General features: G+C 35.7%; 1 protein-coding gene across 3 annotated transcripts; it reads left to right on the top strand.

Moving 5' to 3' along the window:
• The first annotated feature begins 7,681 nt into the window (after positions 1 to 7,681).
• LOC123553034 (SAM and SH3 domain-containing protein 1-like) lies at positions 7,682 to 100,091 on the top strand. 3 transcript variants are annotated; one of them, XM_053541815.1, is made up of 18 exons: positions 7,682 to 8,263; positions 28,464 to 28,607; positions 31,791 to 31,892; positions 32,457 to 32,509; positions 41,216 to 41,262; positions 43,174 to 43,209; positions 49,751 to 49,861; positions 51,443 to 51,546; positions 66,651 to 66,701; positions 80,301 to 80,391; positions 85,753 to 86,345; positions 89,483 to 89,677; positions 90,376 to 90,591; positions 91,553 to 91,765; positions 92,196 to 92,346; positions 92,805 to 93,955; positions 94,906 to 95,037; positions 95,413 to 100,091. In XM_053541815.1, exons 1-18 carry the CDS (start codon positions 7,802 to 7,804, stop codon positions 95,704 to 95,706), a joined length of 4,146 nt encoding a protein of 1,381 aa, XP_053397790.1. In that variant the 5' UTR covers positions 7,682 to 7,801; the 3' UTR covers positions 95,707 to 100,091. The 3 variants fall into 3 exon arrangements, with proteins under 3 accessions (XP_053397790.1, XP_053397792.1, XP_053397793.1); XM_053541818.1 differs by lacking the exon at positions 7,682 to 8,263 and adding an exon at positions 18,829 to 18,972; XM_053541817.1 differs by lacking the exon at positions 43,174 to 43,209.
• The last annotated feature ends 17,404 nt before the right edge of the window (positions 100,092 to 117,495 follow it).

Genomic DNA, 117,495 nt, shown 5'->3' with positions numbered 1-117,495 from the left:
TCTAATGTGAATTATGGGTCTCATTTATAGACATATTGCTTTAAACCTATTTTTACTTTTTATGGTAATTAACTAACCGCAGATGATCAAGTCACATTACTCTAATACGTATTTTGACAAAATTATGCCCCTTTTGGACTTAGAAAATGCAGTTTTAAGTTTTACATGCAAGTTAGTACATGTATATCCAAACTAATGTAGATGTTTGGTTGTACCGATTATCACTTATGGTTCTGGTATATGCGCTGTTGAAGATTTCAGCTGTAATAATGCTATCCAACATAGAGCAGCTAGATATTTTCTGAATGTAGGCAAATATACACCAAATACTGCAGTAAATGGTGATATTGGGTGGCAACCAATGACTGGTAAGGTTAAGAAAACAGTTGTACAGTTATGGTTAAGATTAGTAAATATGTCAAGTAATTGAATGAACAGAAAAGTATATTCTTGTCTAATAGTGCTAGTAATAGAAACTGTAAAAACTGGTATTTCAAAGTTGTAAAATTGTTTTTAAAATATAACTTAAATGAACATGTACAGATTGACCAGTTTTCCTCCAAACATGAGATATGTGAAAAACTGATTCCCAGACTATTTAAAGACTATGTTAGTTCATAGCATGCAGAAGTTAACCGGGTAAATGCTCAAAGAGGAAACGGCAGAAATAAGGTAAGATTTATAGATCATTTAAAATATCTTTTCAAGTTTAGCCATATTGCATGTCAGTGTTGAATAGATCTCACAGAGGTGCGATTGCTAAGTTCCGTAGTGGTACTGCACCAATTAATATTGAAATTGGTAGATATAATAATGTTATGCCAGAGAACAGAAGGTGTACATATTGTCATAATATTGGAATTAATGTCGTTGAGGATGAGATGCACGTGTTAATGCATTGTCCGTTGTATATCGATATAAGACAGCGCATGATCCATAAAGCTTGTCAGCAGTTTGCTAGATTTGATTATTTACTAGATGATTTAGAACAGATAAATGTACTTTTATCAGAGGAGTCCATTGTAAATTGCAGTGCCAAAACCTGTTTTCAAATGCTGGAAAGGCGCCGAGATACTATATATGATTCACATGTATAAATATATATTTTTTAGGGTTTTAGATCAGAATAGTATGTTGTTTTGTGATTGGTCTTTCAATGTCATACTGAGAATGTTAAATTACATATCTTTTGGTTCAGTTGGGTGTATTACAAGCCCTCCTTCAATACATTTTGGTTCGATCGTGTCACCTAGTCGTCATTTTGGCATTCACGTAATCAGTTCAGATAATTGTACCAAATCAAGCTCCAATTTTGTACTTGTCCTTATCGCTCTAAAGGAACGTTAGATGTTTCAGTGTTTGTATAGAGTGTAATTTCATGTGGTAATTTAGATTTTAAGTGTTGTATGTTGTACATATATTTCATAAAACTTTGTTTAGAGTGGCGGCACTCATTGTATTATATAAATGTACATCTGTGTTGATGAGAATAAATAAATAAATAGAGAGTATTGTTGTTTCCTTCACCTGCTCCTTAGGAGAATAGCTTTTGAATACGCACCAATGAATATTTACTAAGCACTTCACTAATATTAACACCTTCAAGACTATATACAGTCACATACTGATCAACTGGTTTTTTCTGTTTTATTTTTGTTTTTGGTAGGACAAACAGTCAATGTTTGCAATCAGCCACCTCTCAAGAAAGACCATTGTTCTGATATTGCTAAAGGTAAGCCTGTAAGAAACCTACATTGAGATAATAGAACAAGGGTATTTTAAGATGCAAGTCACATTGGTTCAAAGACCAGTTTTTGTCTTATTGTTAGGTGACATTTGTAAAAAGTTTGACTATAATTATGCATATCAAACATTAAACACATAAATACTTAACTTTAAAAAAATAAAAATATAAAACTAAAAATATGAGACACTGTTTATTCCAGACGTACGTACTGTGTAATAAGTTTGTGGTTGATTACCAAAAGAGGAAAGGGCAATAGACATGCCTACATTAACATGACAGAGCTTGTACCTTGTGAGTTATTAACTTATTACATGGTGTACATAGTAAGAACACTACGATCTTTAACAAGCGCACAACTATCCTTAGCAAATGCTTATACAGAAGTAGTAGTACCGTATAATATAATAAATCTGTAAAAAGATAACACATCAACTGAATGGACTCCATGATCCCAAAGGACCAGAAAATATAACAACACTGAATCCAAGTACGGGGAGACTTTTTACAGACGCCACACGGCACTTAAATATTGCTGTTGTGCTAGCTAATAAAATCTGTAAAAAAGATCCTTTGGAAGCAAAGAATGCAACCAAGCAAAATAATAGCAGACTCGGTTTGATTGAGTCTGTTTATGAGAGGTAATGGAATATGCAACACCTATCACGCCCCCTAGCACCGGTTTAAGCTTACATATCAATTGAATGGACTCCATGATCCCAAAGGACCGGAAAATATAAAAACACTGAAAACTTATACATAATCCAATAAAAGTAACATAATAAAATCAGTTTAAAAATTAGCAGTGGGTCGGTGGTCTAGTGGTAACACGCTTGACTGTCAATCCAGAGGTCCGGGGTTCGAAGCACTGGAGATTTCTTAGATGCTCTTGAGTGTCTCCCACCTAACTTAGAGGCCTGTACTGGTTCTTCCCAGGAAAAACGGCTTCGCGTGTACCGGTGCTATACACCGGGCACGTTAAAGAACCATACTGTCTATTCGCAAAGAGCTAGGCTAAGTTAGCCGGACAAGTCTGTATCTAAAAAGGATTTCTCTCACCCTAACCCTAACCCCGCATCATATGAAATAAATGTGGCAATAATAAAGAAATTTATATATTTAAAAAAAGTAAAGGTAAACTTCTTTCTGGCGCATTCATCAAACTGAAAAGGAAAGAAATTTTCCACGTGATGTACGACACAAATTGCTTTCTTTTCTGCTCTTTGATTACTTTCCTGCTTCTTTTTCTCTAGTGAAATTTATTTTTCTCGTTTGTGTTGTTAAATCTGATGCCATTATTAGGGCCAGATTAGACATACAAAAGAAAAATTTGAAATTTTGCAAATCAAAAGGGGAAAAAATCGTCATTTACGACATACACTGCACCATGCACACACAAAAAGCCGTCACTAATACTCCGCGCCTGTGGACGCGGAGAATAAGGGCTATACAACAGCGCTTCCTTTGATATGAACAACGCTCATACTTTTTTTATGAGTAACATATATTCAATTTCACTACGAATTTGCCGATTTTACCCAAATTAAGCCAGTCGCTACGTTCTTTCAACTGAACCGATTGTGCAACAAACTCACCTATTGTTTTACAACAGAACGCTCTGTGGCCAGATCTGGATCAAATTCAACAGCGCCAAAATACATCCAACTTTTACATACCAGTCATATTCACTTGTGCGACAAATATGACGATGTTGTCTTAATAGCTAGTCTAAACTAAACGACACGATTTACTCAGATATCTATTTTTTCTGAACTGGCATTAAAAATATCATTTTATCTCGGGGAGGACCCCCGCTATCCAATCCTTAACTGTACACTAATCATACAGGCTAATATAGGGTGTACTTGTCAACCTGATTTGCTCAGACATTTTTTGTCTGAAATGAATTTATAAGCTTAAAAAGCTCAATTTGTCATGTAGAATTAAAAGTTTTCTCAAGGAAAACCCATAAACACCTACCACCACCTTTGTTTAATTACTGAGTCTACCAGGTTGTACTTGACAAACTTTATTTGCTCATATGTTCTTGTCTGAATAAAAGCACCATTTGTCATGTAGAATTTCACTGTCTCTCAAAGAGGGCCCATGAACTCCCATCCACGACATAATGATCCCTACATATACTCTTATTATTCAGGATAGTAAGCTGTACTTACCAACCAGATATAGTAAGGATAATTACGTTCGTGACGAGTTGGACTGGATATGAAACATTATGACTACATTCTTTAAATGTAAAAAAAAACTGTACATGAATTCATGTGGATGTGATAGCGTTTCCCGGCTTACCCTCGGGAAGGGATTTTAAAGCTCGAGGGTTCTAGGCAACTGCATTTTAAGATAACCTTCGTAAATGTCATAATTAACAAAAACATAGGTCCATCTACTACAGTTTTATCATTTATGATGTGTTTGCAACATTGGCAACGGACGTCGTGCAACCCATTTTAAGTCCAGTGCGTTTACCACCCGTGCAAAAGCATGGTTGCAAGATAGGCCCTATAGATTCTACATCAAGCGCTTAGTCCGACCTATATTTATTCAACTACTTCAGTCGCTGGATCCAACGGTTGGGCCTGTGCATATTTATAAGCGAGCAATCGTTTACGATTATGATTGGGAGGCGTGAAACTGAAAAAAAAACAGTGTGTTAGTTTACAATGGTGCAGAGTTGAAACAGTAAGGTTTAAAAGATAATAGAACAGTATAAAGTGTGCTAAAAGAAGGATAAAAACAAGGAGAGACTGAGCTCTACCGACGCCAGCCTGTCAGAGAAGACATTTAGGCTGGGGCTAGACTGAATATATCGACGCCTCAGCATTAGAAGGGCTTAAGTGGAAAATCATAGTTTTCGGCAAAACGAAAAAAAAACTGTCTTTGACAGATACGCCCTTTTAAGTGCAGATACGCCCGTCTATTACTATATGATTCTGAAAAATATTTTACTTACACCCTTTTATTATTGGTGAATTTGGTCAACACATGCAGCAGTTAGTAACAAAAATTTGTTTTAATAGGGTTATGCCCCTAGGTATGCAGTTTAAAACAAGAGGGCCAAGATGGCCCTAGGTCGCTCACCTGAGTAACACACCATAACAGTGTAAACACGTTTTACCTAGTGATTTCATGGAGACAAATATTCTGACCAATTTTCATTAAGATTGGACAAAAAATCGTGGCCTCTAGAGTGTAAACAAGCATTTTCTTTGATTTGACCTAGTGACCTAGTTTTTTTACCCCACATGACCCAGAGTTGAACTTGTCCAAAATTTCATGAAAACAAACATTCTGACAAACTTTCGGGAAGATTGGAGCAAAACGTGGCCTCTAGGGTGTATTAAATCTTTTCCTTTGATTTGACCTAGCGACCTAGTTTTCCAGATCTTAAATCATCCAAGACTTCATGATAACAAATATTCTGACTAAGTTTTATGAAGACAGAATCAAAAATGTGCCCCCTAGGGTGTAAACAGGCATATTCTTTGATTTGACCTGGTGACCTATTTTTTGACACCACATGACCCAGATAAAAATTCGTCTAATATTTCATGCAGACAAACATTCTGACCAAGTTTCATGCGCATCAAATGAACAAGATTGTTAACAAGCTTTTCCTTTGATTTGACCGGGTGACCTACTTATTGACCCCATATGACCCAGTTTCGAACTTGGCCTAGGAATCATCAAGATAAACATTCTGACCATGTTTCATGAAGATAGGATCATAAATGTGGCCTCAAGAGTGTTAACAAGCTTTTCCTTTGATTTGACCGGGTGACCTAGTTTTTGATCCCATATGACTCAGTTTTGAAGCTGGCCTAGAAATCATCAAAATAAACATTCTGACCAAGTTTCATGAAGATGTGGCATAAATGTGGCATCTAGGTTGTTAACAAGCTTTTCCTTTGATTTGACCTGATGACCTAGTTTTTGACCCGACATGACCCAGTTTCGATCCAGGCCTAACGATCATCAAGATAACCATTCTATGTAAGTTTGTATCAAATCAAAGCATAAATGAAACCTCTATATGGCTGAAAGGGCCAAAATAGAAAATTTTGCACTTTTCAGGGGCAGTAACTCTAGAACTCATAATAATGGAATCCAGCCGGTTTTCGAAAGGAACCGAGATCTTACTGTGACTGAAGTTGTATACATGTAAGTTTGATTAAAATCAAATATAAAATATCACTTCTATCTGTTCACAAGGTAAAAATTAACAAATTTTGGCTCTTTTAGGGGTCAGTCAGGGGCCGTAACTCCGGAACCATGATGGGATCTGACAGATTCATAATGGAATCCAAGAGTTATTGTTGTTAAAGATATTTTGTAATTCGTACCAAAGCAAACCATAAACGAAGTCTCTATACGGCAATAAAAGCCAAAATAGCAAAGTTTGGCCCTTTAAGGGGCCATAACTCTGGAACCCATAATGGGATCTGGCCAGTCGAAAGAAACGGAGATATTATGCCAATACAAGTTATGTGCAAGTTTGATTAAAATTGATTGCAAAATGTGGTCTCTATCGCGTTCACAAGAAATTGTGAACGGACGACCAGGAAGGTCTAATACGACAACGAAGTTACATTTGAGCCGTGCCATGGGAAAACCAACATAGTGGCTTTGCGACCAGCATGGATCCAGACCAGCCTGCGCATCCGCGCAGTCTGGTCAGGATCCATGCTGTTCGCTAACAGTTTCTCCAATTCCAATAGGCTTTAAAAGCGAACAGCATGGAGCCTGACCAGACTGCGCGGATGCGCAGGCTGGTCTGGATCCATGCTGGTCGCATACCCACTATGTTGGTTTTCCCATGGCACGGCTCATTTAGTATTCCGAACTTTTAGATAAAACTGCAGAAAATCATCTAGGTTTAACACGCATTTAAATGGTGAAGAACAAAGGAATATCATAAAGAAATGTTTTCAGGCAACAGTTTACAGTTTCGACTTGCTATATTCATTAAAATATGTCCTAATTTTATTGTTCTAAATACTCTGAATCAACAAGGCAAATATCGTGTAAAAAACGACATCTTTCTCTTTGGGTCAGACAAGCCTAGATTTAGCCATTTTCACAGAGCGAAAAGTAACACTAATGTAGATATTTTCCATTTAAAAACAGATGGAGGCAATAATTTCGTGGCAGAACTTTTGTTTTCAACAAAAAATTCAACAAATGCTTTCCCAGACTTTCACTGAAAGGACGAGTTAAACTGTGAGGCGTAAGTGTGTGAGTAATAGCAGAATAACCTACGACATACGCTTCGATTGGACGACAGCAAAAGATAAGATAAATGCCGCATTCCAGTCCCCGTATCAGTTGTTCCAGGGACGACGGACGGACGGTTGGACGACGGACAAAATACGATCACAAAAGTTCACCCTTTCACTATACGTGACGGTTGAGCTAAAAATGTATAATCCATAAAAGGGCGAAACTAACACTTACGCCCTTCTTATTCTGGGGCGTCGATATATGGGAAGAGCATTCTAGTATCTGATGATTCTAGGGAAGAAAGAATTTGAGTGACTGGGGTATGAGAAAATTTAGGTGATTAACAAAGGCAAAATTATAGATCTACTGGATTTTTAATTTATATGAAAAGACAAGAGAGTTTTGAATTCTACGATGCTCTAGAGATTTCCACTAGAGTTCTTGAATCATTTTGGTTACACTATCAGTAAAGTCGTAGTTGTTAGAGACATATCTAGCAGCAGCTCTCTGGACGCTCTCAATTTTACTTTCAAATATTGACCGCGAATGAAATATAAGAAAGATAACTCGATGTAAAAAGGGTACGGATAAATCTTGGAGTTACCTACCTGCAGTATTTTGATTCTATTTTTATCACAGGTGTTTTCCGATAAGACGTCACACACGATAACAAACAGTGCGTGCGCATGAGTGCACACGAGAAAATCCCACACGGTTCAATCAGTTATGTATAAGCGTGTGGATAGAAAACAACCTGATGGATTTGTACAATGATATCGGATATATTTTGTTTATTGTTCGTTCGATCGCTGGATTATCATGAGTGACAATATAGTTGAAAATTGGCTGAAATCTTTGGATTTAGCAAAATACACTCAGCAATTTCTAGACAATGGTTACGATGACTTGGAAATTTGTAAACAAGTCGGGGATCCGGATCTAGATGCCATTGGAGTAGAACCAAGTGATGACAGGCTGCGGTTACTGGATGCTGTCAAAACTTTGAAAGAAAAGGGAGGCACAGCGGTATATCTCACATTAGAGGATGAAGAAAAAAAGATTCCTAAATACGCCCCAGTGAGGCCCACTTTAGATAATTTAGTGACAGATGTACCCCCTCCCTCTCCTAGTCCAGCCGGAGGATTAGATGCTGAAGCTGACAGTCAGCTGCAAAGGTCCAGTGACCTTATCGTGTATCCCAAACTACAGCTCACTCTTGTTATCCGAGATAAACTTCAGGATGACAGGATAGATCTAGCCAGTCCACCATATACTGCACAGGTTAGTATACAGCAACTAAGTCATGCACGTGTTGCACGAGTCTTGTATGTGTGTCAACAGACAGATTGAAGGGGAAAAATGAATCATTTTAAACTCCTAAAATAGCACTGAGAATATTTATAATTAGGTGCAAAGACACAAATTTAAGCCACTCCACATAAATAGATATGATTACACATTATTTAGCGTTTAGCTGTACATTGTAGAGGTAATTTCAAGTGGACTTTTAATTGCTTTTTTCATTTTATCTGACAAGTATAAGGTAACATGTGTATTTTAGGACAGTTTCGACAAAAGCATGCTATGATAAACTTTGAGTCCAAGACTAAGTGTCGTTTTCATTCCATGAAAGTCAGTTTTGAGATCTTCCAGTTTTAGTGGAAAAATAATATATTTGTTTTGTAAATATATTAATAAAGAGAGATCAAAATTTATCTGACAGCCTAAAGCCAGAATACCCTATAAATGAGATAAAAAGAAAATTAATTAATGAAAAACCAATGGGTGGTCAGTAAGATAAATGATTATCAGATTTTATAAAGGTACAACTATCTGCAGGCTGTTTGTAATATGATAAATTATTATCATAACTTGGTAGAATTAGTATTTAAACTTCTTGGCTTGTCATGAAAAATGATTTCATGGCACTTTCAGAATGTCCAAATTTCTTTGTTAGTTTTTTTAATGCTTAACTTCTAAGCAAATAAATAAAAAAATCCAGCTCAGGATAAGATTTATAACAGGTGATTTACTATATGTATCATAAAATTTACAGATAGTTAATTTTTATTGCTTTAGTACTAGGCCAAGGCCTAGGTGCACATACTTTCCATGTAGGTAATATTGAAGTAGCTGCATTAAATTCAACAAACAAGGTATTTTTCCCCCATTAGTTTGGAGGAAAATGCGCCTACATGTGTGTGCATTCTCCTGGCGAATATTTCCAGCCTTCCGGCTCCTATCCCTCTTGCAGACTAGGTCTGCACATAGTATTCTAGTACTATTGATTCATGTCCACATGCATGCAATGTTGCATGGAACTTCAGATCTGTGTCATTCGATTTTCATCAAGTGATTTTAATAGATTAATACTGGTGCAGTTTTGTAATACCTGTTGTAAAGACCCCCAGCGAAGGAGGCTATAAACTTAAAATTCACAAAAAATGAGGCTTTTTATCTATGTGTACCCATTTATCTTGTTGTTTCATATTAAAAATTTGTAATATCCAAATGTTCCATTTGGCTTCAGTTCAAAAAAAGAATGTTCAGTAATTATGTTATTGTAACCAAAGGTGCAAATGTATTGATGTTTTTTAGTGCACTCATAAACTCTCATAAACTCTTGCTTATTATTAGTTTTTCAAGATTTAGAATTCCTTAGAATGTGTTTACTTTGAAATATAAATAAAGATGTTGGTTCCATTAACAGTTTTTCATAGATTATAAAGAAAACATTCTTTAATGACATTCTGTCCCGGAATAAAATTTGAGCCGCGCCATGAGAAAACCAACATAGTGGGTTTGCAATCAGCATGGATCCAGACCAGCCTGCGCATCTGCGCAGTCTGGTCAGTGTCCATGCTATTCGCTGACGGTTTCTCTAATTGCTATAGGCTTTGAAAGCGAACAGCATGGATCCTGGCCAGACTGCGCAGATGCGCAGGCTGGTCTGGATCCATGCTGGTCGCAAACCCACTATGTTGGTTTTCTCATGGTGCGGCTCAAATTAAGGACAAGAGTAAGTTTTGCTTAATCATTCTAAATTGGATCAACATTTTTCCAGGGACTATGGTTTTTAAGTCAGTTAAAGGTTTTAATTGTCATTAAAGTTAAAATTTTCCCTTTTAATTGCATTGTAAGTGGCCAAAGGATAAATCCTGCCATTAAACACTTGTACAAGATTGAAGTTATCTATGTCTTATATCACTCCTATTGTCCAATGGTGACATTAAGGGGAAAAGGTCATAATTTGGCAACATTTTATGGTTTGACGAAGGTCATTCAGGTAATTTACACCTGACAAAATGATTAAAACACTCCAGGTGAAATTAATGTGCTTTTCCAATTGTGCCTGTGCCCTGGTATTTATGGTACACAGTTTAACAAAATATGCTTTAAGAGCAGGTGAAGATGGTTCAAGTGTTATGTACCCCATCAGTCTCCCAGATTTTAACTTTCTTAAGATAGATCCTGATTTTTTTCAGTAGTACTAGTAGCAATGAAATTGGTAAAGACTTTGTTTTAGGATGGAATAAAATCTTAGAACTCTGACTCAAAAAGGATTAAAGTGCAGTCATGACCCCAACAGAGCTCAAACTTAAAACCTCTGGAATGAGTGACCAATATTATAGTTACTACACCATTACTCCCTACAAAATAGACTAGCTAGCTGTATGTCTGCTGAATGTGAAGACAACATTAAGGTAATTTGAATCAGTCAGTTAATTCTACATAATATATTGACAGTGAAAGGGATTAAAGTGCAGTCATGACCTCAACAGAGCTCAAACTTAAAATCTCTGGCTTGAGTGACCAATATTTTAGTTCCTACACCATCACTCCCTACAAAATGGACTAGCTACCTGTCTGTTAATAAGTTTATTACATTTTGTGTTGTAAGTAAACATTTACTTAGTAGGATGTTATCTGTTGAAAATCTGGATGTATCTTACACAAAAAGTAATTAATGGAAATTGATTAATTTGGAGTAAACAATTTATCCACAAGTCAAGAGGACCAGGACACAATTTGTGTATTAATAAGAAGCCTGTTATAATCCTAGATCACTCACCAGAAAACGGTCAGCAGAAAGAGAAGTTAACCTTGTTATAAATATGAACAGAAGGGAAGTAATTTAGCATAAATATGGGACGAGATTATGATTGGCAAAATTAATGTAGGTCTACCTACTAAAACTGGTACAGTTGAAAGTAAAGCAAAACTTCTGATTGAAAACATTGATCAGCACTGTTCTGGGGTAATTAATTCTGTTACATTAAAACTACAGCAAAGGAGGTCTAATGAAAGCTGCTAGAGCATAGAGTGAAATCAAAATTATTCACTAGCAAAAGATCATAAATTGGTTTGCTAAAATGGAAATCGATACAATAGAGTCATAGATTCTCCTTACAGAGAGAGACTACTGTCATGAATGTTCATGAAACTAGATAAAATAATTTCAAGATCAATATGTGTACAAGTTTGTATTGCTGATCAAAGAGGCAAGACTTAAGGTAAAATAGTAGATGAGATTGCAAACATTTACTCCCTCTTACAAGTTTAAAGGAGTGGTATTTGTAATTTAATGGTATAATGCACTGTTATTTTTTATCTTCCGTGACATTAATCTAGGACAGTAACGGAGTGGCTCAAAAGTCGTTGCAGTGCTTTCAAGATAAAGCATATTTTAAGATGTTTATAGCACTGACCATGAGTGGATCCAAGGCATGGGGAGTGGATGAATTGGAGGAGGGGCGGGTAGCAGGAGCGTCTAAAGTGGACCCCCATCTCCAGTCCCTTCCTAAAATCAGGGGAGCATACATTTTTGACAGCTAGCCTAAAATTGATATCAAGGCATCAGCCAGTGGTCGGACAGGAAAACAAAGCAACTTAGACAAGCTGTTTGAGGTACTTAACAAAAAAAATAATCTGAAGGGTCATGCCCCCAAGACCTATCTTGAAAATGTGCGCCTCCCCGCCAAACCGAAGTACAGTATCCATCCTTGCTGACACACTACCTTACTCAGATTTTAATATCATCAAGTTAATACATATGAAATGTAATTTACTCCATCATTGCAACCACAAACTTGCATGACCACAAAATTGTTTCAAATACCCTTGCTTATCGCATTGTGATTACATGTATTATTACTGACATTATATTTACTTCCCCTTAATTAATAATTATGCATTACAAGAATTCTAACCCATGATTTCCTCGAACAGGAGTTTTCTTTTCAAAATAAAAAAGAAATACTAAGGACTAGTAGCAATTCTTACTAACTATTAAACTTCGGTGGTTGCATTTTAGAGTAGGGCCTACACATACTGTATTGCGAGCACAACTTGTTTCGGCATGGCAATAGCACACTCTCAATCATTGGTTACTTTTAACTTCATTGAAAAACTGAAAAGTGAGTTTTGACTGACATTTGGTGAGGTTAATATGGACTTAATGTTTCTTTATATACTGCAAGTATTAGAAATTGATGCCTCACTTTGCGAAAGCTTGATTGTTTTATTTGTTTACTTATTGAATAGATATAATCTTGTCGCCTTCCATTACAATAAAACTTTCAACTTTAGCAACAAAATTAAGTTCATAATTTAACAGTAGTCAGCAATAAAACTTGCAGGTACTTGCATTGTTGACTCTGATTGTTTACTTTGGGGTTTGGCTTTACAAAGAAACAAACAAGAAGGTATAGTATTAAAGTTTTTTTCAAAGCCACCTAACCTTGTATTTGTTGTAAATACTTGAAAACGTTTACGTTTACTCTTGTAACAAGTGCCGATGACTTGCCAAAGTCTTTAGCCTGAAGGACCCTAAATTGCTACTTGTCTTCTTGATAAGGGGATGAGATGTTTGTCCAGTGGTCTAAGTTCTGCAATTGTTGATTTAGAAGATTGTCCAGCAGTTTATCCATTAAAGGGTTATCCATTGACCACATTGAGGTTGTGAAATGTTCTGTAATAGATTATCTTGTAACACTAGAGCACCTGACTGGTGGACAAGATAATTGGGGTACCTGCTGTGGATAAATTTACTTGTGGTACACCAAGGTGCCAGATTTCACAACAAATGTAATGAGGAAAGCTGTTTGTGTATTAAAGATACAGTGTTGGGTTCATTGACTGAATGTTATGAACTAAAAACCTAGGGTTGTTGTATTTTTGAAAGTAAAACCATTATAAAACATTGCTTTCTCGTAAAAAAGCTAATTAATCTTGCATGCCAGTCTATTTCAGAGCAGTCTTAAACCCCTAAGGTAAGTTCTTATTCACATCCATCACAGACTCAGCTTGAAGTTCCTGAAAGTACCAACCGAATGGCTCTGGGGGTGGGGGATTAATAGTACACCTGTTGAATGGGAGAATGGACCATATTGAAACCTGAATAAACCGAATGATCAGTTTACTTACTCACTGATCTGGTAGACAACACAAGTGAAAAAACTACAACTAATATTTTACCTATCACTAAAGCATTTAGTGTATTGTATCAGATAATTACTTTGCACCACATGTATAATTGTTTTGATAATTGATACACATGTTGTCCAATTAGGCATGTCTGTTACAGGAAGTCCCCTGGGGGGTTTCAAATCCAACTGGTCAAAGTGTATTTACAGTAAGGCTGATAATGTAGATAATGGGCTAAGATTGGAAGATACAGCAGATAAAGTTGCTAATGATTGAAGAAATCATGTTTCTAATGGTTTTACAGAGATAGCTTAGAGAGAACAGTCCAAAGGTGTTAGATTAAGAATATAGCTTCCCAAACCAAAATACAAGCATGCGGCTTAGAAATTAAGTTTGCGGAGAAGTCCTTCTTCGCAAGCTTGCAGCGAGCATCCTGCGATCTTAATACTATTTAAGGTTGCGACTAAGCTTGCGATAGAAATTAAGTTTGCGGATAAGTCTTGCTTTGCAAGCTTGCAGCGGGCATCCTGCGATCTTAAGACTATTTAAGATTGCAAGATTGTGACTAGCTTGCGATCCTGTAACCTTTTTAAAACTCTTTTAGTTCACTGATGAATATAAAAGGGAGGTAATATGTTAAACCATTAAAATTAAACTTAATTTTTATGTCAAAATAAGTTGTTTTAAAAAATATTGTCCCTGACTGTTAAATCTGCATTTACTGATCACTAAAAATATTATTTTATGAAATCGGAAAGTTTTACAAACTGTGCAGTTTGTCAAATTAAAGGAAGTATATAATTAAATTTTTAGACTTTTACATTATTAAAACTGTCTTACAAACCTAAGTAAGGTTTAGGAAGATAGTATAGTTGCAAGCTTGCGCAACCTTGTTATGATTACAAGGTTGCGCGAGACTAGCAAATGATTTTGTCTACACCCATATAAGTGTGTTTAAGCTTGCAAGATTGCGCAAGCTTGCAATCTTGTTATGATTGTGTAAGTTTGCGCAAGCTTGCAATCTTATTATGATTGTGCAAACTTGCAAGGTCGCAATTAAGATTGCTAGGGTTCCAGTCGCAAGCATGCGCAACCTTACAAGCTTGCAAGATCTTAAATAGGTTGCAGGAAGCACGCAAATTAGTTTGCGCAAGCTTAAATTATGGTTGCGATGGTTCCAATCGCAATCTTGCTGCATGCTTGTTAAGATCGCAACTGCAATCTTGCTGCGACCTTAATGCAAGCTTAATTAAGCTCGCCATTTTGGTTTGGGTTAGCTACCTGGCAAATGGATTAATTATCTTGTAGAATAAAACTATAGACTTTTACAATACTTTTTGATATAAAATTTAAAATTATAAGGAATTGTATAAAAATATCTACATGTTTTAAGGTACATTCCAAATTATTTGTTTTAAAACACAGTGTGTGAAAATTGAGTGCACAGTCCCCGGTTCAAATTCATGTTTGGCAACAACCCCACCTCCTTATGTCACACCAAAGTGACTTTGGAAAACATGTTTTCATCATTCAAATGATTTTTATAGATCCATGTCTCTCCTTTTACCCTTTATTACAGTTATATAGCAGATGAAAAATTCTCCACACATGTTTCCACATTTTGTTCTTCAGAATATTTCATGGTTATTGCCATGTTGGCTTTATCTGATAAGGATTAATTTTGATACATTGCACTAATCCTAAAATATTCAGCAGCAGCTGGTGTCAGACATTTATCAGGATTAGAGGGTAGCACACAGATCATGAAGAATTGACTGTAGCATTGAGAGTTATATTGGACACAGACTGACCATCCAAGAGATTTTGCTTTAAGTTCATGACGGTTGGGTGCGGAGGGGGGGTGGGGGGGGAGTTGTGGGGGTGCGTGTTAGGTATGAAATTTTTGGTACACACATAATTATGATGACTTTAATATTCATGTGTCACAACTTACCAAGAAATTTACTGCTTTATCAAGTTTGATCACAGCTAGCTAGGTTGATCAGAAACATTTGTATATGTTTGTATTTGCAAAAGTAAGACATCAAACATTATCGAGTTAGACTAAGTTTCTGTTGTAGTCAGTATTCTAAAGTGGCTGATTTCTGCCAACATCTTTCCGTCTTCTTTTCATGAACAGGTTTTTGTGTGGGTGAAACATTGACTGAACGAAAAGATAAAAAAAGTGAAAAAGATAAGTTGACAGAAATCAGCCACCATAATATTCCAGTGGTACTGAATTTGATAGAGTTGTGTTTACATGCTTCTCCTGTTTAACTATTTTCTTCAGAAATTTCCAGGACACTATTTTTTTGGTTATAATCTTTAGATGACAAGATAGTGTGTGCAACTTTAATTGACCTTGTTGAACAGGAAGTTTTCAAACCTCTTGGGAATCCTGGGAAATGATATTGCATTATGGGTGCTGATTAAAAATAATCTCTACAGAAAAGCGATTCCATACAGAAATAATTGCAACAGTCTTTTGCATGACTAGATATCCAAAAATATGAATTGATGAGTAGATTTTGTCTGAGATTTGTCAAATTCTCTCTGAAAATTTGTCTGTTTTGCCCATCTATAGAGAATTCAGTTGTCAAAAAGTAAATTATAAAGTATTGAATATTTTAGCCCTGCTGCTGAGTGATAACAAAGATGACAAAAGTTCTTTGGTGGAAAATGATAAACGGATGAGCTTACTTCCAGGAAAGCTTGTGGCACTCAGGCTCTGAAAATCTGAATTTTAATCTCAAACTTGCTTATCTATCAGATTCTGGCTATCTCGCAGACATTTTCAAGTCCCACCCTGAAAACTTATGCACAAAATATCACTTTAAGTCAAATTTCGGTTGTCTCAAAGCAAAAGGCACAATCCCATGGACTTGGAGATACCGAGTTTCATTTAACTTAATTTATATTGCAGTAAGAATATTTTCTTTATATTCAAGGATAACGTACTGTGTTATAATATTATTGAAATTTCTTATTTAAGCATCCTTGTGCTTGAAGATTATTTTAGAGGGCTCAGAGATTTAACAATGGCAGTTTCAAATTGTTTGGAGTTGTGCTCAGCAGAAAACTGGAATCAGCCAGTCATATAGAAAGTATTACCAGACTGTATGATGATCATAATGTTCTCAGCGGAATGCGAAGTCCAATGCGGCAAATATTGTGTCATGGAAAATAAGAGGACAGGCACGCATGTCAGCTTGAATAATTCAGTTGCGTTACAGTTAAACGAAAACATTGTGACCAACTTCTTTACTTTTGAAGTAGAGTCATCATTGACTTATGGAATACATTTGTTGAGTATACTACGAAATGTAATGTCAGCTTGTCTGTTAACTTACTATGTGTAGCAATTATAGACTGAAACAAAACGGCATTAAATTAAACAAAATGAAAAAGAGCAAGTAATTTCTAAAGAGCAGAATGAAATCTTTAGATTGCGACATTTCATTGTTGAATGACTGAGCGTGAAACATTGCATTTTAATGTTGTATGACTGGATAAAAGTAGTTTTTTTACATCTATCAAATTTTGGTAGTTTTTGTGCGAAGATGTGAATATCATCAAGATAAGATCCTGGTTTCTGACAAACTTTATTGTCGATGTAAAACCGCATTTTACTATTTTTTTTTTTACCAGAGTGTTTTAAGTTTATCAGTTTTACGCCACCAACAATTTTTTTTTAATTGCTCAGGAAATGAAGTGATTAATGGAGCAGCTTATAGTAAGTAGAAGTTACCACAGATTAGAATATTTTATAGCTTCTGTTCAGTTTTTTTTTGGCTGAGTGTACAGAGTGATTCAGATTGTGATTTTGAGGATTAAACGTTTTAATTTTTTTTTGAAGATTTTTACTTCTCATTGTATATTAACTCGAGACAGTGTTTTACAATTAATTTTGACAGAAAAGAATTTTATTAACATCAACAGCATCATTAATATGGACTATAATGATGTTTTTCAACAGTATTTAAATCAGTTTATGCAGTCTCTTTACAGAAGCAATACTCCTAGATACTGCAGTGATTATCAGGTGGTTTGAAGATGCTCACAGAGTGTGGGACAAATGATCCTATAGACATATTGAGAAGATAAAGCCTCATCTTGGATTTGAACCTTCAGCCTCATATATTAGGGGCCAGATTTAGGTCTTCTTCAACATAGGAATTTTCGTTCAAATCACAAAATCCACTAAAGTTGACTTTATATCAGGATTTACCCAGATACTGAGTTATTTTTCTCCAAAATAACAGGTGCTCCTTGTAAAAATAAAAAAAAACAGAGGCCATGAACCGCTTATAATAGAAGTATTTTTCAGACTTGAACGGTTATAAGAATTTTAATAGTGTACTCAGTTGTGTGTTAAGATTTTATTAAAACAATTTCAGGCATGTTGAAACCTCTATGAAGAGCATGGTTTATAAATTAAACATGTTCCATAGACTTTATGTCTAGCCAGCAGTACACCAACAGACACTGCTTCTTTCATAATCTTGTGATATTAATGCTTTGTGATGGTATCACATGAACAAGATTTTTTCCGCTGTAGTGTGTAGGCAAAACATTAGTCGACACCCCACTTTGTTAAGTTTAAAGTAATTTGTCTGCCTTTAATGATGATATACCTGTAGATTAAAGGATGAAACTATTATCAGATTTCAATCAAACTTGTTAATGGTTTAGTTTTTTTTATACAGTCTTAAAGGGAGTACTGTGTTGACTGATCCAGTAAAGGTTGGACTGACATACCCTGACCCTGGCACAGGGTACCATATTGTTTTAGGTGACTTTGTGTCTGCCTTATTAATTTGATATCAGACAATGGCATCAGAACAAGAATTGATTGAAGCACAAAATGTTTTATAGATCAAACCTTAATTGAATTTATATTTGATGATAATCCTAACTGATTTTTGATATGGAAAAACTATAACATAACAGAAGGGGTTTTATGATAGTTTATTGAAAAGGGTGCGAGTCTTTCAAAGAAAGTTGGAATTTCATTGGCAATATGGTACCTGTTTGATCTGCTGACTTTCAAAGAGGACTGGCCATGATGTGTGAATTTATAGCTGCATTTGTTGCCAGTTATTCCATATCAGTAACATCCATCTCATTTCAGAGAATTTTGAGTTATTTCCCTTGTTATCGTGCCAAACTGTCAATGGTACCATGCTGCCTTCTTACCTTCCCAGTCTCAAATGTTTAACAATATTGTTGTATCTCCTTGTTATTGTTGTATGTAAGCTTATTTATACTTGCCAGCAGTTACTGGGCAACTCCTGAAGACTGTTAAAAATGTTAGTGGGAGGATAGTGTGCTTCAATTCCAAAAGCTTGCCTGGTTCTTTAAGCTAAGTACGGCGCAGTACATCTTAGTACGGGAAAAATGGTGAGAAATGGGGAGCAAAAAAAAAAACAGGACGCGAATAAGTACAAATAGGTACTACGTTGAACTACGTTTTACTGGGCCAGGCAACTTGCGCATGGATGGGTCTGCGGTGAACTAAGCTTAAGTACGGGCAGCCTCGGATAAATGTGTTCAGCTACGGCAAGGTACGTTTTAGTATGGATAACTGCGTTTTAGGATGAATAAGTTCCAACCAAGTTGGACTAAAGTCACACTCAAATGGCTACGGATCGCTAAAACTTCTATGCATGTTCAAAAGTTGGAGATACATTTACTTGCAAGTTTGGGAAAAGTCTTGAATATGTTTTGACCAAGTGTTGGTACAGATTGATACGGATTACTACCTTGAGGTACGACTCAGGTACGGATCGATACAGATTACTATGTTTCTATCCGTGGCTACACGTAGCTATCCATGCCGTATGTGTGACTGGGGTTTTCTTGCATACCAGACGGGGATTTCCGGTATTTTTATTGGTGCTGGAAATAACGTTTTACAAACTACATAATATGTAGCAATTTACATTTTATTTCATAAAAATGGAATAAAAGTCCGATACCTTGACAGTTCCTCTTGTTTCCTTATAGTATATTTCTCAATTCAAAAAATGATTTTTTCAAAAATTCATAATGTTACGCTGCAACTGATAACACAAAACCAGAACTAAACATTGTTATTTGTCTTTGAAACGTCATGACGTCTTTCCTGTTTACGGACTTTGGTTTCCCGCGCTTTGTTTAAATATACTGCTAGAAGAAATAGTTCTAAAAAGAAAGCCGTTCGATTGATCTTATTTCTATTTTAATTTCTTTAATATGGTATGCAAGAAAAAGTTACTGTCACTGGTTGTAGGTGCAGATGGGAATATCTGGCTCTCGGGTAACTGTTTACGCGGTTTAACTCGGCTGAAGCCTTGTAACCGCCTAAACAGTTACCCTCGAGGCCGGAAATTCCCATCTGTACCTACAACCGGTGAAAGAATCTTATATTAGAGCGCCAGGTGTAAAGCACCTATACACTGGACTCTTATCCCAATGTTAGAATTTTGTGATAGTGTTAACACCTAAGACCACTGCTCTGCTCTATATGTATCTCCTTTACAAGATAATGAAGAGGGTCTTTTCCCCAGTATGTGTTTAATTGTCACCATTTGGAACCTTGCACCATGTTGCATCTGATTTTTTTTTGTTCGCCTTTTCCCACTGACACAATACAATGTATTATATATAATTTCATGTATACTGGTAATTATCTTTGATTTCCATTGTATTCTTTTGTACACAATGGTGGGAGTATCTGTCACACTGTAGCAATTTAATTTGTTGGTACTGTAGCCGCTGTTGTTGTCAGTTTTCCTTAAGTGCGGATAAAAAAGGTCACCAAAGTTGTTTTGACTTTGTTTAGTCAGCATGATACTAGAAAAGATGCAAAAACTAGTATTGTTTCCGTGATGGATTATTGTAAGCGCTTTTCAGTAGCTGCACCATTAGTTAATCTGACATCGGTCAGAATGTTTTGCCTTTTATCCTGAGTTTTATGCTATAATTGGTGGAAGGTCTAGGTTTAAAGATAAAATGTTCCTGTTCTTTCTTTTTCAGCAAGCCTAATAATAATAGTTGACCCGGGTGGTATAACGATTTTATGACATCCGTAGCTATTTTCAAAAGTTCTAGATTTAAGCTTATCTCTTAATTCCTAAAAAAGAGCAACCGGAATCAAGCCCTTTTAATGACCCTTAGACATAAAATCTTGATTTAATTCCTTTTTAGCTCAACTTTTATAAATAAGCAGAGCTATTTTGTCACCTTTTCTTTGGTGTCAGCATCCCCATCCGTGTCAGAAAGTTTTGCATGTAAGTTTTCTAAAACTACTATAGGCCTAATGCTTTCAAAGTTCACATATTTATTTAGCATTATGAGATGAACATATTGGACAAGTTACATAACTCTAGCTTCTATTTTGTCAATATTGTGCCCCTTTATAAAATAATTTCAGGTTAAAGTTTTGCATATAAGTATAGGTTTTCAAAAAACTACTAGATCTAGCTAGCTAGGCCAAATGCTTTCAAACTTCACAAATGACTAGCACAATGAGGTGACCTCATGTTGCAGGCTCAATAGCTCTAGCTTTTATTTTATCAAAATTATGCCCCTTTTAAACATAGAAATTCTGTTTCTCATTTTTTCATGTGAGCGTGTTTCTGGGGAATTACGTAACCAGATGTTTTCAGATTCTCCAGAAATTTTTAGAATCATGGTTAGACTTCACATGGCTTACCATTTAGCAAAATTATGCCCCTTTTTCTACATGAACAATTTTGCTGAAACTTTTGTTTGTAAGCTAATATTAGGATCGAGGAAGGGCATTGCCATGCTGTGATTAGATTGCTCAAGCTTATTCATATTAAACCACCAGATACCCAAGTACACAGGGGGTATATGCATGTCTGGCTGTTAGTCAGAGTCAGTTGGACTCTCATATTTTTTCAAAAGGTCAAGGAATTTTTATACACCCAAAGGGACGTATTATGTTGTGACGCCAATGCCCGTCTGTCTGTCCGTTAGCAATTTTGTGTTTGCTTTGTAACTCTTCAAACCCCTGAACAATTTCAATGAAACTTGACACAAATGTTCACCACATTGAGACGATGTGCAGAGTGCATGCATTTTGGATGGCTTGCTTCAAGGTCAAAGTCACACTAAAAGGCGTATGCTAGAATTCCCTGTATATGAGATGGGCGAAAATTTTCCCAATAACAGAATTTCTTTAAACTTTCGATATTGAAGGACAATCATCTAAGAAACAAAAAACTGCAATAAAAATCATAGGTCACCGGTATCGAAAAAGAGTTATCTGCCCTTGAAAACGGTATTTTTGGAGGAAATGCGTTTTCAAGGGCAGATAACTCTTTCGATACCGGTGACCTATGATTTTTATTGCAGTTTTTTGTTTCTTAGATGATTGTCCTTCAATATCGAAAGTTTAAAGAAATTCTGTTATTGGGAAAATTTTCGCACCAAATTCTAGCATACGTCCTTAAATGTCAAAGTTTCGGGTCCACTCTGTAACTCTTGAATCCCTGAAAGGATTTCGAAGAAAATTGACACAAATGTTCACCACATCGAGACAACATGCAGAGCACATGTTTCGGATGGCTCGCTTCAAGGTCAAGGTCACTTAGGGGTCAAAGGTCATATTACTTTGTTTTGTGTCCGCTCTGTAACTCTTGAACTGCTTGAAGTATTTTAAAGAAACTTGGCAGAAATGTTCATTACATTGAGACAACGAGTGCAAGTTTTTGATGGCTCGCTTCAAGGTCAAGGTCACAGTTAGGGTTCAAAGGTCATATGACTTTGTTTCATGTGTATTATTGCTCTGCATTGCGGTGCTGTTGTTTTTATTTGGCAGATCTCTTTTTGTTCCCTTACAATAGATGTATTGAATTACTTCCCTTTTATGTTACTATAAATAGCTTATTTTGTAACTTGTTTTATTATTGGCTGTAGGGAAAAGCCGAGACCACTTTTCTGGGTACAACATGGATGGTACCTCCAATTTTAAGGTGTATTTTGACATAACTGTACCTGGTAACAATTTTTATTGTGGACTTAGAATTTCTCCTGTGACATATCCCTTCGTATATTGCCCCGCTTGGCAGAGTTCTTGTTTTGTATGAAATCATCTCGTAATTTAGTTGTGGTCTCTTACCTAGACTGAATCTCTAGTTTAACATGCACAGTCATGTGACAGTGGCATATTATGTATCATGTGCTTGTCTGTTTGCAGGGACATGTTCTCCCCAGATCAGATCTTCACCACATGTTGCATGTTGCCCATTAAATGCGACTGGTAAAATTGAGGTGCACCCTGGACTTGTGCTTAAAATCATTTCATCAGTCCATTGTGCTGCCTTGTGTTCCAACTGTCAAGCCTGCTCAGGCATCCATCCATGTGACCTAACCTGTCATCAAAAGCTGTTTAAAACCTTAGGACAGCAGTATGTTTGAAGTATGCATACTATTTTCAGCATCATTAAATTTGCTTTTCACCGGCAATAATTCTGTATTAGTAATACTAGACAGAGCGAAATAATTACATTCTTTCCTTTTATCATGAAAATTTCACCTGTCCCTTTAATCCTATAAAATAAATATTTAACTTAAATTTTTAAAACAGCTGATTTTTCAGGTGTCAACAGCAGGTTTTTTTACAGGGTTAGAACATAGATGATAATTATTCACATAGTTAGAACTAGGTCAGAGCATTTGAAGAAAAGCCATAAGCATCCTGATGTGACTATATAAATCAGAATTTACCATTGGTTCAATGTATTATGCTGGGTTTATATTTCTTGGATGCCGTTTGTTCAAAATGATGTTTGAGGAATTGCCATTGGTTATGTATCTTGGATGCCGTTTGTTCAAAATGATGTTTGAGGATTTGCCATTGGTTATGTATCTTGGATGCAGTTTGTTCAAAAAGATGTTTCAGGAATTGCCATTGGTTATGTTTCTTTGATGCCGTTTGTTCAAAATGATGTTTGAGGAATTGCCATTTGTTATTGTTCAAATGATGTTTCAGCAATTGCCAATGGTTATGTATCTTTGATGCCGTTTGTTCAAAATGATGTTTGAGGAATTACCATTAGTTATTGTTTAAATGATGTTTTAGGAATTGCCAATGGTTATGTATCTAAATGGATGCCATTTGTCCAAAATGATGTTTCAGGAATTGCCAATGGTTATGTATCTTGGGTGCCGTTTGTCCAAAATGATGTTTCAGGAATTGCCATTAGTTATGTTTTTTGGATTAATTTTGTTCGAAATGATGTTTCAGGGATTGCTAATGGTTATGTTTCTTGGATGTCGTCTTTGTTCAAAATGATGTTTCAGGAATTGCCATTGGTTATGTATATCTTGGATGCCTTTTGTTCAAAATGATGTTTCAGGAATTGCCAATGGTCTATAATGTTTCTTGGATCCCGTTTGTTCAAAATGATGTTTCAGGAATTACCAATGGTGTCTGAGAAATTGCCATTGGTGTTTGAGAAATTGCCATTGGCTTCCAGTTGCTGAGATTAATTGTGTTTCAGGCATTTGTTAAAAATAGTGTTGCACAGAAATTTTATTGGAATATTTTGACTATAGGAAAAGAAACCAGAGGGAACTCATGATTTTTCTAAGAGATTCTTAGACACAGGACTCAACAGTTATGAAATCTTATATGTCAGGTGAAATTAAAACTGCTTTAGTCTTGACCACAGAACTTAGCAAGACGTTTAATTAGTGTTGAGCTTCACAGTAGCTTGTTTTATTGGCCTGAGTGTTCTGCATAAGACTGACAAAAAAGACAACACATTGTTCTCTCTCATAATAAATTGAAAGAGCACTTTTCAAAAAAAAATTACTGAGTCAAACTTAAATATTCATAGTTTTCCATCACATTGGGTGGTCCTTCCAGTCATTTTCAATAACATCCATTGTAAATATCCATTAATAAAGTATTTAGTGCACAGTTTTAAAAATCATATAAATTACAATATAGGGTTACAAGGGTTATAGAAAAAGAGTTAGTAGTAATTGAAAATTAAATCTAGAGGTCATGTGTCAAATATTTTTGAAAGGATAATTGAAATAATTAATACTCCCTGACTGAGCATAAAAGTGGGAAGAGACCAAATTAAGAACAGACAGAGTAACCTTATATTCCACTCAATGATATTTTTCATCATTTTTGTCTCATAAAAGTATGATGAATGTAATCACTGTCATCAGCAGCAACAATAGTCTAATGAAAAAGAGCAATGTGTGAAAAACACCCAGTTTAATTTTTTTCCAAAATTGTTCATGATTCTGCAGCAGAAGGAATCAAACTCTGAGCTTTTACAGTATTTATGCTAAGGACTAATTCAGCTAAATGTGCCAACCAGACAATGTAAAAAAGGTTGCGTGCAACATCCAAAACAGTTCTCGTTCAGACTCTGTCACTGACTCAGGTTTGGAGACATAAATGGAGAGAGAAAAAGGTTTCTAATTTGATTTATTATCTTTGAGATTTCGTTATTTCAAAGTTATTTGTGTCTAGATCATGTTTTTATCTGCACAAATGCTGTCCAATTTAAAACAGCAAAACAGAACAAAATATCTCGATACAGGAGGTCTAGAATGTTGCGACATTGCATGTGCGATTATTGACTTGTACAAGTAACTTCCCGACATAACATTTCCTTCATGCTGATCATTGTCTGTTACAATCAATATACCATGTAAAAGAACTCAATTGTTTCCTGGAATTACTTGGATCAATACGAGTGCCTTTGGGGTCATTTTTGTTCCTTCTTTGGCATTCATACAGGGTGTTATATTAAGAAATATCTTTAGCAGTGAATATCGATAGCAGCATTTGGGTACAATGTTCAATCAATGCAACAGGTTTTATTTGTGTTGATTGCAAAATAAATGAGAATCAGGGCTGATTTAAGAGCCTCAGGGCAGTATATAGTGATGCAATATTTCAAAACAGACTTATTATTATATATATTTATAGTATGCATTGCTGTTTCTGTGTTCCTGCAAATAACTCTGATATCCTTTAAAGTGGTGCAGATTTGAAGACATTTATCTTTAATGTCATGGTAGTCGAAAGAAATTTATAAAAGATCAAAAGCACATGCACACGCACACGCACACGCACACACACACACAACTCCCCAGAGATTGAACTTTAAGCATTCAGTATGCTCTGGACATTCTAATGGAATTGATGCAAAGTTCAAATACCTGAATTCAGTGGTAATTCAATAATAAATATATTTATAAGGTAAACAGGTTTTTTTTTTTTTTTTTTTAAAGCAACAAAATGTAGGTTTGGCATGTATATATATATCAGACTTTCTTATTTGTGTATAATTTACTACAGCTATCATCTGCTTTTAAACTGAACGCCTGGGGAGTTCAAAGATTCCAAACTCCAATTTGATCTCAGCTTCTGAATGAGCTTATCAAGGAAGCAACCATAGGTCTTAGTGTAAGATCAAACTTGACTCTCCATTGTTCTTTTTTTTTTTTGGAGAGAAAAAAGCTAAAAATTAAGCATCTTGTGTATGCGGAACTATTGACCTTTCCACATCAGAACAAAAAACTGACTGCAACAGATGCAAAACATAAATATTTAAAGGGGAAAACAGTAGCTTGATGCAGTTTGTGTTATTATCTGTTAGAGGATCTAGCCTGCCTGATGATAGATAATCTACAACTTTATTTTCAAGATGTTAGAAAATAATCCTGTAAAAATGTTTCACATACAATAAGGCATTTGTGCTTCTAGTTTGGTTAGTAATGAATGAACTTGAACCTTAAATTTGCTGCCAGTAATTATCAAAAAGACTTTGTTCCAATATATCTGTACATTATGTTTTAAAGTTTATAATGTTTTACCAAATTTTTTTTTCTAAACTTCTTGCTCTAAAAAAAATCTGTGGTGAAAAATATTGTAATTTGAAGAGGTTTCATTAAGAGGTCAAAACTTTTAGCCTTGTATCAGAAATATGTTATTATGTGTACCACAATAATTATTGTAGTGGGGGACACCTATTGATTTTGTACTGGCTGTCAGTGTCAGTCTGTATGTATGTCACAAAGTTTGTCCACTCAACTCCTCTAGCACCACTGGATGGATTCACGCCAAACTTCACAAGAGTTGTCATTGCCAAGCCTTAGTTGTGCATATCATCACCATTTTCTGGTTTGATGATTTTCAGCGGAGTTATGGCCCTTGATTCATCAAGCTCTATGTTTTGGCCACTTCTCTTATGTATTAGGCTGATTTCCACCAAACCTTACAGGAGTGATCAGTGCAAAGCCTCACTATGCATAATTGATTGCAGCATTTTCTGGTTCATTTTCAGTGTATTTTTTACGGCCTTTGATTTGTGGTATTTTATCTTGTGTGGGCATCAACTGCTCCAACACAACTAGAAGAAAATACTCCAAACTTCATAAAAGGGATCATTACTGTGCCTAATTGTGCAAAAATGTCATTGACATGTTCTGGATCCATGTTTTTCAGCAGAGTTATGGCCCTTGTTTTGTAAAATTTTATGATATTTTAGCCACTTCTCATATAATAATAGAGTGGACTTCCACCAAACCTTACAGGAGTGATCAGTGCCATTTTAGGCTGTGCACTATTAATTGTGACCCTTGATTTGTCAAATTCTTTTATCTGTGCTATTTCTCCTATACCACTGGTTGGAATTCCACCAAACTTCACAGGAGTTACCGCTGCTAAGCCTAGTTGTGTAAATTGGTGGAATGTTATGTTTCAGTGATTTTCCCTGGGGTTATGGTCCTTAATTTGTGGCATTTTGCAATTTCTGAGTGGTAGGTGATTGGAGACCTACATTTTTCATGAAAACAAATTCTAGTTTACAGTTTTCTTTAACTTTTGGAAACACTGATTTTGTAGTATTCACAAATGAATTAATTAGCAAATAATGTTGCTTTTTGTATAAATTTCTTAAATTTCAACTTCTGTCATGTAGTAAATAGGACACAAAATTACTTTATAAATTCATAATCGTTAACCAGATAGAACTCTCTAAACTGATGATAAATATGTGGCTCCAGTAAACAGCTGATAAGCCCTATTTCCATATGTATATTTTTTTGTATGATAAATTCTTGATTGGCACTCAGATGTATTAAAGGAAATAATGTAGATTTTTAATGATGTTTTAAGATAATTTTCATATCAGTAAGATAACATTTCAAGTAGCCGGCTGTGATGTAGAAGTCTCATCAACAAGTACAAAAAATATGAGAAATGTTCTGTTGAAATAGGAGTATTAATTTTGAAATATCCTGTAGGAAGTGCCATAATAGCAAAACATGAAATTCTGGCTTAACTGTTAGATCTGATCTCAAAATTGTGGGGTGGGGGCTGGGGGCAGTCAGTTTAACCTACCAGTATTTTCCCAGAAAAAAAATCCCCTTACTTAATCAGTACAGACTACATGCTCTCTTCAGTTGGATATAAAATTATAGCTGTTTTGAATAAAAAAAACCATGACGTTTTAATCCCAGTATTTTGTTTTGTCTTGGTTGTGAGTTTTTAGTGAACTGAGGTCCAGATGAGCCGGTTCCTGTTTCAAAAGTATGTCGTATCAGTTCTTCACATTACTGCACATGGGTAATTCTACTTACGACTTGGAGCCCACCCCCTATAATAGCTCAGTATGGAGAGCGCAGATCTACAGATAGCCTGCTGCGCTCAGCAGGGAGAGCGCAGATATATGGATCGCGGGTTCGTGAGTTTGATTCTTGGGCGAGGTGTATGTTCTCCATGGTGATTTGATAAAAGACATTGTGTCTGAAATCATTCGTTCTTCACCTCTGATTCCTGTGGGGAAGTTGGTAGTAATTGCGGAGAACATGTGCAGGTTTGTACTGGTACAGAATCCAGGAACACTGGTTAGGTTAACTGCCCACCATTCCATAACTGAAATACTGTTGAAATAAGGGTTAAACCCAAAACAAATACTCACAACTTAGACAGGTACCACTTTTGTAGTTATATCTTTTATATATTTTAACATTATGTAGAAAATTTCACATCAGGAGTGTTATATTCTTGCAGAATTTGGCACCCTGTTGGAGCAGTCTGACAGCTTTGGCAATCAAGTACGCCAGCGAACTGAGAACTTGTGTGGAAGATGTCCTTGACCGCTTGGAAGACCTCCGATGGTGGCAGATCACAGAGGACACAGTTTCAATATACACGGTATATATGACTGACATACTTTTTTCTACATCTCACATGTCAAACTTTTTGACACTTAAATATGAGTGTACCAGACTGGTAATGCAATACAAGCTTAAGACATACAAAAGACTGTTTTGTGACCACTACAGATGATTATATAACCACTAATTTAAGTTTAAAGATTGTGGCTCTACCCGGCTGCCATTAATATTTCAGTCTAGCCAAAATAATTTAGGACAAAATTATGTGGGGGAAGACTCCATTATTTCAGGCGGTGAGGGGCGACCTGCGTAGAACTTGTACAACCAGCTGCAAGCCAGCTGGATACCTTCCTCACATAAAATCTAGAGAGGATTCAAACCCACAGCTGGGGCACTGCTTGGTTACTAAGCCTCAAGGACTTGAGAAATAAAATGGTTGAATGAGTTAAATTAGATCAATGGGCAAGCAGAGATATAATTGGCTTATAAATATTAAAGGAATTCAAATATTTCAATTATTATAATCAAAGTATTGATCTTAGATCTGAATGAATTATTAGCTAATCATGAATCTATAAGTGTGTATTTTATTAAGACATTTCAATTTTTTAGCAAAACATTGATTTGAAGGAGGAAAACAGTTTATTCGAGTATTTAAATAATGTCTAAACTTATTAGATCGTTGGAATGTTTTATTTGTAAATCAGATATATTATATGCTTATGTTGTGTGAATCATCATTATTAAAGAGACATTATTCTGAAATCTTATCTTGATAAATTGGCTTTTAACTGTTGTAAAATTTGTAATGAAATTTGTCACTGTTTCACTGGAATGCAGATAGGATATTTTGATCATGGACAACAGTTGCTATCAAAATTATGTCATCACAGAAAGATTAGGGCCGACTCATTCAGTTTTTGTTCAAAAATCTGATTTTAGCTGATTCATTATCTGTTATAAGTAATATATGTAAATACTTTGATTGACCTAAATTATTATATTCAATTACATTTCTCTTTCAAAAATAATATACATGTATATTAATTTAATCATTGAACATAAATTTAGAGATTTCCTTCAGAGGGACATAAATGTATAGAAGATAAGATAAAAGAGGAAGTGTTAAAAATGTCATTAAAATGGTATGAATTTGTGCAATCACAAAATTGTTAAAATCGGAAAAAATTAGTCCCTTAAGGATATAAATAATTTAGCATTATTTGAGATTTATAAAAAAAGTATATGAAAAAACATGCAAATTTTTTAATTTTAACATTGTTTTTCAAGAAAATGAGTATTTGCCGAATGATCCATGGTAAATTGACAGAACACAAAGTATTTTCATTGTAATGCTGAAATGCTATAATTTTAGTAATAAAGTATCTGTCTTAAGTGAAGTAAAATCTAAACCAATTTACATGACCGAGCATACGTGTCATGGTATCAAATGACAAAAGTTTTTATACCTGTCGGTTATACAAATATACCATTATTGTAATGTGATACGTCAATGTATATCACTTTCTGATAAAAGTAATTTACACTAAATTATTGGTTACACAGGCGAGAGAAAGAATGGTTGCCTTGCGTAAAATAGAAAATAGACCGTCTTACAGAAGTTTAAAAAATAAGACGTTTCTAATTGCGTAAAATAGAAAATAGACCGTCTTACAGAAGTTTAAAAAATAAGACGTTTCTAAATTAAGATATGATTTATTACTATGATACAGTTTCACTTTATTAAAATTTAAAAAAAAATATGCACAAATAGCTAAATAATTCAGTAAATAGAATATATATTAATTTTGAACAATTTTCAAAAGCTGAACTTTTTCCAGTTACATGAAGAACCATTTTCATTTGGCAACATACATTTCAAGGAGTACTGGTATTGCTTATAATAGAATCAAATAGCAGGCACAGCTTCTTTCTTCATATGTGGATGGTCATATTCAGGAATAGGGAACACTCTACCAATTTATTAAAAACTGGGTACAAATTACAATGTCACAGTGGCTGAAAAGCCCCACTGTGCATATTGATTTTATAATACTGAACAAACATTTTTTTGCACCATGAAAAGACCAAGTGAACAGGGGTCATTTGTCAACGTCCGTTTCAACGAACATGAGTGACCTCATGTCAGGTTCGATTTAAGTTTCTGTATTGATTGATACATTTCAGACCCTTTCAAAATGCTGTATTTGCACATGCCTGTGATCGGGCCATTTTCATGTATGACCTGACCCACCCTTTCCCATACTTGTATTTCATCCATTGAGGATTTTCTTTCCTCACTTTTAGAGAGTCATTCATTAAACTTACAAAACGGAAAAGAGAAACTGTTGTTATTTGAACAGTTAAATTACTACTGTCTCCTGTTTAGTATCGGCTCAGGTTTCGGTAGGGACCCGATGATTGATTAATGACCACAGTCATAATGGGGCTGTTTCCTTGGGAAAATATTTCTTTTTTGTAGGTCGAGTGCATTAAACAGTAGCACTTTATTTAAATAAAGTGTGACAGGAAGCCTTGTTCTGTGTAGGATTATGATTGTGTTAATACAAATATAGGAGTCAATGTTTGTTTTGATCTCAGTATATATGAGCCGTGCCATGAGAAAATCAACATAGTGGGTTTGCGACCAGCATGGATCCAGACCAGCCTGCGCATCCGCGCAGTCTGGTCAGGATCCATGCTGTTCGCTAACAGTTTCTCTAATTGCAGTAGGTTTTAAAAGCGAACAGCATGGATCCTGACCAGACTGAGGGGATGCGCAGGCTGGTCTGGATCCATGCTGCTGGCAAACCCACTATGTTGGTTTTCTCATGGCACGGCTCATATTAGCTTCTCTGAAATATGAAATCTAATTCTAAATATAACATTCAGTGAGTAAGTAGACTATTTGAAAGAAAAATGAACATATTGATATCTAATATACTTTAGACTGGCACCAAAATTTTTTAGATTCCATTTCAGACTCTGTACCCTGTTTGTAAGCTTTATTCCCCATTCTGCACACAGTTTCCTGATTATAATGCTGTTTTCCATTTTGTTTACTGTTTTCTGTTTGTAATGTGGTTTTTCCATTTTACACTGTTTCCTGTTTTTGTTTGTAAATGCTGTTTTTCAATTTTGCATACTATTTCCTGTTTGTAATGCCTTCTCTCCATTTTGCACAATGTTTCCTATTTGTAATGTTTTTTTTCCTTTACAGCCTCCTTCAATGACATCCTCGACAATGGAAGATCCTTACTACCCATCATTGTATTCTTATTCTCCAAGAGGTGGGCCTCCACCCATACCCTCTATCCCACCAGTAAGTATATCTTCTTTCAGTAAGCTGTGCTGCCACCATTTCCTGGACCATCCTGCTAACTTGATATATAAAGAGAAATTGAAACTCAATCTAGAGATCAATTTTTTCAAGCAAATTGACTCTTTGTTTTGATTTCAAATTGTCTAAATCAGCCACCTACCTTAAGTGCTCCCATTGGTGGCTGCTAAATACAGGTTTGACTGTATAATTCATGTGGAGATGTTGTTAGTAAATACCTTGGGGAAAACACATGTTAGTAAGAATAGGAAAATTCAGTAAATTTGGGTTGATTAACTTGCTGAAATGCAGCCAAACCTGTGTCTGTGAATGAAGAGAACGTCTAGCCCTTAAGACTGCTTGATTCATTTTTGACATATTGACCAACTGCAAATAAAAGCCAGCTTATAGTTCTCACAAGCATCACATATGATATTTATATGGTATTTCTATACAGACGGTTTTATATGGACACTACCTAAGAAGGCAAACATTAACATTATATTCTTTATAATACATGTACCTAAAAATCATGCTTTCATTTATAATGAGACATCTTTCTTTCAGCCTGAGGCAAGTCATGTGGATGGGTATGGGCAACTTCAGAGCATACATACTAGGTAGGTTTAGATTTACTATTCTTCACTAAAGGTGTGGAACTGAAATTCCTCTGTTTTTGACAATCTGAGCATAATATGACCTCAAGTTTCATAAATTTTCTTGTCAGTAAGTTTAAGAAATGAAGGCTAAATACTTTGTTATAAATTTCTAAGTTTTGATAATGGGTCAATAGAAATTTATCCCAGGCAATAGAAATCTGTTCCAGAAACATCTTTCCCACAGTCTTTCACTGTTCCCATCCTTGTTTCAAGTTCTTTTGTCAGTGATCTGGCCCTTCATTACTGCTCTGATTCTTTATATTTATGTTTCCCCCCAACTCACACTTCATTTCCGATCAATAACTGGAGAATCATTTGACTTCAAACTTAATAGGGTGACAGGGCTTATGGAGTAGATGGCCCCTACTGTTTTTGGGGTCATTCCACCAAAGGTCAAGGTTACAGGGGCCTGAACATGGAAAACCATTTCCGATCAATAACTTGAGAATCACTTGACCCAGAATGTTGAAACTTTATAGGATGATCGGTCATGCAAAGTAGATGACCCCTATTGTTTTTGGGGTCACTCTGTTAAAGGTCAAGGTCACAGGGGCCTGAACATGGAAAACCATTTCCGATCAATAACTTGAGAATCACTTGACCCAGAATGTTGAAACTTTATAGGATGATTGGACATGCAGAGTAGATGACACATATTGATTTTGGGGTCACTATTAAAGGTCACAACGGACAGAACATGGAAATCCATTTCTAGTCAATAGCTTGAGAACCATTTGACCTAGAACCTTCAAACTTCATAGGGTGGTAGGACTTACAGAGTAGATGACCCCTAATGGTTTTGGGGTTACTCCCTCAAAGGTCAAGATCACAAGGGGGTGAACATGGAAAACTTTTTCCAGTCAATAACTTGAGAACTACTTGACCAAGAATGTTGAAACTTAATAGGATGGTTGGACATGCAGAGTAGATGACCCCTATTGATTTTGGAGTCACTCTGTTAAAGGTCAAGGTCACAGGGACCTGAACATTGAAAACCATTTCCGATCAGTTACTTGAGAACCACTTTACCCAGAATGTTGAAACTTCATAGGATGATTGGACATGCATAGTAGATGACCCCTATTGATTTTGGGGTCACTATTAAAGGTCAAAATCACAGTGGACAGAACATGGAAATCCATTTGCAGTCATTAACTTGAGAACCATTTGACCTAGAACCTTCAAACTTCATAGCATGATAGGATTACAGAGTAGATGACCCCTCTTGTTTTTGAGGTCATTCGATCAAAGGTCAAGGCCACAGAGGGCTGAACGTAGAAAACTCTTTCAAATCAATAACTTGAGAACCACTTGACCAAGAATGTTGAAACTTATTAGGATGATTGGACATGCTGAGTATAAGATGACCACTACTGATTTTGGGGTCACTCGATCAAAGGTCAAGGTCACAGGGGCCTGAACATGGAAAACCGTTTCCAATTCGTAACTTGAGAACCACTAGGCCCAAAATGTTGAAACTTAGTGGGATGATTGGACATGCCAAGTAGATGATCCCTATTGCAGCTAACCATCAGTGTCTCTTTGACTTTCGCTCCAGTCCCCCATTGACTTCTTGCCTATACTACTATGCATTGGGGGAGACATGCACTTTTCTACAAAAGCATCTTCTGGTTTCTTTCCTTCACAGTCAAAGTAAAATGACATGAGAAATTGGAAAAAATATTTCTGAAAGATGCATAATGGAATTAAATTGATATGTCTAACTGATTTGCCCAGACTGAAGCTATTGTTTTAAAAAGTATTTTCTGGAGACATCTGTGCAATCTTCTTTGGAAAAAATAACAACTAGTACTGGCATTCTTGTTTAATATTAGCCAACAGGGATTCTCTGATTGACAGTAGGAAAGACATAAATTCTATTTGCCAGTCTCGAACATTCTCCCTAAAGACGGCCATATTGGATTTTCCATGGCAAGCATTGTTTTAAGCAATTTGGTGAGGTGTTAAATTGACTTACTGCCTAACATATTAGATAAATTGCTGGAATTGTATTAAGAGATATTTATGAGATTGCTGTTTGAATAAGGTTTTTGGTCCATTGTTTTCTTGAATAAATATGTTGAAATGCAATAGATAGACCATAATTTGAAAACATTTAGAACTTTTTTCTTGGATAAATGTGTCAAAATGCAATAGACAGGCCATGATTTAAAAGCATTTACTTTTAGATTATTTCTCAAAGTTTGTGTAGTACTTGGTAAAACAGTGATGTTACAGCAGGATGTTATATGCATAATGGTGGGTCTTATTTTTTCTGAGACATGTTTTGCAATGGTGTAATGATACCTTTACTTTTAAACTGCAAAATTCCAGTTGAACATGGATCTGTATTTAAAGTGGAACTGAGTGCCCTGTTTTTTAGCCTTTATTTTATTTACTTTAAAGCTAAACAGCATGAAACAGAAATTCCATATCTTATTTTTAAATACAAGTTGTTCAGGATTCTAAACATTGCATTCGTAAATAAAAGCTGAGCTCCCGGATCTGGTCATAGAAAGAATGCTCAATGATAAAACCTGGTAGTACTGTTATTCAGGTATAATTTGTAGTGGTTTTATTTTCACTAATATTTGTGCACAGGATGACGTGTGAATTAAAGTATTGTTTACTGCCTATCCAGTTACTAAATAAACATGGCAAGAAAAACTCTCGATCTACAGTATCGCAAAATTGGGAAAGTGCGGTAAATGCTAAATGCATTTCTGATTGTTTGAACATGGAGCTGAATTGTTTAATTAAATAGTAAATTGTAGACATGTTGAAAATTTAATATATTATAGCATTATTACTATTGAAGACACTGCATATTTGATGATTTCATTAAAATTTGATAAAGATGAACACTAAATCATAGTGTTCAGCAGCACTGAGATGGAATTAGACATTGTCACATTCAATAGAATACCAGTTCTTTTGTTTTTTCTAAGTGGGGGTCTTATTGTCTTTTATGGTCTACAGAGTTGTGCATTTTATGGATAAGTTGGTTCATGAATAAATTATAAGCAATAGATTGAGTCATATTTTTCTAGACACCAGTCTAAAGCTTTGAGACAGTTCAATGGTACCAGTCTGGAAACATAAATATGCTATTTTGTAGACACAGTCTGCACAGACTGGTGTGCACATTATTTACAGGATTTAGTTCAAGATAGAGCAGCAGAATAGCAACACAAATATGCCATAATGACCATGCCTTTGGCAGTTCACTGATTTTTGCATTGTAATGTTCAGTCAGCAGCATTGTTTGTAGACTGAGTCTAGTTATAGTAAAATCAAGTATTTTCGAAAGGCTGATTTGGAATGCTTTCCAGTTGCATTTTTCAAAGATCAAGGTTGCACAACTAAAGGTCAAATGTTTGAGTCTTTGATTCCTGTCCAATTTCTATCTTTTTAATTGCTTGAAACTTTGGTTGAATGCTCCACACATCAAAACAATGTGCAGGATCCATGTTTGATTTGTTCAGACCCATTGTCAGGGTCAGAACTACGGGTTAATCATTTGAACCATGAGTTTCTGCCAGTTTCTTCTCTTTAAACCATTTGAAGTATATTAATGTTACCAGTACTTGGATGGAAGCTAGGTATGTAGAACCAATGTTCCAAATGCACTATATATTCCATCAAGGTCACAGCTGAAGGTCAAATGTAAAAGCCTTGGATCCCTGAAAGGTCCTTATATTCTTAACCCCTTGAAACTTGTATATTAAATTTGAGCTACATGTTCCACTCATAAAGATGATATGTAGACATGCTCCTACTGTGCCAGCCAAATTTAGGTCAAGGTTTTAACTGAAGGTCAAACTTTCAGCCCAGTATCTATGTTCTTAACTCATTAAATGATATTTATGAAACTTTGGTTTAATGTTTGTCTCATCAACGCAAAGTGCTGGACCCATGTTACAGTTGTGCTAGCCCAAGGTCAAGATCACCCCTGAAGTCCAGGCATGCTTTAAACTTGACTGACAATAGGGGGATACTAATTCCATGAATTTACTATTTTGTTGTTGAAGGATAGGTAACAGATTTTTTTTTTAAAAATGGTTTTAGATACAAACTTACATATATCTATATATGCAGCCTGGTTGTAATTTTGCTTTTGTTTCCTTAGACTTGCAGACTGGTTACAGTTTATGTTTCTTCTGCTGATAAGTTGTGTACCAGTCTGGGGTTCAACAACTTGCAGTAGGTGTTGGTTTATGTGTTTTCTGCAGATAATTGTGCCAGAACAAGTGTATTTCTTGTGATAAATAATTATGTTGATGGGAAATATGTCTGATCTTCAATGATAAGGCCTGCTATTGTTGCTGTAATTGTGATTTACTTATCATAGAAGCATGTTTTCTTGTTATTGATGTATAACAGGTTCGCATGCAAAAATGAAAAACAGTTAAAAAATCATGATAGCATTAGAATGGAATTTTTATTCACTTGTTTCTGGTTGGTGAAAAGTTTCATATATATGGGAGAGGCTGTTTTGGGGTAAACAAGTACAAATTTTCTTCAGACTTTAGATGCATCTGCTGCATTTTCCACCAAGGTTACAGTTAATTCAGCCATCATTCTTTGCTCTAATTTTACATTATTAATTATGAATACCTATGATTTTGAATTTTTGCGCTAAACTTTTAGCAGATAGATATTACACGTCCTGGAGTAATCTCCGGAATCATAACCTGTCAGTTTTATATGGAAATGCTTCTGTTGTGGTTTCTGGTTATGATGGATCTATAGTATCAAAACATAGATCTTACATATTTTTCATATATCACTGCAAATGAAAAATCTGCGAATGCTATTCAACACATGATTGAACAACGATTACAGACATACAAGATTTTCCATGCAGCGACCAACTTTTTGCTTGTTTGAAAACACTATAAGCAGAACGCAATAATGGTGGTACAGAACTGCCACTGAAATGTCATCAGGTATACAACTTCTTAAGTGAACAGGAAGCAAATAGTTGGTTGCTGCACGAAAAAATCATGTATGTCTATAATTGTTGTAATCATCATTCACTGTTTTTTCATTTGCAGTAATATAAGAAAAATACGTAAGATTTGCATACCTTTTTATACTAGATCCATCATAACCGTAAACCACAACAGGAGCAAATACTAGTACTCAGCATTTAATCTGTGACATTTAAAACAGGATTTTTACATTTGTCAAATGTTAAATTGTAAAAATATGTTGTTGTTTATTGTAAATGACATTAAAGAAATGAAATACCACATCATGGTTAACAGCCATCATGTAACTATGATAGCAGCTGAAACATCAGTTGCATTATTTTACAACCCAGAGAGGGTGATGTGACAGTGGGGCAGGTGGTAGTCATGGTGTTATCTCTCCCCCCACAATGCTTTGGAGACATTTTAAGGACAACTTGCAAACAAATTTTTAATAAAAATTTTCTCAAGCAAGGTACCTACTATCACTGACCTGTTTTCATTACCCTCCAATACTGGTTCCCAGGTATCACTGACCTGTTTTCATTACCCACCAATACTGGTTCCCAGGTATCACTGACCTGTTTTCATTACCCTCCAATACTGGTTCCCAGGAACCACAACAATACCATGTTTAATAGATTTCGTGTTTGCTGTGCATAATTTTGAAGAATGATATAAAAGCATTGACCTCATGTCTGACATTTAACGGACAGTAGCATATATTGGTATTAGTTTAGCTAGACAGGGAAGATTTATCAAATATTCCTACTTGTCTAATTAACTGCTGGTGTTGGTTGCTTGCTAATTTGATAACTTGATCAAATTTTTGTCAGTAATTGCCTTGTAATTGATTGCAGGCAAGGAACTGAAATGTTTTGCCAGAAAAAATAGTGAGTGATTGGCACAGTTTCCATGTTTGCTCAGGGAAAACTAATAATTTGTAAAGTAGGGGACTCCAACTAGGAGGTAGTTGGGTGGTTGGACTTCTGAGCTAAAGGTCTGGGTTTGATTCTCTGTTTTTATTGATATCCCAGCTAAAACAGTGTTCAGTGCTGGTTGTTGACTAAAATTGATACTGTATTAACATAAACTTGTTACTTGGAAGTAAATACGACAACTGCTATAGGCTTGACTGGGAATAAAATGTTCCATCCATTTCAAGGTGGGGACATTTGTCAGCTATCTGTATTAAATAAGAAACCTAAAGATACTTACACTTGGACATCTTGTGTCTATCTTATATCCAGCAACAATATTTTTCTTTAAATACCATAGTATAATTGTCATCAAGTATGAGACTATAGACAGGACCAATTTCATGTCAGACAAAATTTGATTTCTAGTGCATTGGCTACTTTTGCTTTTGTTTCAGCTTCTGATAGCCCAGTTGCCATGAAAATGCATATTTAGAAAGATTTGCCTCAGAATTTCTTACCTAAAATAACAGTATATCATTCTCTATAAGTACTTGTCCAGCTGTTGGTTTGTTACTACTTTTATGACCCCATTTGAGCCCTATGGAAACCCATATGTTGCCATTCTAAACAATATTGAACACAAAATATGGTATTTCATCCGGCTACTGATTCACAAACAATAAGAATAATGTTCACAGATATTTGGAGTTTATGAACATCTACTAACTCCTTTTCTGAGAAATGTAATGGATGCCAGAGTGGCTGTCAAGAAGTGAAAATTAATGCCCAAACTTACATCCTGATATATTTCATTCAGTCTATCTAAGGTGTAGTTTTCCAGGAGAAAAATCTGTCCATGTGCAAAAGTTGTATTTAAAAAAACAGTTGATTGGCTTTTAATGAGCAATTAGCTTCTCTTAAATTTTTAAGTACAGAGTGTAACAGGAGTCCTGTGCAATTTAAGGTAATAAATTTCATAATGAGACTAGGCAATTTCTGTGTGATTATGTATTCTCATGCAGATCAGTTCTCATTGGTCAATCCTTGGCTTTCCATAAAAATGGGAGAGTACCAAAGTTGCATATTGCTGATTATTATTGTGGTTCCGCTGAACTGAAAAAAGTGTTAATATGTTCCTACTGTCCATTCCTTTATGGACAGTGACAGTTTGATCATTATGAGATTTGCTATTCTTACTAAGGTTTATGTGTGGCAGTTGACAGTTATCCTGAAACTGATTTAAAATATACCAGTTTTTGCTTGTGAATGATGTTAAGTGAGGACAAGTGAACTCTGGCAATATTTATATCTTTATAGCTTCACATATGTTGGTGATGTGTTTATGATAATTTTGTTTGATTTATTTTTCAAAGAAATGTCTATCAGCTGTAATCTTTGTTCTGCTTCTGTTAATAATTTGTGTGCTTACCAGTTTATTCATTACGTCTGTAAACACTGAATGGACTATCAGCAATGCCACACAATCCTGTAGTGCATTTTATTTTTCTGTCAGATGGGATATTCTTACAAAAAGAAATTGATATTTCAATATCGAAACATGTAATAAGCATTAAAAGGGGGCTAAAACTTAAATAACTTTGCGTAAACATAGATTTTACAATTTTGTAAATTTTCAGAAATCAGTGTTACAAATACTGTAATAGCTATGTTTTTGTTACTTACCTCTCTAAGGTAGGCGTTATATTTCCCGCATTGAGTGTACGCACGCATTGTATGTACACTGTTAAACCTATGTTATATCTAACCCTAACCTTTAGTCAGAAGATAGTACATTCAATACATGCGTTCATCCAATAGGGGCGTTTTAATGTTGGCGCCTCTCTAACGTAAGTCAGTTAGTGCAATGGAGTGAAAAATACGTATATTGTGCAAGTGCCTTTAAATTGCTATTCAACACACTTAATCTTTCTAACTCAGATACTTTAATGAATATGTATACAAATTTTAATTCTAGTAGCATGCTAGAAACCAATTAATTTCTAATATACGAGCCGATATATTTTGTTTAAAATGCAAGAGATGTCGATTTAATTTCATTAAGCAATGGTCTGTTTTGTGGATCAATGTAAAATTCATGGCTTTGTCTGTTAAATTGCCATTCTATTCAGGTTTTGAATAATATCCATGGCTATGAAAAGATCTCTGTGTTTTACATGCAGTTTACATTCCTAGCTATATTAAATTAGTTTCATTTTGTTATAAACAGGCCTGATAAACTCTGAAATTTTGACTCTAAAACCAAAACTAATTCCCTACTTTCTTTTTGTTTTTCATATCCTGTCCACCTGTCATCCTTTTCATGGATTGTGCTGTGGGGGTGGGTCGGGGGAGGAAGGGGTGAAGTAGATGGAACAGATGACCACTTAAGGTAGTGTCCTGTAAATGACAGTCGGCAAATAGTATCCTCCATATACAATTTAGACATTCTCTGGTTTTTACAGAGCATAAAATCCTTGAACAGATCATTTGGAAGCATAGAAAGCAACCAGGCAACATGACAGCAGACTCAGTTGAATGAGTCTGTTTAAATAGAAGTACTGACATGGTGTCATTACATTACAGGTCCACCACCTTAATTCAGAAATATTAGGATGAACACATTTCGCTGTAGTTATTGCTATCATTTTCAACTTTTGTCATGTTAAAACATTTTTACTTCAGCCTTAAAGTTGTGAATGACTCAAATGAGCATCTAAGCTAAGAATCTTCACATTTGAAGTTAAAAAAAATTCACTTTTATTTCATATTTTCAGATATACAGATAGTCCAAGCCATGCTAACTATGTTGCCTTGGATACAGGTAATTATAAACTTTGGCAGAACAGAAATTGATTTCTGTTGAATAATTCCATTAAAATAGATACGTTATACTCTGAAAGTTGTGTAATTGAGTAGTTATTCTTTCTCTGCACTGTGCATGTAATGTCATACTCTAAGAATATAAAACATGCTATGAAAACACTGTAAAATATACTGAATATCAGGATGCTCGGAGACCTGTGCTTTATGACCACCTGTGCACAGAGTCTGTCTGTTTCTTAAGACATAAATTTTGTAAAGACCTCAGGTGATCTGCAGCTTTTTAGGTCCTTCAAGTGTAGTCTTAATATTGAGCCGTGCCATGAGAAAACCAACATAGTGGGTTTGCGACCAGCATGGATCCAGACCAGCCTGCGCATCTGCGCAGTCTGGTCAGGATCCATGCTGTTCGCTTTCAAAGCCTATTTGAATTAGAGATACTGTTAGCGAACAGCATGGATCCTGACCAGACTGGGCGGATGCGCAGGCTGGTCTGGATCCATGCTGGTCGCAAAGCCACTATGTTGGTTTTCTCATGGCGTGGCTCATGTACCTGTGGTTTCAGTGCATTTTTGTGCAGAATTCAGTTTTGCTTTTTAAAAGGTTTATCACTGACCATTTCTATGTTTACTGTTATAATTATTGAATTGTATATGTTCAACATAAAACCAATAATAGCATGTTATATATTCAGATTATACTTCTAAAGGGCAAAAATATCTGCAACATGCATATACTTTGGAATATGCATGCTGTATAACTAGAATAACACTTTTCTTTTTCATAGATATATATATAGCACTTAAATCACCAAAAAAAGAAGACTGGGTCCTGAAATTATAAAACTTAGTTTGGAGACCAGTCTTAGAAACAGCCAATCAGAAGATAGAGATTGGTTTCCTTCAAGCATATTTTTATAACCTTTGACCCAGATGTACAATATAGTCCCTTACTTCAGCAGTCTACATTGATCTTTCATGTACTTGTATTTTAAGCCAATTATATTTACACCTTCATGAAGTCATTTATACTGATTCTTTTTATGCCCCCAGGCATTATAGCGATTGGACTGTCTGTTTGTCTGTTAGTCAGTCCATCCATATGAACCAGATTGCCTATAGCCCACATTAATGATGTGTTTTTAGTTCATACTCGCATTCAACAACCGTTGTGGCAAGACCTACCAACTGACTTATATATATATGGCCTTGACCCTCATTATGACCTTCACCTTCAAACTTAAAACCTTAATGAACAACATTTTTGATCCTTCAGCTCTCATAAATGACCCAATTTAGTTCATACACACACTCAACAATCCTTGTCAGTTGTGGGAAGACCTACACACTGACCTATATATAGATGACCTTGACCCTCATGACCTACATCTTCAAACTTGAAACTGTAATAAACAACATTTTTGGTCCTACAGCCCACATAAATGGTACAATTTAGTTCATACTCACACTCAACAATCCTGGTTGCAAGACCAGCAAGCTGACCTTTATATAGATGACCTTGACCCTCATATGACCTTCACCTTCAAACTCAAAACTTAATGAACAACATTTTTGGTCCCAGCAGCCCTCATAAATGACCCAATTTAGTTCAAACACACTCAGCAACCTACAAACTGACCTGTATATATAGATGATCTTGACCTTCATATGATTTTCACCTTCAACTTAAAACCTCAAAATACAACATCTTTGGTCATACACCTGGGGGCATGTATTTGCATTTTAAGCAGAATACTTACATAACTATTCAGGAAATCATTGCAAATTTATTATTTTGATAGGTTACTCTGTCACATTTCTGCATTTCTATACTCAATTTGCATATTTCTTGTAAGTTTTTCTAGTTTTGTTTGATTCTGATTGTTTTCTTTAATATTGTGTTTGATATTTAGGCATGTGCTGTGTATTTCCAAGGAAAATTGTCAAAGGTAATTGCTGTTTTTGACAGTTCAAAGTTTTCTGTTTGATTGCTTAATGCTTTGCTTCACAAGCCTAAATTGTTAACGTGTTCAGTACTTTACCAGCCTAATAGTGTTTGCAGAAGAAATGGGACAGGACACTACATTATAAAGTGAAATATAGATACAGTCGAACTTTGTTCACTCAAGCTCGGATAATTTGAACCCCTCCCTTCCCTAGAACTCATTGTCAGGTCCCGGCAAAATCTCTCTGTATATATTGTAGAAATTTCAATGGCTCAAACTAACATTTACTTGAACAATTTTTGCGGGTCCCGTTCAGTTTGAGCAAACAAAGTTCAACGGTATGCTGAAAATTTTGATAAGTCTTCTGTGGCTCTGTGGTTAGTAGACGGACTTCAAAAGCAAAAGGTTGTTGTTTCAAACACCATTAAAGGCTAAACTCTTTAGATAAAAATAATAATATTCTTTTGGATGTGATTTTAAATTGAGGCCCTGTGTATGTGCTTTACACAGTCCTGGACTCCTGGTATGCTAAAGAACAAAAAGAACTTTTTGAAATTGGAGGATCTTCTGTATCTTGTAATATCATCCAAAACCCTGAAATGACTAACATTTGTATGTTAATTAAGGAGTCACGTTAATAGGCAACGAATGTTGGCTATTAATAAACTTAATCTAAGAGACCAGTTTTTTAGCTCACTGAAACATAGTGACAGGGTGAGCTTTTGTGATCGCCCTTGGTCCATCGTCCATCCTTCATCCGCCCGTCCGTCCACAATTTCTTGTGAACATGATAAAGACCGCATTTTGCAATCAATTTTACTCAAACTTGCACAAAACTTGTATTGGCATAATATCTCGGTTCCTTTCGAAAACTGGCCAGATCCCATTATGGGTTCCAGAGTTATGGCCCCTTAAAGGGCCAAAATTTGCTATTTTTGGCTTTTGCAGCCATATAGAGACTTCATTTGTGGTTTGATTTGATACAAACTTGCAAAATATCTTAAACAACAATAGATCTTGGATTTCATGATGAATCTGTCAGATCCATTCGTCTCTGATTGACCCCTGAAAGAGCCAAAATTTGTTAATTTTGCCTTGTGAACGCGATTGAAGTGACATTTTACATTCGATTTTAACCACACTTACACACAACTTAAGTCACAATAAGACCTCGGTTCCTTTCGAAAACCGGCTAGATTCCATCAATGGTTCTATAGTTACTAGAAAAAACTCAAAAACTAGGTCAAAGGAAAAGATTGTTAACACTCTTGAGGCCACCTTCATGAAACTTGGTCAGAGTGTTTATCTCGATGATTCCATTTTTACCAGGTGAGTGATACAGGGTCATCATGACCATCTTGTTAAATATTATAATGGTCCCTCTTTGGATTAGAGGATGAATATGGTATGACCTGCCGTATGTCAAAGAGATGCACATTTAAATGAAGCAAATTCTGTTAAGCCATTTCTCTGTAGAAGCAAGTACATTATAAATTGTAAAAAAATTAAGAAGTTCTTTTAATTGCTTATATTAATTTGCTTTTAAGCTTGCTTACAATTTTGGAAGTGGGTTTTGTTTCTGCAGCACTAAAAGTTTGAAAAGCCGTAAATTAATTTCTTGTAATAATTGCTATGTCTGCCTTTTTTGCTTCTTATGCAAAAAAAAATATTTTGTTTTTGCTTGCTTAAATACATGCTTCAGATTCATTATGTGTTTTCAAGCTCAAAGGTTTACATTTTGCATGCTGTTCTGTCACCCAAATTGAACTTAAGTAGAATGCATGCAAATAATAGATGCAGAATATGCATTGATATTATACACTACTAGAGAAGTCAATAAAAAATTACAAAGTATCAGCTTCTTATAACCCTTTAGCAAAGTCACAACTTTTAGCTCACCTGAGCACAAAGTTCTCAAAGGTGAGTTTTTGTGATCACCCTTTGTCCATCGTCCGTCCTCAACAATTTGACTGTTAACACTGAAGAGGTCAAAATTTTGGCCCAATCTTAATGAAACTTGGTCAGAATGTTACTCTAAATAAAATCTTGGACGAGTTCAATATTGAGTCATCCATCTGGGATCAAAAACTAGGTCACCAGGTCAAATCAAAGGAAAAGCATGTTAACACTCTAGAGGTCACAATTTTGACCCAATCTTAATGAAACTTGGTCAGAATGTTACCTTCAATAAAATCTTGGACGAGTTTAATATTGGGTCATCTCGGGTCAAAAACTAGGTCACCAGGTCAAATCAAAGGAAAAGCTTGTTAACACTCTAGAGGTCACAATTTTGGCCCAATCTTAATGAAACTTAGTCAGAATGTTACCCTCAATAAAATCTTGGATGAGTTTGATATTGGGTCATCTGGGATCAAAAACTAGGTCACCAGGTCAAGCTTGTTAACACTGTAGAGGCCACATTTATGACTGTATCTTCATGAACCTTGGTCAGAATGTTAATCTTGATGGTATCAAGGTCCAGTTTGAATCTGGATCATGTAGGATCAAAAACTAGGTCACCAGGTCAAATCAAAGGAAAAGCTAGTTAACACTGTAGAAGCCACATTTATGACCATATCTTAATGAAACTTGGTCAGAATGTTGACCTTGATGATCTAAAGGTCAAGTTCAGATCTGGGTCAGGTGGGTTCAAACACTAGCTCACTAGGTCAAATCAAATGAAAAGCTTGTTAACACTCTAGAGGCCACATTTATGACTGTATCTTCATGAAACTCAGAATGTTAATCTTGATGATCTTTAGGTCAAGTTCGAATCTGGGTCATGTGGGGTCAGAAACTAGGTAACCAGGTCAAATCAAAGGAAAAGCTAGTTAACACTTTAGAGACCACATTTATTACCATATCTTAATGAAACCTGGTCAGAATGTTAATCTTGATGATCTTTAGGTCAATAGGTCTGGTGAGCGATACAGGGCCTTCATGGCCCTCTTGATTTTAGACCACCATCTGATCTCTTGTTTTTTATTTGGCTGTTAATTCCAGTTTTTGCATTCATGGCTAAAATATTTTCTCAGGCCTGAAACTTTCGTCTTATGTTATCATCATGAAAAAATTGTTTGTACAAAAATCGGCTTTGTTATTACATAGGGTAGGTGTTTGTTTATAACACACCTTGGAAGTATTCATAACACATTCACTTCATTTTATCAGTTTTCATAACCAAAGTATATAGAGCTGGACAAAGTTTTTGAATATCTAAAAGGAATAAGACTTTTGAGTGGCAAAACTTTTGTAAGAAGTTTTTCGTTGTGAATGAAAAAAATTCAGAGACTTATTTAAGATGTTGGTAAGTTGTTCGTACTTTTTCGTTTTGACAAAGTAAATTTAACTAGCTATGAGTAATGGTTCTTCATTTAAGTAAGGAAATGTTTTGGGAAAGTTTCATTAATTTGACAATGTGATTATTAATTGATCCTGACTGAAAATAGGGTTTTTTTTAAACAAAGACTTTTTAGTTTGACTATTCCAAGTTGCACTCAGTTGTTAGTCCACGTCAAGAGTCCAGATTTGATTAAGTTTTTGTATAATGTAAGCTGGTATCTCAATAACAACAGAGGGAATGAACTTCACATGTTTGTTCATTGTGATAAACCGATATACACTGTACTGGTTCCATAATACTATTTTGTGTTTTCTTTAAACTGATACCCCATTTTCATCTTAGTATAGTGTTTGGTTGAAGTTTTGTATGTAAGCTGGTTTCTCAGTAACGGCTTGGGGGAATGGATTGAAACTTCACATGCTTAAAGTTTTTATTGAAATAAACCTATGTGCACTGCACAGGTTCCACAATATTTTGCTTTGTCATAAAATTATGCCCCTTTTTTAGTGCTTAGTTTTCATACATTTTATTGCTTTAGTGACAAGGCATTTTAAATAGGTAGTATGGTTCAACTGTGAAATGATCTGTAGAGATTAAAGATTTTGCTGTATGGTTTAAACAAAAATATAATATGTTAAAGGGTTACAGATAAAAGGATTTTATATATACATTGACATTCAAATGGTGTATAAGTAACAAAGGGGAGTAACTCAGACTATCAGAATCCCAAATGTCCATATAGAAAATAACCAATTTAACTTTGAGGAAAATAATATTCTGTTATCATTTTTTTGAGTTGATAGTATCAGTTATGGTATTAGCCATTTAAAAATGAATTGCTGGAGAAAACCCTTTTACAGGAAATGAGAAGCAAACATAAGCTTGTTTTGCTACCTGTTTAGATTAGAAATGGTTTCAGTAGAAATGGTACTAACAATAAGTATCCAATATTGTGAAATATATATTTGTCTGCTCAGCGTGAGATTGATTATACGTCAGTTTTTACAGGCTTCATTAATAATCAAACGAGAAATGACAGAGAAAGGAAATGGATAAACTTAAGCACTACGTTTAGAAGAAATTTACCAAAGAAAATGATCTATCATAGGGACTCATTCTGTCAATAAATGATCACGCCAGCCTCTCATGGTTGACGTTTACCGTCAGCGTGAGTAGTTAATGCTGCATATACCAAGAACAAATTGACACGCGATGTGGGGATTTTTTGATTTACATTGAAATGTTTGGTTTTTTGTAGATAATGATAAGATGGTTGAGGTGTATAGTACACTTTCTAATCGGCAATACGTTTGCCATTTTTAGGCTGTTATTTACTTAGATCATCAGTAAGATCGAGTGCTTTTCTTGGCCAATTGTCTGCCCTCTTGTCAAACTTTTTATTTAGGCAACAGTTCATGTCCAAAAAATCTTGTCAGTGCTATTAATTATTTGTTATCAGATTTACTATTTTCATAAGATAGTTTGGCTCCATCGGAACCTTATCTAAAGAGGAGGTAAGAAATCTGGATTGATTTTCATCAAACTTTGTTTTCTGTTTACTTAACAGTTCAGTCTAGATTGGAGAGCTGAACAAATTATTTACTATTTGTCATTAGGTAGTCCAAATATTTCAGTTCAAAGCTGAGATTTTTATATCAGAAGTACTTCATAGACTTTGGAAATAATTATACTAATTGTAGTTGTTACTGTATTCTTTGGTTATTTAACCTTTAGCATGCTAGATAAATTGTCGTCTGCAGGAAATGTCGTCTGCTAAAATTGTAAAGTTCATTCAATTTGCTCCAAAACTGGAAGAAATATTGTCAGAGTAGCAAACAGCTTGGAACCTGATCAGACGCCGATTTAATCGGCGTCTGATCTGGTTCCAAGCTGTTTGCAAAGGCTGTTAAATTCGCCTGCAGCAGGCTAAGGGTTAATTGAAATATAAGGTTTGCCAATGAAGAAATCAACTGAAAAAACTTGGCTTGTCTGATTTTCTTCCCTATGATAGCTTTGAGTATATTTATTCAGAAAAATGTAGTATAAAATTATATGTTACAAAAACAGTTGTCTCACCACTTAACTTGTCTGTCTATATAAAGTTGTCACTGTCATGGTCAAACACCATGAATTTTATTTTTTGAATTACTTCCCTTTATATTTCTGTGAAAATGCGATTCAGAAAAAAAAATATAATAAAGTGTTAAATTGTTTTTGTTATTCTCTGTCTCATTTAATTTCCAGTGGTACAGGGGGGCTGTAAATAACTATTTTTAAATAATTATTACATCCCTGAATTGATTTGCACCACAGGCATGCCTGAAAAAATAATCAGTTGTCGGAGTGAAGAACTGTTCTAGCACTTCATATGAGATATTCGGAACAAATTGAATAATTATTTCTGGTAATAACTACATTTTGTCTGTAATATAGAAAGGATTATAATGAATATTTGATGATGGAGATTTCATTATGGCAGTATCCTGTGGAGGCACTGTAAGGATTTGTTGCCTGCCCTCCGTTTTCTTAATTGTCTCGGACATTTTGTCACAGAAAATAGTTTTTTGTGGAATCGTAATAATACCTTCTTAGCACAGAAAGTGGTAAATTGTTTTTGCTCAACCTTTAGCCTGCTAGCAGCAAGTGATTCTGCCTTTGCGACCAGTGCAGACCAAGATGAGCCTGCACATCTGTGTAGGTTGATCATGGTCTCCACTGTTCGCTATTCACTCAGTAAATTTTCAAGAACACCCCTTCAAATAATAAATGGTATGGCCAAAATTGAAAGATGGACCAGTCCATTTTAGAAATTTAGCAAGCTAAAGGTTAAAGAAGCAGTTAATCTCTTTCTGCACTAAAGTGAAATGCATTTTTTGGGCATGTGGACATATAAAATCATGGTTTCAGCCCGATGGCAGACTGAATATCATGGAATTTGAGGTTGCAGTAATTAGAAATGTTAATTCTCAAGAAAATTGCCCTTTTATGAAATCCACACACTCATGTCCACACAAAATGGCTGACCATTAATTCATATGTGGCAAAATGCAGCTATTAACCAGGGTTCCCTCTCCTAGCATTCCTACAATATCTTTAATCATAAAGACTTGTTGACTTAGCCTTCCTTTGAAATCTTACTTTTATAAGACGTTTTATTGTAATTTGGAGTTAAAATGTCTTACGAAAATCTTTATATTACAGGAGAATCTGAGGCAATTACAGAGAAGAAGAAAACCTCAACTTTAGGGAGATTGTTCAGAAACATGGGCTTCCGAAGATCTAGTAGAAAACACAGCTACAAGAAACACCAAGGTATGTGTGGTGCTGCAACTTCTCTGCATCGCAGCTTCTGGGTGTGGAGTTGGAACTTCTCCACTTCACAGCATGTGTGAAGTCTTCCTTTCTCCATTTCAAAACTTAGATTTGGAGCTACACTGTCTCAGTTTCACAACTAATGTGTGGAGCAACTGTCTTCCTCCACTTCACAGCTTAGATGTGGAGCTTCACTTTCTCAATTTCAAAGCTTTTGTGTGGAGCTGCAACCTTCTGTGTGGAGCTCCACTTTCACCTCTTAACAGCTTCTGTGTAGATCTTCACTTTCTCCACTTCACAGCTTCTGTGTAGATCTTCACTTCTCCACTTCACAGCTTCTGTGTAGATCTTCACTTCTCCACTTCACAGCTTCTGTGTTGATCTTCACTTCTCCACTTCACAGCTTCTGTGTAGATCTTCACTTTCTCCACTTCACAGCTTCTGTGTAGATCTTCACTTTCTCCACTTCACAGCTTCTGTGTGGAGCTCACTTTTTCTGCTTCATAAGTTCTGTGTGAAGCTGCGTTTTTCTGCTTAACATCTTCTATGTGGTGCTCCACTTCCACTGTGGTGCAGCTAGGCCATGTGATTGACTGGCAGTACCACATATGACACATATAAGTAAGGGTTTTTCCATAAAAGTAGGGTTGAGAGTGATTCATTTAAGTCCCTCATTCCATATCACTTAAAAAAATAAAAATATAGTATCTGAACACTGAACTGAATCAGTGTTTAGTTTATACTTTAATATTTGATTTAGCTTGATTGTGATGAAAACACCTTTGACTCGCTATCCTGTCCGCTTCCTTGAAAAAAAAAAGGTCTGAAGAAGTATGTGATCATGATACTAGTGTGGTTTGAACCCACGACCTTCCTGTTTAGCAGCCAACACCTTAACCACTCTATCTCGGCTTCTGTTAACACTTAGAGTGAAATGCTTAAGGATTACCAGAAAATTGTTTACTGTTTTTTTAGTAGACAAAGATTGATCCATAAGTACTGGAAATTTTATCTATATAGATTCAGTTTACAAATTTCTGCTTGCCATCTTTGACATGCATTATTTTCATAGTGGGGTTTGTTTTAGTGTTTTCACTCATTCACTTCTACATTTATACTTCTGCCATGAGTTTTTCTTGGAGCAGTGTCAGATTTGTCTATTTTCTGAAAAGTGGCACCTGTTAATATGTTTAGAATGTTTTGTCTTAAGTTTATACACAATCCATAGCTTAAAAAACAGCTGTGAGGAAATATCAAGGCATTATTTCATGCAAGTTTCTCTTTAGAATTTTAGGGGCACGAAAATAAATCTTGAATGTGTTTATTATGTGAACGTGGCAACAGAGTACAAAAAAGTTCCTAAGATCCACCAGGCCTATTTGCAGAAGAACTGGTTGCTGTTTCGATCGATAAATGTCCTGTTTGGTACACATGGTCACATTTGAATGACAATGACTACTGAGAATGACTTTGTGCTGTTACTTTTTGATCTGTTTGGATGTAAAAGCACAATTAGTGAGCATGGTACAATGAATTAGAACTGTTGTATTTTGATTAACTTTATGCTGTTACTGTTCATAGGTGACCTGTTAGCGCATGAGATCACAATGGGTGACAATGACAGGATAGCCCTCATGCAGATGGTAAAAGAAGGAAAAATTTCCACAGAAACTGCACTGCAAGTGGTAAGTCATCAAGTCCTTTATAGGGAAACAGGGATTCAACTATAACTATAGGTGTACTGGTGTACTGGTCAGGAACCCAGGCAATCCTTGCGTGTATCAGTGCTATACACTGGGCACGTTAAAGAACTAGGCTGTCTATTCGCAACGAGCTAGGCTAAGTTAGCCGGACAAGCCTGTATCTGATTTCTGATCTCTCTGTCGTGGGGGCTTTGTCTCACTGTCCTTCTGGTCAGATCGCTCTGTGTCTGCACTAGTAGAGGATGAATTATGCGCCCTGTGTGGCTGCATTTGAACTATGTAAAGCACCTTTGAACGTGAAATTGATCATGAAAAGGGCGCTATATAAATCTGGTATAATAATAATAATATAATCATGTTAAAGGGGAACAGTTTTATGTCTGTAAAAGGGGAATTACTAAGTCTATTCATGGGGAATAACAGTAAGTTTATACAAGGGGAACTACTCAGTCTATACAAGGGACGTAACTGTTGATGAAACAGTGAGAAAAAGTGTTTACTTTACCCATGGTACCTCAGTGGTATGCTTATTCTGTTTCTAAATTTACCTAAGCTGGTTCTGTATTAACGGGAACTTTTTTGTACGAATAAAATTTGAAGATGCTGTGAAGAGTAAGGGTGTCTACAAATAACAAATAAACAAAATTCTATTACCATTTACCCTTTTCTTAACTGTCAGTCTGAGCAGGGGCAGCTGGAAATTGTCAATCTTTGTCTATATTGATTGTCTGGTGCAAATGGTGTTATCAAATGGCTACTCAGACAAATAATGGACAATTGACAATTACGTTTGTCTTGAAGTCTACCTCTTAGCTGTAGAACCGGCTGAGACACCTGCTATATAAGGATGTATTTTTGTTATAAACGGATATTTAAATATTCAGAGGTAAAAGTGTTTTATTTATCCAGAACTTTATTTGATAGCTCACCTGAACCGAGGGTTCAGGGTGAGTGGTTTGTAAACATGGATGGTCTTGTATTGGTCGTACAGTGGCAACAATTTGCTTAAACTTCTTCGAGATGTTCATTGTGATTACTTGTTAGACCTCTATCAGATTTGTTCAAATGGGTCCACTTGGCTGGATTTAGGGGCGGCCATGGCTAGATATGGTAAAACTTTAAAACAACTTCTTCTCATGTTGCATTTTATTGACTTTCACCAAATTTGGTCAATAGCATTCTATCAGGTGTATAAGGTGCTCTCTGATCTGGTAAGGATATTGCTTTGAACTGGGGTTAGTATCAACACTTTATGGCAAAATGTTGTGTTGTATCTGTTGCAAAATTAGGGATAAAATGAAATATTTATTGTTCTCATTTCAAGATATTCTACAAAAAGTAATAAATTTCAGATTGTCATATATGTTTGCAATGCCAATGAGCCACTTTCATGAAATGGGACTGTAGTCTGTGTTTTCAGAATTAGAGTACTTGCATTTCTAGATACATGACATAAGGCATTAACTGAATACAAAAGTGGTCTGCGATTAGAGACTTGCACAGTAATTGTGCACCTCTGTTTTACTGGGTGCAACTGTAGGCCAGCAGCCTGTAACACCCACTTGACGTGATATCAATATAAAAAGTTGTGATGGCATTGGAGGCCCTCCCTGTGCACTTCTAGACTTGCATACTATGAACTAACAAACTGCACCCATTCAACCAGAGACTAACCACAGTAAAATACCTTAATCTAGATTTTGTTTGTATTTCCATTGCCAATATTGTGCTTGCTAACAGACCTTTGGTGGCTTTCAGTTCCCGGCTACATCCCCGCATGATCAAACATTTCTAGGATCTGATCTTGAACATGACATTAGATGTTTCCAGTAAATGTTCAATGTCCTAACAAATATGTTCCTGACAAAAGGAAATCTAATTGATTTTCCTTTCTTGTACAAAGTAAATTTTTTCAAGGTGTTGATTAAATTGTTTGATCAGTATGTTACCATACCATTGTGTAGAAAAGTTTGTCTGATTAAAAACAATTAAGTGTTGACAACAGCTTTTAATTTTATTATTGCCCTGATATCTTTGTCATGCCCTAGAAAATAAGTCTTTAAGCTTTTGTCTTCTGTGTGCATTTGGGTCATTAAAGTTAAATAGCTGTTTGGAGGTTTTGAGTCTGTGAGAATCCTTGAAGACATAATATGAACTCCTATTATTATAAAACAGGCAAAAAATCTTATAATTAAATTCAGTAGACATGCCAGTACTCCAGTCTCATTTCTTAAATAACACTCATCAAAAGATTGATTCTCTTTGAAAATAAATATGAAAATTAACTCAATATTTTGTACCTTTTTTTTCCCAGAACATATCAATATAATTATAATATACTCTCTTCTAGTTCAAATTCTTTTTTTTTTTCATGAAGAATAATAAATGTTACCTTTATGCTATAAGATTACTGTCTTTCCTCTAATTGTTTTATTTTCTCTTGTATTTTCTTAAGCCGCCTCTTCCATTAGTTAACCAACCTTTTCTCATGGTAGACATCAGAACAAGCTATGTGAATACTATCAGTATGATTAGAAATGATGTTTTTCCGCCCAGCCTAACAGGTTCATTAGAACGCAATTAGGTATTTTCGTCAGAACCACTGTTAAAGGTCTGTAAATACAATTAACCTTCACATAACAACCAGCAGTAAATTCATTTAGAGACTCTGATGAAATAATGGATATTTCTTCAACTACTGTTTATATAATCATGTAAGATTTTGGTATTTTGTAGAATGGAAGAGGGAATTGTTTTGAATCCTGTAAAATTGTAGAAAAATTCATAGAAGAATTTGTATTTGTCACACCTGTGAAATGTGTTGTTTTCTATTGTAGCTGTAAGTACAGTCAAACCTGAGTTAAAGAAACATGTGAACACAGGCCATCTGGTGGAAAAGACAGTTAATTTCATTTCTGATTTGAACATTTTACAGTGTTTAATAAGCTCTGAAAAAAAAGCCCACCTCCAAATATAGACATGCATCTTGGTGCTAGACAGGTTTGACGGTACTGTAGGAGTTTTCTGCCCGTCATTCAGTCCATTACCTTTGTCATAAAACTTTCTGATCCATTCATCAGTTCTCTCCTAACATTTCCAGGCAATAAAAAACACTTACTTTTTATTTCCACTCCAATAAGAGCATGAAACATAATAATTGTAAAGAGGGAAAAATGTATGAGTTTGTTAGGTTTGGTGTTGGTTCATTAGCAGAAAAAATATGTTATGAGGGTAAAAGGTGCTTAGAAAACAATAAGTTCATTAAGTTAGTTGAGAAAATGGCAAAGTTGTCAAGGAAAATAATCAATTGGTGAATGACTTCCTTGTCTGGTCAAATGTATTTCTACTGACAAGGTTAAATATACAGTCTATTGTCCTTAGCTGTAGGTCATTATTATCTGCATGTTTAATAATCAGGGTCTCTACTCGCTTAGCTCAGTAGGTAGAGCGTTGGTCTACGGATCGCGGGGTCGTGAGTTCGATCCTCAAGCGGGGCGTATGTTCTCCGTGACTATTTGATAAACGACATTGTGTCTGAAATCATTAGTCCTCCACCTCTGATTCATGTGGGGAAGTTGGCAGTTACTTGCGGAGAACAGGTTAGTACTGGTACAGAATCCAGGACCACTGGTTAGGTTAACTGCCCGCCGTTACATGACTGAAATACTGTTGAAAAACGGCGTTAAACCCAAAAAAATAAACAAACAAACAAACTGTCCAGTACTCATATAGGTCCTTGTTCACTTCTAAATAAATTAAAGATATAAGGTTAAAAGCAGATTCTTTTTTTTTTCAATTTTATTTTGATTGTGACATTAAAATTTTTATAAACCAAGGAATACATATCGGCACTAGAAAGGTGTATGAATTCTGCAAATTTTCGTTAATATCTAGCATTTTTTCCACATTTTTTTTTCAGAAAGATGCTGATGTATAATTCTGTCTAAGTAAATGAATTTGACAGCTGGGAGGGCATGTATACCAAAGGTACCCATATGATAGTTGGATGGACACATTAGCTGTAGGTGATGGTACCTGTGGGAGGGGAATATTCTATATATGACAGATTTACAGAAGACAAGTCATTGAACTTTTACCTCTAATTCACATGGGCAAGTTGTCAGTTACTTGCTTAGAACAAAATAATACATGTTTTGGGATTCTGGTTATATAGGTTAACTGGCTACCATAAAATGACTGTATTTTTTAAAAAACAGAAAAAAAGGTGGTGAACCCATATCAAACAAAAAACAAATAAATAGACAAAAAGAAAAGAAATAAACAAAACAAAAAACAAAACAAAAATAGACATATGTTATACGCATTCATGGCACTCCAAGAATCTTAATTAATATAAAATCAGAAAGTCCTGTGGTTTGACTGTAATTCTTGTTCACATCTATAATTCTGTCTGACCTCCAGAATAGAGTAATGGAAAATGTGACTTCAGTACAGACTTACTGAGAACAGGCCATCCATTATGAGAAAACATTATTGTTTTTGTCTGTGGATGAAAAATCAGAGTTTGTGGTGAAAAGCTAGAGAGATATTAGATAGACATATCTGTATATAGTAAGGTCTGGTGCCATTACACTAAAATATATATCCATCAACATAATGGGTCAATTTTCTAAAAAAGATGATTATATACATAACTGTATATAGTCCTTCATTGCAGAAAAGCATTTAAGTGCCTACTTGAAAAGATTTCTTTGGTACCATTGTAGCAGCTTTCACAATTTGCATCATTTTGGAAACTTTAATTCATTAGGAATCATATTAAATTCAATTAAATGTTGTGTGAAAAAATGCTAACTATAAAAGCACAAATTTTAAATATGGAGGTGGTTTTTATGGCCTATCAAACTCCTACGCAGTGATCTCCCTAAATGCCGCTTCGCTCATTGATCACTGCCAACACAACTTTCACGTGACCATTGTTCATCATGTGATGATCGATGTAAAAATAAACTTGAATATTAATATCATATACCAAATTTTTGCTATACCCAACTGGTAGATTGACAATAACATCGTGGCCAACACGAAAATATTCAAAAGCCTCTATCTGTTTTGGCTTTCAAGGGTCAGTGGCAGCATTATAATCGTGAACGGCATCAAAGACTAACTTCGACATACTCGTTTGTTTACATTCAGTTTCGTTTCAGGAAATTAACCAGTCGTGTAAATAAATACCCAATTTTCATTCCGAATCGTTATTTTTTCTATTATGGAACATTCGCCTGTGTTAAAAGAAGGGTAAACTTCGAAAACATTGGGGAAAAAATAAATAAATAATTATATGAATAAAAAAAGTCCACATAGCTGAATTTAAGATAAAAAATTTGTGTTGGCAGTGATCAATGAGCGAAGCGGCAAGGGAGATCACTGTGTAGGAGTTTGATGACATATGAAAACATTTGTCATTAATGCCTCTTTTTTAAGTAGGATTAAATAGCTTCCAGATGTAAAGTTCATAATTATACTCAAATGAATACAATTTTTTCATATTTCTTTCTCTAATGAAGATACTCTGTTTTCATCTTTTGCAGAACTGGATTCAAACCCCATTAAAATCACATCTTTCACCCAGTTTCCTATCTCACCTTTTGTCATATTTTCTTCTAAGGGATAATATAAACCCAGACACTGAGCCAAAAATATCTAAAAATAACATCAAAAACAAACCCATATACAAACTTACTTAAGATTTGGTGCCTCCAAGCATAGCTGTACCATCAAAATAACACCTAATAGTGATTTTATAAAAAGTAACAGAGTGGAAACACTTCCGTCATTGAGAATCTTTTCTTATTCATTGTAATTAGTGATCAGTTCACTCTCCATGATTGTCAATGGAAGTGTAATTTGCTAAAACGAACATGGCAGAAGTTCACACGAGCATCAAATTAGAACCCGGGCTTCCGGAGTACTGATCAATAATTTCATTGGCCGGGGTCAGACTTTATTTGAAAGGGGGATTGTAAGTGAATTATGTGTTCCTCATTGTTTTGGTATTTTTGCCACTGACACGGAAGTAACTTAACACGCAAGGACATGGCCTGACATTTTGTGAAGTGTGTTCTGACTGATGCTACATTAAGTCAAATTTTGCAGCTTTGCTGATTTAGAAATATTTCAGATGCAACACGAAATAGATTTTTGTCGAGCCTGCTTGCAGATGCCAAGACATAGTTGTCCAAATGGCTGTTCGGTGTATGTGCGTTGTAAACAAAAATTTAAATATAAGAAATTAAATTATTTTTTTCAGAGTCATGCGAAATGAAAACAGGATATGATTAACGTAGCACAAGTCATAGATTGCCAATCATATTCTATTGTTTATTTTACATGAACTCTGCAAAAAAAATTAATTTCTTAAATATATAGCTATAGATCTACCAGCAAGTGATACAAAATTGTCAGATTATAACTGACAGTGAGAAACATTTCAGCATTGACAATCTTAGAACATTTATATGATTTCTGCTCTATTGATTTGAATATGTTCTGGATTTTTTCTTGCTGATGTTCAGTCTACAAGCCAAACCTGATACTTAGATTTCATTTATAAGGACAGCCGTACCTAAATCGCATGGTATTACAAATATCTAATCAAGCCTCATTCCAGATTTGAACTTCATTTATTTCATTTTCATTAAAACTGATTTATTGCTCTGTGGTACATTTGATCACAAAATTGTCCTATCTTTCCTTAGTACATGTTGTAATTGTTTGATCCACCTTTTCTGTGAGGAGGGTTTTCATTGATACCACCTGATTAGTAAATATAAGACAATATAGTACCATCAATATTATACATCAGTTTGAAGAACTCCAAAGATTGGTGATAGGAATTTTTTCAATTTTCAGAATTTCTTTATTATACGCCTAAAGGGAGCATATTATACGTTATGACGCCAGAGTCTGTCTGTCTGTCCGGCTGTTAGCAATTTTGTGTCTGCTCTATAACTCTTGGACCCCTTGAAGGATTTCAAAGAAACTTGACACAAATGTTCACCACATCGAAACAATATGCAGAGCGCATGTTTTTGATGGCTTTTGGGTTAAAAGTCATATGACTTTGTTTCGTGTCCACTCTGTAACTCTTGATCTGCTTGAAGGTTTTAAAGGAACTTGGCACAAATGTTCACCACATTGAGATGACATGCAGAGCGCATGTTTCAGATGGCTTGCTTCAAGATCAAGGTCACACTTAAGGGTCAAAGGTCATACCTTCTGGCGTATATTGCTATGCATTGCGGTGCTCTTGTTAGTTATTATCAAAAAAAAAAAAAAAAAAGAAAAAAGTTTTATGGGCCAGAATTTTACAGAGATTAAATATTACAAGTTTTGGCCATAAATACTTGACTTTGACCTTAAAATTGAGAAGCTCTCATTATATGATTCTTATAGAAAAGTGTATAACTTTCAGCTTGATCTTGCAAAATGAAGCCAAAACCTATAAAAAAAAAACCTCCTGCCATGGATTTGGCAGATCAAACAGTAATTTTATTCATGACTGTTAATAACAAACATGCTTCAGAACAATCCCTGCATCTATAAAACGGATTTTCTCAGAAAATAAGGAATTAAATGGAAATATTGTCATTTGCATGGCTATGCTGTATATCTTATGTTTGCATTCCATTTTATTGACTGAACACAAACAAATGAAGAAGACTTCTTATATTCAGCACTGGCTAAACCTGACTTTCAGTATATATTAAATGTCAATATTATTTTGGTATGTAGTTCAGAAGGAACAGTAATTCCTTTACTTTAAAGCTAAAATTCTTGCTCAGCTTATTAGTCCCCTACTGGTTGAAAACCAGTTTCGGGGACTATAGGAATGCACTTTTCCGTCATTCCGTCCGTCCGTCTGTCCGTCAGTCTGTCTGTCCGTCCGTCCGCAATTTCGTGTCCGGTCCATAACTCTGTCATCCATGAAGGGATTTTAATATTACTTGGCACAAATGTTCCCCATGATGAGACGACGTGTCATGCGCAAAACCCGGACCCCTAGCTCAAAGGTCAAGGTCACAATTGGAGGTCAAAGGTCAACAGGGCTTTTTTCCTGTCCGGTCCACAACTCTCCCATCCTTGAAGGGATTTTAGTATTACTTGGCACAAATGTTCCCCATGATGAGATGATGTGTCATGCGCAAATCCCGGACCCCTAGCGCAAAGGTCAAGGTCACAATTGGAGGTCAAAGGTCAACAGGGCTTTTTTCCTGTCCGGTCCATAACTCTCCCATCCATGAAGAGATTTTAATATTACTTGGCACAAATGTTCCCCATGAGGAGACGACGTGTCATGCGCAAAACCTGGACCCCTAGCTTAAAGATCAAGGTCACAATTGGAGGTCAAAGGTCAACAAGGCTTTTTTCCTGTCCGGTCCATAACTCTCCCATCTATGAAGGGATTTTAATATTACTTGGCAGAAATGTACCTCATAATTAGACGATGTGTCGTGCATAACTTTCAGACCCCTAGCTCAAAGGTCAAGGTCACACTAAACAGTCAAATGTTAACATAGCATGAACAGGGTCTGTTTCGTGTCTGGTCCATAACTCTGACATTCATTAAGGGATTTTAATATCACTTAGCACAAGTGTTCCCCATGATGAGACGACGTGTCATGCGCAAATCCCGGACCCTAGCTCAAAGGTCAAGGTCACAATTGGGGGTCAAAGGTCAACAGAGTTTTTTCCTGTCCCGTCCATAACTGTGCCATCCATGAAGGGATTTTAATATTACTTGACACAAATGTTTCCCATGATGAGACGACGTGTCATGCGCAACACCCAGTACCCTAGCTTAAAGGTCAAGGTCACACTTTGAGATCAAAGGTCAAGAGGATTTTTTTCCTGTCCGGTCTATAACTTTGTCATGCAAAGCAGGATTTAGATATCAGTTGGCACAAATATTCCCCTGGATGAGACAACATGTCATGCGCAAGAACCAGGTACCTAGGTCTAAGGTCAAGGTCATATTTAGAGGTCAAAGGTCAAATTCAAGAATGACTTTGTACGGAACATTTCTTCTTCATGCATGGAGAGATTTTGATGTAACTTGGAACAAATGTTCACCACCATGAGGCACCCTTGTTTTTAGAATTACGTCCCTTTGTTGTTACTATAAATAGATTTTATTGTAACTTTTTTATTACTGGCGGTAGAGAAAAATCGAGACCACTTTTCTGTGGTACAGCATGCATGTTACATCCAATTTTTAGGTGTATTTTGACCTATCTCTACCTGGTAAAGGGTTTCTTGTGGACTTATATAATATAGATTTTTTTTTTTTTTTTTTTTTTTTTTTTTTTAAAGATTAATTTCCCTTTGTTGTTACTATAAATAACTTACATGATAACATTTTTATAATCAGCCAAAAAAAATTCAATATGAAAACAACTGTGGGTTTTTATATATGCACATTTTAATCCAAGTGTGTTGTTATAACATATTGTATATGTAGTACAATATTGTTTATACATCATTGACAGATATCAGTTCATTATGTTATACTGCAGTAGAGAAAATTAGGTGCCTTCCAGTAGGGGACTTTGTATTGCATAGCAATACTTCATTCACTTGTTTTACATGTACCATGTGTCAGTAAGATTTTTATTTCAATGTAGGATGTCTGTCCCACAGCCCTTATATCTCACTTGCACAATTTCCTTTGAACTTACTTCCCTGTCTTCTGTTTGTCATGATTTAATCAAACTTTACACATTACGATATGCTGTGAGACGAATATCACTAGTTGATATAGGGGACTAGACTAATATGTTACTGCTTCTGGGAAAGTGTTCTGATTCTAAGTACCGTAGATACCCATGTATAATGCGCAGTTTTTTGACCCCCCGGGACCACCCCCGAATTGTGGGTGCGCATTATACACAATAAAATTTATTACCGGTGTCGATGTAAACTCTACTTTCGTTTTCCATCCACCTCAAAATTGACCAAAAATGTTTTTTTCCCAGGATTTTGGGACAAAATCTGGGGTGTGCATTATACATGGGTATCTACGGTACTTCATTTGGTAGACGGATTTAGAATGAATCTTTTGAATCTTTTAAAAACGTGGCTGCCATAGGGCTGGATCATTTCTGGTACATTAATATATACATAAAGAAATCTTTTCAGAAACAATTCAGAATTTGACTTAATTTCTTGAGATAATCATGTAAGCAACCATGTGTCAAAATAGTGAAATTATGAATGCAAACAAGGGCCATAGTCAGAAGCGCCAATTCATTCCAACACCCACTTATTCTAATTTGTCCCACCATTTTGAATTCCTGGAATATTTTGTGGCAGATGCAGGAAATATATATCCAGACAGAGCAATGTATAATGTTTTAATCTAAATATGTAAATGAATAGATGATATGTAGAGAGAGAAGTGCTGTCTTGTCTATGTCTCCTTGCATTGATCCAGTGTAGAATCTGTTTATATTCAGTTAAACCTTCCTTATGTCATATGATACCACAGCTATTGTTTCTTGACAATGACTTTAATAATTGAGCTGTGCCATGAGAAAACCAACATAGTGGGTTTGCGACCAGCATGGATCCAGACCAGCCTGCTCGGATACTGGTCGCAAACCCACTATGTTGGTTTTCTCAATCATTATAATCTGTTAACACAGACCAAATGGCTCTTAGTTTTAAATATCCTATTGAAACATTTGCAGTACACTTTAATATTTGAATGGATTCTTCAAGACCAAAACACAAAACTTTATTGTCTTAAAAAAAGAAATATGCTTCCGGCTATATAGGGATAGAACTGTCCGTCAAGTCTGTCCATCCATACAAACCAGATTGCCTACAGTACACTGCAGAAAGAAACTAACTTATAAATAGATGATCTTTACCTTCATATGATCTTCACCTCAGAAAAGACAATCTTTGGTCATATACCCAGGGTCATAATTTTGCGTTTGAAAAATGCAGCTCCTTGTTTTTTGCTAATTTTGAACACAGTACCAAAGACTGTCTGATTAGAAATCATTTTACCTGCACAACATCTCTTTGCCAACCAAACAGATGGGGCCTGAATTGTTACAAGGTATATGTATTTGTTACCAAGATAGACTGTGGTCTTCATCTATTTATTTTGTTCCCAGTTTGACATGTACACCTTGCTGGAAACATCTTGCAATGCATATGTTAACAAGAGTTTTTCGTTTGTTAGGCGTAAAAAAAAAATTGTTTGTTTCCTGTATCCCGAATTTTTCGTTTGTTAGGCGTAAAAAAAAATTGTTTGTTTCCTGTATCCCGACCTACCCTAATTTTTTGGCCCGACCCTAAATGTTTTTATGGCCTTGGAGAATATTTTTTTCAACTTTTTAACAAGAAGTTGCAAAACTGCACTTTTTTTGCTTTAAATATGGTCAGTTATGTTAGAAATCAACTTACAGATGCTCTATAAGGCATACTACCCCCTTATTTCCATTCATTTTTTGACACAAAAATAATTTCTGAAAAGTCTCACTTAATAAAAAAAAAATCCGACCTTAGTAGCCTACCTTAATTTTTTTGAGCATGTTACCGGAAACAAAGATTTTTTTTTAGGCCTTACCAGATTTGATAATGTAACTGTCTGTTGTTAGATAATGGCCATTAATGTCCTGGACTCACTATGTGGCTATACCAGAAAATCTTGTTATATTTATTTGACTTCTGTTAGATAATGACTGGTAATGTTCTGGACACACCCGCCTGGTTTGAGACCAACTCCGTCCTGGAAATATCTTGCTGTGTTTGTAACTCAAATTGATTTGACTGTTTGCTATTAGATTTGACCATTTGCATCCTGGACACACCGCCCTGGTTCGAGACCAACAGTGCTATAAACATCTCACTACAGTTGTTACCGAGATTGTTTGTGACCGTCTGCTGTTAGATAATTATCATTGATAATTCCTTAACACACTACATGTCCAGTTTTGATACCGTCTCCATGCTGGGAATATCTCACTATATATGTTACTGAGATTGTTTGTGACTGTCCGCTGTTAGATAATGACCATTAAAGATCTGGATGCACCATCTCCGTTGAGACCGACCATGCTGGAAACATCTCGCTGTATTTGTCACTGAGATTGTTTGTTATGGAGATTCATTATGACCGTCTGCTGTTAGATAACGATCATTTACGTGCTGGGCACACTGTGCCCATAATGGTTATATTGCTGTCCGTATATCTTATAGCGTGTGGTCTAATATATTGTTCTCCTGATATTTTTCCAAATATGGTATTGATGAGGAAAAGATAACCATCAGTGAATATGATTTAATACAAAATTTTCTCTTTTTTTCTCTCCCTGTGCTTGATTGCTGCAAGAAATGACAAAAACACACTGCTGTTAAATATACAGTATAACCTCTATTAACAGCACCTTTGAAGATTTTTCTTTTCCAGAGACAAAATTTGTAGTAAACTAATCTCTTTAGTACAACAACCTCCTTACAACATACATTTTTTTCTCTTTGATTCGCACAAGTTGCTCTGTATTCAAACTACCAAATCAAGAAAAAAAAAGGCCTATTTATTTCAAGGTAAAACAACCATTTCAAATGTAATGGTACTCAGTGAACTTTAATTTAGTAAACTTCGAATTTGTAATAATCCAAAATGTGCATTTTACTATATCGGCGTTAAATTCTTCAATTCTTCAATTTTTCTCAGTTTTGGTATCTTTGGAATACTTATAATGCCTTATTTGGTTGTGAAATCCACCTTTCTAAAAGTCGCAGCAACGTGTCACCAGCTTTTGGTTGTTCTGTATGACACTTTATAAAACATTGGATATGCTGAGGACTGCTTAACCTTTAGCCTGCTGGCGGCGAATATTTCAGCCTTTGCGATCAGTGCAGACCAAGATCAGCCTGCACATCCGTGCAGTCTGATCATGGTCTGCACTGTTCGCTATTCAGTCAGTAAATTTTCAGTGAACACCCCTTCAAATAATAAAATGGTATTGCCCAAATTAAATGATGGACCAGTCCATTTAGGAAATTTAGCAGGCTAAGGGTTAATATTAAGGTTCCTGAAAAACATATTCAGAAAATGTAAAATAGCAACAGCAGAAATACATCAATATTTTATTGCTCCAGGAACTGTGCTGGCAGCATGGCCAGAGAAAATAACCTTAATATAGCATAGAATAATGCCAGACATGTGGGAATCCCCCTGTGGCTTTCTTTAATACTTGGAGTTTTAGCAAATTTTTTCTCTCCAGTTGATATAGTATAGAAACCAAATTAGATTAGATATTGATAAATAATTAATGTTACACCAGACCAATCTAAAGCTTCTATTGACTGGAAGAGAAAAGAATAACTTATCTTTAAGGATTGATAATATTCTATACAGTGAAGTAAGATGTTAGACAGTATCAGCTCATAGGAGTTAATTATTGAAAAGTAAGCTAGTTGTATTTAGGTTTCATCTTGTATTCTATTTGTTCAGTTGCTTCCCAATTCATCCTCTTTGAGCTGATACCCTTACTACCTACTCTGTCTACTCCCATTCAAGGTTCAATGCCTGAAAGCTTTGTAATACTGTACTTTGTCCTTAGCAATATTATTGGACAATGGTTTTCACATATTTACTTCTCATCGTTATCAAATTTTGTTATTATTACTGAACAGTTGTTTTAACATTACTTTTGTCCTTAGCAAAATATAGTATTGAACAGTGGTTTTGACATAACGTTACTACCTTGTCCTTGATATTATTGAACAGTGGTTTTGGCATAACGTTACTACCTTGTCCTTGATATTATTGAACAGTGGTTTTGGCATAACTTTACTACCTTGTCCTTGATATTATTGAACAGTGGTTTTGACATAACTTTGCTACCTTATCCTTGATATTATTGAACACTGGTTTTGACATAACTTTACTACCTTGTCCTTAATATTATTGAATAGTGGTTTTGACATAACTTTACTACCTAATTGTCCTTAATTTTATTGAACAGTGGTTTTGACATAACTTTACTAACTTGTCCTTAGAAGAAATATTATTGAACAGTGGTTTTGACATAACTTTACTAACTTGTCCTTAGAAGAAATATTATTAAACAGTGGTTTTGACATCGCTTTACTTTTGACCTTAACAGAATTGTTTTTAACTAGTAGTTTTGACATATCTACTTAATTTTTCCATAGCAAAAAATGTATTTAACAGTAGTTTTGACATAAATTTACTTTTGTCCATAGCAGAAATGTTAACTGAAAATTTTTCTTTGAATGCCAGTAATTACAATATTTAAATAACTGTGCCTAATCTGCCATGCCAAAGATTATAATACTGCAAATGCAATAATTTACCTACTAACTTCAGCAGAAAAATGATGTGGGCCAAGAACAGTTGGAATGGACTGTAGTTACTTACAGTATACATATTTTATTGCTGTAAATGTTCTCCAATTTTTGCCAATTAATTCTTATTGATTTAAAAGATCCAGTAAGGCGGAAAGAGATACTGTTTGAAACAGTTAAGACTAGTTTAGGGAGAGATAAGTTACTGCTTTTATATTCCTTAGGGAGAAATAAAAATTCCTGCAAAATCAATAGCATCATTGCTGTATGAAGCAGTTCAGTGTCTGTAGACTTAGCTATTGTAGATTCAGAGATGTTCCCCTCAACTTCAGTCTGCATTAGTGCTATATGATAGCTGCTTTTCTTAATGTGTAGGTTCATGGATTCATAATATGTCAGTATTTTAAAATGTCAAACATTCTGAGGTCTTTTTACCTGAAATATTGTCATATTACCTTAGTTTCATGTTGTCCTTTGATCTAGCAAAGTGAAATATAGACTCAAGATTAAGTGTTGAACAAGATCTGAGGGTCGGTGGTCATAAAACTTGAACCAGTCTCAAACTTCCAGCATCTGATTGGTTAAATTTGAGCTCAGTCGCGAAATTGACCAATCAGAAGACTGCAGTCATTTTGGGACTGGTCTCCTTGTTAGTTTTGTTACCTTGGAGCTGTATGCTTTTCACAAGACTTTTTTTTGAATAATATTTGTATGTTTTATGTCTCTTATGTTTTCAGGTAAAGAAGTTTGAAGAAGAAAGGAAGAAAGATGATGTAAGTCATACAAATGTAAGTATAGAACACATTGACGCTATTGGATGGGGCTGTCTGCTTACCTCTAGACTGTTGTATTAGAAGGTTGAAAGTCAGTATGTTCCATTGTAGTGTGATAGAAGATAATATAACTTTTGTCCTTCACCTTAGCTTGATGAAGGAAATTTGTCATTCCAATGAGAACAAGCTAGTACTGGAACAGAATCAGTCAAATTACTGTTGGAATATATTGTCACCTTTAGTGCTAAAAGTGGCTAACTGCACTGACATAACAAACACTTACCACTTTTTTGCACTGAAATGACAGTTACTATGCCATAACAAACATGTCATGGGAAGATGATAGCAATGACTTATGCAAAATCTATGGGATAAATACAAGACTAGCAAACTTAATTTGACATTCAACAGGAGCATGATAATATTCTATGAATTAACATTAAACTGTATTTTGAAGTACAGACTTGCAACACATTCTGTTATTTTGAATATCAAAGAATGATAAAGAAATTTAAATATAATGATATGGCTGATAAATTAACAAATATATCGGTAATCAAAAGAACGTTTAGAGAATACACTCGAGATAAAAATCTCATTTATACAATCTTCAAAGCTGAAAACAGATTATTTCTTATAATGTAATATGAAATAATCTACATAAGTAATGAGGTCTTTCAGAAAATGAAGACTTTTGAAATATGTAAAGGCTTGAAATATTCAGATTATTTTGATAACATTTCTTTAGCATGTCATTTTCATATCGAGGAATGTTTCGTTATTAAAAATTAAGATTTTTATCATTTTTTCTTTTGCATCTGTATAATGCAGTGTCATAAAACTGTAGTAAGATCTACAAAATTGCGCATGACTCAAAGTAGATCTCCAAGGTGGGAAAAAAAAAATGATTTTGGAGATCTGAGTCAGATAAATGCAACATCTGATTGGTTGTTTCAGAGTACAGTTTTGAAATTGACCAATGACAAGAGTGCAGTCTGAGACTGGTCTATAACTTCTACATGCAGCTAGATTTTGGGTTCAAAATGTGTTATCTCATTATGATTCCAATTAAATTTTCACAAGTTGTAGGGGAGTCATTAGAACCACCTGTTGGTACTTATTATAATTGCATACTTTAATGATGATATGTAAAAGATACGTTTGAAGTAATAATAAGACTTTTTTCATATGGTTGTGCAGAAGTACGGAAAAGCATAATGTGAAATCAGTACCAGTTTTGTCATATATTGAAGTTGTATCATGATTGTTCTTTTGGCAGAGAGTTGAAGATGTTCTTTGTTGCAAAGTAGTTTAGTTACTTCAGATCACTTGCTTTTAACTGCTGTTGATGGGATAAAAACCTGAAGATTTTGGGAGATGGTATCCTATGTTGCATTAACGGTTACCAACTCCAACTTATTTGCCCTCTGTTGTAGGGAGGGAACCTCGATTTGATGTAGATTTACCTCATTTGGGAGATCTAAGGTTTACCTCATTAAAAAATGGGAGGTAGATTTACCTCAGTTGATATGTAGATTTCTTTCCCGTGCAGACTCATGGAAGGCTTGTTGTTCTATGTTCTACATAATTGGTATTTCTATGTGAAAGTCAGTAGTTCTGAATGTAAGATCCTTAGTTCTATGTGAGAGGACAGTGATCAATGTGGAAGAGCAATAATTTCACATGGAAGACTGGTAGTTTTATGTGGAAGAGCAGTAATTCTACAAGGAAGACTGGTAGTTCTGTGTGGAAAAGCAGTAATTCTACATAAAAGACTGGTAGTTCTGTGTGGAAGAGCAATAATTTCACATGGAAGACTGGTAGTTCTATGTGGAAGAGCAGTAATTCTACAAGGAAGACTGGTAGTTCTGTGTGGAAAAGCAGTAATTCTACATGGAAGACTGGTAGTTCTATGTGGAAAAGCAGTAATTCTACAAGGAAGACTGGTAGTTCTGTGTGGAAAAGCAGTAATTCTACAAGGAAGACTGGTGGTTCTGTGTGGAAGAGCAGTAGTTTCACATGGAAGACTGGTAGTTCTATGTGGAAGAGCAGTAATTCTACATAGAAGACTTGTAGTTCTATGTGGAAGAGCAATAATTTCACATGGAATACTGGTAGTTTTATGTGGAAGAGCAGTAATTCTACAAGGAAGACTGGTAGTTCTGTGTGGAAAAGCAGTAATTCTACAAGGAAGACTGGTAGTTCTATGTGAAAGAGCAGTAGTTTCACATGGAAGACTGGTAGTTCTATGTGGAAGAGCAGTAATTCTACATGGAAGACTGGTAGTTCTATGTGGAAGAGCAGTAATTCTACATGGAAGACTGGTAGTTCTATGTGGAAGAGCAGTAATTCTACTTAGAAGACTGGTAGTTCTATGTGGAAGAGCAATAATTTCACATGGAAGACTGGTAGTTCTATGTGGAAGAGCAGTAATTCTACAAGGAAGACTGGTAGTTCTGTGTGGAAAAGCAGTAATTCTACATAGAAGACTGGTAGTTCTGTGTGGAAGAGCAATAATTTCACATGGAAGACTGGTAGTTCTATGTGGAAGAGCAGTAATTCTACAAGGAAGACTGGTAGTTCTATGTGAAAGAGCAGTAGTTTCACATGGAAGACTGGTAGTTCTATGTGGAAGAGCAGTAATTCTACATGGAAGACTGGTAGTTCTATGTGGAAGAGCAGTAATCCTACATGGAAGACTGGTAGTTCTATGTGGAAGAGCAGTAATTCTACATGGAAGACTCGTAGTTCTGTGTGGAAGAGCAGTAATTCTACATGGAAGACTGGTTGTTCTATGTGGAAGATTGATAGTTCTATGTAGAAGGTTGGTAGTTCAGTTTGGATCAGTAGTTCAGTGTGGAAGGTTGGCAATTCTACATGAAAAGTCAGTAGTTATATGTTGAAGGTCATTAGTGCAATGTGGACGGTTTGTAGTTCTATGTGGAAGATCAGTAGTTCTGCATGGTGGATCTGACTGAATCAGCAGTTAATCATTGATGGGTAGTTCAATGTTGCAGTCAGAAGCTCTGTGTTGAAGGTTGGTAGTTCAAACTGGTTGGGTAGTTCAGTGTTGGGCATTGGTAGTTCTATACTGACGAGATAAAGAAACGCCTCATTGAAATTTGGCGTTATTTTTTCCCTAACACTTTTAATTGTTGTGAAATGTAGTAAATCTACATGTGCTCTGACCGACAAACACAGTGAACAAAAACTCGCGCGATTTCATTCAGCCATTTGTTCACTTCATGTACCTGGTCATGATTTCCTCGTGCAGTCCGTGCATGTAAACCATGTGGTTTGATTGAACGATTTTTGCACATGTACATGTGTAATACGACACACAACCATATTTTCAGCTATTCTCTGAAAAAAACATTAGTTTTCGTAATGCCGAGCTTGAATTCTGAAGAGAGGGCTCAGGTTTTGGCAATGCTTGAATGTGGGCGAACGCAGGAACAAGTTGCTAGACGTTTTAACGTCTCTCGTTCGACAATTGTGCGTCTTATTCGACGTGTTAGAGACACGGGAACGTCTATCGATAGACCACGTTCAGGTAGACCGCGTGTAACGTCAATACGACAGGATAATTATATACGTCAACGTCATTTACGTGACAGATTTGTGACGGCGCAATCTACGTCACGTATAGTTGTAGGTAACCGTGGACGTCCAATTAGTCGACATACAGTGAGAAATCGACTCAGAGAACGCGGAATTACCTGTCGTAGGCCCTACCGCGGTCTAATTCTAACGTTACGCCACCGTCAAAAACGTCTTATTTGGGCCCGCAACCATCGCGGCCAGCGTTGGCGGAACGTAGTGTTCAGTGACGAGTTGCGTTTCAACTTGTGGAACGCCGACGGACGTATCCGTGTCTATAGACGACGCCATGAACGCTACGCAAACAATTGCGTTTTGGAGCACAATCGTTACGGTGGAGGTGGAGTAATGGTGTGGGCAGCAATCAACCATAGGTTTAAGTCCCAACTCGTCGTTTGCCAAGGTAATCTCACAGCCAGGCGTTACATCGACCAGATATTACGTCATGTAGTTGTCCCTTTATTCCGTCAACGTCAAGGATTAGTCTATCAGCATGACAACGCGCGACCTCACGTTGCACGCGTCACCAGGGACTTTCTGCAGGCTAGAAACATTAATGTTTTACCTTGGCCAGCATGTCCACCGGACTGCAATCCGATTGAACACGCGTGGGATTATCTCGGACGGCGGTTACGCCAACGTCAACCCCAGCCAGCAAACGTCCGGGAACTGGTAGCAGCGCTGCACCAGGAGTGGGCCAGAATCCCACGGTATCTGTTACGCAACTGGTGCGGCTCTATGAGGCGTCGCCTTGCTGCTGTGGTTGCCAGCAGAGGTGGCCACACGCGCTACTGATTTTTCTAATGCAATTTCTCCAACCGGGCTATTAAAATTCAAGATTTAAGCATAATGCGACAATGAAATGATTTCTTATTGACCATAAATTCTTGTAAAGCATCTAATTTGCGAATGGAATTGTTCTTTTCTAATTTTGAATCACGGTTAACGAAAAATTGTATACCGAGTTTGAATGAGGCGTTTCTATATCTCGTCAGTGTATGTGGAAGGTCTACAGTTCTATTTGGAAGGTCGGTAGTTCTGTATGGAAAGTAGGTAGTTTTATATGGAAGTTCAGTAGTTCTATGTAGAAGATTGGTAGCTCTGTATACATCTTCCTCTTCTTGGAGTTCACGGTAAATCTGCATGGAAGGTTGGTAGATTTACGTTTCTGAAATACTTTCTGAAGGGGTCTGTACTTAAACCGTGTGAACAGCATACATAGGAATACCAGAAAATTATCCTGATTATAAAAGATGTTAGTTTTGTCTTACAGGTGAAAGAAAAAAAAAATCATTATAGCATGATTTTGTACTAAAGAATATGTTACTGTGGGTTAGAGATAGGAGCTTTACCTATATTAAACCTTAATTTTGAACAAACTTGAATGTTAGATATAAAATGGAATTGGCAAAATTGTAACTTATATATAAATTCATGTTGTAACCTACTCAGAATTCAAACAACTGCCTCTTAGTTATGGATTATAAAATTGAAGAGATTTTAAATTTCATGCCCAATCTGATACAGATTATAGTGAGTGGGTATATTTATAGCATCTTTATGTTTTCATGCCTTGTTAAATTTTCTACTTCAAACTTAATTACCAGCTCTAATGATGGACTGACTTGAGATACAATTTTGAAGATGAAGTCAAGAGGCATGCAGTATATATTGATTATACTCAGGAAATTTCATTGCTCTAATGTTCTTAATGCAGCATCCTGAAGAAAAAAAATCAAAAAGCCTCTGGTACTGTTTTGTTTAAAGAGGCATTTTTCAGAATTTGTACATCATACTATTGACAAGTATTTTGTAAATTATTAGATATTTTAATGTCTTGTTATTATAATAATACAGCTAAATTCCCTCCATTTATAATGATTTTTATATGTGTGACAACACTACATTAAGCTAAGTTTTTGTGCCCCCACTATGAGTGGTGGGGGCATATAGATTTGGTCTCGTCCGTGCGTGCCTCCGAAAAATGTTTGTGATGCACCTAGCTCAAAAAGTATTTGATATAAATTGATGAAACCTTGCATGTGTGGTAATCATGTTATGAACTTGCGAACCTTCTATTTTTCTTCTGGCTTCGCCCCTATTTTTAAAGTTATGGTCCTGAAATAGTCAAAAATGCACATTTTCACCTTATGATGTGCCTAGCTCAAAAAGTATTTGATATAAATTGATGAAAACCTGCATGAGTCTTTATCATGATATAAACTTGTGCACCTCCTATTTTTCATCTGGCTCCACCCCCTATTTCTAAAGTTATATGGCCCCTGAAATAGTCAAAAATGCACATTTTCACATAATGATGTGCTTAGCTCAAAAAGTATTTGATGTTAATTCATGAAACCTTGCATGAGTCTTTATCATGACGTGAACTTGCCCACTTGGCTTTCTTCTTGAGATTTTTATGCTAATTGCAGAGTTATGGCCCTTGAAATAGCCAGAATAGTGGATTTTTTGTTTGTGATGCTCATAGCTGAGAAAGTATATGGCATAGAATAATGAATCCTTTATATAAAATGTTTTTTGAGGCTATACCCCCTTAAGACTGCAAACAGTTGAATTATTGCCCCTTATTTGTGACAAATGTACCAGTGGGGGCACAGCCATGTCTGTAGGTGTCTTACAGACACATACTAGTTCTACAAACTACATTAGACCACTGTTGAGTCAATTGCCGAATGTGAAATAAATATTACTGAAAACAGATAACATGCAGCTAGAAAGATTTTAAAGTTTTAAAACACAAACAACATTGTGAATATTTTGTGTGTTTTTCTGACTTCATTCTTTAGTTCATTGGACATTTACAGTTGTTTTATTACTCCGTCTCACACTATATCTAGGCAGATGTAATTATCCGGAAATGTCTTTATTCCGTTAACAAGAAACCTAGGAATCGACAAGTAAATCACCACTGTAACAATCAATGTCACATTGTTAGGGCTGAAATCAGGCAGAAAGAAAAGATAAGTGCACAAGTCATAGAGCAAGAAGGTCTTTATAGTCGTGTTTTACCCACCTGGGTACCATTTTTTACTGAAAAATCCAAAGATTCCATTTAAACTTACAAGAAAGTTTAAATTGTGATTCAATTTTCTGTCAAATTTTAGCCAGTATAAGTCAAAAATTTGATGCTTGAAAGAACAGTTACTGTTGACTGGATTATATAGCATGAACAATAAAGTCCATAAGAAGATTGGCTGAAAGCAAAGTACCGTATTTTCCCGAATTAAGGCCCCCCCTCTAATTAACGCCCCCCACCCATTTTGGACGGAAAAAAAATCAACAAGAACGGGAAAAAATCACCTACCTCATTTTTATAAGTCCACATAATAAGTAATTTACAGTACTAAAGTCCAATGTATTAAAAATTAAACACACTTTTAAACAGTCCATGTACCGTAAGTCCAAAACATTTGTACTAAGTACGGTATGTAACAGAAAATTAAACGGTAAATACATTTTTGATTTGTTTTTACACCACTCGCGCGCACGCTTCCTGCCGACTTTAAACAATCTTGCAGCAATGTGTTTACGATATACCCTTTTCTTCGGCAGTTTTAAGAACCTTTAATTTAAAAGCAGGCACAGCAGCGTGTCAAACCATTGACATTGTGTATTGCGCAATTAGCTACCCGCATGTACTAAGGAAAATGTTATCGGAGTACACAGCTGTTTGGGTCATGACGTAATGTGTAGTGTCGCGAGCGTGTCAAAAAGCCAGACATGGAATACACGAGGTACCGTATTTAAGGTAGTTCTGCACGTTTGATAAACCGGAAGTAATGGCGTAACGTCATTTATCCGGAAAACGTAGAATAATGCCTGGATTCGGCGTACGGAAACGAAAGTCATTTTATGAATTAATGGCAACCAGTGAGTAAATTTATTAAAATGGCACTGTTACTATCTTTATAAAGTTAAAATATGATATTAAAACATCTGACACTTAAATAACTCAAAATAATGTCTTAAAATTAGCTTAAAATAGGCGGTTCACTTTAATCATAGCCAAATATCTCAAAAATAAGCACACGGACCTATACATTTTATTTCACTTTATTATAGGCCATATATTTATTTACAACTGTGAGAAGTTTCATTAAAATCTACATTGTAGAAAAATTTCTATTCGCGAAAATGTTATGAAAGTTGCGATTTTCCCATAGACTCCCATTACGAAAACTAGCATGAGGTCGGAATTTTTCAAATCTGTCTAGCAAAAAATCAAGCACACGACCCTATCTTTTTTATTTGCTGAATTTTCTTAGTATATTCCGAAGTTTTGAAAAATCAGAGTTTAATCAAATTCTACATTGTAGAAAAAATTTCGATCGTAACGTGCAGAACTACCTTAAATGCATAAAAGACACACTGCATTAAATTGGATGCCAAATAATTACGTTTTGGGGGGATTAAACAACACAGAAACACTTTACAGCTAGTTTGAACGATGTTTTTAAGTTTTGTAAAAATTTTCATTTTTTATTTTTTTACCTCAAATAAACGCCCCCTCTTTGGAAAATGTAACGCCCCCGGGGGCGTTAATACGGGAAAATACGGTACATAAAAAATAAGCCTAATTGTAGAAGACTCCGTTAGTATCTGTTCAGGAGTGGTAATTAAATGTGCTACACCCCAAACATTGTCCACAGACCTCCGTTATACATTATAGTACTTTGAATGGTCTCGATGATCCCAAAGAACCAGAAATATCACCGCCACCAAGAGGAAGCCTTTCCTTTTGATCAAGGCAACTTTTCTATTTTTGAGCCTATTCATCTTTGGAGCAAGATTGTTTTCATATTTATTAGTATAAAATAAAGCAGTACTGCTTTCTGGAGAAATAATTTATGGTTATTTTGCCAAATGCAAGAAAACCATACTGCATGCCAAGTTTTGCATTAGGATTGAGGTGTTGCCATATTGAACTCTCACGTATTACCAAACAATTTCCTTTTGACCAGAAACATGCCTTTTCCCTAGCTAAATGATAGAAGAAAGTGGCAAAATGGTCAGGCAAGGATAAAAAGCTGCTGATTAGAGTCTCATGTGAACAGAACTTTAAATGTGTTTGGTGATGGAAATTGGAAGCTGAAGCCACAGAATGCTGTTTATAATTATCGCGCTTCGTTTTGTATCCCATGTGAGGAAGCGATTCAACTGGTTAGTGAGTTAAGGGGCACCTGGTGTCTTACTCCTCAACCTTATTTGGCATTTCTATTCACCGTTTTCCAAGAAATTTGTGAGGAATCTTTCCTTTCTAGGCCTGTGTAAATTTTAGTGTTTCTTAGGAAGTACCTGCCTTTGTTGAAAAATACGCCTGCAGGATCACCCTAAAGACACCATATGACTGAAGTTCCCCTCCTCTTTGGCTCTATTCCCTTGCTCCAGCCCCTTAAAAAATGGTCATTTAGATAAAGATAATGACAGGATGTGTTTTAAGAACAGTTGTAATTGCAATAGGAAATGGGCCTGTGTTTCTGGAAATCTAAAAGATACACTTTATGGAACATGAAGATTTTATCTCAAAATGATTATGATATCCTGTTTTTTATGTCAGTAATGAAACTTTAGGTAGCTCAGGCTACCACTTGTAAGTTGATCATCTGATAACTGATACTGGAACTTCATATCAGATCATAATGTTTGTTCCCAGTGCTTTACCAGGGTCAAATTCAATATTTTCTTAGAAAAAAAAAGGCTTGACATGTACTGATTTGCTTAGGAGTCATTGCATCTGCTTTATATAGAGTAGTTAGCACTGTTCAGAAAATTCTTTTATAATTGGTAAAGTCTTTAGTTAGCGTGAAAATACTGTTGAAAAACATTTTACATACACATAACAGAATTCTGTATTTAACAAAAACAGATGTTGCTGATGTGATACACCACTCTAAGATTTTGCTATGTGCTATATTTGGGGTAGACATCACTCTTTTGCAATTCTGGTTGACTTAATGCTTGTATTAGTAACATAGACACCAGTCATTTTTATACGGCGAAAGGACGTATTTTGTTATACCACCGGTGTCCATCTGTCTGTCTGTCCGTTAGCAATTTCGTGCCCGCTCTGTAACTCTTGAACCCCTTGAAGGATTTCAAAGAAACATTACACAAATGTTCACCACATCGGGACGAAGTGCAGAGCGCATGTTCTGGATGGCTCACATCAAGGTCACACTTCGGGGTCAAACATCATATGAGTGTGTTTCGTGACCACTCTGTAACTCTTGACTCCCTTGAATGATCAAAGAAACTTGACACAAATGTTCACCACATGGAGTCGATGTGCAGAACACATGTTTTGGATGGCTCACTTCAAGGCTAAGGTCACACTTAGGGGTCAATAGTCTAATGAGTGTGTTTCATGTCCACTCTGTAACTCTTGAACTGCTTGAAGGATTGTAAAGAAACTTGGCACAAATGTTCACCACATCAAGACGACATGGAGAGCTAATGTTCTGGATGTCTCGCTTCAAGGCCAAGGTCACACTTAGGGATCAAAGGTCATTGCTCTGTAACTCTTGAACCCATTTAAGGATTTCGAAGAAACTTGACACAGATGTTCACCACATCGAGAGGATGTGCAAAGCACATGTTCTGGATGGCTAGCTGCAAGGTCAAGATCACACTTAGGGGTCAATGGTCATACCTTCAGGTATATATTGCTCCACATTGTGGTGCTCTTGTTATAACATGCATCTTTACATAAATCACCTCTCCATAGCTTGTGCTATTGACCTTAGCTGTCTGCAGTTCAGCTCTAAATTTTGTTGAGCTTAAGTAAAAAAAAACTTTGAAGAAGAAAAAAATCTAAAAATTTATTTCTTATGTCATGTAATAAACACTTATTGAATGGCTTGCCAGTCAAAACTATTGGCCCTTAGTCCATCAGACCTTTGGCAACAGTTTTGACTATTGACCAGCAAGCCATTCATTAAGTATATACTGTTGAGCCCCTGAAGCCCGGCTGTATAGAGTAAAACCACTGCCTGTCCGTTTATATATATTTGTCCATCCGAAACACTTTGTGCAATAACTTTTAAACCAATCAAAAGGTTTATATAAATGTTTATATAATGACATATTGACAAGATGTGTGACTTGCAAGAGTCAGGTCTTTACCTCAGAGGTCAAAATGGCAAAAAAGACCCACTAACTCCTAAGACAGAATCACTATACTCTGATCTTGGTCTGCGCTATTCTCTATTCAGTCAGCAAATTTTCAGTGAACACTCCTTTGTATAATAAGTGGTACTGCCCAAATTGAATGATGGACCAGTCCATTTTAGAAATTTAAAAGATAAACTGAATGGGAATTTTTTATGTTCATTGTGATTTAATATTATTGATTAAATTGCCACCACGAAATCCATGAAATTTAGTCCCCCACAAATCTTATTGATTTCGCAACTGGTAATTAATTCCACTGATAATATTTTGTGACTTTGTCTCATCATAGAAATTTATTTGACTTTTGATGATAGGTAAATTGTATAACACTACTTAAAGTGTTTATGAAATCACTAGATTAACAGACTGTTTTGTTTAATATGAAGTCTGGCTATCTCTGTCATTATTAAAGCTAAATCTTCATTATTTATTGATGTTTATGATGAAAATGATTATCTTAACAGGATTTTTCCATTAAGTCAGAAAATCTTCTCAAATTATCAATGGTAGGTGGAATAGTTATTGCTTTCCAGATTAATTATTGCCACCGATATATTTCTCTTAGTAAACACAGGAGATGATTAGTTTTTAGCTCACCTGTCACAAAGTGACAAGGTGAGCTTTTGTGATCGCGTGGCGTCCGTCGTCCGTGCGTGCATGCGTGCGTGCGTGGGTAAACTTTTGCTTGTGACCACTCTAGAGGTGACATTTTTCATGGGATCTTTATGAAAGTTGGTCAGAATGTTCATCTTGATGATATCTAGGTCAAGTTTGAAACTGGGTCACGTGCGGTCAAAAACTAGGTCAGTAGGTCTAAAAATAGAAAAACCTTATGACCTCTCTAGAGGCCATATTTTTCATGAGATCTTCATGAAAATTGGTCAGAATATTCACCTTGATGATATTTAGTTCAAGTTCGAAACTGGGTCTTGTGGGGTCAAAAACTAGGTCAGTAGGTCTAAAAATAGTGAAACCTTGTGACCTCTCTAGAGGCCATATTTCTCAATGGATCTTCATGAAAATTGGTCAGAATGTTCACCTTGAAGATATCTAGGTCAAGTGCGAAACTGGGTCACATGGGGTCAAAAACTAGGTCAGTAGGTCTAAAAATAGAAAAACCTTGTGACCTCTCTAGAGGCCATATTTCTCAATGGATCTTCATGAAAATTGGTCAGAATGTTCACCTTGAAGATATCTAGGTCAAGTTCGAAACTGGGTCACATGGGATCAAAAACTAGGTCAGTAGGTCTAAAAATAGAAAAACCTTGTGACCTCTCTAGAGGCCATATTTCTCAATGGATCTTCATGAAAATTGGTCAGAATGTTCACCTTGGTGGTATCTAGGTCAAGTTTGAAACTGGGTCACGTGGGGTTAAAAACTAGGTCAGTAGGTCTGAAAATAGAAAAACTTTGTGACCTCTGTAGGGGCCATATTTTTCATGGGATCTTTATAAAAATTAGTCAGAATGTTCAACTTGTTGATATCTAGGTCAAGATCGAAACTGGGTCACTTGTGGTCAATAACTAGGTCAGTAGATCTAAAAATAGAAAAACCTTGTGACCTCTCTAGAGGCCATATTTTTCACGAGATCTTCATGAAAATTGATCAGAATGTTCATCTTGATGATATCTAGATCAAGTTTGAAACTGGGTCACGTACGGTCAAAAACTAGGTCAGTAGGTCTAAAAATAGAAAAACCTTGTGACTTCTCCAGAGGCCATATTTCTCAATGGATCTTCATGAAAATTGGTGAGAGTGTTCAGCTTGATGATATCTAGGTCAAGTTTGAAACTTGGTCATGTGCGGTCAAAAACTAGGTCAGTAGGTCGAAAAATAGAAAAACCTTGTGACCTCTCTAGAGGTCATATTTTTCAATGGATCTTCATGAAAATTGGTCAGAATTTTTTATCTTGATGATATCTAGGTCACATGTGCTCAAAAACTAGGTCACTTTGTCATATAATAGAAATAACGACATCATACTCAGTTCGACACTGGGTCATGTGGGGATAGGTGAGCGATTCAGGACCATCATGGTCCTCTTGTCTTAAAGTAGATATAAAGATGATGTTTGAATTTTAGTACAACATAAGTTGCTTCCCTTGTTAAGTTATCATATTTACTGACTTTTAATTGTTGTGATCGGCTACTTACCATAAAGTATAGAAAAAGTTAGTTATAGGACTGAACAAGGCAATGGCCTTAGTATTTGTTGTTTTCAAACCAGTAAGAAAGCAGAAAAAAATTATGTTAGCTATATGAACTTTATATAAGTGTTTGGCATGACCATGACTTAAGGTCAAGGTCAGACTGAAAGGTTAATTTTTCATTGAGCAGTGGAACATTGACTAGGAAACCACTGGGATTGTGAGTTTGAGCCCGCACACTCCAACTAGAAACATTGGAATAAGAGTCCTGTGTATGGGTGCTTTTCACCTGACACTCTTAATGACCAGGGAAGCTTCTGGAATTAGAGCTTGTTCTGTATCTTGCACTGTCCTCTCACTTACATTGTTAGTAGTCTACAGTACAGGTAGTCACCAATAAAGATTACTGGCGGCAACTATAAATAAGCTTACGAACATTCTCATCTTTAAAATACAAAGCAAATATCTCTGAAAAGACTAACATTTACCAAAGTCTAATGAAATGGGAAAGAAAATCTTTGTCTTTGTAAAGAGAATTGCTCACTGTGTTGAAGGTTATAATAAGACTGCACTTGGCAAATATTCTAACATTCTTCGTGTTCCTTGACCTTTCACTTAATCTTCCGTGTGATTAATTAAACACAAAATATACAATGTATCTTAATATATTTTCAGGACCATGGTAAAGACAAGGACAAGAAGATTGGAGGCAAAACCAAGAAATCAAGCTCCCTGAAACCTACAAAATCTCCTTCTATATACTCAGGTCAGATATTGCTTCTTGCAAGCATTATAGCTTTTACATTAGTTCTGCACATTTGAAAAACTGGAAGTAATGGCATAACGTCATTTATCTGGATGATTTCGAATAAAACCTGGACTCAGCATACAGAAATGAAAATCATTTTATGAATTCCTGGCAACCCATGAGTAAATTTATTAAAGTGGCAATGTTACTGTACTTCTAAATAAAAAATTATATATTAAAAAAAAGAATTGCTGAGTTGTCTCAATATATTTTGAAGTTTTAAAAAAATTAGGTTTTAATCAAATTCCACGTGGAAATATTTTTTGGTCTGAATGTAGGGATAATACACATTTTTTTGTGTATTAACGTCTGCAGAAGCCCGCGGGATTGTTTGTGACCGAGACCGAAGGTTGAGGTCACAAACATATCCCAAGGGCTTCTGCAGGCGTTAATACACAAAACAAACGTGTATTGTCACTATTCTTGCATAAAAAATATTACACGACGACTAAATGCATTGTTTTCATATGTGATGACTTGACGATTCCGGTACATTTTTTATTTACCATTCTTGTTGTTCTTGGAAACGGTAAACATGTTTTGAATATCCATAACTGGGGCACACATAACAACAACACTACTAAAAGCGTGATTTGAAAGTTTTTGAGCATCTTATTTTTATTTTCAGTTATTACAAACGTTACATTACACATAATTTTGCATATAACTTAAAAATTTGATAAACAGGAACACAATTATTTTAAGAATAATAACTTTACATTCGAATTATTTTGAGTACGAACAAACAGAGTACGGATGAGTACGAAGCTAGTGACTAGCTTTCGATGTTTATTATATGAATTCTGCGAAAAATGAGGCAAAAACAAACCGACTAATACTAACAAAAATCATTAATATAATACCTAAAAAATGGAAATAGCACAAGTTACACGCGATACTTATTTATTATTTACAATAACTGAACAAACGCTTAATTTGTAAAGGGAGTAAACTCTAAGAGAAGCTAGTGCGTACATTGATGGGGGCGGTACGTTTGGGGTTGGAAACTGATACAGCTAAACATACTATGAATTACATTGTATCTATAATGCTACAAGAAGAGGTTATTATGGAAGAAACAAGATGCAAATGCCAAATATCAGTCTGCGCAGAAATACATACATACGTCCTTGGCAAAGCATTTCAAAAATAAAAATCATGTATTAACAGCACGTGAATTGCCTTGTTTGCACACGATTTTTCTCCCGTTTATACATGGGCGGATCCAGTGAAAAAAGTAGTTTTTATGCAAGAATGTGCAGAACTACCTTAAGGCACTCATCTATAATGACATAACCAGCATTTTCTGTTTGATTAAATATTCTCTTTCTTCCATTTCTTCTTTTCACAGCTGGTGCTGGTATGAGTTTTATTATTGCCTGAGGAATACTGAAATGGCATATAATACATAGTCGCTGTCATTAAGGGTTTACTGCCTTAAGGATCGTATATTGTTTAAAGGGTACAAATGCGCTGTTTAGGCTGTGAATATAAAGCTGTATTAACTTCTTATGAAATACCTTTACTGTTTGAATCCTGGCATTTGACAAAATCATAATTACTTCCCTTTCTTAAGGCCTTTGATTTTTCATAGCTTTTATTTACTGACTATGTAATACATGTTTCAGCTCATAGGAATATTAAACTTAAAGCATTAAGGGACAAGCCATAGTGGATCTAGTGCCATTTTGTTACTTGCACAGAATGATGTCTGGCTTTAAAATATACTAAATGTACTGTTATTTTTAGCTCGACTATTCGAAGAATAGGGGAGCTATCCTACTCGCCCCGGCGTCGGAGTGAGTGTTAGCGTTAGCGTGAGCGTGAGCGTCACACAAATGTTAAAGTTTGCGTACCACCCCAAATATTTTCAAAGTCCATTGAGGTATTGCTTTCATATTTTGCATACTTGTTTACCATCATGACTCCAGTCTGTAAAAAGGAGGAGGCAACTCTATCAAGCATTTTGACTGAATTATGGCCCCATTTCGACTTAGAATAAATGTTAAAGTTTGCATACCACCCCAAATATTTTCAAAGTCCATTGAGATATTGCTTTCATATTTTGCATACTTGTTTACCATCATGACCCCAGTCTGTTAAAAGGAGGAGGCAACTCTATCAAGTATTTTGACTGAATTATGGCCCCTTTTCGACTTAGAATAAATGTTAAAGTTTGCCTACCACCCCAAATATTTTCAAAGTCCATTGAGATATTGCTTTCATATTTATCATACTTGTTTACCATCATGACCCCGGTCTGTAAAAAGGAGGAGGCAACTTTATCAAGCATTTTGACTGAATTACGGCCCCTTTTCGACTTGGAATATGCTTATCGTAATGTTATAGTTTTACTCATAGCTTATATTATGCTATCAAGCACTGAGAATAGTCGAGCGTGCTGTCCACTGACAGCTCTTGTTAAGATTACTCCCCAATTTTGAATATTACTCCCCAAACAGACTTTGGTTGCAGTAATTGACAATCTCTGGCAAAGTCTAAAATTTTTGATATGCACATTGTTCAGCCTTTGATTTGTTGAAGACTTGCACTAACGAGTGATCTATTTTGTCGCTTTATACCCCTGAAGGGAGGCATTTGATAATTCTTCTGTCTGTATGTGTGTACTTTGACTGCTTCTCAAAGGTCAGAACAAGGAACCATATCTCAGCTGTATGTTTTAAACAATGCAAGAGATTTCATTGATACTTTAAGCATGATTAGAAGGTGTGTTTGGCACAAAAGACATGACTGTACCTTCAAGGTCAAGGTCACAGGACAAGAACCCTAACCCTGAGTGTCATATCTTACTTTTAAACAAATGTATTGTAATGAAACTATACAAATGTACAGCATGGTAAGAAGGTATGTAAGCCGTAAGACTCAGATATGTAATGTCAAGGTCACAGACAAGGACCTTAAACCCATAATCTGTGCCTCTTACCCATAGGCTAGGTTACTCAACTTTATTTGTCATTTACTAGTGACATGGCTTGGTTTTAAAAGCATTTCCATAAAGAATTGATCAATGAACAAGTTGCACTATGAACAATTTGATCTGTTCCTTCTCTTTCTCCAGACACTGGAGAGCAGAATCCTAAGTTGTGTTTTATCTGATAGAAAAGATATGAAAAAGTAATCTGTGGGAGTGTGCTGGAAGATTAATTTGTCTGCATTAAAATTTATGGTCAAATTATAAGAAAACAGAAAGAAAGAGGAAGCCTCTAATAATTATTTATTATAGCTATATATTGTTGGAGACAATTTGAAATATATCTTACTTTTGATGAGGACTGTTTAAATAGTTAGTAATTTCTATTTTCTTCAATGAATTTAGAAAAAAAAAACTTTTTTGAAGAGTATTCAGAATAAATAGACATTGAATTTTAATTTTGTTTGTGTTTTTAGCATACAAAAAATAATCCTTATTGTTGACGTACCATAACGAAAATCATTTGTATCAATTCTGGCCAAAATAAGATGAAAATGCTGATTTGTTTTTAGCTCACCTGTCACAAAGTGACAAGGTGAGCTTTTGTGATCGCGCAGCGTCCGTCGACTGTGCGTCCGTGCGTAAACTTTTGCTTGTGACCACTCTAGAGGTCACATTTTTCATGGAATCTTTATGAAAATTGGTCAGAATGTTCACCTTGATGACATTTAGGTCAAGTTTGAAACTGGGTCACGTGTGGTCCAAAACTAGGTCAGTAGGTCTAAAAATAGAAAAACCTTGTGACCTCTCTAGAGGCCATACTTTTCAATGGATCTTCATGAAAGTTAGTCAGAATGTTCAACTTGATGATATCTAGGTCAAGTTCGAAACTGGGTCACATGCCTTCAAAAACTAGGTCAGTAGGTCAAATAATAAAAAAACCTTGTGACCTCTCTAGAGGCCATATTTTTCATGGGATCTATATGCAAGTTAGTCTGAATATTCATCTTGATCATATCTAGGTCAGGTTCGAAACTGGGTCACTTGCGATCCAAAACTAAGTCAGTAGGTCTAAAATTAGAAAAACCTTGTGACCTCTCTAGAGGCCATACTTTTCAATGGATCTTCATGAAAGTTAGTCAGAATGTTCACCTTGATGATATCTAGATCAAGTTCGAAACTGGGTCATGTGCCTTCAAAAACTAGGTCGATAGGTCAAATAATAGAAAAACCTTGTGATCTCTCTAGAGGCCATATTTTTCATGGGATCTGTATGAAAGTTGGTCTGAATGTCCATCTTGATGATATCTAGGTAAGTTTGAAACTGGGTCAACTGCGGTCAAAAACTAGGTCAGTAGTTTTAAAAATAGAAAAACCTTGTGACCTTTCTAGAGGCCATACTTTTGAATGGATCTTCATGAAAATTGTTCAGAATGTTCAACTTGTTGATATCTAGGTCAAGATCGAAACTGGGTCACATTGCCTTAAAAACTAGGTCAGTAGGTCAAATAATAAAAAAACCTTGTGACCTCTCTAGAGGCCATATTTTTCATGGGATCTGTATGAAAGTTGGTCTGAATGTTCATCTTGATGATATCTAGGTCAAATTCAAAACTGGGTCAACTGCGGTCAAAAACTAGGTCAGTAGATCTAAAAATAGAAAAAAACCTTTTGATCTCTCTAGAGGCCATATTTTTCAATGGATCTTCATGAAAATTGGCCAGAATGTTCACCTTGATGATATCTAGTTAAAGTTCGAAACTGGGTCACATGCGGTCAAAAACTAGGTCATTAGGTCAAATAATAGAAAAACCTTGTGACCTCTCTAGAGGCCATATTTTTCATGAGATCTTCATGAAAATTGGTCAGAATTTTTATCTTGATAACTGGGTCACATGAGCTCAAAAACTAGGTCACTATGTCAAATAATAGAAAAAACGACGTCATACTCAGTTCAAAACTGGGTCACGTGGGGACAGGTGAGCGATTCAGGACCATCATGGTCCTCTTGTTTGATTTTTGGTGGCAGTAATCTTAGTTATTTTGAACACAATGCCCAGAAATTGTTATTTGTCACAATTCAGTCTAGTAAAATCATTTTACAGGCACATTAAATGTTAACAGAAGCATTCGTAGATTTTTGGGGGTGTTACTTTAGGATGTCAAAATTTGTAAACGGTGAAAAGTTCAGCATTATTTTTTTCATGATTCACAGCATATCACAGACACTAATGAATAGTACTGAAATACAGTACTGATAAAAAGTATAAACTAGGACTAGACCTTAGTGTAGATTCACTCTTTTAGTTTCAGAAGACTCTAGGATTGATTATTTTGTGTGATTTATTTGCCACTTTCCTTCATTCTGATTGTATACATTTTTTCAGAATCTCAGTGTGAAGTGTGCAATAACCTGTCAGTGAATAACTACCCTGTGACCTTTAGTGGAGGTCACCAGTGTCTCGATTTCCAGGACCAAGGATGTCGCCACCGACGTGTTCACAGTGTCAGCCATATCGCTTACCCGGAGCATCTCCGTTCGCCTGGGACTGCTCGTGCAATGTCATGCTCACCAATGCGATCACACTCCACTCAAAACTCTGCCGTTAATTCTCCAGTAGGTTCCGTAAACCAAGCCTCAAGAATCTATACACCAGTTATACCTCATGAACTGAAAATGTATTCGGGATCGAGGGGATTATATGGTGTACATGGTATAGACATGATCAGAGATCGACTCAATGTGATAAAAACATCTACCTGTGTTCATAAGACTCAGTCGAAAGCATCACTCATTTCATCCGAGTCAGACCATTCGATGGAATGTTTATCACACCTTGGTAACCAGGGAGAACCGCAGGCAGAAGAGCTGTATTTCCCAAGCAACAATTCCACAGTTTCTGTTGGATCCGATACATTGCCGGCAATGAACGGGAGACGGAAATGTGGGAGTGCAATGGAGAAAATACGTAATCATAAAGTGAGTAAATGGTCTTTTTATCATTTCAGTTTTATATATTGCTATGGTCTAAATTTTTCTCTAATGAAGATTTCAGAATGATTCGCATTGCACTGTCCCATTTTAACTACCGTGGATTTAGTTTCAATTGCTTATTCGTATAAGTGGTAAAGGTTGTAGAATTAAAGGGAATAGTGAGGTACATCTTGTTATCTCCCACACTGGTACAAAAAAAAATCGCTTTTAACTAGTATAAACAGCAAGTGATTATAAATTTGATCCCCAGATAAAAAATGTGTTCTGTGTTGATTTGAACAACAGCACATAGACAAAACAAGATCAAGGACTGGTATGAAGTCTAGGACTACAAAAATTATGAAAAATCCAGTGTAAACAAACAGAATGTTTGAAAACCAGGAAGTACTTTTTGTGCTAAGATTCGCCCTAAAAAAGATTCAAGACTTTGGAATTGAGTATTTGTGTGAAATATCCTGTAGAGCTGAACTTGATTGACAGCACGTATGTGAGAATTAGCTTTCCTGAACTTGTGAGCTGGAGCTTTTGTAATTTTTTGTTAAAAGTAGACAATTTTTTAATCAATCATGCCCCCAATGCCTCATTGTATGCCAATAATTAATAAGCCAATAATTAGGTAAAGAGCTGAATAATGTTCTGTTTTATGGACTAAGATTTTCTTTGCTGGGTAAAGTGCCAAGGAAAAAATGACTTTTTAAGTGAAGATTTTTTTTTTCAAATGAAATATATATTAGCAGTTTCACAATAAACAGAGTCAGACCTGGTTAAAGCTAGCGGTACTGTGTTACATATGCACCATGGATGTAGATCATGGTGGGTAAAAAGTACAGGAACGATTAATATAGTAATTATGTGCTTCATGCATGCCAATACCTAAATTGAACCATGTCATGTTTGTTCGATAAAAATATGTCTTCTGCTAGCTCTAACTGATGTTTTGGCTCCTAGCCTTCGATACTTTCTTTTAGTTAGTAATTTTGGAAGAAGCCTGGTACCAGAAGGTGATGTAATGTGCTAGTTAAGAAAGTTGATGAGAAACATACCCTGAAGGTTTTAATTTATTTTCGTTCAGATTAAATTTGGTAACCATTAAAATAATTATGGTACATATCTGGAGAAAAATGATGTGTTTCTTATTCAACATGTAATAACATTGATTGCATGTTCTTTTTAATTTGCATTCTTAAATACCCAAGGGGGTGATAGTCTTAATTCGCCAATTTAGAAAGATGTTAAATTTACATGTTATTTCAAGAAACAGACCTGAAAACTCAGCAAACATGTTTGTAACACATAATATACATTTTTGCACGTTTTAATAGAAAAGAAAAGAAAAAACTGTTACAGACAGAAATGGGTTGTTGAGAAAAATTAAACATGTTCCATTTTACTCTAGGATAATTTAATTTCCCTTTTCACCCTCCACCCGCTTTGAATGAAAGGGGGATATGTTGTTTTGATGTGGGGGTTAGTCGGTAGTCTGTTCATGTGTAGACTTACTTGGTTTAAAGTCAGTTACTACAGAACACTTGGGGTCTGCAGAGGACAAACTTCATTGAATAATTGTCTGAAGTAAGTTGATGACCCCCATTATTTAGGATTTAACTAGTCTCGATTGCAATCACCTTGAAACTGAAAATGATCTCCTGTCAACAACTTGACCTGCTTGACTGAGATAGATGATCCCTATAGTTACAGTTTCAGTTGGACAAAGGTCAAGGTTACAGTGAGTTAGGCACTGGAAAAATTATGGTTTATGATTTAAAGCTTTGTCCTTTGGCTGTCAAACTTCCTAAGATGATGTCATGTGGTCAGTATTGTGGACGCAACTTGACCCCGATGGTTGACCTTTGTATTATAATACATAATGAGGCACAACCTATTATTGAAAAGGAGTGCATTGTATACAAACTTACTGCATATAAAATACATGGATACCCAATGCACCCCTTATTCATACTAATGAAATAATCGATATGAATAATCAGCCTAAGGTCAACCATCGCGGTCAAGTTGCGACTACTATAGATGTCAGTCAGTCTGATGTCACAGTAGATATTTGGGATCAGTAGGTCAAAGGTCAAGTGCATAGTATGCTCGGAGACTGAAACTGTACAAGTTAGTTTTCTATGACATACCATCATTGGGGCATATCTTGGTGTGAATGTTTGCTGTTTAGACATGTAATCTGTCATTCATGACATTTTGTTACCATGCCGACTTGATTCTTTATCTGTAAACAGACATGTTTTTGTTGACATTGAAATGTAATAACATTTTCCTGTATTACAGAATGATTCATTTCATTGATTCATGAACTTGCTTCTCTCAGCTTTCAAGGCTGTTTGTTAGGCAAGTTTTACAATCTCGCAAAATTAACTGCTTGTAAAGAGGCCAAATATTGAATTGTCCTGTCTTTTAGCTCAATAGGAAGAGCCTTTTTGCAAACCAGAGGGTCAAGTTTTTGAGCTCTCTTATTTATGACATTGTGTAATAATATGACCAAAGTTGACCCTTCCCTTTTCTGCAGAAACAATGTTTGCAGTGGTATGAAACCAACACTTGTCAGACAGTCAGAAACATATACATTTTTATGCAGACCGATTGAGTTTTCAAGTTGTCAGATGGAATGAATAATAATCAGGATTCATTCTCATTTTCAACATCTCTGTATTTTCAGGGCATGAATTAAATTTCGTGGTTTTGGTCAAAACGACTATTTCATCCAGATCTGAATTTGTGGATTTAAAATTTTGCATATTAAATCAACTGGAATTTTACTTGTTGGGATTTACTCAACCACGAAAATTAGTACCCCATGAATTTTAACATTGTGTAGTTTTCAGATGAACAAATTTGTTATTCATAATTGCAGCACACTGTTTTTGCTTAATTAATATTGCATACTTCTGTTATATGAAGCATTATGCCATTTGGCATTTAAAATAACCAGAGTATCAAATTTAATACTGTGCTATGGAATTCACTGTCAGACTAGCTAACAATATGAGTTTGAAGTCTTCCAGACAATCATATTAAAAATTTAGATTAAAACTCTTGTACTTGTTTGGGTTATTGTAATTATCCTGAAACATCAGTTCCATTGTCACAATTGTTTTCAGTGGCAGCGGACGGGTAGCGTAAGCCAGGGTGAAGATGGCATGTCTACTGACACTGATGACCTGGATGATCCTGATCGTCTGCTGCTTGGTGGTGGTACATCGTCAAGCTCCCATATGATGGAGAAGTTCCGAGGAGTAAGGAATGAAATGAGGCGTCGGATATTACACACAAGAGACATTATCGGTGATGGAAAGGTCAGTACACTGAAACCTCCTACATGCTATTGCTTGCACCCGTGTTTCATGAACTTGATTCTGTTCTCAAAATCTTGAAACATTAACTCTGTAGTTTTTTCAACAACTTGAAAGTTAATCGTAATACAGTCTAAACTTATGCTAAAGACCACCTCCAAATACTGACCACTATTATAAAACCTGTTTAAAATGGTCACTGTTTTCATTTTCCATTTTACCCCAAGTAGTGTAAATTTACCTGTTTTGAGAGACCACCTGTCAGCAAAGACCACTTCTTTCATTTCGAATGGGTGGTCTTTGCAGACAGGTTTGACTGTATGTGAGTGATAACATTTATTCTGTGTGAACATCTGTTTTGCAAGTAGTACCATATGACGTCAGTATATGGCACCTGCCAATGATAGGGTATTATCTGGTATATAGTGGGTAAGCAGGATGTCTATTTTGTATTTATGCCTGTATTTCAAACAAGGGGAAACAATCATTGCAATTATTTTCTGTCTATTGAATTTGATAAGTTCCCTTATTACATTACGCAGCTGTTTGTCAGTTGTTCACAAAGAACCTAGTTATTACTGGTACTGGTACTGGTTAGGAATCAATGAACTTTTTTTTGTGTTAAGTGACTGCCAAACAACAGATTAAAGTACTGTTAAAAGGGCATTACACCTTACAACCAGTTTCTCTTGTTTTCATAGTCACAGCATCTGTGTTCAGCCTACCAGACTGCTCCTGGTATAAACCAGTCTGTCAGCTCTACCGACAGTTGTTCTAGTGGAATTGGTAGCCAGTCTGGGCAAATTTGGACTGACCTAGATGTTCAAGGTCAAATGCCAGGTCCTATACTTGGAGTAGCACGTGTAACATCAAACTACATACCATCACATGGAGAAAAAGATTTCCTCCACTTGAAGGTAGGTTTACTTGTCACTTAAAATAAAATCTCCACCTTCTGTGTAATTGGAATACAATGTTGTAAATAATTTAGAAGAAACATATTAGTTTGGGGCGGTAAATGTATTTGTCTTGTACCATTTAATCAGTAGTTTTATTATGTGTTAATTAAATAATATCTTTTTATATTACTCACATTATGTAACTTCTTGATATTATTTGTGTTTATCAGTATATTCCATTTTATTACATACACGTTTCTATTCCCCGTTAAGTTACACTGGTACCGGAAACGCCAATATTTTTCCATACACTGACGCCTGAATTTCATATCGGATGCGTGACGTAATTCAGTGTTTGTTCTTGCACTATTCTTTTCTATTTAGTTCAGTATTATCAATCCTATTCAGGCTGTTGAACAAGTTTATGATATTTACATTATATTTATATGTGTAGATGTGAATGTAATAAAAAGGTTATTATCTTTGCACTGGGAAATATGCACTCGTTCTTCAGCGGAAGAATATTGTGCTCCTAAAGTTGCGCAATATTTCCGCTGAGAACTCGTGCATATTTCCCGATACAAAGCTAATAACCTATAAATATTTCACATTTGAGTTCTGATGGCAGGTTGCAATGTTTTGAAAAAAAGTAACTTAAAGATATATATATATATGTTAGCTCAGCATGGAGAGCGCAGATCTATGGATCGAGGGGTCATGAGTTCGATCCCCGGGTGAAGCATATATTCTCCATGACAATTTGATTAAAGACATTGTGTCTTAATCATTCGTCCTCCACCTCCGATTGATGTGAGGAAGCTGACAGTTACTTGCAGAGAACAGGTTTGTACTGGTACAGAATCCAGGAACACTAGTTAGGTTAACTTCCTGCTGTTACATAACTGAAATACTGTTGAAAATTAGCATTAGACCCAGTACAAACAAACAAACAAAAAATATATGTTTCCTATACTTATAGAGAGGGGAAAGAGTTCATGTTTTAGAGGCATCAAGTGGAGGAATCTGGAAAGGTCAGATTGACAACAGAGTTGGCTACTTCCACTTTAACTTTGTTGATATGATAGCTGAAAATACACCAACAAATCACAGAAAAGACAAGGCACGGCGCCGAATGAACCGGCGGTCAAAACCACAAACAGTTGAAGAATTGCTACAGAGGATAGGTCTCGAGGTACAATTAATATGCTATTTCATTTTAATTGTGAATAAAGAATAACGAGTTGTTCATTGACAAATTTTGACAGTTCTTATGCATATGTAAACTTACTGGCATACCCAAGTTTCGAATAGGTTACATTATTGGTGCAAATATCAACACCAGTAGGTTGAAATAGCATGCTATACTTGACCGCTTTTAAGAAAATTGTTATCTGTAAAATTTTATTGCTACTAATATGTAATTCCATGAAATTGTCATTTTGGCCAAAACACAAAATGTTATGCCAAAACAATGATTTAAATGATTTTACCAAACAACAAACCTTTATATATGCTTCGTAAGTTGCCTTTCTTATACTGCAATGATTTTCTCTAAGGTTTTACTATGTTTTTACTAATGAACTATTTATATTTTAACAATTCAACATGCATTTATATTTCAGCATTTAGCACCAATATTTTTGATGAATGGCTACGACAATCTGGAAATATTTGCCGAGATAGATCATGAAGATTTGAACGCACTAAATATTCTCGACTCTGAATCAAGGACAAAGCTCATCACAGCAGCAGAACTTCTGACAGATTATAATGGTATGTACATCATGTACTGGAATACTAGCACTGCGTTTCTCTGGTTAAAAAGCTATCACACTGTTGAGATATACTATGATCTCTCATAGCTCTAAATTTAGCAGCATGAGACCCCAACATTATATGACTGGAGTTTGAAGATAGGTCACAGGGCACAACTTTGCAAGTGGTTAATTTAAGGTATTTTTTCTTCTCAGAAATGGAGATAGATCTCAGCACACATGGTTAATTTGCAATTTTTTTTTGTACTGAAACAACCAGTCAGATGTTGTAGATATGACTCTTGTCTCCTCACTTACCTTTGTATTCTTGGACCCTTAATGAAATTTTTGAGAATAAGTCCGAGTACACTTTAATATGTGTACTTTTGTAGTAAATAGACATCTAATCTTGTAATGTTAGCAATTTTTACAATAGTAAGATCTGAAGATGTAATAAATGGTATCTGTATATTCCAGATGGACCACCAGAGCCACCAATAAGGAGCAGCCGCTCAGCCTCGGCCACACCAACAAGTCAACAATATGCTGTGCCATGGACCAGCTTTTTCCCATCCAAACCCTCAACTGGCAGCCGAGATTCTGGTTGCTATGACAGTAACGAATTTATGAATCGTGAAAATGACCCATACGCAAGTGCTTGTAGAATGAGGGCAATTTCTGACAAAGAAAATTTAAAACCTAATGTGGGGAAGAAATTAATAGCTGGCCAGCAGGCTATTGCCGGAACTAATATAGAATTAAATTTAAATGGTGCTAAAATGCAAAATGGAACAAAAGAAGAGAAAATATATTCAGAAGAGGATCAAGAAGTGTGCCATATAACAGGATACCAAAGTAGTAAGGGAAGTAGGTCATCTCCACGGCAACCATCTCTAGTCAGTGGTCGCGATAGTGCTAGTAGTGATGTACATAGTAATTATAGGTCATTAAATATACCAGTATTAGGACCAGACTGGAAAGTTTTTTCCGATTCATATTCTCAAACATCTCCTTACGGATCATTGAGCGACAGTTTTCATACGTCTGCTGATGGAGATATTGGAGCTGCTAGCTCAGCAATGTCTTCTAGTGTTCATGGTGATATATTTTCTCCAAATATTTCCACACTTACTCGGAAAACGAAACCATATGCACGTAAGATTTCACCCAGTGTTCCAATGAAAGATGCTCAAGTTCAAGTTATGTGTCCTTTGGGGCTCTTTCCACTTCAGTCTCCTTGTAGTCCAACTTTAGTAAGTAAATCTGTATCACAGTCTACTAGTGAAACTATAACACAGTCTGCAGTATCACAGACTGGTACTCAACAAACTTTTAACCAGTTAATTTTTGGACAGTCTGGTTCACAGTTGATCTTAGAAACATCACCTTCTGCTAGAGTCTCATACACTTCCCAGAATTCTAGAGATGGCGATTCAGGAAGTGATGCAAGCACGGTAAAGTCTGATAAACTCAGTAGTGGCACTGAACAGGGCAGAAACACACCAGACTCCTTATATGGACCAATTCACAAAAGCTTCAAGTCAATTAAAAGATCCGTAATACCAAAGGTGACCTCTAAATTGGCTTCAGAAAACATAGACCTGGCTGGGGAACCATACTCCAATCCAGTAAGTATAGATATTGTGACATTATATAGATTTCAAATGTCTCAAAAATCTGGTTATTTTGAAGATATTTCCAGTCTCTATATTTATGTATGTTCACTCAGTACATAGCAGGACAGCCTCTCACCTTCAGCAGCTAGCTTTCCAAATATACTTTTTGTTCTAATGACTGGGTGCTTAATAATTGTTTAACTTTGCAGTCAAACTTACATTTGTGGTTACCTGTATCCTAGGCAGCCACATTTTTGTACTTCTATATTAAATTTACCCATATTAAGAAACAAGTTGCCTTAAAAGTCTACTTTTGCTCATTCTCTTGACTGGCTGCTTACCTCTGGGTTGACTGAATGTGCATGAAAGTCTTTGGCAATTTTTTTGTAAAAAACACCTTCACAAAGTACCAGTATCATTTTCAAGGTGAATTCTGGTTATCTCAAAGTTAAATGTTTTGTTCCTTGGAATACAAAGTAAGTTTAAACTGTAGTGGCTCCATGTAGGACAGTAGACAAATAGCTGCAGATATTTTTATCAATCAAATTAAGCCTCTCGTGCTTTTCTTGTAAAAGATATCTCTGCATTTTAAGACTTTGTAAACTTGAAAATGTTTCTGGAACTTTTTCAAATAAATAACAGTTAATGCTGTTTCAGTTTGTTTACATTTTTACAAAAGTTTGTAGTGTTAAACAGAAAAAAATGACTGAAATTGCTGTTTTTAAAGTACATATTGTTTTTAAACCTGTATAACTTTGCCTCAATTATATTACAGTTCAACTTGCTGCCTTGGCCCATTTTATTAAAGCTGCATGTTTCTTACACACAACCCCCCAATGCTTTAGTATTTCACTTTATAATTTCTTTGTTGTTCTGCACTTTCAGTAGCTTCATTAAGTGATCACTCACTTTACATGTATTTTATTTACTGTGTAACATTGACCTTTCACCTCCCTTTGTAGTCTGGTGCATGTGGTATACCCCCTCTTCTGGTACAGCGATATGCCGAGGAGCTTAAACAAGACGTGTTCAAGACAGCCGTCATCCTAGACCAAGTCCGCATGCATAAACTCAGCACACTTGGCCGACCAATGGTAGGTTTATCTGTACAGGACAAGAATTTCAGACAATGTATTATGTCAGTGAAAACAACATTTATCTAACATACTTTCTCCCTTTAGCTCGAGTCCCAAAACTTTATAGCTCATTTATGATTTTTACATTTTTCACAGGGTTTATTCTTCTTGGCAATTCCTAAAATTGTTAGTGATATACATTTTATTTATAATTTCCCCGCTTTTGTCTAGTTTTGCCCATTTCATAAACTTCTTTTTTTTTTCTATTATCTAAATAACACTTAAAAATTTCTTTCTGTCTAACCAACATTTATTTAGCTAACTTAAAATAAGAAATTAAAGGGACACTTATGTTCTTTAAAAGGTAAACTGTTTGCATTTTGCTATTTTCAGATTCCAGCTGAACAGCTGACGGAACAAAGTCTTGCTACATCTGAGCTAAAAATAGCAACAATCCAAGAATTCTTCATCTCGATTGGGCTGCCAATGTATGCTGAAGCATTCTGCATGAAAGGTTTTACATCAGTCGAAACTTTATCAAACTTACCTGTAAAAGAAATCCAGACTATATCAAAAGCAGATCGTAAACATTTGAAACGGATCATACATGCTCTAGAATGGGTGCAAAATCGACTAAAATCACCAAGTAGGAAGATCAAGTCATCACCAGTCAAGGACAAAGTTTGAAGAATAAACATTTATAGCATATTAGAATTAAGATTCAGACGTGACTGTCGCTTGACAACGAGAAAAAAGTTAGATACTTTTGAGGCGAAAAATTGAGGATTAAAGGAAATTAGTTCTGAAAAAATCTAACCTTCATGCAAGGGATCTTTGCATTGGAAGTCATTATTTTATCACTATGAATTTTGATTATGTATTAGCTGCCAAAATAATATTTCACAGGGGAATCTTAAAGCTTTAACCCACATTTACTTGTATATCACATATTTTTTTAAATCTCTAATTTTTTGTCAGTCATTTACTTCATCTTCTGTTTTCTTGATGAGGTTGCAAACTTCAAATCACTGTGATAGGATTGCCAACTTTTAATCAGCTTTTCCATAATTACTTTCAATAAATCCCACATTGCGTGTAGAATTTCTAACTGTGAGGAAACCAACAAGTTTACTTGCAGAGGGTGTCTGTCTGTGACTAAAATTATGTCCAGTGTGGCACCTGGGGTCTCCCACCATTAGAGCTAAAATGTTGGTGTATGACTCAAAAGTCTGACTATGTGAAAGCATCTTTATTTTGTACAGCATTTTAGATGCCTGCCCAGAGGGCTCAGTAGGGAAATAACAAAGACTTACAATAGAGGTCACAAGTTTGAACACTAGATTAGTCAAATGTTTTCTTGCCAACCAAGCCGAAAAATGGAGGTTATCTTGGTAGGAAATCACCTTAATAAGCTGCACATGGCATATTAACATCAGAATTTGACAGCATATTATGGTGTTTTTTTGTGTCAGCCATTTTTAATTAACAGTTTCTTTGAAAATATTGAAGTATGTAACTATATATTAATTGGAGGCAACAAATGATCTAATATGTCTGCCTGAATAAGTCAGGTATTTTCAATACCCCGATGACAGTCTGGATAAAAACCTCGCTAATGCTCAGTTTTCCTTTTTTTGTGTAGTCATATAAGATCCTTATATTCCTTTACAGTCGGGTAGAAGATAGTACATCTTAAAATAATTTGCCCTCAACCTAAGATACATGTGAAGTCGAGAGCAAGTTCTGGAACCACTGTTTCATAACTGAAATACTGTTGAAAAGTGGCTTCAAAACTTGCAAATAATACTTTTATTTATGCTCACTCTTTATTGCAAGCCTGTATTTCTAGTAAGAAGTGGGCTTGGGTTGGGAAATCAGCTGCTTACCATTGTTACTTCTCAAATATGTACTGGGATATAGTCATCTATGTCTCTACTTTGTAAAGTCCAGTCACTAAAGTTGAGTAAGTTGTAAGTGTGAATTACAAATGTTGACTATATTTGATAGGTGAAAAAAATATGATATAGGATGAATAAGCAGGTTACATTAGATAGATGAAAAAAATTGATTCATTGATAGGTAATTTTGTAATTGGCAATCAGAACTTCATGATTGTTGTACATTTTGAATTTTTTTATTATGCTCAGTGCAATAATTTCTTACCAGAAATGCCATGTTATTTTATTCTTTCTGAATTTGTTTGTTCCATTTCCATATTTTGTCCTTTTTTTATTTAAAAGTTATCAGCTTTAGTATAGTGGTCGAAAAAAATGTTTTCTTGTACACAGAAGGTGATATGAAATTCATTCTAACATTGAGAAGTAACAAGTGTATTGAATACTTTCCATGAAAGGTGTTGTTTTTCGGAAGTATCTCCATCATGTACTCCTGTTGTGTTATTGTTTTTGACAAGGGTGTATAGCAAATAGGTGCTGTCTTTGTACTAAGAAGACTGCATCTTTTTGCTTTACACCCTTAATGGATACTTCATGTCATGAACTTTTACTTAACCTTTACCCTGCCAAATTTCTAAAATGGACTTGTCCATCATTCAATTTGGGCAGTACCACATATTGTTCAAAGGGTGTTCACTGAAAATTTACTAACTGAATAGTGAACAGTGCAGATCATGATCAGCCTGTATGGATGTGCAGGCTGATCATGGTCTGCACTGGTCGCAAAGGCAAAATCACTTGCCACTAGCTGGCTAAAGGTTAAGGCCATTTTAATAAAATACCAGTTTTAGCAAAACTGTGAGCAAACCATTTTAATTATTAATCTATCACAGTTCTTTAATTTTAAGGTGTTTGTGATATTTTATCAAAAAACACCAAGGAAATCATTTTATTATATTTTGTTTAAACTTTAAGGTTTGTGATTTTTTACCAAAATTCTGCAAAGAAGTCATTTTATAATGAATTAATTGTTAATTTTTTCTGTTTAAACTTCAAAATTTGTTGTTTATTAAAATCATCGGCCAAGAATGTCAACAGTGGTTGTGAGGTTTTAAGCTTTAAAAATCTTTTTTATGTTTCCTATTAGAACTCGGTTTTACTTAAATAAAGCTGCTATTATTTTATTGTTTATATTTCACATTCATTAACTTTTTAATAAAATACTTTTATAGTACTGTAATTGTTGAAGACAAAATAGCAGCTACTGTGCAGCACCTTGAATTAAAAGGCTGAACAAGTCTTTTCTTACATTATTTGCTGGAACTTTTAGTTTGTCCTGCCATCATCTATAGGTTGTGATATTTTTACATTTATTTAAAGATATTGTTTTGATGGTTATCAGTTTTGTTTATATCTTTGTATTTATCACAAAAATCAGAACTTAAAACTGCTGTAGGTTTAAATGCATTTGTTTAATAACAAACAATTTGGGTTGAAGGTTATAAACTAAGATGGGAAGCAGTCACAGACAGCAGCTTTGTCATTGGTCAATTTCAAGACCAAGCTGAAAATCCACCAATCAGATGCTGGAGTCTCGAGGCTGGTTCCTCACTCAAGTTTTATAAACTTGAACTTGGTTCTCAGTCATTTTATTCTATTATTGTTCGCTGCAGGCACCAGGGACAGTTAATATGTACCAGGAGAAGAAAAACATGAAATTAAAATTATTAAGTACAAATGGTTCAGTTATGGATCAGCTCTTAAAAAAATAGATTTAGATTGTTATTTTCAAATGTGTAGTAAAAATAAATTCTTTTTACACTTTTCTGTATGCACAGTTTAGCATGTGAGATTCATGTTTGATCCATTTTTCTTTAGTTCTTGATAAATGAGGTATTGCACACTGGTTAGGTTTGGTGCTTTGATGTAAAGTTGTTTCAGTGACCAGATTTGACTGAAAACTAAAAAATAATTTGCAGTAGATTTTTTTTTCAAGGAGGTATTTTCTAGTGACAAAGATTTGCCACTAATGAGTTTTCAGCCAAATTTCAGTGGAAACTAGTAATTTACTATGTATAACAGTGATTTCTGCATCTATGTATACATTTTGTAATCTGAATCTCTGAAAAATTAAATCTGAATAAATTCATTATCCTTGATCAAATAAATGTAAAATTTTGAACCTCAGTTTGTTTAATTAAAATTACATAAACTACCAGAATAAACTGTTTTTGGGAGTATGTACAGGCAAACCAATTTGACAGAATACAAGACGCTTCCACCAGTTCTAGGTGCAGATGGGAATATGCAACTTACGGGTAACTGTTTAGGTGATAACTATGTTCTGCCAAGTTATCCCCTAAACACTGGAGTCGGATATTTCCTTTCGTACATACAACTAGTTTATAAATTCTTTTTCTTGCATACCATATTCTACAACCTATAGAAGAAATAATTACAGACAACACCATTTTACACTGTTAGATTCATCCTGCACCCGAGAGAGTACAACACTGGTGAAATATTGGAAACTTGTCTGGTATGCAAGAAAAGATTGTCTGGAATAAATGCTAGATGTTAATTTATTCAAATGTAGAGTATATAATATAGATAGAAACAGTTTTAATGTTGAAAAATGGACGTTATTCTGTTGTATATTATCCTAACTTACATTTTAAAGGGGCACAACTCCACATTTCTTTCACTTTGAAAAAATTGTTAAAAGAATACTTTGTGTGCTCCTTACTGTAAATAATGTAAATAAAACTGTAATTAGAAAAGAGTCAGTGTGTTCTAAATTGTATTTATTTATAAAACTGTTAAGTCTGTGAACTGTACAGAAACACTTGTACTGTGTTAATGACATAGTTAATATTTGATGTATAAATCAAAGGAATTTAGCTGTATACTTTGCATTGTTGTCTACGTTCAAACTTTCAAAATTCTACAATTGTGATATATATTGTGGAGGTGTGTCCCTTTAAACTTAAAGCAAGAAATGGTGATTTTGGCACCATCTTTATAAATTGTGTGTAATTATTTTTGTGTTCATGATGTAATTGTGTTTAAAATTGTTATTTATTTCCCTATATGTTTATGTTGTTACATTATACAGTCATTTTGTTGGTTGTAAGGTTGTTTGTGTGAAAGAAATAAAAGTATTACAATTAAAGTTGATATCTGCAGTTTTGTTGTTTTCTACTGTATATTAACCTTTACCCTGCTAAATTTCTGAAATGGACTGGTCTGTTATACAATTTGGGCAGTACCATTAATTATTTGAAGGGGTGTTCACTGAAAATTTACTGACCGAATAGCAAATCTTGGTCTGCTCTGGTCTCAAAGGCAAAATTACTTGCCGCCAAGCTAAAGGTTTAATTATCCGAAATTTCGTACTTGAGCAAAAGTTTATGCATTGTTCCATTACTGGTTTCTTAAATGTTGGGAACTTAGACATATTCATCAACAAAATGTTTATAAACTAATAGAACTAGTCCTAGGAGGCATGAGTGGTGTTGCACATTTCATTACCTCTCATGAACTGACTCGAACAAACCAAGGCTATGGTTATGATGTTGGCTATTAAACCCGATGGTTGTTGGTATGAGCCCTCACTGTTGTGTTTTTCCCAAAATATTTTTTATCCCCCCGCCAAAGGCGAAGGGGATATTAGAAATGCTCTCCGTCCGTCCGTCTGTGCGTCCGCAACGATCTTTGTCCGGAGCATAACTCCAAAAGTACTGGAGGGATTTTCTTGAAACTTCAAACACTGATAGAACACATTGGGAGGAAGTGCAGTGTGCAAGAACAATAACTCTACCTTGCCTATTTTTTGAGTTATTCCCCTTTATCTTATTTTCTTAAAAAAATTTGTCCGGAGCGTAACTCCAAAAGTACTGGAGGGATTTTCTTCAAACTTCATACACTGATAGAACACATTGGGAGGAAGTGCAGTGTGCAAGAACAATAACTCTACCTTGCCAATTTTTTGAGTTATTCCCCTTTATCTTATTTTCTTAAAAAATTTTGTCCGGAGCATAACTCCAAAAGTACTGGAGGGATTTTCTTCAAACTTCATACACTGATAGAACACATTGGGAGGAAGTGCAGTGTTCAAGAACAATAACTCTGCCTTGCCTTTTTTTTGAGTTATTCCCCTTTATCATATTTTCTTAAAATCATTTGTCCGGAGCATATCTTTTTCATGCATGGAGGGATTTTGATATATCTTGGCACAAATGTTCACCACCACGAGGCGGAGTGTCAAGCGCAAGAACCAGGTCCCTAGGTCTAAGGTCAAGGTCACACTTAGAGATCAAAGGATACAAAAATGAAAACCTTGTCCGGAGCATTTCTTCTTCATGCATAGAGGGATTTTGATATAACTTGGCACAAATGTTCACCACCACGAGACAGAGTGTCATGCGCAAGATCCAGGTCCCTAGGTCTAAAGTCAAGGTCACACTTAGAGGCCAAAGGTCAGATACAAGAATGACTTTGTCCGAAGCATTTCTTCTTCATGCATGGAGGGATTTTGATGTAACTTGGCACAATTATACACCATCATGAGACAAAGTGTCATGCGCAGTTCCCTTCTTTAGAATTACTTCCCTTTGTTGTTACTTTAAATAGCTTTTATTGTAACTTTTTCATTACTAGTCGTAGGGAAAAATCGAGACCACTTTTCTGTAGTACAACATGCATGCTACATCCAATTTTGAGGTGTATTTTGACCAATCTCTAACCTGGTAAAGATTTTTGGGTGGACTTTTTTTTTTTTTAAGATTAACTTCCCTTAGTTGTTACTATAAATAACTTATATTGTAACATTTTTATAATTGACCATAGGGAAAAAACAAGACTACTTTTCTGTGGTACAACATAGATGTTACTTTCCAATTTTAGGTGTATTTTAAGATATCTCTACCTGGTAAGGAGGTTTCTTGTGGACTTAGAAAAACAAAAGACTTACAATGATTACTAAACAACCACAAAATTAAAATTCCATTTGCAAATACAGCTGCTAGAGTAAAGAAATTTGCTATGACGGGCATATATTGTGACATTCTGGCACTCTTGTTCCCTGTTAGCTTTCCATTCCTTCTTTTTACAGTAGCCATATAGAAAAACATCATAGCTATACTGTTCATGAAAATTAATAAAATTTAGCAGTAAACCACCTCACTACTGACTTATTCTTTCTTCCACATCTTTAAAACCCCTGATGCGGACCACATCTGAACGGTTCTTCAAAGCTTTCCCCAAAATTAATACTTTCAGACACTAACTTGCCAGGAACTTTAGCCTTCAATTATAATATACCTGGCGGGGGGATTGGCCATATCTAACATGGCTCTTGTCTTAATTGTTTTGCAGTGTATGAAAGCTATATAATTATGTACCATTAATTATTTGAAGGGTAGTTCACTGAAAATTTACTGACCGAATAGCAAACAGTGCCGGCAGATCTTGGGTCTGCTGTGGTTGCAAAGGCAAAATTACTTGCCACCAGACTAAAGGTTAAATGATCTGAAATTGCATACTTGAGCATAAGTTAATGCATTTTTCCACTACTGGTTTCTTAAATGTCGGGGATCTAGACATCAACAAAATGTTTATGCTTAAAAAGGCTATCTGTAGTTGGACTAAGTGTTGTAATTTCTGGTCCTTTGAGATTACAGAGTCCATTCTATTTATGCCCCCCTTCGAAGAAGGCGGAGTATATTTTTTTGCAGATGTCGATCGGTAGGTCTGCCGGACGGTTGGTATGTAGACCAATCCGTTTCTGGATGATAACTCAAGAACGCTTGGGCCTAGGATCGTCGAAGTTGATAGGATGGTTGGTCATAACCAGCAGATCAGAAGGTCAAAGGTCAAGGGCACAGTGACCCAGAACAGTTAAACAGTTTCCGGATGATAGCTCAAGAACGCTTGGGCCTAAGATCATGAAAATTAATAGGGAGGTTGATCATGACCAGCAGATGACCCCTATTGATTTTGAGGTCGAAGGTCAAGGACACAGTGACCAGGAACAGTTTGACAGTTTCCGGATGATAATTCAAGAACGCTTGGGCCTAGGATCACGAAAGTTGATAGGGAGGTTGGTCATGACCAACAGACGATCCTTACTGACTTTGAGGTTAGTAGGCCAAAGGTCAAGGACACAGTGACCCGGAACAGTAAAATTGTTTCCTGACGGTAACTTGAGAATGCTTGGGCCTAGGATCACGAAACTTCATAAGGAGGTTGATCATGACCAGCAAATGACCCCTATCGATTTTGAGGTCAGTAGGTCAAAGGTCAGGGTCACAGTGACCTGGAACAGTTGAATTGTGTCCGGATGATAACTTGAGAATGCTTGGGCCTAAGATCACGAAACTTGATAGAGAGGTTTATCATCCCTATTGATTTTGAGGTCAATAGGTCAAAGGTCAAGGTCACTTTGACCAAGAATAGTAGAACTTTTGTCCACAGGGACCAAATAATTTCTGTTCCTTCTGCATTACTGAAAGCATCAAGGGGGGCATTTCATGTTCTACGAGCTCTTGTTTACTGTAATAGAACTAGTCCTTGGGGGCATGAGGGGTGTTGCACATTTCATTACCTCTCATAAACATACTCAAACAAACCAAGGCTATGGTTGTGATGTTGGCTATTAAAACAGATGATCGTTGGTATGAGCCTTACTGTTGTGTTTTCCCCCCAAATATTTTCTTAATTGTTTTGCAGTGTATGAAAGCTATATATGTTGGCCATCTTACATGACATTGCGTCCAATATTTAGACCAAAAATATGTCATATGCCTTACTGCATCATTAACCATAATTTTGTCATACCCCGCACAAAAAATCAGAGGTGAGCATGCTCATGGACCCCCCTAGAAACTACATCCCTTAACTAAAGCCTTGGATCTGCCACTGATAAAAACAAACAGATTTAAGAAATGTGTGGAAAATATTATGCAAGTAGAGCTCGAAACAACATCATCTTCAGAAGGGCTGACACCTTTACAGTTAAGCCTACCATTTTGCTCTTAAATATAAAACTGAAAGTTTAATTTTCATTTGTGTCCTATCTGTACAAATATCCTAATTAATAGCACTTTTCTTCTGTTCACTTATTAATACACAAGGTAGCTTTTCAAGAAATGTTTTGATCTTTACATGGACAACGTAATTATTTAAATAAGTCCAGTGCTTTCTTTAGATAACCATAGCCACGATTATTCCCATTGGAGATAGGGGCAGGTAATCCTGGCTAGCTCCAGGTGTGTAGAAAACAGTTACTATTTCTATGATCAGCCTGCACCAGGTCCTGGAAAGAAACATTCACTGTTACAAGAGGACATGCCAAGGGGAAGACAAAGACTCCTCCACCAAGTAGGTAAACACGGACAAAACCAACACAAGCAACAAGGATGTTTACAAATACTTTTATTCAACAGCTTTCCATATTTCAAACTTAAATACATTTAATTCAATGAACAGTAACTGTAAAAACAACAACACTGTAAAATCATATAATTTGGAGGGCATAAAATGTCATGTTTTTCACACAAAAATGGCTGTTTAGAGAAGGAAATGAATAAATTTCAATTTCTGAAGATAAAAAGAATGGTAAGTTTAATTGTTTTTGAAATGCAATTTATGGATTTGAGCCAACCACAAAATTCACAAAAATTAAGTTTCCCTACAAATATTGATTCCACAATATCTAAGGTGAATATTTTTTACAATCGGAATACTGATGAATATATTCAATTCTATTTACGATAAAAATTAAAGTTTCATATCAAAATACATAATATACATACACAGAATACTAATTAACTTATAGTTTGATTTAACAAACCTCAATATATCCTCAGTATCATAAAGGTCAATTCTAACATGGCCCGATTTGTTTTCCTATTAAACAAAGAAGGCTGAAAACTGTGTGTTATTATTCAACAATTCATTTTTCTGAATCATTATGTCATAGTGTTAGATAGCATAGCAGTGCCCTGGAAAAGAAATCAAGAGAAATCAGGCAAATATTTGATGGATATCGTCAAGGACGTACATAATAATCCTTGATAACGTGTTTGTCATGTTCGCTAGCGAGAGTCAGTACTGATCTTTCCGCTACTTAAACTTTCTTCTATTTTTGTATTTTTGGGTTTCCCTCTGTCTCATGTTTTGGCGCTGACGCGATGACGTAATTAACGATAAACTTTTCGTTTGCAGAATTTTACAGCTTTATAAAGGTTGCATGGTGTAAGTTTATGCAGTATTTTATAATAATACATATTAGTCCTTGTTTTGGCTGCAATAACTTGTAGTAGCATACTCTCCTAGCTGGTTTAATAGATTTTTGGATTCGTACTCAAGGTTGCTCGTACCTTTACTCATTCCCTTGTTTAAGCTTCAAACTACTATTTCACGAATTTGTATCTTTTATATATTTTTTAAAGCTCATCAAGGTTTTTTGGTCACTGTTGCAAAATTTAGTGATTTTTATAAGCCATTTTTTCTGAAGCATTATGTAAAACTAGTCATATTGTAATATATCGCTTCTTTCGTATATTTTCAGTATTTACCACACACATGTTACCATTGAGCTATTCCAAATAAACCACATAATGGGACTTTGTGCTTTGTTTTTCAATGGTAACTACTTGGTTATACTCGCTGGCCTTATCCTTGGTCTGGTACAGTAAATAACCACGAACAGATAAAGCTGAGAATCATTACATGGAAACAAGAAAATTGAGGAAACAGACACCTAAAGGCATGGAGCTGTATCACCAGCGTAGTAACGAGTTGTTCGAGAAATACAAAAAATGTGTCAGTGGTCTAGAAACATATATTTCATCAAACTATGGTTTATCTATCAGCAGTTCAATATCTAGTCTGAACAAGTGTAGAGACCAATGTAAAGTCTCAGCTACATCAAGACGTACAAACTGCACATGCAGAGTATATGAAGTATTTGTATGGTGTCAAAACAAAAGAGAGTGAAACTGAAATGACATGGTTGGACAATTCGTATGCAGAAGTTGAGAACAAAGTAAGTGAATACGAGGGGTGTTCCAAAAGTAATGTCATTTGTATTTTATTTCGCGGAAATCATGTCATGTGTACACAAAACCACCTCGTGTCGATAGAATGATCACTGAATCGTAACATAGGTAAATATCTCGCTCACACGTTTCCTTGGTACAATATACATTGCTTTATACGCTAATTCTCAATAAAATAGAACAATTGAGATTTTAAATTAACGAAAAATCAGCTGCTGTGATTTTCAATTAATTAGAGCATGTTTTGAAGCCGTGGGTGTGTAGAATCGAATACCAAAATGAATTCAACAATCTCTTTCTAATTTCATAATGAAAGCCGTTTGAGTAAAGGCACTGTAATTTTAGCAGTAACGTAAGTTTCATTACTACCAGTAATAATTATTGTAGTGTATAAATGTAACTTTTTATAGAATGACCCCTTGTGAAAATGCCTCTTGAAATGGTAGTCTTTTATACAGCTAAAGGTTGTTCACAAGAGCGATGACATTGATTATTAATTGTAGATGGCAAACTGAAAGTTAAGGGTTTTACAAAAGAAACACACAAAAATTCAAATACAATAACTTTATATTTTTTCAAAACGTGTACCTTCACGATGCTTTAATATACTACATCAAGTGTCTAACAATGAATTATTTAAACATCTAAACTAGAGAAAAAAAATGTTAAGTAGGTTAATCGTCTGCTACTTGCCATGAAATAAATCAAGAATAAAATGCCTCTGAACAGTAACGTAGGTTTCACAAACATTAACTATTTAATGAAAGCTATCAGGCATGAAATAGAAGGGGCGTATGCCTTTGTATTGCTTCAAAACCAGAAAGTGGAAGAATACCATGGTTTATACTAATATCAATGTGTATATAGTCGCAACATATTAGTTCCAACTTACTGTAATGTTAAAAACTGGTTAATGAAACATATATCGTAATGTTTTGCACAACTTTTGTCTACCAAACTGGTAAGTTGAACCCAGTAAAATAAGTTTAACTTTTGTTGGCTAATATTCAAACATAGTCAGACTGTGACGTGAGCTCATTTTAGATAATTAATAAAGTATTTGTTTTTAATATTATTGTAACGTATGTTTCATGTTACGTTAGGATACATTATTAGTGAAAGAACGTCAACATATTACTGAAGATTTAATCATATCAGACAACAATTTAGTGGAAAGTCTTTCAGATTCACAATTTAAAATTGTTAAAGTTAAACGAATATTTCATTTAACTATTAATGGATCTATTTCTTGGATAAAAAGATACACGGGTTTACCAGGATCATGCATACGTCGGTCACGTGAATGGTATAGTTTTATGTTTATATGTCTTTAAAATCAAAAATGCTGTGTCTCAGCGATTTATATAGCAAACATAATTTGTCATAATGAACGTATAACTGTGCCGTTGTGTAGTGTCTGCTCTCTGTAACGTATGTTACATTTCTATAGTTTCGCGTAACACCTCTCTATTTCAGCAATGTCCAACATAGATAATTTAAACATTCTCTTAGACTTTCCATGCGCGACCGGGCTGCCAATTTTACAAAATACATGTGACTTCTTTCTCCAGACAACATCTTCATTTCTGGGCCACTGGAACAGCGCTTTCTTTTTCTGCATGAAAGTAACCTTGTAATCGTAACCATCGGCGTCCGGATCTACTTCTACAATCCGACCAACATACCAGTCACCTTCATATACAGCAGCAATGTAGTCTCCTGTATCGTAACATGCACTCGATGAACTGGATTTCTTAGCTTTTGTGTTATCTGATTTCCCGGTGTCAAGTACTGTCCATGAGTCACATATACGGCCGCTGATACACTCTTCACAGTAGCATGACATATCACGTGTGCACAATTTTCCACCGCTGTTTAGCCTAACTGAGTGCAGCTGTAATGTACCTTTGACTGGTGCCAAATCTACCTGTTGCAATTTAAGTGCCATGGCCTCACAGTCGTCTTTCATGACAAAGAAGAACTTCACACCTTTCATGCTTGAAGTGGTTGCCCAATTCATAAAGTCATCTGCGTCTTGTATAGTGCACTTCCAGAGCGAACCGCTTCGTCCGCCAGACGCTTGACAGTACCACCTAGCCCGTCGCACACATTTTTCCCGTGCCCACTCTCATAATAGTTCCATGTGGCGTGACAACCATACATGGCCTCATGTTTGAGAATCGAATTGAAAATGTACCTATTCCGATATTGTGACGTTGGACTGTCTGTCCAGTAATGAACATACTGTATTTCGTCACAACCAGGCAAATTGATCTCTTTATCAAACAATTTCTGGAGTATAGCCAACACCGTACTCGAAGAATGAGACATGACATCAGAGACTGCCACATAACTTTTGTGCTCAAGACTTCCGTTTTCTCCTCGGAAATAAATCACCATTGGATGTAATGTAACCTGTGTTGCGTTCCAGTATGCTGACTGGATCTCGTCGGCAGTTTTACACGAGTAATTCTCTGCAAAGTCCATATGTATTACTATTTCATTTTCTGGTAAGGCTTCTTTAAGTATCCGGGTTTGCTTGTACTGTGTTTTCATAGTCTGATAATGCACCTTAAAGGTAGCTACCTCTTTCAACCATTCTTCATAGAATGTATCTCTGTCGACTGAATCACATACAATTTTCATTTTTTTCTTATTATTTTCTAGAGTAACTCGTTTCCATTTAGAACAAGAGCACCGCCTTGCGGGTGCTGACGCTCATCTGATTTTTTTTGTATAATAGAAATATTGTCCTACCCATGATTTTCTAAGTCTAAAAAGGGCCATCATTCTTGCAAAAAGCAGGATAGAGTTATGTTTCTTGATGTAAAGTGTCCACTTATGATTGTGAAAAACTGTTGCAATTTTTAAAGCAATAGCTTTGATAGTTTATGAGAAAAGTTGCCTTAAACATAATACTCAACCAAGAAAATGATTTTCTAAGTCCAAAAGGGGCAATAATTATTGCAAAAAGCAGGATGGAGTTATGTTGCTTGCTGTACAGGGTCAGCTTATGATGGTGAACAAGTGTTGCAAGTTTCAAAGCAATAGCTTTGATAGTTTAAGAGAAAAGGTTGACCTAAACATAAAACTTAACCAAGAAATCTGATATTTTCTAAGTCCAAAAGGGGCCATAAATCTTGCAAAAAGCAGGATGGAGTTATGTTTCTTGCTGTACAGGGTCAGCTTATGATGGTGAACAAGTGTTGCAAGTTTTAAAGCAATAGCTTTGATAGTTTAGGATAAAAGCTGACCTAAACATAAAACTTAACCAAGAAAACTGATTTTCTAAGTCCAAAAGGGGCAATAAATCTTGCAAAAAGCAAGATGGAGATATGTTTCTTGATGTACAGGGTCTGCTTATGATGGTGAACAAGTATTCCAAGTTTCAAAGCAATAGCTTTGATAGTTTAGGAGAAAAGTTGACCTAAACATAAAACTTAACCAAGAAATCTGATATTTTCTAAGTACAAAAGGGGCCATAAATCTTGCAAAAAGCAAGATGGAGTTATGTTTCTTGCTATACAGGGTCAGCTTATGATGGTGAACAAGTCTTCCAAGTTTCAAAGCAATAGCTTTGATAGTATAGGAGAAAAGCTGACCTAAACATAAAACTTAACCAGGCAACGCCGACGCAGACGCCGACGCCGACGCCGACAACCGCTCAAGTGATGACAATAACTCATCATTTTTTTTCAAAAAATCAGATGAGCTAATAAATGACAGTTTCTGGGAGTTGTGATTTATCAACTGTGACTTCGCTTTGAATGAAAGTTTCTGGATTTTGTGAAATTTCAATTCCCGATTTTCGCAACATTTGCAGTTTGAGTGCCAGATTCTGGTGTTTTGTGCAGAGACACACATTTCTGCTCAAGCAGCTTGTCAAATGAATATGTTTTGGTCTCATTCTGCAGAAGGTTGACACAGACAGTTTGTGTTCTGGATTTTCAGCCAGATACTTCTGATGAAGGTTTGCCAGGTAATCGGTGAGAATACGGGTTTAAACCTTCCCTTCTTCGCATTATGTTGCATCCCTTTTGCCTGGCTGAATCCTACAATTATCTTCCCTTTCAAAGAACTGCGTGACACTTTCTTTCAGTTTAAGCATTGTTCTATTTCTCCTGATTTTAGTAAAGTTAACTCCATTTTTAATGATTTTTGATAGTTTATGTTGTTAACTTCAAGTTCTTTAGCTACTTTCGAAAGGCATCGGTATTTTCTAATTACTTCACCAGCAACCGCAGTGTACCAACCATGACTGTGCTTTCTGTCGCTGTTCTTTGAACCGGTTTTCATGTGATGCAGTAGTACATTTCCAAACAGTAGCTGCTTTCTTACTTGTTCCTCTCTGATTCCGTAGGTCGGTTTTTTTCTTGGAGTCATATTTTCATTTTTTGATTTTGGTTTTGAAAGCCTTTGCAATTTTCTTTGTAATGATTTAACTTTCTTTTTTGTTTCAATATTTTCTCGGATAACCTTCCTAAGCTTTGCATTTGCCGTCTTGAGGGCTTTATTCAATCTTTTTCTGGGCCCATTTCTTCTGTTTGGAAACCTAACAATCAGGTGACTCGTATCGGATTCTTGAGTATTGTATCCACTTGTACTTTCATTCAACTGATCATCCGATTCAACGTTATTGTTTGCCTCTACCTTCTTGGAGCGACGGTGTTTCTGTACACGTACATTTATCTGTTCATTTCTCTTCTTTCTTTCTGAAACCGACAACTGTGATATAGGTGTGTAGTACTTCTTCTGCCTTCTGCGTTCCTTCTGCAGGAACATCTCACCCTCTAAGACCTTCTTACGCTCTCTGTAGCGCTTCTGAATCTCTGCTCTTGAAAGTGGCATTCTGAAACATACGTTACCAAAAGTGAATAAAGGTGGTTTTACATAAAATATTCAAATAGTGTTTCAGTTTGTAAAAAAAATTGCATGTAACTAATAAAATACTTCTATTCTAATTAAAAATGCTTTTCAGGACTTACCTACCATTTCTAAGAGATCTTTTTTCTTGCATTTACTCAAACATGTAAAATGTATATTAATCAGATTTTCCGTAACTAATAAATCTTAGCAACGAGTTTCCAGTACGGTATTTTTTGATAAAAAACATTTATATACAGGGCACTGTAGTAACAACTTTTAATATAAAAGAAATTCTAGACCCTTCATTGTTAAAATGGGAGATTTATTCGATGAAACATACGTTACCACAGGTAACGTTTGTTTCAGTACTTCTGACGACCTTATCTCTGTACGAAAAGCTTTGGGTACGAATTGACGCTGTCTGTTTACATCACAAATATTTCAACAGTTCGGAAAAAACATTTATCCGCATCAAATGATTGTTTCAGTAAAGAATGTAGACTAACCTTAGGGGCAGGTATTTCAGGATAATTCTGTAATTAGCGTGTATATTTCCCAGCCAAAAATCAAACTGATAGCGCCTTCAAAACATGGCTGCCATTTTCTTGATGACGTCAGTGTACAAATAAAACCCGTACCGCATCCGTACTGCAGTATACCGTTGGTTTTATGCATTCTTGGTAACATATGTTTCATAACGTATGTTTCATTTCAATTTTGCAATGTTGTAAAAAATGGCTGTATGGGTGTTATGTAAAGGCTTCACTCCATAGTAAAATATAAGCACTGAAATCTAATACCTGTTAATAGTGCATATGTAGCTTAAACGTTGACCTCTAAAACCAGGGTAACGTTTGTTTCATTGTTATATGCCCTTGTGATTTTTTTAGCGAAAATTCAAAATATTCGGAAAATGCATTTTGTTGATATGTTTCAGAGGGTGATTACATATACGTTGATATACTCATAGTTGATTGAGGCGAAATGGTTTTAAATATACCTTATTTTGACATCTGTACATTGATGATGAAAGAGGGAATCATTTTCTTCCTGCATTTTGGCGACATCAGATGATTTTATACAGCAAAAGCGTTTTATCATTGGGAAGACCAATGGGCACGCGCAAGTAATCAGTAAACATACTTTATTCACAACAATAGTAAGAAAATGCTATACTTTGCACGTTGACAATGTAGTAAAGACGGCAAGTTGAAAAATTGGAGTGGCGACAGTAACGTATGTTTCGTTTCTGGGGGCTGGAAGTGCTGGTGTGCCAGAATTACACTGCATATTAAGAAAATTGGCCATGTCTCCGTTTGCCGACATTGGCATCTACAATTAAAGTATGTTAATGGTGTACCAGATCTTTTCAATAAAGGGATATCCTTTGGAACATCAAATGGCACGTTTTATTGAGAATCAGCGTATAGCGTATTCATTACACTTTACACAAAATGACTGGGAAAAGAGCTGAAAATGTGCTTGAAATTAGGGCCTACATAAACGGTAGGTCGCAACTCGGCATGAAGCTTGTAGATATTCACCGTGAGGTGTGCAACATTTATGGGGAGGGGCAAATGTCTCACAGGACTATTTGTAGGTGGGTATCTAAATTTAGGACCGGACAGCAGCGACTCAAAGATGCTGCTCGCACAGATCGTCCTGCAACAACTACGTCGAAAGGTAACATCGAAAAAATCCTCAATTTGCTAAAAAAGGATGCCCGATTCACCGTAAGGCAATTGGCCCGAATGACAAACTTGTCGTTAGCACGAGTTCATGGAATTTTGAAGAAACACCTAAAACTTAGAAAAATAAATGCAAGATGGATACCCCATTTGTTAACAGATGAACAAAAGAGGACCCGTGTAACAATGGCAAAAAAACTGCTGAACATGTACCCAAAATACAGCAAAAAGGTTTTTGATAATATAGTTACTGGTGATGAAACCTGGGTTTATTATTATGTACCAAAGCGGAAGTATTCCAACCGAATTTGGGTCACCAAAAATGCGAGACGCCTAAGTATTGCCAAACGAATACGAACGGTGAGGAAGGTTTTGTATGTATTTTTTTCACTCACAAGAGTCCAATCATTCAAATTCCGGTACCAAAAGGCAGTACGGTCACAGGAAAAATCTATAAAAAAGTTGTACTAAGAAAATTGAAGAACTACTACAAAGTCGACGCCCCAAAACAGGATTTAAGTACCTCCGACTTTTGCATGATAATGCACCCGCTCACAAGGCACGCATTGTGACAGAGTTTTTGGAGTCAGAGAAGGTTACTGTCCTTCCACACCCTCCGTTTTCGCCAGACCTGGCCCCCTGCGACTATTTTCTGTTTCCCAAACTTAAATATCATCAGTCTGGAAAGAGATACAAATCGTGAAATGCCCTTGGATCTGCTGTTTATCAGTATCTGATGGGTGTTCCCATAGAAGAGTATGAACAATGCTTCCCAAAGAGGAATGACCGGCTCAAGAGGTGTATTCAGGCTGACGGAGAGTATTTTGAAGGGCAGAGCAAGTTAAAATGATCAGAACATTAAAAAATTTTGCAGTATTGGAGAACCAATGCAAGTGACATTACTTTTGGAACACCCCTCGTACTTGAAAACTATACAAAATATTAAATCCGAAAAAATTGACACAATATCACAGAGCTACAAGAGCAATATTTCATCGACTCAAAGCTTAGTCATGCTTAAACAGCAGAAGCCAAAGGTGCTAAAGTCCGAGTAGAATTTGCAGAAAAGGAGAATGAATTGAAGAAAAAGCAAGCAAATATCGATGCTGATCTGGAACTGTTAAAACACAAAAGAGAAGCAGCAGCTCTTGCTACAGAAGCTAATGAACTAGCTAATCTAGTGGGTGGTTCTCAACATGGTTCAGTGTTAGGGGACATTCAGTTAATTCATGAGGAAGATCAAACTTCAAAAGTGCAACATTATCTTAACAGTCAAATTGATAGTGATCCACACCATATGTTGAAGCAAGAAAAATTTCTCCATGATAAAAATAAGCACACAATCGTAAAAGAGTTGGAAGTATATACAATAAAACGTTTAAAATGTCAATTTTCTAATGATCCTGGTATAGAATTTCTCTTCTTTCTGGAAACTGTAATAATTCATTAATATTTTGTTTGTTTACAAAAATGTCTTCCTAGGTCACACACCACCAAAATCCAACAGTTAAAGGGTATAATGTATTGATCATGTTGGAGACTTGGACACATCTGAGGTTATGGCCACATTTCCACAATATAATTGAGCCACGCCATGAGAAAACCAACATAGTGCATTTGCGACCAGCATGTGTCCAGACCGGCCTGCGCATCCGCACAGTCTGGTCAGGATCCATGCTGTTCGCTTTCAAAGCCTTTTGCAACTAGAGAAACTGTTAGCGAACAGCATGGATCCTGACCAGATTGCACGTATGCACAGGCTGGTCTGGATTCATGCTGTTTGCAAATGCACTATGTTGGTTTTCTCATGGCACAGCTCATATACAGATATTGAGTTTATATAAAGGGATTAGTGTTGTTGTAGCAGGGGTTTCTCCCCTTTGATATTAAAATTAATACGGGGCAACCCTTACAGAAGAAAAAAGCCTGCTGTGTACTCTTGCTGTGTACATACAGCGTATATGATGCGTACATGATGTGTACTGAAATCAAGGGCTTTAAATAGTACGCAGGATATACACCGCACATACACCAATAGTACGTTTGTAGTACACTTTTGACATGCAAATGAGCTCTGCCGCGTACTACTTGCTGCGTACATGCTGTGGACTACATAGTACACAGGATGTAGGCTGGAGGAATTTAGTATGCGGGAAATAGTACGCAGCATGTACGCGGCACATACACTTTTTACATGCAAATGAGCCTGCGGTGTACTACCCCTGCGGCGTACATCATTTGGACAGAAAAAAAATACAGAAAAAAGATGTGACATGCATCAATAAGTATTTACCCATACCAAAATAATGTAGATTGATGTTATGAAATAAATTAGTTTGCTTTTCTTCATCCACTTTTCAATGAAATATATCAATTTTTGTAGCATGTAATTTGGTAAACATTTGAAGAAAATGGCGTAACTGCATCAAGGGGAAACAACTTTAATGCAACTAAATATAAGTGTTATGATTTATTATAAACGATGTGTGCGTAGTATGTATTTATTTTGATTAAAATCCATCTGAGAAAAATCTCGGACTGGAATTATATAAGCATTTATACACTTTTACGTCCGTAAAAAGTAGCGCACCAAAAAATTTTAGATTGATTTTTTCCAATGGTGCGGGCACAATTAGCCAAAAACGTTCTGAAATATATACGAGCGGCAAATCCGATGAACAATTAACTTCTTAATTTGGTGAGGCCTTAATGAGTTAACATAATGAGCATTAAAGCCTTTATAAAACATGATAGAATGGTGTTTTGCTTAAGAGTATTCAAATAACAGTGAGAGCTATTAATTCTTCTCATTTGGGCGCTGTTGAGACATTATCTTGGTAATTATTTCATGTATTACAAAATGTAATGCAACGAAGTTCAAATAAGGCTTTTCAATTATCCAAGTTAGAAAGCTCCAGGATTAATTCAAAATGAAAAAGAATATATTTTTACACTGCATGCAAGGTGCAGCTCAGAAATCACTAAGATGTAAACTTCACAAATGAACATTGCAAATAGTTTGGCAAATTTTCATTGTTCAGAATACCGGTAATCTGAACTATTCTATGCTATTAAGATAAAAGTTACTTCAGACTTTTACCTAAAAAAATTCAAAGTATAAACACCAAAAGAAAATGAACAAGTCCCTCCCGCGTTTATGAAGTTTACTTCAGACTTTAACTTATAAAAAAAAAACTAAGTATAAATGCCAAAAGAAATTGTACAAGTCTTTCCCGCGTATATGAAGTGTACTGCACAAATTTCAAAGTCCCTCCTGCGTATATGCAGTGTACTCCTTAAATTTTCAGAGTCTGTGCTGCGTATTTGAAGTGTACTAGTGACCTCCTGCATACATGCTGTGTACTCCTTGAAATAGTACGCGGCATGCGGTGTATGTAAAATGTACTCCTCTGGCGTACTACTGTGTTCGCGGCATATACATAGCAAATAAGCAGGATGTACGCCACAGAGGCTTGCTTCTGTAAGGGAATGTTTAATGCTGTTTTATAGTTATAAATATTACCATGTGGTATTTATACTATTTTGTATGCATTCAGGTTTAGTTTACAGTTAACATGGTTAATGGATCTATTCTCGGAGTATTTACTGCTTATATTTTTCTTCTGAGTCATGTGGTTTCAGACTCGCAATGGTTCAACCCACGACCTTGAAACGGCGTCATACTTTGAAAAACACAAATTTGATTAGTCTGGTAAAAATATTTAGAGATGCTAATGTAAGCAAGCAGTATGCAAGAGTGACTTCTACACAGCCTTTAGAGAATATGAGTGCTGTCAGGTAAAACTAGTATGTATACTTCTGTGAAACATTTCCTACTGTGGAAAATAATAATTATCTATCTTGGTAAGTAATTCTGATATATACCCAGAGAATAGTAATGCGGTTGTATACTGCTATTTTGTTTTATTATTGTTTTGTTTAATAATGTTAATAACTATAACAATAATAACTAGAGAATGATGCTTTTGAGAAAAGCGCATGTCTCCCACAGCTGCCCCTATAGATCCATAAATCAAAAGTGCCTGGGTGGATTTGGCTTGTTATCGAACTTGGCTAAGGTCTTATGCCGAAACACATTTTGTTCAAGTTTGGTGAAGATCGGATGAGAAATGTTCGACTTAGAGAGCGGACAAGAGTAAAAAGGCAAATTTTTCGGTAATTCAAGGGTCGTAACTACAAAATGCCTGGACCGATTTGGCTAGTTATCGAACTTGGTCGAGGACTCATGGTCAAACACATTTTGTCAAAGTTTGTTTGGTGAAGATTGGATGAGAAATGTTCGACTTAGAGTGCGGACAAACTTTGTGACAGACACACGGACAGACAGACTGGAGTAAATCAATATGTCTCCCACACCACTATGTGGTGGGAGACATAATAATAATATAATAATAATAATGATAGTAATATAATAATAATAATTATGGTAATAATGTAGATTCTGATCAATATGAGCCTGGCCTAATTATGAATGCATTAGTAGTGTGGGTACGTACATCATATTGCAGAACATTAAGTCGGCGTTCAAAGAACTGACTAGGGAGGAGCTGGAAGAAGTTCTCTCAATGGCAGATAGAGAGGAGACACAAGGCAAAGCTCGCTTAGCGCTGCACTGTGCAATTACACTTGCCAACGAGACTGGGGCGCCTAAAGGCCAACAGCTTACTGAGGAGCAGGTACTTTAGTTGATGAAATATCTATTGTCTTTGTATCATGTTTTGACAGCAGATTTTTTCGACTGATCTTCAGAGTAATTGAACGTTTCCCGTAAATGAACTTGATCGTTAATTCATTTCACTCCATGCATGTTAGGTGGATTTGTTATAATGTTAGTATTATAATAGTTTTAGTATGCATCTCATTGCCCTATCATGAGTACAAGGTTGCCTTTGGGTACAACTCTACCATTGTATAACTTATAGTGATTCATAACATTAGTGTTTT

Source organism: Mercenaria mercenaria, chromosome 4, assembly GCF_021730395.1.
Source record: "Mercenaria mercenaria strain notata chromosome 4, MADL_Memer_1, whole genome shotgun sequence".
NCBI classification, from domain to species: domain Eukaryota; kingdom Metazoa; phylum Mollusca; class Bivalvia; order Venerida; family Veneridae; genus Mercenaria; species Mercenaria mercenaria.
The sequence above is the reverse complement of the archived record's forward strand: the minus strand, read 5'-3'. Positions and strand labels throughout refer to the sequence as shown.

Coding starts and splice junctions, on each gene's coding strand:
- LOC123553034 (XM_053541815.1), top strand. CDS start 7,802: ATGAGTGACAATATAGTTGAAAATTGGCTGAAATCTTTGGATTTAGCA. Junction 8,264..28,463: donor GTCCACCATATACTGCACAG/GTTAGTATACAG, acceptor ATATTCTTGCAG/AATTTGGCACCCTGTTGGAG. Junction 93,956..94,905: donor GGGAACCATACTCCAATCCA/GTAAGTATAGAT, acceptor CTCCCTTTGTAG/TCTGGTGCATGTGGTATACC.